Below are 130618 nucleotides of genomic sequence, written 5' to 3'. Positions count from 1 at the left end.
TCAAAGGACTGATTCTTGATTAAAATCAACAATAACAATAAAACACCCTAACAGCATTGCATTGTGTCCCAACACAACAGAATAGTTACTAAATATCAGCTACAACAGACACACACACACACACACACACACACACACACACACACAAAAGGTACAGATAAGGAAACATTTATTAGGCCTCTTCCAAACACTTTTTTAGCAAAGCAAGAGATTTTCAACATTACATTTCTAAATTTACTAGTTTTCTTTGAAAAAGCATAAATTATTTTGATTTGCACACAATAACAGAATTATTTCAGAAATGTCCTGGTCATTATTCTTAGATCCCAGAAAAACTGACCTTTTTATTGAGGCTTAGCACAAAACACTGCTTTGCAATGATGTGCTTTAACTTTGTAATGCAAACATGCAAACTGGAATAAGAAAATCTGCTCTGGAAACTAACTGAAACTAAACCGAATTAAAAACAAAAAAGTCAAAATTAAATAAAAATAAAACTACTTAGAAAATACAAAACTATAATAACTCTGAATATATATACTGGAAGCTCAAACAGATGCTGTCTATATTTGGAAAAAGAAGGGAGAGACCCAAAGAGCACCATCCCCACAGCGAAACACAGGGGTGGGAATATTATCAGCATCCATGCATCTGGAAATGGGAATCTTGTCAACGTGGAAGGAAGCACAAAGAACTCACAAAGAAATTACCACAGTGGTAATTGTCATTTTAGGTTACAACCTTACACACTCAAGTATTACAGTGTTAGCCAGCATATGAAAGAAATCAAAAATGTTCACCGGCACAGTGAATTAAGTGTATTTGACTGATAATATTAGATGTTGTCTTTATCAGTTGTTAAGTAATTCCATAGCTGCATAACTAGAATGTCTCCAAGGGTTTGAAGTCAACTATGGAAGTAATAATGGGTTTTAATGCAACCTCTGTTGGCTTGTTAATATGTGGCAAAAATCCACTAGATCCAGTGTTACACCTCAGTTTCAACACTAATGAAAAAGAAAAGAAAAAAATAGGATCCTGCACTACAACTCAGGAATTCGTAAATAAAGCATAAAGCATTGGGCAAAATTCCTGAGCTAGCTCTGTGGTCCTGAGCAGAAGTTCGTCAGGCTTTCTGGAGGGCTTTTGAATTTTTTTTCTTTGGAAATTGGTTGCTTTTTCATTTTAGTCCTGTCCATTATAGCTTACCATTTTCTATGAATTACTTGTGTATAAAAAAAAGTCCCCTAACTCAATTGATGAATCAACATTGTGCCTACACATAACAACTTAGCACTGAAAATATTTTTAAAATGTATCTTGAGGCACTTTGTTACTAGCAGCCTGTTGCAAAACCACAAAAATTGTGCCTATTTCTTTAGATAAATCTAAAAAAGCAATACCAAAACATTTAACATTCAGAAAATACTATTTTTGCGCAAACAGGATTATTAAAAACTATTATTCCTTAACAACATCTCAGAAAAATGGACAAGTGACAAGTGCAGGGTTGATAGAATTGCAGTAGGCCATTTACATTTCAACAATATCCAACATGGTTATCATTTTGTCACATAATATGTAAAGGATTGTAGTCTAATCTGATCAATGGTGAATATAGCATAATGGAAAAGTCATTTGCCCACAGTAGAAAGCACAACATGTTATTCTCCATGGCATTCATTTGGTCAATTATTTATAGGCTCAGCATTTATTGTTGGTGATCATAATCTGTAATAAAAACATAAATCTACAGCATTTTATTGTGTCCCAAGAGAATGGAATAGTTACAAAATATCAACAGCACACACACACAAAATTTATGCTGTGTCATGCTTAAGTGTGTCCTCAACACACACTCATAAATCAAGAGTATGGCAATAATTGTTAGTATTCAGCTTTGATAGTTACTTCAATCAGATTAAGATTAAGGTTTTAAAACCATAAAAGCATCTAAAGTGCTTAAAAGGCAAACAGTGGACAGTACCTAGCGGTTGCCACGATGTTGTGAAAGACCATCATTCACTGGATAAATCAGGCCATACTTCCTCCAATAACACAAGTGTTTCTTCTGGAGGTGTGGTTATGAAGCTTTGCCCTGTCCTTCAACTCACCTGTAAAGAGACGGAAGATTATCTTCTCTTGGTGATAGGCGAAATTGGTTATGATCGCTAGCTGCAATAGTGAGGCTGGTAGTGTTTTCACTCTGTGAACTTTGGCCGTTTGTCTCTACATGTGTCATTCTGCCAAAATGAGGTCCTAAAAGACACCTCCTGCAGTGGGAACTATAACAAATGGTGTGTTTTTATGGTGCGTTTATGGCACATCTACAAAAGAAGGAGTTTAAGAACAGAGCGAGAATTTAGTAAAATTCTAATTCTTAAATGCAACTTCAGCACCACGGTCAGAGACAGATCGGCTGTTTCAGCAAACTGGAGAGAGGAAACATAAACAAGCAATAGTGCCTGTCTTAACATGACCTCTCTCAGCAGGCTTTCAGAAAACTAACACTACATCTAAAAAGTTTGGACTACTGCTGGAGACCACTTCAAAGAAAATACTATGAGAAAGTCTTAAATGGATGGCGGCGAAAGAGAAACTATATTTCTTCTGAAATATAACCCAGTTTATTACTGCATACTTAATATAGGGTTGTCGAGTTCCTTGCAGGAGACTTCTACATCATCTACCATGAAATTCCCTGTAAATGACCACTATAACACAAAAGTGATTTTAATTGTAGTATTTTTATTCATGGTTGTAGAAAGGAGGCAAATAACCATGACAAATAAGCAGTGAAGTGTTAAGTGTGTGGATGTTATGATGATGAGATATTTAAACTATAAGCAGTTCAGACTGAGGATACAAATCAGCAAAATTAAGCAATTTATAAAAACAAAACAAAACAAAAAAAAGAATATGGTACACTCAAAGGACTACAGGGGGCTTTGTTGTTATCAGGACACTAAAATTAGTGTGCCATATCTAAAGGGGGTAGTTATAGTGATGCACTCTTGTCATGCAGTCCTTCAGGAGTTCTCAGCTTATACGTTCAGCAGTGTAAGTAAAGCACCTGCGATGCCTTTTGGCTCCTCGTGGGTTAAAACAAGATGGAGAAACAAGTCGAGCAAAGCATGGAATAGGCCTTGATATTAATGCCCTGCAACCTCAAGCGCAACTCATTTTCAATCTTCAGATTACATCAGGTTGAGAAGAACGGAAGCGCTTCTCCAGTGAACTTTTTGTTTTGTGCAACTGGAAACAGGTGAAGGTATTCAGGGACAAAGTAGGTTTGAGCAGCGTGACGTTTCACACGAAGAGGTCCAGACATGCTTTATAACAGCCATTTATAAGTTCTGTAACAACTGCATCTATAACCGACTATTTCAAAGTGTTGTCTGAGTTCATTAAAAAAAGGAAAGAAAGAAAAAGAGGGAGGCTCACAGTGTGCTCACAGGAAGTAATCATGGCTCAATCTATTCAGGGAGTGAAATAAGACAGTTTATGCAGAATAAAGTTTGGAATTATACACATTATGTAGTATTGAGACTGTAAACAGAGGTAAATGCAAAAAGAAAAAAGAAAAAAAAAAGAAAACCAAACTAAAAATTAAAGCCAAGCTTGGGAAGAAAAAATATGGGAACCACAAACTGAGATTTTTTTTTTTTTTTACACATTCCTTCATACTTATGTCTTAAAGCCAGTAGCAAATACATTACATCAACCCTTAGAATAATCATTAAGCGCAATGCCTGCCCACATTTCCTGACTCACACGCCGCTGTGAACTATACTCACACTAAAGCTTCAGTAAAAAACACCATCTGCAGGTTTGCAAGCACCTCAGATGGATATTTTAATGGTGCTTGTCTGTGAAATATTAGAATAAAATTCCACTTAAAAAAAATAAAATAAAAATACAAATCAGTAGAAATCAAAATCGATAGAAAGCACTTTACAACTACCTAACCAGGTGGGTATTTAGAGTGTTTAAAAACAGAAGCAAAACCAACATCCAGGTGTGTTTAATATCGAATGCACTGATTGGTTTAAATTTAAAAATAAAAAATATGGACTTTTTTTTTTCCCACGAGCACGTCCTCTACTGAAGTGTCGCTCTCTTCCTCTGCCAACATGTAATTACATGGATGCACGGCTTCAGGGATGCAATTAGTGCTGTGCAAATTGTAGTTCCCGCTGTCAGAGTTTCAAACCAGTCAAATGAGAGGGTATGAGCTTCTCTGTCTGCATTCAATGTTTTCTTGTTTTGCTTTTGCTGAAAGACACTTATATATTTCGATACAATCCCAATACATTCTAGTGGTTACAGTGGTTTAGTAGTAATCTAAAAAAATAAAATAAAATAACCTCACATTACTTATGTGGGCCTGTAGTAAGAGCCATGCATAAAAGGCCAGATGAAGTGGACGAGACAAAATGCAACACTCACTCGCAACTAAAAGCTGCTACTAATTAAAAACCTTATGCATTTCATTTTTTACATTGTATACAAAATTGGCACACACAAGGGAAAATAGGTTAATAAGCCAGCGGCAAATTATATATATTTTTTAAAAAGTAATGGCGTGTAACTGTGGCCTGCTTGAAACTTGACGGTGTAATGATATCAGACAAAAAGCAGAGACAAAAAAAAGAAGAAAGAAAGAAAAAGAGACAGGAGCCAGCAGTGAGGACCGATCCAACATTCTTCAATCTAGGACTCAGACTTTTTTTTGTTTTTCTTCAGGAAGGAAGGAGTGCGAAACTTCTTTTTCTTTTTGGAGGGGGACTTGCTGGGAGACTCGTCACCCTCCTGGTCGCCGGCGTCAGCGGCTTCCTCCCCCTCGGCTGTGTCGGCAGTGGCGGGGGTGGAGTCTTCGGCAGGAAGCGCTGGAGCATCTGAAGGGTCATCGGGTGTTAAATCTGGAAGGGTCTGTCTCAGGGTGGCTGCGTCACTCTCATCCTTAAAGGTTTGTTCTGGCAAGGACTCTGGTGGAGGGGCAGATGGAGAGAGTTAGTGGACTCAGGGGACAAACTAATGGAGCTGCACTGCTGAGCGGCGTTACTACAACTGGGTAAGCTGCAAAATCCATGCGATTTTCTATTTTAGATGCATCCACCTTTCTCTGCAGTCCACACAGTCATTTATTTATGTGACATAATAAAACCATCCCAAACACTACTGACTTAAGGTGCTTTAGTCTAAGAAAGCTTCAGTGACCACAAGTCTAACACTTGCGCAGGCAATACTCACACTACATTTAAAGAAAGAAAAAAAACAAACTAATAATCCACTACTTCAACTTTGTAGCTTTTTACAGAGCAAAACCTCAACCAAGATGCACTGAACACCGCTCTCATTGGGAATTCTTCTCCCTGTTTCCTTTCATTTCCATCACTTTGACAGGCCTGAGCGAGCACTCTGCATTCTTTCTTTTACCTTCATTTAAACAGGGAAATCTTAATGAGGGCAGTTCCCTTGTTCATTTGTACCCTGTGTACAAACAAAACAAAATGAAATACAACAGAGCACGCACAAATCAGAGAAACATCCACAACGCAAAGATTCTTTTTTTTCCCTTTTTTTTTAAAAGTGTATTTTAGTGTATTTTTCAGGGGAAGGGAATTAATTCAACACTGCATCAGCTCTCAAAAAGTAGTAAGCATCAACAGGAGCCACCAGTATGTACAGTATTAATCAAGCTGCTGGGAAGGGAATAAGATGTTTGCATACTTGTTGGCAAAGATCCCGTTTAATTTCTAAATACTAAACTTGTCCATATAGTCATCATGATGTGAGGGGTTATTTTGCCAATGGGAAGCTTGTTTATGAGAGTGCCTTAAAACTCGAAGTCAGTACTGACGTTGGAAAGTTTTTCTAGTGACCTGAACTAATTCTCGTCTTTTAAAAAACCAAACAAACCAAAAAAAAAAAAAAAAAAAAAAAACACTCCCAGCAAAAAAAGAAAAAAGATAAGATAAGATAAGAAAAGAAAAAAAAGTGCTGCATCATAGATGTTCTGTTTCAAGGGTCAGTGGCACAAACAGCATCCTAAAAGTATTGCTGCAAGCTCGCACTGGATTTTCATTATTTTTTAAAAACCGTTTGCATGCAACAGTGACTACTGCAAAACAAGACTCGAGAAAACAGCAGCGCATTTCAGTTTTCGCATATCTTCATGTCTGTCAGTATACAGGTAAGGCCGAACAACACAGACAGATAAAAATGGAGACCAAGCACCACCACACAGCCAAGCTTTTGGCTTCAACCAGCTAAACCAACAGCAAGTTCGCTCAGAAAGCCACAAGAGAAATAAAGCACTCGTGTACCTGGTAAAGGACTCGTCTGGAAGACAAACGACATTCAAAAGATATTTTCAAAACATTACCTGAGTTTTTTTTCCCCAGAACAGAAACATACAGTGTCATATAACAGTTACAGAAATGTGCTAATGTGCAAGAGAGGTTTGATAGCGAATAGTCGACAGGAAGAAAAGAGGTTAATGTGACACAGTGAAAGTACGGTGTGAGGTTTACTTCAGGAACATCCTCCACTTACTCCACTAGAGTTAAGGATCTTGCAATTTGTTTTGTGAATGTCAGTCTTTTTTCATTCATTCATTTTTTTCTTGGCATGAACTTGAAACACTAATTATGAGTGAGGAGCTCTGAAATAACCCATCAACCCCTGAGAAAGAGATTCAGAGGAGTCTAAACTGTCTGATCAGTCACACACCCCGACAAAAAGGGGTTAGTTTAGATCACAGAACACTGCTCTGCTACTGAAGCCATGCAAAGAGCGGGAAAGGGGGGAAAAAACAGGGTCGATGCTCACACACAGGCGTGGGAGGGTGACGGGTTAATTATGAAGGTGTGGAGGAGGTGGAACAGTACATACTTACTATGGTAACAGGTACTCTTTTGAATTTCCATCTCCTGATTGTAATCGCAGCCACAAAAAAAGAAAAAAGCACAAGTAGAAACAAATGTCTATGCAGATCAAACCACAGGCACTGTGTTAAATTAAAAAAGGAAAATCAAAAATGTAAAATGAAGATAAAAAAATATATAAAATATTTATATATATCAGAAGATTAACAAAAATAAAGAATGGTTGGGAACCATTCTTCATAGACCCCAAGTAGATGAAGAATGGAAGTGAAGGGGGAACAGGAGATACTGTACAGAGAGACACATGTTATGCAACAACATTTCTGGTATTAGATTACACCTGCAATCAAAGCTAGATACCCGTTTACCCCTTAAGATGACTTCAACTGAGATTGCTCAATGTAAAAAATAACTTCCTGTTTTTAGAGGTCAGTTCCAGTATCATTAGGAATGATACCACTGACATGGGTGTAATCCAATAGTAATAAAGACCAAGAGGAAGAAAATAAATGAGTCTGTCCTATGGTCCATCAAAAGCTGATAAACAGGCTCTTTTTATTATCAGCATTTCCAAACTGAGCTTTCGGCAGATTATCAGCCCTAAAAATATTTCTTATGAAATAAACAAAACCTCTTGGCCTGTTATTACAGAAATTAAAGCACAACACTTATAGTAGTATTATTAAAGACCACAGCAAAAACAAACTCAAGAGACAGACAAGCAGGTGGATAGGCAGGAGCCTCTGCATTCCCGCTGTAGACCCTAGAAACACCCAAACCTTCCAGCCACAGAACTGGAGAAACCCATGCTGAACCAGGTAGGAAATAAGTGAGCCAAGTATGGCAGGCTAACTTACCTTCCTCTGCTCTGATTGGGGTGCTGGGTGGTGTGGATGTGGGTTTGGGGTCTTTGGGCTCGTTCTCAGACTCTACAAGCTGCCCTGGATCTGGAAGAAAGGCGAGTAGACATTAAACAATTAAATAGCCATTACATCAGATTATAAGGTTATCAGTAGTTATCATTGTTTTGGTTTTTTTGCCTAAATATACAGTTAAAAGCCACATTTTTATGTCAATGAGTCATTCTGTGCCAACACCCACATAATGCAACACAAAAGGAGAGGGGAGATAACACTCACACAAAAACTAAACAAAATAAACAAAAGCTGTAAGCTTTAATCAAGAAAGCACTGCAAACCTACTGATACAGACACCACTAAATCAACCTTAAAAACATCCCCAGAACCTGATTCAAATCAAGGTTTGATGGAAATTAGTCAGATGCGCAGAAGGGAGAGCCGACAAGTTAGCAGGAAGAGAATGACCATTGTTCTCCACACAGGGGATACTCTGATTGGATGATTGAGCTCAGATGCAGCTTCATCAAGAGTTAATTCTACAGAGCAAAAATTAATACATAAATAAAACTAAATAACATTTTTTGCATTTGAGGAGTGAGAACCCTGAAAGAAGAAGAAAAAAAAATAGAGCCAGAAGGTTTGAATGTTAAAAATGAACTTTACTCTAAGCATCCTATCTCCTCAGCCCCTCGTCCAATCAAACTGCAGAAAGGTATATGATCTGCCTTCGACAAAACATCAGAGACAGGGGATTTATGGGGAAAAAAAATAATCAAGCAAAGGCTTCAGAGATTAGAGTGTGGGTATGGAGGGTGCTTGCACATGGTAAAACACTTGCAGCAGACTCCAAACCCTCAGAAGAAGGAGAGAACACAGCAGGCGGGGGATTCCCAGTGTCCCAGGGCTGAGCAGGGGAGGTGGGAAGTGGAAGGCCAGAGTTTAGGCAAGACTCCACTTTATCTGGTGTACATGGAGCCTGACCTGCCTTAGCTGCATCTACCACCGAGGGCTCCTTGCTGAGGGCTCGCAGCACAGCACAGTGGAAGTCCCTATGTGGAGAATCTGGGGCTGAAAAAACCTCATCTGCAGTCGAAAAAACATCGTCTGCCACTGTTCCTGCAGAGTCTGCTCCACTGTGAGATGGCTCAGCTCCGCCGACAGAAGAGGAGCCGTGCTCAGAGGCTGGTGTGGCAGCTGTAGGCTGGGCTTTCTCTAAGCTGGAAGAGTCAGCTGCAGACGGTGGAGATGATGAGGCTTGACCCATCTGTGCCGTTTGAGGCGCCGGGCTGGGTACAGCAGAGGCTGATCCCCCCCTACTCATGGATCGACCCTGCACTGTGAATCCGTGTGAATGTGGGTGTGTGTGTGGAGAGAGATAACATCACAGTATGGCAAGTATGAAGTTTATTCTGTAGGATTTATTTTAATAATAAGCTGATTTTAAACGTACTTCAAGTCTTATTGTTTACATTTTTTCCCCCAATCATGTTTATGAGGTCATGAAAGCTCAGATATTTTCTGTGACGTTATTTACTCTGTAAACCACAAATAGGAAAATTATTGATTTGCCCCAATTATAACAAATCTCTTGAGGAAGGTCAAGTAAGTGGGACTATAGAAGAAGGGAGCTGTGAAATGCTGTTTCTTTCCCCTCCTTAAGACGCATAGTTATGCATTGTTATCAAGTCTGATTTTATCGCTAAGAAAGCACATTTCTCAACTCTTTAACGTTTTCCCCCTGAGATCTCCATTTATTGTCCATTTATTTATTTATTTACTTTTTGATGGACATATGAGTGACGCCAGTCTCAATTTTACTGTACCTGTATAATGAGAATGACATTGCGGGTGAAATTCAAAATAATTAGCAACGGCCAAAATACTAAACTCCAGCCCACAAACTGATGGGTAATGACATGGTGATTGCAGCCATCTTTGATATACAGTTTATAATTGAATGTTTAGATACAAACAGGTAAAGCAAACTTCCAATACACGTTTATGTTACTTTAAGACTAAACTTATAGGTGAAATCATTTTAAAAAGTTGCAATGTTGCTTTGCTCTTCACCTTCACCTCCTTTCTGTTTAAGCTCCACCTCCCTGCGGTACTCCTCCAGCTCCTGGTCGGTGAGTTTGGTGAAGGGGTTGGGCCCCTGCTTGCTGACGATAACCTTGGGCTGATACTCCTTTTCGATGATTGCCTTGGATGCAGTCACCAGTTCACCCTTCAGAACACAGAGAAGGGGAGGAGAAGGGAAAGCACAATCAGCAGATCAAAAAAATAATAAAATCCACGTACTGTAAGCTATAAATGGCATTTTATATGTAGAAATTTCTGTATTTCTGTAGTTGATCTTTACAAACAAAATGTAGTCTGAAGTGTGAATATTAGATAAGATGCAGGCAGAAACACAATATTAGCATCATCAGCCATGAATTCATAAATGTAAGGCAGAAGTAAAAGTTAGGAAGTTTCCTCATTAAAAACTGCACAAAAAAGGGAAAAACCCAAAACAAAACACATAAGAAAAGAGAAACCTTTGGTATTCTTTTAAGATTTAATTAGCTTTGATATAGCAAAGCACTGAAGAGTCCAGTTCAAGCAGTCCAAGCCAACAGCGTAACAGAATAGTTACAAAGCAAATATTCATAACCTTTGTGCACTCACAATAACCTTTTATTTCACATAAAAGCATTTCTGGGCCTTGCACACATAGCCCGCCCACCCATTGTAAGTATGTGCCATTTGCTTACACAGAGGATGTATGTGCATGAGTTAAGATAGCTGTGTCATATAGGGGGTGTGGGGAATTCACAGCACAGACCACTACAATACACAACTTGAGATGAATATTACTGTAAGTCAGTTGTTTATATATCACACAATTTGTTATACATGCAGTAAAATTCACAATGTTACTGGATCTAAGCACTTTTCACTGCTCCTCTTGGGTTAAAAACAAAAGTCTGAAAAAATATCCATCCTTCAGACAGAGTCAGCAGAGTGTACTGAACATGAAGTATCCTTACCAACAACAAAATTGTCAGTTGAAGAAAACCAGTCACAACGTTCAAAAACCCCTGTAATCTCTCACTAAACTATCACTCATTAGTTCCAGATATCTGCCTATCTGCTGTCTCACAGGTCGAATAATGGTGTGAAAAAAGTGATTGGAGCAGTGAGTACCTTTCTAATAGATTTAGCAGGACTATAGGAGCCCTCGGACACATCAAGGCCATCAATAGTGTCTGTACAGTCAGACAGAGGGGCGTCCTGCAATAGTAAACCCAGTGAGGGGGGGGAGAGGCAAAACCCAGCTCTAACACTAGAACATTCAGATTAACACTGGTCCAAGCAGCCACGAAGGTGCGCAAATATTCACAAACCTTTCACACACACAAGCACAAAGGGGGAAAGACTATGATTATATCTCATTTCAGTACAAAAGTTAAGTTGTATAGTATTGTGTTGTGTTTAAAGGTGTTCAAATACATGATCTCACAAAGTCAACTCTGGTGGGCATAGCTTTAAAAAGGAGGCCCAAAGAGCATAAACTGATTTAAAATAACCCAACATTGTTGTATTCATTTACTATGAACTACTTCAGTTATCGTTGCGTTTAATGACTTTCCACCTCTGCATTCACACCATTCCATACAAACATATATTGGAAATACATGCAGAGAGAGATGGTTCCGCAAATAGTCATAGGGTTATGAAAAGGCTTGCAGTGACTGAACAAAGAGCCAGAAACATGCACTGTAAAGGCAAACTCTCCACACAAGGGGGTGCTACACAGTGCAAAACAGCAGTTAATCAGCAGTTATGCACTGGTAACGTTTTAAATTACCCCCTATAGCTTTATTATCTTAATCCAAAAACGATTAAGAGCTCTGTTTTACCAGAGCTATTAACTTAGCTAAAAACCAACGCTGGACAGGAAGGACGAGTCATGCAGACAAACGGCAGGGGGAAACATTTTAGGATGTTCCCACTGCTTTGCTTTGTCCCTCACTCATGCACTTAAAAAAAAACAAAACAAACAAAAAAAACAATTATTTGACTATAACATGGAAATCATTTTAGCATTGTAAGAGACCAGCTTGCAAATGTTGTGTAAGGTAACAACCATTACTCTGCTACAAACAAAATAAATATTAAAAGCAAATTAAAACAAAGGAAAGACAATGTATGAATATGGACACAGCCTGAGCTGGCAGGTTTGGAGAGGAGAATGAGGTTGCCTCTCTCACTTACTACTCACCTGCCAGATTGACACTCTCTGTGATCAAAGAATAATTAAAGTTAAAGTCACCCATGCTCTGGTAAACACAACGGATGACATATTTTTGTTCTTCGTAGTTATTCTGTCATAAATCTGATTTTAGTAGCAACCATGTCTTTCGTTAGAGTTCACAGTGGCCAGTACAGCTTCATGCACAATATTCACACATTGCAGCCTCTTGGTTTAGGAGGGAAACTCCTGACCTGGACAGAATGTAGATTTTGTTTTAACTGAGCCAACCTCAATAGAAGACACTAACAGACACAAATCAAGCTAGTTCAACAGTGCACATTCATCTCCAGGTCAGGAGAGTTGTAGCTGTGAGGTGTTTCAGTGCTCAGTTCTCACACTGACCTGGTTAAAGGAGCGTTCGACCACAGTGCTGGCACACAGAACCTGAGACTGGGGCCCTGCTGTCTTTATGTCCTGCAGGTTCTGCTCCCGGATCTACAAACAAAAATATTCAACTCATAAAAAGGACAATAAAAGTATCCTGTTAAATATGCTCCTAGAAGGACGAAACACTTAAAGCAAACAGGAGAACGCTGTGATACCTTATTCCTCATTTCCAGGACTTCCTTTGGGTTGGTGTTCAGTGGGATGAACTGATTGACTGCAGCAGCCTGGCGGAGCCCATCTTCCTTTGTCCACTGTAAACACCAGATAAAGAGTTAAAACCAGCTAAAACCAGACACATGAAATGACATGACAAACCCAAGCACAAAAATATAATCAGACAATACTATGCAGGCTTCACAAAACAAGAATCATGCTCAACTGAAACTGACAAAACTGGTCTGAATGGGGGAAAAAAAAAAAAAAAAAAAGTGAACCAATGATGATGAGATGCCTTTTCCACTTTAAATTCAGGGGACTCCTCTACACCACAACCAACATAATCTATCCAAGGCTACTTTATCAATGTATTATATAGGATTTTCCCAGTAATACAGAATGTTAACTGACGCTTCATTTCCACAGAATGACTAAACATACAATAAAGCGGTAGATTTTCATACCTGACGTTACTAGATTTCATACTAGATGAAATGTGACTGGGAAGCTTAAATCAGTTTGGAAATGATCATTTAGGTTAGTACTTAAGAGTCAAAAAATAAGGCCTGTGGGCCAGAACTGGCCTGAAAAATTGAGCCTTGACTCCTGAGGTTAAGGTCACTTAGCAGATACACCTATGGTATGAATTTCAAAAATCCTACTTTGCCTCGTTCTCTAGTTATCACATTTATAAACTTGAGCGCTCACACCGCCCAGCGGGGCGACAACAACAGGGGTAATGATTCTGACATCCATGTCTTAGATCAAGGAACAGTAGGCTGTTGGAAGGCAAATGTGAAATCAGAGCTGACATTAAAGGATTTACAGCAAACACCGTGTTTAACATTATTTAGGTGAGTATAAACTCATCTGCCTTTGAGATAATAAATGACAAAATGTTTAAAGGTGCCTATACACAGATTTAAGCAGACCTAGCAGCTATAAGTTCATTACAAATCACTTGTATAACACTGATCTAATACGCTTTGGTCCCTCCGCTGCATTGTTTCCCCCTGCATCCTCCTCTTCGATGCAGTCACAAAAACAAGTTTTTGTTTGGATGACTCAACTTCATTTTCTTCTTTGGGATTCCAAGAAACATTTGGTTTTACTTCCATGTTGTGTTTGGGTTTGTATTTGTTTTTTTTAAATAACAAGTGACGTGAGTCACATCACGCTGCGTTCCAGGTCACAGCAGCAGTCATCCTAAATTTCTGACTTTGTTATTTTTTGGTCACAAGACTGTCACTGTGCTCCACAGCAGCATCACTGGTGCTACAACCAACTTCTTTCATCAACAAAAAACCCTCATTTGTCATCATCATTGATATGCTATTTTAACTTAAAAACAAGAACTGAAAACATCACAGGATGGAGAAACAAAAAGTGGTAAAAAGGGTAAGGCGTGGAGGGGAATAAGGAGCTGGGTGGGTGGTTAGTTGTGAGGGAGAAGTGAGACATGACAGGGTGGCTGAGTGGGTGACTAAGACGATGAGGCTGGCTTACGAAGCGAGAGTGGCAGTGAGGGGTGAGCTGGCATCACCAAAGTCATTTTCCAGGCTGATACACAACAACAAGGACGACAGAGATAAGAGAGAAATACACCCGAGGACACCCGCCCATGTTGGGACAAAGAAATCGAATGTCACAACACCACAGACTAAGAATATCTTACCCAGCTGAGGATCAAAGTGTTAGGTGTCTTGCTAAATAATGTGTTCCTCTTAATGTGAAGAAACAACCCATGGTTGTAACGCAAACCTGGTAATGCTCAGCATGATTGCAGGGAAAACCCATTTCCGCACCAAACTGAATGAGCAGCAGGTGAATACAGAAATCAAATCTTCAGCTTTCATGCAAAATGCTTTAATTCAACCTTTGAAAACTAGGCATGTGTAAGCATAAGCTCATGACTTCATTCCTGTGTTTGTTACAAGCTTGGCTGGTTAGCTGCCAAACTAGAAGATAGATGAGGAAGGGAATCTTGATGGAAGTAGCTGGATTGGGTTGGTTGAGTATGAGATGAACATGTAAACACGATATACTCACTGAGAAAGAGTCTCACACACAACATTTCCTACTTTCCCAACAGGAGATAATTAATTCAAGGGTCAGGTCAAATTTCAAAAGTTTTAGTTCTTTCTTTCTTTCTTTTTGAACCCCGCCCCAAACAGATCCACTCATGCAGGCCTTGAGGTGCTCAAAGCCACTTTGGAAATAAAACTGAAATCAGAAGATTAGAGAGAATATGAATAATAGGAGGAAACGCACAAATGCACAACTGGGAACAGTTGCAAGTGTTTGAGGAAAATTTAAAAAAGGAGCAGGCTGCATAACTCTGTAGTGAAGTAAATCTGGAATAATCCAGTGTGTGTAAAGTATATTTAACCTGGAAAAATAAATACTCTCATCATGCCACCTTCCTTCTTTACTCTATAGTACGTCTATACAGATTCCTAAAGATTTTTGGTGAATAAAGCCTCAAAACTCAAAGAACTTTTTTTCTTAATTTCTTTTTTTACTTCATTATCTTCTCACTCTTCTTTAAGCAACAAACGTCACGATGCACAGTTGTGTATTAAGGGATTGTGAACAATACGGTGGTCAGGAGCAACATCACCTGTTTGTGCCACATTCACCTGCCTACCTGCAGACTCATGCCACACCCCTGCTGCTCGCTCCTCTGGGAAAAACATCAACACCAACAATGCATTTCACTACTACACATGCAGTGGGGCATGCTGTGGGCAGCTGGCCGGGCATCATGAAGTATTAGGATACCAGAATAAGAGTAAAAATAGTCAAGACATAATCACAGCTGTGAGGTAAGCTGTGAAGTACAGAGACTGCAGTAGAAAGATGGATTACTGGGGCATTTAAGCACTAAGAAAGAAAAGCAGTAAAAAGATAGATTGCACCGACTTGCATTTTAGCAGGCAAGCAGTTCTGTGAGAAAACGTGAAAAACTCGCAACATTCTTTTCATTTTCATTGTACTCAGACCCTCAGGATGCCGACCATCTACCCGTTACCACCAACAAGGTAGCTGTAAAATCTATACTATGAACAATAAGGTAGGCACAGACCAAGCAGTTGGTTATACAGCTTGGCACGCAGACACCGGACGAGAGAGACTGCAGCAAGGGTTTGACGTGATCATGTGTTATGTTCGTCCACACCTTAGGCTTCGACTTGGGGCTGCTGCCGTCGGCCCCGTCCTCAGAGGGCTCATCGGGGCGGCCGCTGGCATTTAGCCAGCGGGTCTTGTCGCGCTGGCCGCGCTGGAAGCTGTGTTTCAATGGGGAGCGAGCACCTGAGTCACTGTCCTCCCCATATGAGTAACCACCGTGGGCGGAGGAGGCCATCTCCACATCACTGTACTTTTTACCTTTGTCTCGCAAGGCTGGGCAGCGGTAAGGATAGCCCGTTCTGTAGCCCTGGATGGAGACAAAGCAAAAAAATGTGTGACTATGTATGTGTCTTGCATATAACTTAAATCATCCCTCTCCCTTTGTGCTTACCAAGTTGTCGAGCATTCTCATGAGGGCTTCAAACTCCTGCTCCCCGACTTGCCACTTTGGATGGGTTGAGGACCCGTCACCAGCTGGCTCAGGGACCTGTGGGCGTGACTTGTATTTCCCAGGGTCCAACATCACCAGATTATCTGGCCCTCCAGCGCTGGCCAGTGTTCGTACCTACAAAATATTAAGGGGGGTATACAAACAGACCAAACCATCGAAAGATCCAGAATCCAGAAACAAAACCAAAAAAAAAAAAAAAAAAAGAGAATGAGGACACAAGCACATCAAGGAAGAGACACAGACATCCAACACAAGGACAGATGAACATGTATAAAGAGACAAAGAGACAACGGACAAAAGCATTAGTTGTGAAAAACGCATACAAACATGTATGACAACCACATGAAACAACAAAGCCAGAATATTACGGATCGTTTGACATTAAAAAATTTCAATGTGTTACCACTACCAGGTGGTTCAGTGTCCTACCTGGATCTCACAGGCAGTGACCAGATTGTGGATGTAATAGAAAGCCTCCTCCACTGTTTCACCTACTGACACCAAGCCATGGTTCCTAAGGATCAACACCTGAAACAAACGAAATAAAAAGAAAATTCCCTTTAGAAATAAATTCTCTCCTTTTGATTTCTATTACACACACAAAGACTCTGCTGTTACCTTGCTTTTAGGGCCAAGGTTTCTCTGTATAAGAGTAGTTTCTTCATCATCCACGAGGATGCCGTAGTAGTCATGGTAGGCCACCTCACCCAGGGATAGGGCCTCAGGAGAGATGGGTAACAGTCCGCATTTCATGGCTGACACCTGCAAAAAAAATAAACAGGCTCAGACAACACCTAACCAACTATGTTTTTAAATTGTAAATTTACAGCATGCACTACTGTTGCTTACCGCTGCCCCTGCAGGTGTATGTATATGTACGATACACTTGACATCAGGACGTGCAGCATAGATGGCAGAGTGGAGAGTGAAACCGGCCTGGTTGACTCCAAGGTTGGTGCTGCCACGGTCTACCATTTCACCTTGGAGATTAATCTTCACCTAGATGGAATAGCAGATTGTATGAGGTTGTATAACCCCGTTTTGAAAACTTAATCTCAAAAGATGTAAACTCATGCAGCTCAAGGTATTATAATATGAGGGGAAATTGCTTCATTCAATAACAAAGGGAAAACAAAGCCTCGATTAATGATCTGAAGTGCTTCTTACCAAACTGGAGGCAGTGACTTCACTGTAAAGGAGCCCAAAGGGAACAATAAGGAAGCGCTCCTGGTCTGAATTCACTCTGACCTGTAAGACAAGAACACAGCAATGTTAGATTACTGAAGGTGGCTCAAACTGAGCAGCACTGTGAGGAAACAACACTCACAGAATCCTGAACAGAAGTAAATTTCTATGGCAGAAATTTACAAATAGCCAAAAATGGTGGAGGAAAAAAACAAAAACTGGAGTTACTGTGCAGATTAGTGCACTGTTCAGAGTAGGGCTGCACGATTTTGCATAAAATGAGAATCACGATTTTTTGGCTTAGAATTGAGATCACGATTCTCTCACGATTTTCTTTTCCAGTATAAATATTTATTGCACTTATTAACTGCACATCAACTTCGTAACAGTTGAGACTGAACATAAAAACAATAAAAAAAACATAAAAACAACAAATGTCTCACACTTTGTTGTTGCCGCAAAATGTTGTACTGCTTGAAATTCCGTCTCCACCGTTGCTCGACGCTGCGTGTATAGAGCAGGTAGTGCAACAATAGAAAAATAGTTGCGGGTTGGGACTGTGTAGCGTTTGTCTAGGGTGTTGATCATTTTCCTAAATCCCTCGTTTTGCACAGTGTTGATGGGAGCCATATCTTTGGTCAGGTGATAAGTAATAGCCTCCGTAATTTCTTTGTGCCTGCAGGAGTTCGACGGGTATAGGGAAGCGCTGTATAAGGTTCCCGTTATTGATGTTTGGGTGGTTGACCGGGACGGATTTTCTCCTGTCACTTTCTCGTCATCCCTGACGTGTTCTCCGTTGTTTTTTCCCTGCTAATTTTAGCATCACACGGCACAGCTTCTGTATCACGTGGTATAAGGCTCCGCCCTTGTCATTTGTTGAGCAGGAAGAGTGAGCGCTTGTTTTCATGCAGATTACGTCCCGGATCAAAATGCGGTACAATTGTCGTCTTTTTTTCTTTTTTTAATCATTGTCATTTGGAAATGAGATCGCACATAAGTATGAATCGAGATCACGATTTTCTAACGATTAATCGTGCAGCCCTAGAACAGAGTATATTTTCAGTTATACATTCTGCTGACCACTAACATTAACGCTATTTAGATAATGCTTTCAAGTAACTCCCTGTATAGGTAACGAGTTGTGAGAGTTGATTCTAGAAGATCTTTGGGATGTCTCTCTGCTGATTATCACAGTAAAAGATGTAGGGCTTTTTACTTCTTTGCTTATTGGACAATAATGTGAACAAACATAGTATTTGTTCAGTGGTCTCTTTGGGTGTAAAGAGACCTGTTTAGGTTAGCACTCTGGATTAAGCCTTCACTGAAGCCATCGTTTTATGAAATTATGGGCAGTGGAAGTGTCAACTGCAGGAAAAATATGTTTTACACCTTATTTTGTGACACAGTCAACAAACTTTTGAAAGTCTTATTTGTTTCGACTGGTGATTGTACACACATCCCAGTTACCATTGAAATTGAAACTCTATCCTTGATTTAAAAAGGGGCTTAAAAATAACCACCCAGAATCATCCCAGGATCATTGTACAGTTACAAGACTTGCTTCTAAAATGCAGCAATGCATCAGACTCAGACTGCATGGGCATACTAAAAGCTGTGTCAAAATATCAACCTGACGTTTTATTATGGAATGAATGAACGTACTGTGAGGTGGTTGTAGATGAGCTCAGACCAGCCAAACAAGTCAGCCAGCCGATAAAAGGCAGCCAACTTGCAGCGCAGCAGCTTCTCGCCCTTGTCGTAGGAGATGGAGTCAGAGCCACGCAGATCATTGACTGGAGTCACCATTCCCAAACCTGTGAAGAAAGAAAGAAAAGGCAATCTCACATACAACAATTAGATGGGTTCTGCCACTGAAATCTGACTAGAGTCTTTGTGCTGAAATCAACTCTGGCATGCTCTGCATTACTCATTGTGAGCACAGACACAGCAGGGCTGAGGTCAAGAAGTCACACACAGCCATTCTCTTCTCTGCTTACTCATATTGAGTGCCGCCATGCCTCCTTGTGGTGCTGCAGGGTACATGGAAGGCATACTGGTGGTCATGAAATCTGCGATCTGCTGCAGAGCCAATAGGCTTGTGGGCGTCTTTCCCTTCTTCAGCTGATCCTGGATCATCGTCTCTAGCTCCTCGCAAAAGGCCTGGAGGGCCGTTGACACAGACACGACAAACAAACAAAAAACAACAAAACGAACAAATGATCAACTTTGAATTTTAAAGGGTGGTAAGAGTAACTTTCAGAAACAGGGCAAATCCTAAAGGCAGAAATAACCACGGATCTACACAGATCTAATATTAATTAGATTCAAAAATGCATAAAACTGAGCCTGTATGAAAGGGCAACTTCTTCAGCTTCTCTCTGCACAGTAAAAACTTACACATCAGTGCTTTTCATGCATATAATCGACCTCTGAACAAATTTTTTCACTGTCCTGGGCATTCTGCTGACGAATCAACGAATCAAGAGATTTCTGAACATATGAACCATGACCTGACTCTGATCCATGAAAACCAAACAACATGAACAAGCAGAATTAATGAATACGTCCTACTGACGGGGCTCTGTAGGATCATGGAGACTCTCTTCCTCTGCTCCATCATGTTGAAGTCCTGTCGCAGGTCCGGTGCCATGTTCCTCTCCCTCTGGTACTCTGGACTGCTCTCATCTACCCGGTCAAAATATCGCTCCTTGTGGGGGGCTGTGGTGGGAGGGGGGGCTGTCACCACCCCGGCACCTGACTCGCCGTTCATCCTGGGCTGGCCTCCTGTAACCGTGTCAGAGACTACTGTTAAACATCTAATAGAGTAAAACAAATAGTAACATTGTACATTTCTTAAGTGGGTTTGTGTGGTAGGCTTAATGTAGCTCTTACGGTCATAATGTAGTCTGTAAAATGAGAAAGAAATTGTTCAATTTAACACTAATTCAAAAACTGCTAAACATATAATTTGAAAGCAATTCATGTTTTAAGTGGTTATCCTTTTACTAGAATATAAATCAAAATTAGTACTTTCTGTGTGTGTTTTGATGGCACACCTATGTACTGTCTGACATACAGTATATAGATTTCCATCATAACAGTCAACACCATCTGTATTTGAAGCTTGGTTACAAAGTGCTTTAACTTAAGGAAGTTTCCTGTTGTAAAAGAGGAAATGAGAATCACCCATCATTAAACCAGAAAGCCAATCATGCAAACCATACCGCCCTTACATCCTGCCTTGGTCATGTGACCACATAGAGGTTATCATTGATTTCCACAATGTGTTTCCTGAAATCACAACAGCACTCCACTGTCAACTCTGGCCAAAGGAAATAAAAGAAACTGAAAATACAGCCAGCTGTATCTTGTTATTTCATAATCTTTGTGATATTTACTTTTTTTTTTCTTCATTTAGATAGGACAGTGATGCAAAGTCAAAAGCTGGGAGAACAAACAAGGGGAAGATGAGCAGTAAATGACCTTGAGGCGAACTCAAAATCAGGCCTCTGCTATAGCCTTACAGTGTATGGGTTTCCCTGCTCAGTCATGTGAGCTATAACAGTGCATGTTCTGTTATGTTGTTGACATGACTTATAGCATATAGCCCGCTAATTCTAACAGTTACTTCTTACAGCTTTGCATATTACCTAAAGCAGCTGCTATAAAACTATAAACTGACAACAACAATAGTGAGGGATCTGCAGACATGAAGCCAGATTTATAGTAGATCCAAGTTGATCCTCCTGGCTGAGTGCTTGTAAGGATAAATAGTTTGCAGCTGTCTGTCACTGGACAAAGTACTCAAGTGCTGACTCTGAAGGGCACAGACAAACTCATGAGGAAGCGTGTGTGTGTGTGTGTGTGTGTGTGTGTGTGTGTGTGTGTGTGTGTGTGTGTGTGTGTGTGTGTCTGAGCCAGCCCATTAGTTCAAATCAATACAAATTGTTGAGCCAAAAGTGCCATGACAACAGCATACTGAACTCAAAGCATCCAGCATCACAGAGGGAGCTGACGGACCCTCTTTTTTCTCTTCCTGTCCGCTTTTATTGGTGTTCTGAGATTTTCCACATCAATAACACCAATATTTCCACAGATCTGAGGTCACGAATTTAAATCAGGACTTGGTTTCCCGTTTTGCAAATTCTACACCAACAATACTTTGTCCAATTTTTTTTACTTAATAAACTTAATCTGTACAACAGATAGGCAGGTTGTAATACCTTCATGTGTGGTATAGTCAGACCAACAATATAATAATTAAAGACCACTGACAGAGACCAAAGATAAGTCCTAAACATGCACCGTCTCTTTATTAAAGTGTCTTTATTAAGTATGATAACAGGTGTGTATCATATCAAAGTAATTATTGTAAATCTAATATTTAAAATCTAATATCAGTAAACATGTCACTTAAACACAGTAAAGCACATCACAAAAGTCTGAGACCCATTAAAGATAGCAGTTACATTTAGCAGCACTAGTTTGGCTGGTCAATTGATTTACCTCCTAATGCTTATGGGATGTCCAACTTTAGTGCCATTTGTTGTCCCCTATGCATTTCAATTAAAGGCTTTTGGCAGACCTCTCACTCCAGCAGTGCCGAGATACAAAGTAACTGTTGCTTTTACTGCTTGGTTCCATCTTTTAATTGCACTTTTATACATTTGCTTTTATTTAGCATTATGTTTAAAAAAAAAGACCCTTATTTTAAGATAAATGTGTTTAAATTCAATTTACCAATTACATTCAAACTAAACATGCATTTCCTACATTTTGTGCATTCTATCAAAAAGGTTAGTGTATAGAATTGTCATCATTTTTAGTATTACTCATTGAGCAAAATAATGAAAATGTAAATACTTGAAACAAAATAATCCTTACGTCTTCCACGTGTAAGGAAACTCCAGACTCTGTCCAAAGAGGAGACAGCTGAGGTTGACATGGCTATCTTTGCAATGGCATTCGTCCCCAATTTCCTAAAATCAAGCACTTTTATGTTCTTCACCTTTTGTTTTCCTATCTGTTGCTTTCCTTTTGTCATAAAAACCAACTTAAAGTGCAATTAAGAAATAAGAGAATGAGAAAAGACAGCGAGGCTGCATACTCTTTGAAACCATTCAGGAAAAAAAACTCAGTTTTGATTCAGTCATGTAACTAGGGCGTGAGTTATTGACAGAGGAATACAGAGCACTGAGATCTGGTGCCAGACACTCATTAGGGAGAGAGATCCTCTGTCCCTGGCCTATTAATGATGCAAGGGAATCTCCAAATAGTCATTTTTTCCATGTTGTTGGTCAATCTCTATCAACAAAATATACTTTATTTTTTAAATGTACAGCATAAAATGTTACATATTTAATAAAATTTGTCAGCAGCACTGCTTTGATTGTGTACTTTTGCACATATATTTAAGCCATCTGCCACAAATCATGGAAGATCTCAACCTGATGAATCATTATGAATGAAGTCACTGAAATATATGCCAATCACATAGAGCCTCAATAGGACTAGAAAAGCAACTTTTACAGGTCATAGTACAAAGCTTTCTGCTCTTCAGCCATTAATGTGTCATGTGAAGCTAAAAGGTGTTAATGACGGATCCTCAGTACATGAAGGGGCAAATCAATCATTTTAAAAACTGAAGCAGTGGCAGCTTTTGTCACGCTGCTTAAAAATATGAAAAAAAATCGACTATATTTAGTTTGATGGAGAGCTGCACAATTAATCACATTTTAATATCCATCCCAATTTTCGCTTCCAATAATTAAATGAAGTTTTTGAAGTCACCAAGTAACAGCAAATCAAGCGATACCTAAATCAGCGCCAAGTTAATGCCTCCACGAGCCGATCACAGCTGTTCCCAGCACGGTGCAAGTTTCCTGGACTAGTATGGATAAGTAATACTACAGATAGACAGATAACCAAAGTCAAAGGTGAACATCACCATCCATTGTTAGGAAATAATTTTAGTGATGTTAACCAAGAGGAAATCATAGAGTGCTGAAGAGCTGTTGTTGCACTGCAAAGCAACACGAATTAAAGACTTTATATTTTGCCTCTAGGAGAGGCACGTAGGTCAAGTGGACCTCATTGTCTGCAAAAATGTTTTAATTACCAGGATTGTAGCTCAATGTAAATGTATTTCAGTTAGTGTTACGTTTTGGTGAAACTTGATTCATTATTTACAAATTTTCTTCTGAGAAATTCACTGAATTTACATGAACGAGGAGGACAAATTTTATCTTTATGCTAAAAATCTGTACATTAGCTGCAATGTAGCACAACATGGATGTTAAAGCACTGTTATGTTCACACGAAAGTGTAATAAAAACATTTTTGTCACTAAAAATGAATAATCAGAATCTCAATACAGATTAAAAAAAAAATAGTGATAATCATTTTGGCTCTAGTGTGATGTGCAAAACATCCAGAACGACAACTTAAAACCCAAAGAATGCTCTTTAAAAAGGTGCAATAAGTGTAAGTATTTTATGCATGTATGCAGGGATCATGCAATTATCAGACTAACCAATCGGGCCAATCCTTTTTCACTTATCAGTATCAACATTCTTCTTTCACTCCTCACTGATCCCCCACCTAAAAAACTGACTGTTTACATATCACGAGTAAAATCCTACCAATGCTGAGCAAACAGTAACATTTGGAAGCAGCTCTGATGATCGAGCAAAGCTGTGGTTTGAAGGTGGGCAGATATTGCTGAACTTTCAAAAACCATCACAATCGCCTCTGCTGAAGTTGCAGCACCACACCAGCTGCCCTGATGCCCATGTGCCAAATTAATTAAATCAGGCTAAGAAAGACAATTTGCATCACTTAGCGTCCAAAACAGCTGTTACATGCTGTTGCAAGGCAGTGACCTCTTCTAGAGTAAGCTATTCATACATCATAAACTTTTTAAAATCACTGTACAATCATTTCACTTTATTCATAATAGCTACAGGCAGAGTTGAGACTAACACATACCAAAGCTATCTGACAACACTGCAGTGTCTGCAGTTCTTCAAACACTGACCCATGTCAGAGTGGGTTACCAGAAAAAGGTCTCAATGCTTCCAGACAGTTAGTCACATCTTTTTCACTTTGATTTAATTTGCGGAAAAGCCACGTTACATTTCCTGTTGATGGTGTTAACTGTTAATGGCAATGAGGCAAAGAAATTGTACCCACAGTCAAGAAACGCAGAAAAATCAACACCACAATACAGAAATATACCTTTTCATGCTGAGTGTAAAACACACCAATTTAGAGCCATCTGAGAAGTGGAGAAAGTTTGCCAGCATTTTCACAATCTGAAACCGCGTGAATTGTAAGACCGCAAAATGTTTATATGATATTTCACAGAATAAGTGCATAAATAAACCGCGTTTGATGAAACTGGACTTTTGTGACTTACTTTGGTTAGGGAAAAAAAAAAGAACCTACAGATATTATTGACACTAATGGCCCACAGCATTTTATCGCAAGTCAGCAACATATCAGCATTATCCATTTGAGCTTAATGCCCTAGAATCAATATCAAAATTGAGACTGTTTATAAAAGCTTTAACTCTGCATCTTTTTCAGTCCATTAGCACTCGGTGGCAATGAAGAAATTTGTGCTTGTGTTGAAGTTTCTAATCAGACAAGTACTGATAGGTTTTTTGATTTAAAAAAAAAAAAATGTTTTGGAGATACTAATAATTAATAAGGTTCTTTGAGGCAAAGTTAATATAGTAAAACCATGAAAACAACATTTAGGTCTGATTGGAATCCTAAATCTTGTTCACATTGAGCCAACTCTGCGGACCAAAGGACTGCAGGAACACTGTAATAGGATCCTTTCATTTAAAGCTGCCATCACCCTAGAATCCAAACCGGCAATGCACAATGCTAAAAGTTCTGCTTAGTGCTGCAAATTCAGGTGGAACCATGTATCTCTTAAATTATATTCAAACCACATAGAGGCAGATGAGAGAAGGAGAGCTGTGAGAGAAAGAAGACAAAGGGTACACAATAATCTGCTAGCTTTCAAATCCACTGCCATACCTGCGTAAACAAAGCACAGAAAGGTCAAAAGGAACATTTAATTTTATGCATTTAACAAAACCCTCAAACAGCACTGAATAAGGTCACTTTCACTGCTATCTCAAAAGCATTTGATACATAATTTCTTACTCCACTCAGCCTCACTTCAAACATCAACAGAGTCCCTCCAGCTGTTAAACAGCAGACACTGCAAATTCCAGCAGGAGCATATTCAGTGCAACTCTTTTCTGCTGTTTACAAGTGACAAATGATCAGATCTCAAAAGCGTTTATTCCTTGTGGACAGAGTAAGCAAAACATCATCAGACACAGAAAGTTTGCCATTTCACCAGGCCCTTTCCTCCTTTCTCCTAAGAAATGTAGATGCATGTGTTCAGCTGGCCTCAGCTCCTGTTAGGAGTACAGTTGCCTTGGAAACCAAACACATCACCATGGAAACACAGGACAGCCTATAAAGATTGGTGTTATGTAAGAACAGCTGTGGGCCAACATCACACTCCAAGGCAGTCAGTGTCAGAAAGCACGACTTGGAATTAATGTGCCACTCATTTAACTAGTTTGGCCATTCGCTATCAGACCACAAGACTACAAGAAAAGAATTCCACTTCCACTATGGTGCCATTTAGAGTATGATAGCAGTATATCCGGTTGCTTTTGCTCTTGGTTTCTTAGTCTGAAGTAGTCCAGGATTTTTAGTAGATGCACCTATAATGTCAATTTCAAGCTCCTATGTTGCCTCATTTTCAAGTTATTTCAGTGCATTTAGGTGTCCAAGCCATTCACCCACTCACCCTCCCAGGTGACAACAAGGCTGAGAGGTAAATATGTCTATCCTGGTTGTTATAATTTAATCTTACAGGAATTATTTTGGAAGCAAAGTTAATATCATCAATCATGCAGTAATGGATTAAATAGGACATTTTGGCTTTTGTAACCACACCCACTGGAAAATCCGTATTGGAAAGTGCTCTGTAGTTGCTGAATAGAGCTCAGGGAGTGTTTAAAGACTACCCTGCAAATGCCGGGGACTTTATAGCTACCTTTACTATCATCACTTCATCTCAGCAGTGTGTTCTCCGCCTTAACTAAAAATAAGGGACACAGAGGTTTGTGTAAAAATGTATTAGCTGCTACAAGACTAGCTGTGGGGTGGAGATGTGAATAATGATCTTTTGATACTGCATACTGGAGAGACAACAACTATGTTAACCCCAGCCTGCAGCAAAGGCAATCAGAAACAGAACTGAAGACTAAGAAACTCTGCTCTCAGGCAAGCTCTAGCTGATGAACAGTGTCAGACTCCCTTATCGCCAACTGCAGTAATGGCAAAATCCCCTTGTTTGAGGTCTCTCTTTTAACAGGGTGCTAAAGCTGATAAAAGAGCACATTTGGTTTCACACTGACTGAGGAAAGTGTGATTTTTTTTAAACAGCATTTGATTCAATATACGCCAAACAAATAAACCTTAGAAAACCCTGCAAATTACTTAATAAAAATAAGCACAAAATTTTAGATAAATAAGGTAGGGATCAGGGCAATATATTTACCGAACTAATGGCACACCTGACAAATTAATGTCCTATAAAATCTTATCCTGCCAAAAAAGAGCCATGCTACAGAACTTTCACCAGTAACTACCAATAGCCTGATACAGACTGAAAGTGACAGTCTGTCCACAGTTTTAAAGTATCACAACAAAATACTCCAGATCCTTAAAAAAAAAAAAAAAAAAAAAAAAAAAAAAAAAAAAAATTACACATAACATATAATGTAATTGCAAGGAGGTATTTCTGTAGTCTATTGATACTAGATAGTGGAAAAGGGGTGGGATTAAATAAGCTTATGCTTCTTCCTGCTCCTTTTTGAACATGGATGTTATTTGGAGTTGTGGTTGCTCGTTTTCCTTTTGTTTGCTTTGTTCATTTGTCTCTTTTAATTCTATTTTTTTTATACTTTTTCAACATGTTCAAAATAAAGATTCAATCAATCAATCAATCAATCCTAGTCACGACCTTCTACAATATACATTTTTACCCTTAAACAGGAAGATAAACAATAAGCTGTTGTACTAAGCAAATAACCACATTCTCTCTTGGTGACTGATGTTTTGAACTCTTTTGACAACACCCGATACAGATGTTTCCATACTCCAGAGACTGATGAGACAAGGATGGGCAGAAAAACAAAAACACAGACGAGGTGGCACATGAAGACCAGCCCCGGGCTTTCTCATCTCTGTGCGCCCGGCTCTTAATAAAAACTCCCAACCACTCAGTGTGTTCGTGCACACTTCAGTGTTATCATAATTTACTTTTGAGAGACGGAAGCTTGGACTAAAACCATCTTTTCCACATGACTAAGCTAAGACTAAAAGATCTATTTTGTTGTGTCCAAAAATATGCCAATCAAATGAGAGACTGAAAAGATTTGTTCAGGGGCAGGAAAAGAAAAACAAACAAACATAGAAACAGAAAGACCATTACTACTTTTTATCTGTTTTCAGCCATTTGACAGATGCTCTGAGACAATAACTCCTTATATCTCCAAGCTGGATGCCTATCATCACTGGGAATAAAGAATCCAATAGTAACTCTTGTATTTCTGCGTGTGTGAAAGCGTCATCTCTAGCTGCTATTACCAGAAAGAATGCATTAGGTGTCATTCCAGCTCTGCCCAGTGCATGTTGTCTTGTCTTGTTTTGTGCACTCCACTGAAAATTAAAGAAGCTGTATCAACAAAGCAATCTACCAGCACTTTTAGAGACTATTTCATTCTCATTAAATTAAACAAGCTAACGTGTTAAAATCAAGAGGCAGCAAATCAAATACACAATGCTGCTCTCATTAGCCATGTTTACACGTGCAAAATGTAAATCTAATTAAAACCTGTAATATAACGTCATTGTTTACATAGAAACTAAACCAAGTGATCTGACCATTACCTGCATTTACACACATCCAAGCATTTGACAAGCGCAGAATAGTCTAACTTTCTGGAAAACAGTAGAAGCAGTTGTCTTTTCCAATGTAAACAAACGCCGCATGTCACAGATTTCAGCTTCTCCCCTCTCTAACATTTGTGAAGTTTGTGTTATTTTTCCTTTTTGAACAGACCTTCAACTTGTTTTTGTTGTGTTGATGTAACAGACATGTAGAGCAAGAATAATTTCACCCTGAACACTGGAAGAACTATTTACATACAGATCAAACCGATTAACAATTGGAAATTTTAATCACCTTAAAGGAGCATGATCACATAACAATCTTCAAATTGGCATGTTTACACTTCTTTTTAATGCAGACAGGCTTTTAATGAGGTTGCTTGTGCCCATGTAAACAAGGCTATTGACATTAATACTATTTTTTTCCTTGATCAGAAATAATGTCAAAAAAAGAGGAGGGGGCATTTAAACTAGGGCTGCCACAAACGATTATTTTGATAGTCGACTAGTCACCGATTATTTTTGCGATTAGTCAACTAATCAGATCATCATCCATTGGACGTAAAACGTACAGCTTATTGCACCAGCAACATCTGCTCTTATATAACTATCATTAGCTTACAGCTTTAAGTGTTTAAGGTATGTGGTAACTAAAAATAAAGACAAGATGATAGTTTATTAAATTTTAATGAAATTTGCAGATTGTTTCGGTGAAGTTTAATAAACTCCTTGCTATCTAAAATATAACAGGACACCGGAGTAAATTCTCGAGCATCTCACACTTCTGATAATCAGTTGTCTGCTTGATGTTTATTCAGCTGTGTAAAAACGATAACTTTAGTCTCAGCCAAACCGATTTACTCAGGAACAAATAAAATACTAAAAAAAAAAAAAAAGCCAAACAATAACATTTTTAAGTTATCTAAGTGACTTATATATGTTTAACCTGAGTAGCGAAAGACGGCGGTGGGTTTGAAAACAATTTGCCGGGAGTCCGGTGTTCTCACGGGCTCCAGTGAGCCTTGCCCTCAGCTAACTATCGAGCTAGTGGGTAACAGACGTCTCCGAAAACGTCGGAGCGCTTTGAAAATATGTGGTGTCCTGATAAACTGAGCAGATATTTGAGGTTTACACAGCTACATTCTCACCTGAAAATATGTTAAACGTTTATTTTGTGACCCAGAAAGAATAATAAGAGTAATATCAAAACTAAGTAGCTGCCGCCATTGTTGGAAACTGAGCTGGGCTGCGCTATGAATTCTGGGACACAGTTTCTTCTTCTTCGGGGTTTAACGGCAGCTGGCATCCTTGTACATGCAGTGCTGCCATCTTCTGTTTCAGTCCGTTATTACACTCTTAAATCCTACTACTTATTCCTGCGTCTTTTGGGATCTTACAAAGCTTCAAACGACGCGTCGACTATTAAATCAGTCGTCGACGATTTTGATAGTCGACGTAATCGTGACTAGTCGACTAATCGTGGCAGCCTTAATTTAAACAAGTAATTCCTTTTTTCCATTTCATATTCAAACATAGGACTTAAGAGTCAAAGCTAAGTGAAATCTTGAAATCTTATTTTTCAAAATGAGACAACTTTTTTTGGTCCATTTTTTGGGGCTTTTTAAAAAACTTTGCATTTCTTGAACATGCGGTTGAAGCGAATCGCAGGAAATGTGAGAGGGGGAAAAAACAAAACAAACAAACAAACAAAACCACAGAATCGACATGCAGCAAGGAGTCTGCTTAGATCCCAGGGTACTCCAAGCACAGCTTGGCCAACGTCGACCCCTTAAGCATCAAGCATTTTTTACATTTATATTTTTTGTTAAATGCACACACTACAAACAAGGCGGGAGTTACACTGTGTTGCAAAAACAGATTAACTGCAGCCGAAACTTATATTTAAATTAAACTGAAATTTCTTTGCTGGCATCTAAGACATTATAATTTGTTGCTCTCTCACTGGTATAGGCTGTAAAAGTGGGCACTAAACTCTCCCTCTTTCATTTGTGCAGTGATGCATCCCAGCCAACACGGCTCCGACGTTCCATCTGTGCCTCACAGGGAGTGTTTCAGCAGGCTGGTAGTGCTATATTTACTTTGTGCTACATTAACTGCATCACCCTCAGTGGGTCGATGAGTATGGAAACGATATCTTTTGTAACTGCCATGACAAGGTGAGACACTTTTTAACCCTACTGTGAAAATGCAGTTCAAGATTCATCTGCCTGTCGTATGTCACATGGGACAGGGTGGTGGAAGACCATTCTCTGAAACAACACACTCCTCCCTGTGCAGCTTCCCTAGCATTACACTAAGGCCTATGCTATTCTGTATGCATGTATCTGCCAGCTAAATATGCAACCTAAACACAGCTGCATCAAATTGACATGATCTTTGGTGACCTCTATGGTGCAAATTAAAGTTCACCAATGACCATTTTCACATCTGCCACTACCACCTGAGATGCTGCTATAACTGATCACATATGGAGAGGAAGGAAGGAAAAAGTGAAACGGCGAGAAGGGAGCTAAAATGAGGAACACATTTTCAGCTGCACTGAAGTCAAGCGTGTAGGTGTGGGGAGTGGGAGTTAAACACAGCTAAACACCATCCTCTGGGAGTTTCGCTCATTCTGGCAGAGTTACCAAATCCAGGGAGTTACCGTGCCTCAACACATACACTCACAGACAATTTATCTTGGCAGTTTGGCTCTGATAATCCTCATACAGTACAAAGTGGGGGAAGGGACTTCCCAGCAGACTTTATAAACAAGCCAGACACAGCCACAGCTTAGGGGCTCTGTTCGAAAGCATGGGCCTCAAAACAAATGAGCAACTGTATTGAGATTGACCATCTTTCAATCATCAAGGTGAACATTTAAGGCTACAAGTAGATATTTTCTATCATTGTTTTAGTGCACAAATATGACAAACCTTTTTGTGAGCAACACCACGTTATCAAAAGGTGATCAATTTACAGTTGTATAAGCCACACTAATAAATGAAATTTATCCTTTAAGGATATATTTAAAACAACAACAACAACAACAAAAATCTATGTGGTGTGGTACCCACTCCAGATGCCATGCACATCAAGCCATAACACTTTTAGGCTTTCAGCTAGCCCTCATTTCTGTACTATACATTTCAAGCTTTCCATTTGACAGAATGCATTATTCCACGCGTTTCTCTTGCTCTCTTTTGAAAACCCTGTTTATTATTTAAAAGTGTGTGCGAGCCCATATTATCATGCAGGACATAAAGCTGTCTGACCTAGCACAGGAAACTGCTCCATCACCAGCACACACACAGCTGGAAAGAACCCAAATTTCTCCCCCACTCTTTGGAAACACACCCAGACTAGAGTAAGACCTGCACGGCGAGGAGCCTCTGTCCGACTAAACCTATCGACCCGAACAGCTAGAGGGGTCCAAATTACAACGCAACGGTAACTCTGCGCCAATAAATAATAAAATAAAAATACCACCTCCACCATCACAGGCCTGCTAGGAAAGAATGCTAACGATACTTAGTGTAAAACATTCTGACTACCAAAGTGTGGGGTCCAGGGGAGCAGCTGAGCCCATGTGAATTGTTTAATAAAGGACAGTGAAACGCAGAAACAGTCGTTTAACAGTGCACAGCAGCGTCTGTGCAGACTCCCCCGCTCAATGGCAACATGCTAGCAAAACAGAGCCGAGCCTCACTGAACACACAGCGAGAAAGACACCGATATGAAGAAGCCGCCACGGATAAACACCGTCGCTGAAATGCAAACCAAGTTGATTATATCACCGCTTACCCTCTCTTTGATGAAATGGTGATATTTAAGCAGGACAACGGTTTTCGCTATTTTTCCTCACGGTGGGGTTTATCTCTCTGCGCTTGTCGTCCCCGCGTCGTGGCTCCGCCCAGCCGCCATCATCCTCACTTGGGTGCGGCAAACGGCCTAGTCCGTCCCTCGCTATTGGTCGTCTGGGAGCACATGTTAACCCATTGTAGCCGCTGATTGGAGGGCGAGTTATCGGCCCGCCCCGCAGAAATGGCTGGATTTATATTTCAGTGTTGAAACTTAAAGCCTATTAAAACGAAGGGTACGCACCTGAAACCTGTCGCAAATGTTTATTTTTAATCAGCTTTACTCACAGCTACACTGCAGTGTAATTTTATTAAAATATATGCTGCAAATGTCATGTAACTCACTTCAGTCCCAGCTTATATATTTTGGGAGCAGCACTGTATCACTTGCTACTCTTGACCTCCCAGGATTGTGCCATTGGATGCTTCACTGATCATGGTTAATGATGGTTTGTGGTAATATTCATTCATAACTTCCTCTGAGTGTGCTTGAAAAACAGTGGCACAAAAAAAACCCATACTGAAAATGGTGCATGTTTTTAGAACAGTAGTGGAAGTTTGTGATCATGTTGTGATTTGATTACATAATTTAAACATGCATTTGCTCATTCTCAGAACTCATTCAAGTGCACCAAATATATTAAGTAGTGATGATCTCTTGTAGGCTAAACATGAGGTAAGTAGAGGAGTTCGCTAAGGTTACTCTTGATTCTTTGCATCCAACAAAACTGTTGGTGCAATCAGCAAACTTGCAGTCATATTGATTTGATGATGATACCATGGAGGCCACTGACAGGGAGTGGGGTTAACAACAGTCATTGTAGGGTATATCTGTCGACAATCGGACACATTGGAAAGCTGGCAGCCAGGGGGCGCAGTTAACTCATTTGGGATAACTGCAGCAGGCTGTTTTTTCTATACAGTCTATGGCAGTAGATGTGAGGGCAATGGTTCATGTAAACATATTGACATATTCACTATTTGCCACTAGATGGTACTGCTTTGTCAGACTTCAGGCAGACACCTGCTGCAGAGCAATACTGGTTTGCAGCGCTGGTAGGGCATAACATTAGAGTGTTCAAGGTATTCAGAAACATTTCTAAATGAGATTTGAAATTGACACTGTGCTGTTGTGTGGCACAGATGACTGTTTCTATTACTGCGGTCCAGTGTAAAATTAAAAGAACACAAACATATATAATCTAGCACCACATACTTACTGTAGCCTTGCTGCCTCAGGCAAACATATCAGCTGCCTTAGTTGTTTTGGTGTTCATAACTAGGCGTTGAATTCAGAGAAGTACCTAGGCTTTGTAAAACAAATACCATGCGTTTCATTGTGCATGGCTTATTAGAAAAGGAAAATAAGAACAAAAAGTAAATACAGAGGAGAGACCAGCTAAATAAGGAGCCCAAAAAACTCCTTTCCTCTTTCACTTCTGCACGCCTGTGATAAAATCACACATGAATTCAGCATTCAAGGGTCCAATTTCCCACAGACTGCTTACCAGATGACTAAAAAAGTCACAAGAAAAGCTCACTTCTCTGCCATATGTTGTTATTATTATCATCATTTTTATTTCAGCACCATGAAGTGTACCAGTCACGCTCTTCAACTGCTCTTGTACTGATATTATAGATCACATGGTTACGTTTTTTACGGCTTAATTTCTTTAGAATTGCACTACTTAGCATTTGAATGTAAGAACAAGCCCAGCAAAACATTCTGAGTTTGCTAGGCTTACTTTCAATGCAAATGGACCACTGGCAGAGCTGGCTTCTGACTCTTGTGGCGTTAATCCTGTCCCGTACCAGTTGACACACACACACACACGCACTCTCCTCTTTACTGATCTCAGACCAGCACTGGCCCTTCCACTGTTGGGAATAATTGCGGTCTGCCTTGTAGCATGGATACACCGACGAGGGACTCTAAATATATCCAACCAGTGTGTCTGAAGGGCTTGGGCATGAAGATCATATACTTACACTGGAAAGCTACACCTTGCTCTATTAATTTTTCTGCTCTATTGTGTGCCAGTGTGTGTAAGTATATGTGCATCTACTTAGTGCTCTGACACTCACTCTCTTGCTTTTTTCATTTCATGCAATCATTTGATATTCCTATCAACAGCAACAGGAAAATAAGATTCTTTAATCCATATATCGGTCTTTTTTTAACACTAACAAACATAAGTTTGGACGTCTATTTAAACAAGGTGAGGCAGACAAGCTCAGAAAGACCTAGAAAAACAAGCATTAGTAAATCTAATATGATGTAAAATGCAGGTCTTTTAAGTGATAGCAAATCACTCGAGCTGCAGCATTACATTTAAGTTAGCATACATTCCTCCTCCTGGGTCACCTGTTTTCTCTTAGAAGCACATGTCACAGAGTGAGTGAAGATAAACCCAGCTGCTTTTCGTATTCATTTCAGGGCAGCACTGGCCGTCCCCTTTTAACTACAGCCAGCCTTCAGCTCAAAGCTCTCAAATCACCGGGGGCTGATATGAAAATAAACAATTTGTAGTTGAGCAGAAGATGCCTGGAAGCGCTGGCATGTTTAAGGGTACAGCCTAACCAACGACTTGCAATAAAGGACATTAGAGGCTTACTGCAGCTCAGCTGGGCAGGTAAAGTTCTTGGCATTTGTTGCTCAGTGAACCCACAAAGTAGTCACAGAGGTGTACTGTGATACTGTTCTATCTTGTAGCAGCAGCAATCTGTCGTTGACTCAAAGATGGTATTGTTTTCAGCTTGCGGTGCCATGGAAAGCCCCACTCCCTCCTTCTCTGTCCTGCACAACAAGACAAGGGTCAGTCTGTCTTTCCCTCTCCAGTGTGTTTTCAAGTCACTTCTCCTTCAGGAAAATATTGTGTAACCTTTGAACGTTGGCAGTGATCTTTTGAACCCAGTGGTCCCACCTACAGATGGATTATTCACAAGGATGTTAACAAAAATAAAGACAATACGTGAAAAGCAGTGCAAGACTGTGAAACTTTAAAATAATATCCACAGATATAATTAGTTACATACATCAGTTAGACGCGGCTGCTGAGCCAGGTCAGTCTCTGTTAAAGTATAATGAAATATCATTAAAATATACAAATCAGTCACCTATTACTGTATAGTAAACATCCGGACTATGATCTTCCTTTGGGAGGTGCCTATTATGGTTTAAAGCTGAAAAAGAACAAATGAAACATTCATAAAAGGATAATAAAAGTGCAGCTGTGATTATTTGTTTGTGGATGACATTTGGAAACATGAGCACAATACTACACATAATATTTTGATTTTGTATTTTTATGGAGGGCTGATTTACATAAACCTAAGTAAACAAGTACCTCAATGTTACTTTTCATGACTGAGTTCGAGTAGGTCTGCTAGCTCTATCTATCTATGCATTTAAAAGTAGGGAGCTGGAACTGAAGTGACAATGCACACTGCATAAATATCAATCAAAACATATTAAAATATAATAAATAAGAAGATATTTTAGTATTTTTGAGTTGTTTATCTTTTGTTATTGTGTGTCTGCATGTGTATATATGTGGGAATGTGAGTTTTTGTAATGTGTTTTACATGCCCAGGAACTGCACAAGGAAATTACCTGGCAGCTAAACGTGATACACTACATCTTTTCCTTTTATGTAATTAATGTATTTTGGTTCCTGAAAGAAATAAATGAACAGAAACAGAAACAACATTCCAGATCTCCTATTTAACATATCCTGAGTAACCCATCTAATACATAATTTTATTTATTTATTTATGTTATAAATTAAATTAAAGTTTTTACTAGCAGTATAAAATATTGTTAATACAATATCCGAGTATGTGCAGTAAATGTAAGGTGCGATAGGATTTATTTAAAAAGTGTATTTAATTTTTTTAAGTACAGTATTTCAAAATGATAGTCTTTTCAGTCTAGACAGGTCGCCTGGAAGAAAAGAAAAAAGAAAAGAGGAGCCTGTCTGAATGTGGCTGTGCGCTCTCTGGAGATACCTTGTCTTCTCGCCGCCTCCCTGTGCACCCTCCCCCTGTCTGCTGATATCTCAGCCCGGAGAGTTTTGAATCCACTCTGTGGCCTCAGTCGCCGCCATGCTGAGCTGAGAGAGAGAGCGTCAAGTCAAACTTTGTCACGCTGCCTCAACCCTCATCTCCGTACGCACCGGGAAACGTCCCACAGTGAGTACCTTTAAGTTCAGTGAAATGTTTAACCTGCGGCTATCTGCTCGGTGAAAGTAGCATCTGTGTTTTTTGTCCCCCTCTCTAAAACGCGGAGTGATTCAGGGCTGTAGCCTCGCGGCTCCGTACTCGTGCGTGCCGTCGCAGACTTCAAGCTCAGCTGCACTTGTTGCGCTGTAGCTGAAACCCCAACAGAGACAAAGGGAGGTGTGGAAAATGCATCGTTTTAGTGTTTTACTTCTAAGCCATTTTTTAAAACTCCAGCTTTCGGCTTTTACATTACTCTCTCTCGACGTTTCAGAGCAGAAAATAAGATGTTAGCAGCGGGCGGCTCTGGAGTCCATGCTGTCTTTTAATCGCAAAAACCCTCCTCTGTACTTCATTATCTCTTGTCCCCCAGCTCACACGCATTTTTTTTAAAAGTATTAAACTGTTATTTTAAAATGCCAGTCTGGCACCTTAGAGGTCAGTCGAGGGTTTTCTACCCTTGGCATGCATAAATCAAGAGTGCGCTTTCACTGCAGCAACAAAAGCCCTTTATTGACAGCGCTGAAGCACACAGCCACGTAACCACAGTTTATATGAAGAGCACCCAAATGTCACCGAGTGAAATAAAGACCTGCAGCATGCACTCTGAGGCCTCTTGGGGGAGTTTTAGGAGTTCTCCAAGTTTCAGGGCATGTTGTACTACCAAGACTGGGGAGGGTCGGCAGTGACCTGCGCATGGGTTTCATCAGGAGAGCGTTTTCACCTGCATGCATGTCTAATCTTAGGTGGTGAGCAGGCTGCACTGAATAATAGGTTATGCTTTTTGTCTTCCTCCTCTCCACATTTGCCCTCTGACCTGGCAGTCCTGCATTTCTCTGTGACTGTTTTTGGTTCTTTGGTGATCCTCCCACGCCTGCTCTTGACCTTCTGTAAGCATGGAGGGAAGGATAGGGACAGGTGGCCTCTCAGACTCAAGTTCTTCTCCTGATGCCAGATGAAAGGACTGAAGGAAAACTAAAGAGGAACTTTAAAAAAATAATAATTGTTGTAATTATTGCCTTAATTATAAGTTAATCTTCCATTTTATGGGCTGGAGGAAAAAGTGTCTGTTCTGAAAACACCATGAAGAGTAGAAAATATGCATGCATGACAAGGTAGAACTAGACAATTTCAACATTTTGGCTCAAAAAAATAATAATTTTTTTTTATCTTAGTCTCAACTTACTTTTTTATGTCTAAAAGAATCTATAGGTAACGCAGCAATTGTTAGCTGCAGACTTTAGTACAACAGAAGTTGTTATAAATTGCAGTATTTGTCTTACCTCAATACGTTAATGACTGAATGCCGATCATTTGAGTTATAAACCAGCCCTATGATATTACAATGATTATATACAAGGTTGGTTTACATTGCATAAGCGCTGAAGAATTTTGGAAAGTGCCAGCATCTTGTTTTCACAGCTTTGTTAGTGACTTTACCAGCCCCGCCTCTCTCTTCTCATCGTCCAGCATCGCAGCCTTCCCTGGCGGCTTCAATATGTAATTCTTCTGCCTCGTCGATTTTCATTCCAGAGGTCCTCGGAGGGTCACATTAGGCACGGGGGGCAGACACCCGGATCTTGTCAATATGATGGGCTAGCTGGCACCAAAGCACGCCAGAATCATGTCAGGCAGGGCCTTCAGGGGGGGTTCACAGAACTAGCCAGAACAGGATATTGCTGTGTGATCATTCACCAGCAGTAGACAAATCATTAAACCACTGGCTGCCTGCTGCTGAGCGGGTCAGACATTTCTGTCTGTCACTCTGACTTTCCCTTGGATTAGAGGTTTTAGTTGTGCTTTTTTTTTTTTTTTTTTTTTTTAAGGTTGCCAGTGTTTCTTTCTGGGTTTGGAACATCTGCTGGAAAGAAAGGTTAATGTTGCAGAGTTAGTGTTTAGTCTAAAAGCAGTCTGGTTACAGTCATTTAAAAAAAACAACTCTTGTTTATCTCCCCGTACCAGATTAGGATGAGTGATTAGGTCATGTCTCTCTAATTGAAAGCACAGGATTCGCATGTGCTAAGTGAAATCACACAGGACACCGTTGCTTGTTAATGCTAACTGCACACAAACACGCAAACCTATCTTTAGAGTCCTTTAGGAAAGGCAATAATCAATTTAGAGCTGGTTGGGAAATCGGACATTGAGTCAGGAAGCGCTTGGCTGAATGAAAGTTTTGTTTTAAATCTGAACTTTCTGCAGAAATGTCACTTGTTATGGATGTCAGGCCTTATTTAGTTGGATGCCCTGTTTGGGTTTTCAGAACGAGCTCTCGCTGTTTTGCAGAGGAATTTGACAAAAAGTATTGAAATTGGTCCTTGCTGGAGCAGGTCCAGCATTTTTGTATAGGAAGCTTGCAGTAAGCACAAACACAGAGACAGACACACACTGTGTTTGTGTTCACATGCAAACACAACTATTCAGCCACCTTAAAGACAACACTTTTAGACGTGCCACCTTCCTTGGCATACCTGCACTGTATTTAGTATGAATTGAATAAAGTCTTAATGGCTTTTAAGGTGGCCTGAGCAATTAAGCCTTTATTATTTTTCCTTTCACTTGTCTACCAGCTCTTCTCCCTAAAAAGGCACAAAAGAATACCTGCAATTGATCTGGGCAGTGGCACCTTCCCCCTCCTGCTTTGGGAGGTTGGGGGAGTCACCGTAAAAAGGTGTTTTGTCTTTGATGCATAATCCTCATTGTTCTCCCCATCTCATTAACAATACAGTTTTCTTAAGGCAGACGAGAGCGTAAACATGATTCTTCCTTCTTTAAAGCTCAGTCCACACCTGCGTGGCGTTTGGCGTTCATACGTCGCCATTCAAGGAAATATGGGGGACGTGTGTGATGTATGGCTCATTGTTTTGGTCTTGCTGGAGTTAAAGGCTAGGGGTCAGTGGCCAGCTTGTGCTCCTCTGATGTTGAGGTGTGCTCGATGAAATGGACATCTGTGGCGGCCTCCCCCCCTCTTCCTTTGGAAACACCCAACCCCCCCTTCGTGGCACACCCTAGTATCCCTCAGGCTGGAATAATTTCCTTCTGGCTGCAGAGTAGCATCTGGTTCCACATCAGCAGCAGACAGTGGCATGTGTAGGCACTTTTATGTCTGCATGCATGGTACTGGCCATGCATAATGCCCTGCTGCATTCCAGAGATCGTGTCACCATTGAATGGTGGTTTTGAGTCAGCGTAGGCGAAGGCAAACACTGGGTGTGAAACTGTGTTCTGTGTCTTTTGTTAAGCACGTTCTGAGAAAATATTCCAATAATAGTCCACACCCTTCAGGGTTTGGCTGCTGTAATGGTTTTCATTCGCCGCTATTGAAGATTGCAAGAGAGTCTAGTTGCAAGTTAGAAAGTGTGACAACCGTAATCGCGATAATGAAACTGTATACAGGAAAGCTGTGAAGATTCCCAAGGTGCTGGCCCCCGCAGCTATGACTGATAATGCTGAGAGAGCAGGAAGCTTAGTGATCCGGCGCTGTCATGCTATCGACAGCTTGTTTGATGTTTTGAAAAGGTTCCCAGCGTTGTGTTCCTGAGAGCAGGGAGCTGGGAGGTAATGGAGTTGGGAGACGACGCCTACATACAGTACATTCTGTCACTGCGGAGAATATCACGGTGTGACACAGCTGACAAGAGGAGGGCATCTTTCATCTGAGATAAAGTAGTCGTTCTTTTGTCAAATGCTCAGCTGGGTTTGTTTAAAGAGGATAGTTTTTCTTTTGTCAGCCTGACGTCACTCAACGTTTGATAGTTCACTGACTGGATAAACAGGAAGAAGTCCCAGCTCCTCTTATTTATGTCCCCAGGATGCAAACTGTCTTCGCTGTTAACCTACGTGTGGAGTTTTTGTCGCCCGGGGCTGAATAAAGGAGTGCACCGGCTGAACCTGCAGTCCCCATTCACTCCTTAGAGAAGTGGGGGAAGAAAAAAAAAAGGGGGGGCTCCTCAACACTCGTCAACAATAGACACACTCCCACAGATGCACACACAGTCACTACCCTAACCTCCCCTTCCCCCATCTTCTCTCCCCTTACCCACCGCCCCCCACAAATTGTCCCCCTCCCCCTCCTCAGCGATTGTGTGCACTGAGGCTTTCCAGAGGCGCGATCTCAGGGCTCTCGCTCTCCGCCGGTGAGCAGTGTTTGACTGCTGCGACAGGGAGGAAAGGGAATACGAGCAGTTTCGCCTTACGCTCAGATGGAGACAGCCTGTCACTGGCATGTGCCAAAGTGAAATAGGTCTTGAATGCGAGCCCTGTCTCTCCAGCCTTTGCAGCATCTTGCGTTCCCTTTTTTTTCCTTCACCTTCAGTGTTGATCATGCTAGATGGAGAGAGAGAGAGAGACAGATTGCTCTTGACTGGTGAGCAGAGGGGGGGGGGTGACAGGCTGGTTGTGCTGGATGACCAGATTTTATTATATTTTTTAAACATCTGTCATGCAAACCTTTCACGGCTGTACCAGTAATAACAGTGTGTCTGAGCCACGTTGGAAGAGCTTCTGTACCTGCAGGATCTTCCCACTCAGATTATGGTAAGATTCACGTCGCACACAGCTCCGGCTGTATGCTGCCACCTAACAATGATAGATATCAACAGAATTTTATTTATTTATTTATTGTTTTGGCAATAGAAGATGCCTGTCAAAGCTTGCTCTGTAGGGTGGAGAGAGTGTCCAAAATGGTGCATGCTATTTTTACCCAAATCTCATATGTGAGGTAAATAATTCAATGTGCTGGGTGTGCTGGGGCATGCAGCAAGGGAGTTTCCACATTACCTTATTTGCTTTTTGGCTGTTCACTCTGGCTGTGTGAATTAATGGAGAAACAGAAAAGGACAGTATCTTATTTATGGAAATCGGTGTTTATTGGCAGACGTGGAAAGTGTTCGTCTTCTTACAAGCTGTTCATAAATCTCCCCCCAGGTTGGATATTTAAATTTTCCTGTAGCTTGCCACAAGTTGGTCTCCTTATCTGGGTATGAAATCCTTGTAGAAACAATGCTGGGTTTTAATTTGCTCAATTTAATGTTAATTTGTTTAGACTGCAGGTGGATCACACGTCTTCTCACTTCACTTCAAAGCGTGTCGTTCTTCTAGCTCTGAGCAGGTCCTCTTTCGGCTTTGCATGTGTGGAAACCACCGGTCTTTTGGCATTCGTGTCACTTATTTATGTTTTTATTTATTTCCCTCACCACTAGCTGCTTAAATCTAGCAGCACAGTTACCGAGCCAGGATCGAGGCACTGCATCATTGTTTGCACGAGGAGAAGGCGGTTTAATTTGGGGCTCTGGGGTAAGGAACTCCTCGCTTTTGCAGGAAAACACCAAATGGGTCCAGCACCACAGTGGGCACGAGGTAGTTTCATACTTGAGTGTCTGCCACATTGTGCAAAACTGTGGCCTCTTGCATATTTGGAAAAGTCCAGTGTTGTAAGAAAATGTTATTTTGGAAATACTGGAAGGAAAGCTGACGTTAGATTTATCCTGGTGTCATGGATGAGTTCAGAATTATCAGCGACAACTCTGTTTGTTCTGGAGTCTATTTATCCTTTTTGGAAATAATTTCAACAACAATAACAACAGCATCTGAGGGAGCAGAGGAAATGGCCTCTAAATCGATTACCATCAATTACTTGGTTGTATACAGACAATGCACAAGATGGACTGAAGTTCAGTGAACATCTGTATGAGTGATGAAGGAAATCAATGCATCAGAGAGGGAAAAAAGATGGATGGCAGATGTAAAGTTTAGAGTTCAGGATGGAGGTGAAGAGTAGCTGTTTGCATAGATAAAAGGAGCAGGAAAAGCCACTGTCCACTCACTGACTGGCTGCTACTGGTGCCTCTGGGCTTGAGGCTGATTTACGATTGGATTGGGTGGGGCAGAGACCTTACCTTCACCCCCCCTCATGCACATTTAGCTGCATATGAATTGGTATTTAATGTTTATCTGCTTACAGGAGCTAAGTCCCACTCCTGCAGGTTGTAATCTGTGTCACGTTAACACATAACTGAGTATAATCTATAAATCTGATGTGCTGCTATCATAATCTTTTAAGGTCAGATAAGCTGAGGAGCTAATGCCAGGTTTGGAGATGGAGCATCAGCCAGCGGGACACAGACAGGATACGCCTCATCTGATCAGCTTATTAAACTTTCAGATTCAGAATCCTGGCAGCAAAGTTAATCTGCTGATTTATGATTTATGTGCATATGTAAATGTGCATCATTAGAGGGGCATTATCTAAACATTTTTTTCAATAGATTTGTATGGTATTTTTTAACACCTTGTTGATAATTATCTTTTGACCTTTTCATAAGGATGATTGATGAATTATTCATCCTTTGATCCTGGATTATAACCAGCCCCACTGATTCATAGTGTCTGTTCACTACCCGGTGGGCTCCTTGGTGCACTCTATTTATGCTAGCTAGCTGGCTGGTTGGCTGCTTTGGTAGCTATGGAAACAGTAAAGCTGAACAGACCAGGCCTTGCTTGGCTAATTGTGAGCAAGTCAAGTGTGTCTGCAAAAGTCAGATGTTCCCCAGCACGGACTACATGTAAGATGGTTTTTGGGGTTTAAAAAAATTTTCTCCACAAAATTTTTGTCTTTTGGAGCCAAAGATGTGCTGAACTTTTTCACCCAAGAGAAACTGAGATGCCTGTTAATATTCTGAAGATGTCATTGGTCAAAAATGCATAGCTGTGTCTTTAAATTACATAATTTTGCTACATCTGAAATGGATGGCAGTTCTTTTTTTTTTTTTTAATTGACTGTTAAAACACATCTTACATTTGAATACATTTCTGAAATGGTGACTATATATGGTGTCACCCATTGAATTACTGTTACTGAATTACTATTATAAAGGTTAGCAGTTGTCAGTTTTGTTTTGTTTTTTATTGAGATAAGTGACCAAACCAAGTCAAAGTGTTAAGCTAGCTGTTATTCAATGCCTATATAAATACAAAGTGGAAACTAGAGTTAAGGCTGTAGCTCATCTGTTTAAAGGTTTATTGGATTGTGCATTTAGAGACATTCGTCTGCATGCCTTGATTGTAATCAGTAGTACTCATGAGGTACTGCTGACTTCCTATCAGCTTGAAGCAATCTGGCAGTTCTCCTCTGACCTCTGGCATCAACAAATGAACAACAGTGCCGGATTCAAGTTCACTAAAATCACCTTCTCATGCAGCAAGTTATCTTGCCCATGTCGGCATGCCAATTTAAAATAAATATAAAAAGAAAATCAACTATAGTATGTTTGTTGTGGGTGTGAAATGATTACGATAGACCAAAACAGCATTTTTATAAACATGTCTATTTCTGGTGTAATGTCAGATATTTTATCTTGGGAGTCTACAAGGATCAACTTGCTCACCCCCAAGTGGTCATTTGAGGAACTGCAGTTTTTTTTGGCATTGGCTTTATTTTTTCAGTCCCGTTGTGACGCGTGTTCTGCTATTATTTACATGCAGAAGAGTGAAAGCGGGTACCCGATTGTTTTTCTCATTTCCGATGATTTACTCTAACCCAATGTTGTTGTTGTTTTTTTTTAACCTCTCTTGTAGACGTGTACTGCGACCTTAGCCCCGGGCGTCTCGCTCAACCGTTTCAGCTGTGTGAAGGAACGTGAAAAGAAGATTTAATGAATCAGTATTCGCTAGCCGACGTGATGACGGACAAGTAAGTGACTTATTGTTATTTCTCTGGAGAGCACGTTCATGTGTAGGCGTGCAAAGAGCTCACAGTAATCAGGCGTTTTGTTTGAGTGAGAAGTAACCAGATGATGCTTGTTCCTGTGGTTATTTTGCTTTGCACCAGCTTGTAGGCATTCCTGTAAGTGTGTTAACCGTGCAGAATTCAAGGAGGAATGGGTTCAGATAGCGCAGAGAGATGTTTGATGTGGTTTACGGTAAGCAGTGTTGGTAAAAAGACAGTCTGCTTGGCCCCTGTAGATGTATGTCATTTGCATCGGGGGCTGATTTGCATTTTCGTTCGCTGTGCTGGTATGTTGCTGTTGCTGCTAGCAGCTCTTTATTTCCCTCACAAAACACAGTCGTTTAAAGGGTTTTCAACCTTTTTCATGCTGCCTCTTCTTTTGCTTATTCTTTGTGTTCTTCATTTTGTTTCCCTTCCCCCTTTTCATTTTGCAGGTTTCTATCTATACTTGTCTGTCTCCTTTTTGTCTCTTTTGTCCACTTGGCCTTTGCTTCTCACTCCAGTGTTTGTTGGATTTGATCTGCAGAGATCTATAGAGAATTTGGGTGCAGTAGGAAAAATAATCTGCTGTCAGCAATCATTATAGGCGGAATAAGTGGTGCAGGTCAGTCAGCTGAAAGGGATGCGCACAAAAACTGCATAAAATAGGTCAAACAAGGCCCAAACTATTATGTGCTCGAGTTTACCAATTTCTCTTTCTGTTTTATAAAGCGACAGAGGGTTATATGCACAGAGTACAGTTGATAAGATTATGTTGTTAGCTGTGGGTCAGCAACTCCAGCATCTCTCCACTTATTGCTAATGCACCTGTTAACCCTTTTGAAAGTGCAACAGGAAAAGGGAGGGGTGGATCTGGTGAATCACGCTGTCTTTATATGAAGCAGGCCTTCGGGTGTCTTCCCTGGTTAACACTGGTGCTCTGTAATGTCAGCTTAAAATATGCATTTAGTTTAGTAAATCCAAATAATCCTATATTTGCCCAGAAGGGAATTTCCCTTGCAAATTAGAAGGTTCCCTCAAGGATGCATTGCAATTTTTGCCGAGCCAGACGTTTTTATAATGATTTGGATGCGGTATAAAGAAGAGAAGATATTCTTGGAAACTTTATTTTGAAAACAAGACGTGGCAGAGTTTTTATTAAGCCTCTGCTGCACGGAATCAATTGTAGCGAGGAACGGGGAGTTTCTAAGTAAGAGATGATGATATTGACAAGCTGGATGAAAGGTATCCCAGCAACCAGAAAGTGGTGGTGGTGGGAGGGTAGCTTATTGTGTGCTAGATGCTCGCCCGTGTTGTAGGATGATTGTTTGACTGGGATGAATGATAAATGTTATGTTGAAAGGAAGTGAGGGGAAAAGTTGGAGGACGTGCCCCCCGATGGTGACGGCGAACAAAGCCTCCCTCAACATGGGTCTACTTAAGATTCACACAAAGGCAGAAGAAGATGGCCACTTATTTTCTCTCCAACACACACACACACACACACACACACACACACACACACACACACACACACACACACACACACACACACACACTTTTTTTTTCTTAGTTCACTCATGAGCAAACATTTACACATAGCTGGATACCAGTGGACATTCCTGCAGATGTGTGCATTCCACTTGGTATTCCCAAAGTCAAGCTGGCCTCTGGAAACGTGTTTTTTGGATTATTTATAATTTTCTGGCATTTGTTTAATCGAAGAGCTCTGATCTGTGTTTTCCAATCAGATTTTCTGCTTGAGTCAGAAGCTGATTATCCATCTGTACATTTGCTCTAGTATCCTCAGACACGAACATGTTTCAGTTGCTGGATTTTCCTTTGGTACCAGGATGCTCTGGGATGAGGAAAGGTTCTAAAGCCAGATTTGCTCCCTGGTGCTTGGAGGCATTTTTTTTTTCCTGGTTAAATTCAAGCCTGCATAATCCCTTACAACACACTGTTTTGTGTGTGTGTGTGTGTGTGTGTGTGTGCTAAAGTCTAGAGTCTATGTTCTGTTCACTCTGTGTATATTGAGTAAACAGGAATTTCACCTATTTTCTTTTCCCTCTTAAAAGAGTTGCATCAGGGTTGAATATATTACATCACATAGGAAGGACAAAGAGAAGCACAGTGCCTCAAACACACTCCGATACAGACAGAAGTGCGCTGAGTGTAAGCTCTTCATTGGGAATTGCATCTCCATCTGGTGCCTCTGGTCTTTAAGGAAAATGGGGACAGCAAGATAAAAAAAAAAAAAAAAAAAAAAGCATTGTTCCTTAAGCCCTCAAACCATACTATCCGCTTTCTTTATGTAACTGTTCCTGTCTTGTTTTCCATAAGGAGATTCCTCCTACTCATTTTTCCTTGCCCTTCGCATCTGTTCTCTTCCCTTTCTACAACCACTGTGTGAATTTGCTCTCTCTCTCTTAGCAAAGCCATTTTTCCCTCTCTCCCTCTGTTGCTACCATTTTCCTTCCATCCCCCACCTGTGGTGGTGTTTGCTGACAGCCTTGTCAGAAACTTTGGATGTTTATAGATGGACAGTAATGGTAGCTGCACAGTGTGCATGTGCACGAGGTTGACACATGCACATTGACAGTGTGGTGTCTATTTATGCGCTTTGCTTATCTGTGTCTAGGCCCCATGTGTGTAATCATGTCAGTCTCAGGGGAGTGAGGATGCAAGCTGGTTATATGCTTAATGGCTGCTTACAGTAAAAACCACAGTGGCACCAGAAATGTGCTAAATGTTGCAGCCTTGTGAGTAAAGATATTTAAGGGCACACCACTCTGCAATTTGACTTCTTTATTGGATATTTATTATTAAATGTTTTCTAGTTTCCTCCAGCCACCTGAATAAAACAGGGGATAATACTGGTCTTTGCTTGTGGAAGTTTGTGCACAATTCGATGAAGTTCAGAAGAAGAATCCTGATGACTTAAAAAATGGCCAGACCTTCCGTCCAGGGTGACATTTGTGGGTTTGAGGAAATTGTTTCAACAACTGTGGGATGAACTGACAATAAATTTGCGCAGAAATTTGTTTCCTTTTCAGGATGAACAGTTGCCAATTTAATGATCCCTTCATTTTTCCTTTTTGCCCACCAGTTGGATTTATCACATACTTCAAAACTAATAACACTTCCATCAGCTGCACTTTGTGGTAATTGCAAATGTTAGCAGAAAAACATACCAAACTGCTCGGAATAAGCATTTTTACCTTGGGAAATATGTTAGCATGTGGAAAGGAGCTATTCAGAGTAGCTTTGTGCCAAACCTGTGTGTAACCTAATAAACTTTGTTTGATGACTCACCAAAAGCCACTTGCATGACTGGAGAGTTACTGTGTACTTTTATGAATGGGAACCAAAGCTGATAAGGCATGCCATAGACATCTGAGATACTTAAAATACAACTTTGGGTTTGGCTTGAACTTTTTACTCGTTGAACTTCTTGCCAGTTTAAACTTTTATGACACATGCACTATGTGGGGGGAGAAAAAAAAGCTACTGGGCCACATTACACCTACAGGAGCTGCTCAGCCATAGAAAGCCATTGCATGAAGATCCCGGTGCACAGATTTTTTGCCAATGTTAATGAGTCTAACAGAGCACGGGCAGTTTTTACACACTTGGCAAACCTCATTCTGTATCTTTTGCACAATCTGACAATTCATGGCTTTTGAAATTCTTCCACAGACAGTTGATTGTGTAATAACAGTTGATTGTGTAATAACTAGAAGGGAAGAAATTTTGCAAACTGACTTGTTGCGATGATGGCATCCCATTACAGTATCGCGCTCAAGTCTGTTGAGCTCTTGACAACTACCTTTTCTTTCACAAATGTTTGTAAAGATAGACTGCATGGCTAAGTGTATGATTATTATTTTTTTATACACCAGTGGGAGTGGGACTGAAAATGTCTAAATTCAAAGATTAAGCCATTTGGCCCAGTACTTTTGTCCATATAGTGTAATCTGAGAGTTCATCCAGGAAGTATTTGTTTCAAAGTTCCTGAATTCATTACTGTTACCAAACGGGGAGAGAGATCTTGACAAGACGTTCCAACAGTAGTTCAAACTGAGAAAATCGGGTGTCACAGAAGAGTGGGGTCAGTATGTTTACCATTAGCTGAGTTCCTGAAGTAGGGCTACTAAAGCGTTTGCTCTGGCTTGAAGAGTCTTCAAAAGGACACTTTAGCCCCATCCTCATTCAAGTCCACTCATCAATTTAAAAACCCTGACATTTCCATTTCCTCTCCGTCCGTTCTCCAGACCGCTGTGTCACCAAGGGCATGTTTCGGGGCACTGGCTCGGCTTGCGCCCAGTCTCAACATCCTGAATTGAGACATGTGAAGGCGTGGTGTCAGTTGTGTCATTGAGGTTTGTGGGTGCACGGTTTAAAAACTTTGTATCAGCTGTCACAGGGTTTTGTGGGAGCAGAGGAAAGCCAAGTCAAAGCGCTTCCTGAAGATGTCGAGGGGGATGCACCCTTTGGCCTTCGGCTCATCAATCTTGCGTCTGTCATCTATTCCCAGTTCTCCATTGATGCTGTCAGAGAGTCAGGGAGACGATGCAGCGCTCGTTTGTATACAAGCTTTTTTCTGTTTGGTGGTCTCGTAGTGAAAATTAGTTAAGAGTGGAAGAAGAGGAGAGAAATTTCTACTTGAGGAAAAAAATGTGTCAAGCAGACTAAATTTTGCCCGACCTATCCCACCCCATTGCAGAATACTGTGGTCTCCTCTTTAACAAATATCAAACCCAGAAAGAGCAATAATATGTTGGCAATGCTCGTGCAAATCTAAAGCTTTATTTATGCGATCAGAGAACTAGCCATGCTTGTAGTCGTCACTGCTTAACATAATCAGATTATTCTTTTATACAGTAGTGTAGGGGGCCTCCATTATAGTAACTTACCAGGCAAATGCTAATGAATCTGCATATTTGGGTTGATTTAGCTGACCTGGATTCATTCGAGGGGAACATTTATCTCCTTGTTCTGAGATAGTTTGGGACTTCTCCAGCAACAATGTCCATTCAGCTTTAGTCTTTTTTTCCCCTTGTTGTGTTGTCGATATTTTCTTGCGTTTTTTTTCTGAAGAGAAATTTGATTCTTTTTAAGAACCTGTTGAAACGGACCCAGAGGCACATATTGAACTCTAGTCAAAGCAAGTGAAACTCTAAGCCGAGTTTAGAGGACTGTGTGAATAAAGCTGGTCTACTCGTGTAGGAAGAATTAATTCAGCCTGTTTTCATTTTGCTCAGAGAAGCGGTGCGAGGGAACCGACTGGAAAGTGTTGTGAATGGAGGCCCACCCATCTGTTTCAGGGACAATAAGAAGATTTCTACTTTCATTCTTTAGACTAAAAAAATCGTATTTTTATGCACTAAAAAATAAAAGGGAAATAATTTTCCACCTGGCTGCATATTATTCCCTAATGTCTGTGTTATCTTTATGTTTCGTTAGTGATGCACAACACCAGGGCTGAGACTGTGCGAAACTTCATAAGCTCTTTAAAAAATATCAGCTCAGGGTTTTTCCTCATGAATACTTTTCTACAGTTCTTTCAACTGTGGAGTTTCACTGTTTGCTACTTTGACTGTTCTTTCTAGTGGTTTAGAGGATACTTGATGTACTTTTTAAAGTACTGACCAGGATTTTAGTAACGTTTGAAACAATCTGATGCACTGAGTGGCAGCACAACAAACAGCTACGCAGTCCAGAGGAAGCAGATGGGTTAAGAATTTAGCTTTTAATAAGAAGTTCACGAAGTAGACAGTGAAGCATAACCAAAAGGTTGACCTTTAGTGTACATTTACTGCTCCTAGAATTCTATTTAAAGTACTGTGCAAAAGTCTTAAGGCACTCATGTTTTAATATATTCTAGTAAAACAGATTAGGCAAGCTTTCTTCAAGTTTCCTTTAACTTTCTTCAGGAACAATTCCCCAGGTTTCTGGAAGGATATTCCAAAGCTCTTCCACAAACTGTTCTTTGCTGGATTTTTTTCCCTATTTCTTAAGGACGTGGCTTTCAGATACTGTTCATCTGCTGCAGATAGTGTGACTTTATTTTTTTATTTTTATGTGTGTAGCTTTGTGGCCTGTCACTTCTTGCTTGTTCAGTTTCCTCAGATTCGTTCAAAGGTTGCACACCAAGAAAAGTACCTCGTCTTGGGCATTTTTCTCAGCTCTAACTGAAGATGACGTGCTTTTTGTAACAGGCTGCTGGTAACAAAGTGCCTGAAGATTCCTAAATTGTCATGTGTAGAGACAACACTGGTTCTTTGAGTTAGGTGCCTTTTTTATGCTTGAGTGATTCAGAGGTCAGTGTTAAGTGGCTTAACAAACAAAAAACATTCCTTGAAAGTGCTGCGATACAAGGACTCGTCTGAAAATGAGGGGAAAAAGCAGCCAGTGTCCAAAGACAAAATCAATCAATCAAAGACAAAATCTGGCTTCTTGGAAGGAAAATTTAAAAAAACAAACAAACATAAAACAAGGGTGGCTCAAGACTTTTGCACAGTCCTGTACACATTTATTGTCAGATTAAGGTGTTTTAACTGTGAACCTCTGTCTTTCTTTAATTCACAGAATTAATACCATTCCCAAGAGCCTCTACTGAGCTTTACAGTTCAGTGTTAACATGCTAAGCTAAGAAAATGGCCATTGTCATTGTATGGCATTGTAGCATTTACCTCAAAGCACTGCTATGGCAAAATACAGCCTGAAAGCTGTGGACTTAAATTTCTTTACTAAAACTTATGAAATTAAAGGAACAGATTTAATTTAGCGTTTTGTCTGATGCAGAATTAAACATTTTTGTCGTTTTATTAAAGTGATGATTCTTTAGAAATTATGCAGAACAGAAGTTATAAGGTTTTGAGGCTTGGCCGTGACGGATGAGATTAGCACACACAAAGCAAATAAAATTCAGTGTGGAAGAGCAAATACTTCTTTATTTACATGTGGTTGTTTGACATGCAAGGCTGGAAAGGAAGTGGAACCTTAGCTGAGGTTAATGGTCATAACTGGCCGCTCACTATTGGTTCTAATATGATATCACCATGATAATACAGTCTTTGTGGATATTTAAGTTGTTATATAATTGTTTTGTCTTTTTAAAAAATGATTATCCACACGTGTGCGTGCGTGTGCGTGCGTGCGTGTGCGTGCGTGCGTGTGCGTGCGTGCGTGTGCGTGCGTGCGTGTGCGCGTGTGTGTGTGTGGCTATTGCTTCATCTTTCTATAAATGTTATTTACTGTCATTCTGAATATACAACATGGTTTGCATTGAATCATCACTATATCTGTGTCACCATGGTCTAAAAAAAAAAAAAGACCTAGCCACATTGAACCTTCTTCCTCTTGTAGGCTCTCACACACTACATGAATGTCATGTCTGATCTCTCTGTCTTCTTCCCCCCCTCCCTAGCTTGAGAATTTTATAATTCTCTCCGGAGGAAGAGCGTCGCATCCTTTAAGGATTCACAGGTCAGAAACTCAACTCCTCTCCCTCCTTCCCCTCCCTGTTTGCTGTGCAGACCAACACTGCACTGCTCGCTGGCTTGCAGGCTTCAACACGAATGCTGCATGCTTCTCCAACCTTCTCCAACCCCCTTCCCCTGTAACCACTTTGGGGCTTTACTGTTTTTTGGTGTGTGTGTGTGTGTGTGTGTGCGCGTTTCCCTTGCATGATCTCACTTGGACAGCCTGATTCTGATTTGAATCCTTTTGTTTTTGCAACTTCCTTTTTTCCCCCACCCATCATTCCCTTGTGCTTTCCTCAATGAGATTCGGTGTTTCTTTGCTTTTCCAGTCGTGATTCTTCTGTTCTGCGTCTGCTTGGAAGCAAGTTATCGGTCTGCGTTGCCTTAATTACTGTTATCTAATGATGCATGTAGTGACGGGTATTGTGTACACATGCAACTAGCTTTTCACTCTGGCTTTACTCAGGCCCCCCCAGACAGCAATTGTCCAGTCACAGCTTAGCTACCGTAACTAGGCACGGCAGGTCTGTCAAGCTTTGAATTTCTCCATATGCCAAAGTGGTGTCCGGGTGGCTGAAGATAGACAGAAACTTGGCACCTGAAAGCGTTTGGAGGGTGGTGTCTTTTTATCAACTTTCTGAAACTTGAACAGGAGAGCAGAAGTGTTGTTTTGGTGCTCTGCATGTTTAAATGCTAGCGTGCCCAGCTTCACTACCTTTCTAAGCAACTTTCAAAGCTGTGTTGAGCTTGTGGGGTTACGGTTTGCAAGAGCAGCAGAATCACCAAATGGGATAGAAGATGCAGGTATACTAAAATTAGTAGCCATAGCGTCTTTTTCTCTCGTCTCAAAACCAGTAAAGCAAGAATAAACTCTTCTTTTGTTACTTACAGACCCGTAAGTAATTGTTTGAGCTAAAACGTGTTCATTTATAATCTGAGACCAAAGCTAAAAAGAAGTAGTTCATTTTTTTTTCTTTTTAATTTTCATGAAATTAAATGTTTCTTTCTCTTGAAAAATTCCTCACTCAGTGTTCGTTCGTTCTGCTCGTCCCTGCTCCACCTGCAGTGGTTGCAGACTCGACAGACTGTTTGAAAACCACTTCCCTTAAGAAACTGCTAAATGTGAGAGTGAATGTTTGAACCACAATCGCCGCAATTTCATCTCGGCTCTAAAACGTACACAAAATACACAAAGTTAGCGTTCCAGGTAGGGAGGCCTGACGAGATAAAGTCTGAAAACATCAGCTGGCAGCATGGAGTGAAGTCACAGGAGCCTCGCTCCCAGCAAACTGTCAGTACAGGATGCGTCGCTCAGCCACACTCGATTATGAAAAGAATCCGAACACCTGTGGGATGTTTGCTTTTCCCCCTCAGCAGCTCGAGGCCTATCAACATAATGCAGTTTCCAGCCGCAGCCATCAGCCCGCACCTCTTTCAGCTGTTGTGATCAACACCAAAAGTGCTTAACAGAAATAGGACTGATTAGCAAAGTGTTGACAAATGTTCCGCTCACCAAAGACATGCATTAAAATGGTAGTTTATTCCTGTAGAGGTAGTTTTAAATCAGCTGTGATCTATTACCGAATTTGTAGCGTTACAATCCATTTTGGCTGGTGAAAACATTCGTTTTTGTGGGGGGGTGTTGTTTCTTAAATCCTGTCCTGTTCGGCAGCTTTTTGCTATCAGAATTATGATCTGAATGCACTGTTGTGCCAAACACACTGCTTTTCCGAAATGAGCTCTGTAGGCTCCTCTTGTTCATGTTTCTTTTATACATTTATTTATTATTGTTATTTCAGTTATTATGTTATATGTATACTTTAGATAGGACAACAGTCACATGATAAAACTATCTACAGTGTGCATAAGGCCAGGGGGCGTATGGCGGTCGGTTGAATATTTAAACATTTGTTATAATTAAAGTCAGCTGGTGACAAATGGACCTTTTGTATTGGATTTATTTTTAATCTGCTACTTTCACTGTAAACTGTGTATGCGCCACTTGTGAGAAGTGAACACTTGACCTAATTCTGCAGGCCAGATCACGAGAAATTGGTGTGAGAGGAGTTTGAAGTTTTTCTCTTGGCTCCGTGTTTATCCCTCTCCGAGTGCTGCGAAGGAAACTGTGAAATTAGTGTTTTATGTACTGGTTTGCCAAGTTCAGGAGGACACACTGTTAGTGTTGTGGCATCCTGTGGGCGATGGGATGAGTTTTCACACAGCACTCCAAAGGAGGGTTTTGTCTATGCCGGGCCAAAATTACCACCGTGAAATCAGTGCCTGCTGAAGAGTGCTTTGAGAGAGAGGCAGAAGAGAAAGGGGTCCTCTTTAAAGGCGGAAGAAAATATAGCAAGGTTTCAGTGATGTTTACAGCTAATTTTGAATGTTCCTTGACTGGTGGGAAACTGCAATTTGGAAGATTGTTTGTTTGTTTTGGATTTACCTTATTGCACTCTTTAACCACTTAACAGAAAAAGTCATTAACATGTTGGCTAACATTAGCTGATTTAAAATCCAGCTGCAGAGAAGTATCCCACTCTGGGTGCTGTTTTAAAAAGGTGGGGTTTTTTGTTTGTTTCTTTTAAACTACAACCAATGCAACTACCATTCACGAGCTTGGGACCTTCAGCTGGGCTTCCCAAAATAGTCTCACAGTATGTGCCCCATCACAGCAGCCTCAAGGAAATTACATCAAGTGAAAGGTTTATGATTTTACTGCGAGCGGTGGCTTCTGTGTGACCCCAAACTATATTATAGATTGAAGTTATTCACCTCAGACAGAGTGGCAACACTTAAAAAATTAGATGGATTCTCAATGCAGCACTTAGCATTTCTTAATAGTTTGGTATTTTGCACTGTGTACCAATAATATTACCATTGCTGTATTAAAAAAACAAACTCTGAACACTTGTAAATAATGACAAAAAACAGCAAATTTCAGATTTGTAATATATTCTCTTGGTGATCACCAGAAGTTCCTTTTTCTTTTTGCCAGTACAGATGTCAATAGTAAAACTCCTCCACTTTTTCCCTCCTTTTAATTAAAAGAAAAAGAGCCTGGTGATTATGTTTTCATGTTAGACTACAGAGGCACATTCAGTACTTGGACAGAGAACACCACACAGTAATCCTTGTTCCTCTAGTTAGCTTACTTCACTTGCCTGTATGTTTATAGGGAAGTTTTTCCAGAGCCATGTGACTTAGGGAAAGGGCGTGTTGTTTTTAAAAAGCTTGCCATCGGCAGACTAAATATACCCTTTACTGGACCTGACCCCTCATTTGCCTTTGCTGTGGCCACTTTAGGTTGACAGGCTAGCTCAACAGGGGCCCTACAACTAGTAATTATATAGGAGGGTTTCCATTTTGCGTCCCCTGTATAGTGTTGCCTTCACACAAGCTTTTTTCCTCAATTTAGACATTTGGGTTGTCATCGATGGTTTACCTAGAATTTAATTCTACCTTGTTTAACTAAATGAAACCCAGAAATTATGGGTTTTTAGCCTGTTTTTGGTCAGAAATGAGGACAGTGTACACTTTGTCAACATTCAGTCTTAATGTAAATGGATATAGTGAACCCTGCTGATACATCCTGCTGATAATCCTTGATCTTAAAGCGCGCCCCCCCCCCCCCCCCCCCCCCTCCCCCAGCACATCCCAGTGAGATCACCATGGACAATGTAGAGTGACTGCTGTATCATCTGTTGCAGTTTTAAGATGATTTTTTTCTCCCATATGACCAATAGTCAGCTGTGCCGCAGAGGTCGTACAGCTGTTCACTGGCTTTCAGAGGACTTTGTTAAATTAATGGGGCTTTTACTAGGTGGCTTTGTAAGTCTGAGCTGTAGGCTGAAGTCAATCCTCAGTGAAATCCAGATGGCTTGAACCATAACTACAGCTTGAACTGCTGTGCTGATTTATCCTGAAAAGTTAAGCAAATCGCATCCAAGTTAATCACATCAAAGTCTGTTTGCAGGATTGGTGGAGCAATACTTCATACATGTCTGACTGTTCACTTTGACAAGCACAAATCTTAGCTTGAGAACCAGCAGTTCAAGTTGAATTATTGGTAAAATGGATACTGGATACACTAAATTAATAAAGTTTAATTAATTCAGAAAAATAAGGCAAGCTTATAGGAGTGAGCTACAACAGCTGGGTTAACTTTGACTAATAACTATAAACATAAAGGATCACTCATATTAACTTAATCCGGTTGTTCAGTGATGACGTGACGAATCCTACTTCCGGGTAGGGCTGCTCGATTATGGCAAAAATGATAATCACGATTATTTTCACTGAAATTGAGATCACGATTATTTGACGATATTTATTTCGTCCGCCAGAGCTTATATTATTTTTTTTACATGCTGTAGTGCCATTTGTGGGAGCATTTCAAGTTGCTATACATCAATACAACTGTTATAGCCCATATTTTAAAAATGTGTATGCATTAAGTCCATAGTAACTACATTAATTGCAAAAAAGTGCAATAAACTACAAAAAAAATTGAAAATCGTTTTTGTTTTTACATATATTTCTACTTGGAGAAATTTAAGAGGTTTATCCCTCAAAACTTTAAATACAAAAAAGTTGCAAGAAATCCTATGATGCAAATCCTATGATGCAAATTTGCAAAGAATATGCATGTGCATCAAAATAAACTATTTCCAGCAGTGCAATTCGAGTTCTAAGGCCTACAAGTAAAAAACTACATTTTCCGCAAAAATGACGTCACTTGCGATAGTTCACGTTGGTCTTTTTCAATGTGGGAAGTGTTAAGAACAGCTGATCGGATCGGCAAAGCGTGTTTCTGGAATATTATGTTTTTGTTCCTGCAAGCGCTTTTTATGCAATTTTTGCAAAGCTATATGTGGAAGGAAACCGTGACCGAGGACAAGCTGATGGCATAAGATGTAAGTACAACTCCTCCGGTTTCATATGGAAAAATATTTATTGTGCTAGCTTAGCGTTTAGGTTCTACAGGGATTTAAAAATAGTTACACAAAACGAGCATGCTGCTCTGACCGGCTTTAAAGGTTTAACAATAACAATGTATTGAATAATGACTTTAAAAAATAATATAAAATAGTGTGCAAATACTGATAACAGTGCAAATGTTTGCAATATAAGAAATAAATGAAAAATGTAAACTTTGCAGTGTTGCTCTGTGGTGCAGCTACGACACCATAGCAAAGTTTACACACTGTGTCTACTTGATCCACGTCTGACTCCGCGAAGCCATAATGTTTCCACACCACTTAAGTTTTTTTTTTTTTTACCTCTCTTTTCAACCAACGGCAGTCCACTCCTCTCCAAATAACTTCTGCTTAGCTTTCCGAGCTTCCCTCGGGTCCTCTTAATTGTTGTGACGCGTGTTCGAAATTCAGAGCAGTGCGCTTGATTTGCCACATGGAGCAGCGCGAGAGTAAAGCATGAGGGAGGGGCTAATAATCGGCTCAGTCATTTTTAATGATCGTTGAAAGCCCAGATCGTAATCGTGATTAAAATTCGATTAATTGAGCAGCCCTACTTCCGGGTCTAAAGTAGTCTGCGTTTAATATGGCTTTTGTGTTCTTAACATGTTTAATGTTATGTATTTTCTTCTATTTAATCTCCAAAAACTTCTAAAACAGTCAGTGATCACTGCTGACCTCCCTCGGCTTTTATTACCACTAATCATTTATTTAAGCTCAGTTTTTAAAACCTTACGATGTAACTACAGCCCAGCCCATGCAGCAGTATATGAATGACTAACCTCGTATTGTGGATGGATTATCTCAGTTGTTCTCCTGGCTGAAGTTTGGTCCTTTTACAGCATCCTGCCATGCGATTACATTTGTTCCTGACCACGAGAACACTCACGTTAACTTTTATTGAGTGTAAAAAAAGTTAGCTTGTTTATATTATGCTAGCATAGCTGTGTCGCTAGCGGTCACGTAGCACATCATTATATACCAGCTAGCCCAACTTCAGTAACCCTACAAACGTCACTGCTGTTTAGTTTTCTGTTTTCATTTATGTTGGAAGTGATAACAGAGCTGTACGTTTTAATTTGTTTCCGAAACCCCGCAGTCAGGACATGCTATATTGTATTTAGATAGAAGCTAGCGAGCTAACTTCCTGCTAACTTCTAACTCCGTTAAATGTCATAAATTCCGTTTTCATGGATGCCTGGATGTTAAACTCAATTGTTGCACCTGGTAGAGCAGAACGCTGATCATTTTATTAAAGATGAAAGACTTTAGACAGTTTTTCAACTCTCAGTAATGCCATAGTGATCGTTTGATATATGGACCTGCAGCGGAGTTTAGGCCCAGACACGGCTAGTGACGTCAGACTTAACGACCGGATACAATGTGACAAATTACAGGAGTTCTGTTTCAGTTAATTGGAATCACACACCTTAGTTCCCTGAATAAAAAATAAAAATGGAATCAGGAAATGTTCATGACAGCCCACAAACATGAAACCACATTACAAATGCAGGATAATTAAAATGGAGATCCTGACATTACGTGAATTGTTATTTCAACTTTTCAAATTAATAGAAAAGAGTAGGTGTGCAAAGGTCATTATAGGCTAGCAACTAGCTGTGAAATAATGGACATTCTCCATGTTTTCCAGTAGCCCAGAACGCCGTCTTTGTGTATTAATTGTACTTCTGTTGCTGCCGCCCCAGACACATCTGGCCAGTTAATGGATTGGATGTACTCATGTAATTCATAGTGACACCTTTTGGTTCGCTTGGAAATTTTTCTCTGTGTGAAAAGAAACCATATCACAGGGAAAAGGTACAACTTTACAAACTCCTCAACTGATTCAGACCCGAGTAAACAAACAAGTGCAAACCTGTATTAACTGTTACCTTGATTTGTTTTTTACCCTTTGATTTGACCTTGATAATTGCACTCAGTAGACCAAAACAACCGATACCCTTTGGAGGTCATCTTTGTTTCCAAACAAACTCCAGAGCAGTTCAGCCTTGATCTAATCTTGATGTGACACGAGTACATGGTGTTGGCTGCAGATTTAGCTGGCCAATATGGCCAATAAGCAGACTGAATGCTTTCACGTGATTGGTAGTGACTCATTTTGGTTCACGTGGAAACCAGTTCAGGGAAAAAAGATGCAAGTTAACAAGCTCATCAACCGATTTGCACCAGAGTAAATAAACTCTAGTTTGTTTAGTTTAAATGTCCATATATAAATTCAGTAAAAAACAGTCCATATATTTAAAGCGCGAGATGTTTTACAAGGAAAGCATCTTTAATAAGATTGTTATAGCCCTGTAATGCTGAATCAGTGCTGTAGTCTTTTAAGATGACTCCCATTAGTGTGGGGAAAACATAAAACAGGGGACAGAATATATCTTTGATCATCTGATCGAAGCGTAATAGTCAGCTGGAGCCAGTAGCGTGTCTGTAAAGCCTTGGCCATCTCAGAATGTCAAAATCGGTTCATCAGCCTGCGAAGCTCACGCAACCCAAAACTCAGATACAGCTGGCAGTATTTTAAGATGGGCCCCACGGTCCCTGTCAGGTTTAATAGGAGCAATTTAATGCCTATGGATGGCATTATCATGTGTGCATGTGAGCAAGCTCGTGTTTCTGCCACATCTATTGCTAAACTCCTTTTAATCTGTAAATGACATTGAAGCAGACATCTGTCCCCATCAGTGTGTCATCCTCTGTGGTCTCTGTATTTTGTTTCAAATACAAGACCTCTGGCTTATTTTTTTTTTTTTTTTTTTAAATACAAATATGTTTCACAATAGCACGACAACATACAGCTGAAGTTATTAAGAAATACCTCGGCCATAAAGAAAACCAGATGGTTTTGAAAGAGGAGAAGAAGAGAAACAATTTTTTACATTTTTCTTGCTGGAACCAAAAAAAGAGGTTGAAAGACTCACTACTTCTCCTGCAGTATTGATCAGACTTTAATCAAACTTGCACGCAGTGATAATTTAATGGTTCTTCGCTCAAGCTTAAGGTCAAGGTCACATTAGTCATTTCATGTGCAATAATATGTGAAGGATAATGTGTGGTGAGCTAATAGGTCACCGATGCGGTTTAATCTAAAAAATGACGAAAGATTGGAATGCAAATTGTGAGAACTGTGACTTGTTGAAGACATCACCCATTGCTTTAATGAGGTCATCCTCACAACAATGCACAATAACTTCTCTTCTACGATCATCCCATTGTTGCTAGATGACATAAAATGATAGGGCAGGTCTATTAGCAAGCCCTGTGCAAAGCTGCCTCGTTATCATGCACTCTTAGTGCTGCGTTATCATTATTCCCACAGCTGGGTGGATACTGTACAGATGGTCCTGCTGATTACGTCTGCCAAGAAGGGTTTGTGATTGGTTTGTTCTGTTTGTTTCACTGTCTGTTAGTGGCATTACTTGAAAAGTTGTGGACTGGAGTCCACAGCTTTTTGAGTATTGGAGTTGGAGATTGGCCCGTGCTAGAAGTGTTCTGGGTCCGGAAATTATTGGAAGGATTCTTTACTGTTGTGAGATGGGGCGTTATACTGAATCCTGAAAAAAGACATTCTCCCCACAAAATGAGCTACTTAGAGCACATTTCCCATTACACAGTTTTTGTGCGTGGTTAGGCACATTGGTGTAATGGCATCAAACGGAGCAGAAAAAAAGGAGTTGCAGGCTCTTGACGTCCTGCGGCAAAGGAAGAAGAGCATCTCTGTGCATTGATGCTGATGATGGGTGAGTGCATGGAAATAGATCCAGCAAAGAGGGGAAAAAGAAGTGAGGAGTTGGAGCTGTTGGCAGGCACTGAATGTCCAATTCCCTCACGTCACCCTCGACTGCGCTCTGAATCTTTGCCCCACTCTCTGCTCACAGGATGCGGAGCCTCTTGTCTGCACTCTCTGCATTGGAAATGAAGCGGCAAGTGGCAAAGCTGCCATGTGTGGCTACGTGACAAGTCGGCCTACCGTTTCATTAGAGAGTTAGATGTCAGCCTGTTCTTCCAAATCGATCACGAAGGATGAGTCGGGGTCTTTGCTGACTCAGCTCCACCTCAGACACGGATCACAACAGAATCTATCGCTCACAATCACTGAGTGAGTAACTCACAAAACTATGGCAGTAAAAAAAATTTCTTCTGTTAACATACCCATTGATAGCGGACGTCTACATGCATTACTTTTTGTCAATGCAAAAAGTTGCTCTACAGACAAAAAATGTTGACTACTTTAACATTGGAGTGTATAGAGATTGACTCACTACTGCAGCAGTGTTCGAGTGGCTCTTTGAGGAACTGCAGTTTTTAAAAATGTTCACTTTAAACACACAAATTAAAAAACAAAAACTTGCAGCTTGTTTTCCTCAAGTGATTGGGTTAAGCAAAATAAGAAACGGAATAAATCAGCTAAATAAGATTACACATCTTTGGTCCTTTAAAAGAAGTGCAAACATACGTTTTACTTTCATTTAAACTGACTTGAATTTGTTATTTCTTCTCCTTTTACTTTTGCTCAGACATTCAAAGTTCACACTGCAGATATGCTCAGCTTCTGTTTCTGCCTCTCTGTTCTCAGTGGGCCGCCTGCCAATATTAGTGCCCATTTAACAGCACAGTGCTGGGAACCCCAAGGCCCCAAGCAGGTGTCAACCTCCCTGCCCAGCCAAAGGAGCTGAGAGGGGAACACAAAGGCCTCAAAGAGACTTGCCAGCATGGTAACAGTCTTAAATATCCCCGGCCAGTATGGCCACTCCTCTAAATCTCAAAGCAGGAGAGAGTAGCTGCCAGTATGCGCTTTCTGCTACTGTAACACTGACTCTCAGAGGGTTTTGAAGCTTAAACTTTGCCTTTGACTCGGAATAGTGATGGGCGGCATCGGGAATGCACAGATGGAGCATTAAACATATTTGGAGGCTTTCATTTATGGAATTTGGTATGAGAGGATATCTTTCAAAGGCACAAAAACCAAAAATTCAGCGTGCCTGGGGTCTTCAGCACAGATTAAGCATTGTTATCTCGTCCTTTCACACTGTTGTTATGTCCGTCCTTTTTGGTCGAACATAGACAGTCTCAGCTGCGCTCATCCAGCAGTTTGTGTTATCTTAATGGGATGCATCCAGAGCTCCTGAGCTTGTGTGATCTTTGAAAACACTAGTTTGGCTCTGGGCTTTCCTCGTGGGTAAGCTGCCCTGGCATTTAGACATTGGCAAGGCTGTAGAAGACCGGGATGAGAGGGAGAAGTGATGTCTCTCTCTCTCACTGTTCATTGTTGGCTGCTCTGCAGTGATGATGTGGATGTGATGGGGGTGGTGGAGTGGGAGTAGAGTGGAGGCTACTCTCATCTTCAGTAAACAATAGGTCCTTGTGTATTTGACCCCCTCTTTAGCAGAGTGGAGTCCATGGCTATGCCTGAAGCCGGGATGGAATTCCATCTTTGCCAGATTAGGTTGGTGGAAACCTTCCCCCCCCCCCCCCGAAAAAAAAGGGGGGGGGGGGACCTATTATTAAGAGGGCCATGGCCTCTGGGGCCATTTGTTCTCATTTAAAACCAAATCAATAATCAGTTATTATCCTGCCTCTTTTTCTGCAGCTGGGGGTGGGCTCCATTGATTGGCTGTATGTGCTGCTGTATGATGCATCACCCCCTCCCCCGAATAACTAATTACTAACCTATATTTGAGTTGAATGTGACATAATGGTGCTTGTAGGTCATTAAAAGGTAGTTGACAGTGATTTATCTGTTCTTTGAGCTTAAACGATGTTCTATCATTTTAATTAAAAGGTCTAAAATGAGGACAAACGACCCAATAAAACATTTATGCACATTTTGCTCAAAGTGGCGCCTTGTGGGTATTCACCTGAAATTTAATCCTTATCTTACGAGACATCTGATAACCCTTAATCGCATTCCATGCGTGACTACTCCACCCGTTTTTTTAATTTTGGTTTTGGTTTGTTTGTTGCGGTGTTGTATGGGTGCTTCCACTTCATTCATCGTGCCGTTGTGCAAACCAGAAAAACCGGCTTTGTGATCAATACGCTTCCGTAGGAGACGACTGTGCAAAGCACCTGACCCACCTGCTTCCTGTTTACTACAACAATACTGGCTTTAGTTGAACATAACACAGGGAATGCAGGCCTCAGTAAGCAGTCTGCTCCAATTATGTAAAAGAAGGGTTAAATGAGTGAGACAAAGCAGGGTACCAGCGAGTTGCACGCGCCCATCCGCCAACAGGGCTCCGGTGCTTGAGCTTTGCAATTGCATTATGTCCGTTAATCACTTTGAGAGGTAATGTTGTTTCCGTGTTAATATTTATAAAATAAAATCAGGTAAACCAGCTTCCGTTCATGTCAGAAAGAGTTTGGTTGGCAGTCATAATATTGACCTCAAATCTTGCATTTTTTTTTTCGTTTTGTCCCCTGCAGAGCAGTAAATTTGGCAATCGCTGCGTGTTTTGCAAGCAGGATTGAGAACAGATTTAGAGATTTATTTTAATATTTTACTTAAGCTTTAAAGCTTTGCTTTTTTACCCCAGCTTTGCTGCTGACCTAAAACTGCCACCTTTGAAATGTGGGTTTGTTGAACTGTAGGATATTAACCATTTCAGATTTGAAGGAAGAATCCCAACAAAAAGACTGAACACACCAGAGTATTATTCGTTATGCTAACATGACACAGCATTTCAAGGAAGAGAAGCGGCGGCAATGTGTGACTTTCAAAGCTCAGAGCTGCACACAAAAATATGATTTGTTTGGCTTTATTTCATGTGACAGTGTCAGCCACCTGAGACAGGCCTGGAAACGTTTACATTTACGTAAATGGCACACAGAGCAGCTTAATGGAGGCTTTATCAGGCTCATCCTGAGGTGAAAGCAGCAGGCCTGAGCTGTTAAGAGGAAGACTGATCACAGCGATCTCCAAATTGACAAATGGAAAAGAACATCCGGATCTGATAAGAGCTGGTAGCTGCCAGGAATGCTGTCATCAGTCTGGTCATTGTCATCCTCCTCATCATCATCATCATCATCGCCCGAGGCAAGCGGATACACCTGTCTGAGTCTTCAACAATAACGCGGTGCAGGATGGCACGTCCGTCTGCGCACAACAACAAATGAAAATGTCAAACTGTAATTCACACCAAATCACACACTGCATTCTTCCTTAATCTTCCGGATAGGGTGTGTGTGTCTGTGGTTTTGTGCTTATTTTTAAAACAACAACAACAAACTTTTCTGTTACTGTAAGTCATATTAGATCGTGTGCAGCCTCTTCATTCTGTCTCCTCCTCACTGACTCCTCTGATAGCTCATTCAACTTCACATTTGTTGTTCTTCTTTATTTAACCGCACAAAAAAGTCTTTCAAGTGCTGCAACTATTTGCCAACAAGTGATCGAATCATTTTGTCAAAGTTGATTTTTGATTTCTGATTTGTTTGTGTGCTTGTGTTGTGTGTGAGGATGAACCCTGATAGCTTAGCGGGAGGGAACTAGAGTTGACACCTGTTCCCTTTTAGCATCTGTGCCGCTTGATATGATCTGTCTGTGGCATGTGATGAAATGCTTTGTCAGAACGGGTTTTTGCGCGTGGCTTTACTCGCTGTCTTTGTGTGTCCCTGCAGAGGAAACTTCACAGTTCCAAAGTTATCAGAATCTAATATGGGCTTTGGCGTGCTGGGGGTGTTTCTGGGGCTGCTCCTGGAGGTTTCCACACACGGGCCCCACGGTGTGCCTCGCACTTCCTGGAGACATCAAGGTAAGGCGTGAAATAACATGCCGCTGGCTGGTTATTATGATAGAATCAGAGAATGTAAGAATGTAATGCTTGTTAGTCTGAAACACGAATACGTGATAAAGATCATTCACTTCAGTGCTTGGTGAACTCAAACTGCACTCTCTGTATTACTTTCTAATATATCACAGCTCTGTTATAACTTAGCAATCTACTGTGAAGCAAAGACGTCAACATCTGTCGCCTAATTTTACCTTGAGACAACCTCACCACAGACCCTCAAGTTGGATCCCTTTTTGTGTGTGTGTGTGTGTCAGGCAGAAGCTGTTTGCAAGCTGCCGTTTACAGAAATAGCTTCAAGTAACTCTGTCTCTGCAAGAGAACAAGCGCGGCTCACCCTTTAACCATGTTTCTCAATTCGCTGGGTCACAGTCACTGTTTCAGTCAGTCAGTGAGGGTATTTGCTTTCATGGTGGCAGTGTTTATGACCTGGCACCTGCAACATGAGCCCACTTGCACCTGGCACAACCATCCAAACACAAACTCTTCCCCCCAGGTTTTCCCATCAATCACAACGCAAAGTGTAATGAGAGTTTTCATTTATATAATGTTAATGCAGAGTACCCAGAGATGCACAAAGGTGTGACTCTAAGATGTGATTATAAGTGCTAAGCAGCTGTAGGGATGCACTGTAATGCGATCACAAAAATTGCTTACGAGGTGGTCTGGGGCCTTTTTGACCACACTGTAAACGCTGATGTGTCCTGATGACTCTGTAACAGAAAATTTGACTTCCCTTTTTGTTTTGGCCTTTTTTCAAGATACAAGGGACTTGTCTTGCCAGTATCTCCAGCTAGAATGCCCATACATACATCCATGGATCCTTCCTTTCATCCTTTTTAAAACCTTTCGTTAGCCTCACTTGTCGTTGCTGACTGAACTGATGCAACTTGGTCGGTTACAGCACAGAAAATAGTGTTCTGCTGGCCTCATTATCTGTCATTGGTTAATGTTCCTGCTTACATGTGTACACTTGAGTCCCTTTAAAGTGTATTAAAGTGTGTTGCCTTATTCTCCTGTGTGTGTGGATGCATATAATTCCCAATTATTCCTGCAAACCTAGTTTCACTCAGCTGGCTAAAGAATGCACAGCTGTGCACAAAAACAGCCAATGACGCAATAAAGAGCAACCGGACTTTCCAATGTTTCCAGTATTTGTTATCTTAGTTTCACCTTAGGGCGACCGTGGCTCAGGGGGTTGGGAAGCGTATCTGTAACCGGAAGGTCGCCGGTTCGATCCCTGGGCTCTCTGTCCTGGTCGTTGTGTCCTTGGGCAAGACACTTTACCCTACCGCCTACTGGTGTTGGCCAGAGGGGCCGATGGTGCGAAATGGCAGCCTCGCTTCTGTCAGTCTGCCCCAGGGCAGCTGTGGCTACAACCGTAGCTTGCCTCCACCAGTGTATGAATGCGAGAGTGAATGAATAGTGGCATTGTAAAGCGCTTTGGGTGCCTTGAAAAGCGCTATATAAATCCAATCCATTATTATTATTATTAGTTTCACACGGTTTCGAGTATCTCTCAAAACCGGGTCTGAAACGTTTGGTTTATTGAACACCTTCTGATGCATAAACTGCAAATAGACAGCGCACTGTTTTGTTCCAGGTCCTCATCCAGCAAACCTCTCAGCTATTAGGACGGGGAGAAAACAACCTCGCTCAGTACAGCTACACAAGCCTGGGTGTGCGACCTGGCCTAGTTCTAAAATTTTGGGAATCATAAAATAAAGTAAAAAATGTAGTGAGCTTTATTCACTTACTGCTTCATGAATGCTTGGTTTCACATAGGATTTTATTCTCTTGGATCTCATCTGTGCTTAATATGACCAGTTCTGGTTGTGAGCACAGCAGTGCCAGCCACATGCTGTTCTAATTGGGCAGCCAATCAGAAGAAAATTGGCCTAAAGAAGGAGGAGCTTAAAGCGACTTGTTTCAGATAGTTGATGAACTGAAAGGCTCCACTAATACAGTTTAAACTGAACGAAGATTAGTTTGCACTGTGAGTCATGCAAAGCTACTGTAGTAGAGCCCAAGAATCAAAATAAGGAGCTTATTGCAGTGAAACTTTAAGCTGTTTTTAAGTGTTTTTGGCCACAGAAACACCATAAACACAACGCTGACAGTTTTAGAGAATGATAATGTCCAGCAACAATGTACCTAAAGTCGTGTGTCTGGGTCCACGATGAGTAAAAGTCCATTTGATCTCCGTTTAGCTCCACCTTCAAAGAAACGTCTCGCTCTTCAGCTACTTAATGTTCGACCGTGTTCACCTACTAGTCACTAATTTAAACAGAGCAGTGTACAGTGGGTATTAGCACTTTGTCCCTTGTGACTGAATGTGAAAGCTGAAACTGTTGTGGCTTGGTTAATATTTATTTGCCTGCGCGTGGGTCCATATCTCAAAGCAGCTAGTTCTACTGTACAGATGCTCATTTCAACATATCAGCCATATCAGCTGTAAATTAAATTCTGACTACAGTTAAATACAGATGTTATTGAGTAAAAAAATGGTTTATGATGATTTTTTTTTTCTGCTAGATTTAGATCTGATGGAGTTTTCAGAGCCGGGCATCTTCAACTACTCCACATTACTGCTGAGTGAAGAAAGGGATGCGCTGTATGTGGGAGCAAGGGAGGCCATCTTTGAGCTCAGCAAGAAGAATGTGAGCGTCAGAAACAAGAAGGTAGTTAAATCTTAAACGATTCATGGTAATGCATGTGGAGGGATGTTTTAAATAATCTGGATTATAATATTTTTTTACTTTATTCCTGTTTGTTTAAGGTTCCGTGGCCAGTTACAGAAAAATCTATGAATATGTGCACGCTGAAAGGAAAATCAAAAGAGGTTAGTTTAACAGCTCTTACATGCTGGGATGCATGCATGGATGCTGCTCTGTCCGTCTGATTAGAATTTGGCAACCGAAGATCAGTGTGACCTCCCAAAACACTGGTTTGGTGACGGTTCAAAAATGTATACTCTGATGACAAAGAAAAAGACAAATTTCTGAAAGACAAAATTAAATAACTGAAGTTATGTAATTTAATTTTGAAAATGTCTAACATTAACTCTAGACGGGCGAACTGTAACCACAAGGTCATAATTCTCCTTTTGTTTTGTTCCCTCTTCTTTCAGAGGGAGTGTCTAAACTACATTCGAGTGCTCCAAGCAGTAGATGACACGCGGCTGTATGTCTGCGGCACACACGCCTTTCAGCCTCAGTGTGATTACTTGGTAGGTTAATTTTCAACCGCTCTTTACCCAGACGCCGTACTTCACTGTTTAAACTCACTTATTAACACCGCCGCCTCATCTCATAAGTAATCTTCTCTTTCAGTACTTTGGCAACTTCTCACTTCACGGTAAACCCGAGGACGGCAGAGGGAAGTGCTCCTTTGACCCCTCGCAAAGCTTTACTACTGTCATGGCTGGTGAGTTGAGGCCAGCTCTTCTCTCATCTCATTTCATAAAGTGCTTATTTTGGTTATGGCTGCAGTGAAATTCATAACAATCCCCTTTGTTTTGTTTTGGTTTTTTTAGAGAAGGAAAATAATTTTCTGATGTTTTATTCTCTGTTTTCCTATCAGATGGAGTGCTGTACTCGGGGACAGCTTATAATTTCTTAGGCAGTGAACCGATTATATCCAGATACTCCCCAACCCAGTCTCTGCTGAGGACAGAGTACTCCACATCATGGCTTAATGGTGAGTTGAATGAACTAAACGATTGTCAGGCTGTTGGGAGAATAGCTTTTAAAAATGTGTTTTGAAGGTTGAGAAAACATCTTGTAGAAATGTCCCCCGAGTGCCACTGACTCATGTTAATGGATCTGGATTGATCGAATCCCTTCTTTGCTGCAGTTTATTGACCTGTTGTTGCAGCATCACTTTCACATATGTATTTTGTTGGTTGGCAAAATACATCGACTACAACACCAAGAAAAAAAAAAACCTCCTTCCTCTTGTTAATTAGAGGCCGTGTAGAAAACACAGCAGTGCTTTTAACTACACGGCTACCAATTTGTGACTGTGTGACAGATCAAAGCTGAGTAGGCCTCAAACCAGTGAAGTATCAACCTGTCATGCTCCCATGTTAACACGCAAACACACACACACACACACACACGCTCAAAGATGATGATGAAGAGTGACACAGCTGGCCTTGGCTCTTTTATGATATTGTTGCTGATATGAACACAGCATTACACGTCACCAGAGGGAGATCCCCAAATTATCTCCATCCTGTGTGCCAGATTTAAATGTGTCACATACTTATTTAATCAAAGTTTAGGACTCTTAATCCCACCTTTAGGAATACAGTGAGACTTTTTACAGTACCATATCACCCTACTTGTGAAAAATCCCAGTTTGATTCTGGGAGGAGACACAGTCTCAGGGGGTCACAAGTAAGTGGGAGGGTTGCATCAGGGAGGTTATGCGGCATAAACCCTGTGCAGAATCGGACATCCATCCACTGTGCCAACCCCCTGGGAAATAAGGGAGCAGTCTAAAGTTTTTACCCCTTGGCCGTAAAAGGCTGATGGGGTATTGTCGTCACTCCGCCAGGCAGGACACCCAGGTTTGTGAATGTGATAACTCAGTTCAATTCAGTTTTATTTATACTGCACCAAATCACAAAATCAGTTGCCTCAAGGTGCTTTATATTGTCAGGTAGGCACTACAATAATCCATACAGAGAAAAACCCTCAACAATCATATGATCCCCTATGAGCAAGCACTTTGGTGACAGTGGGAAGGAAAAACTCCCTTTTAAAAGGAGGCCTTAAAGTAATTAATGCCTGAACTAGGTTTTCAGCGTCACTCTGAGACAGGATATTTCTAATTTTAGAGATATTGCACGAATGGAAGCAGTCCCAGATATTTGTTTATGGATGTGCATTGAAGGACATATGCTGCTGGTTAAAAATTGCCTCTGGAGGCAGAGGAAATGCCATCCAGAACTCGAGAACAAAGTGATATAGGATTTTGAAATTGATAGCATTGATGCATCTAGTATCTAAATCTTGGATGAATTAAAATCTCAGTGACCTGGACCTCAACGTCAGAGGTCAGGTTTGCTGAAAATGACCTAGTATTTTCAAAATTTACAAAATTTACTAGGAGGTTGAGGGGTAGCACTGGTGGCCTCCAGGATTTTTTTTTTTCTTACCAATACCTTTCTCTGCTTTCCTCCCAGAACCCAGTTTCGTTTTCGCCGACGTGATCAGAGAAGGGGAAAATGGAGCAGATGGCGAGGACGACAAAATCTACTTTTTCTTCACCGAGGTGTCGGTGGAATACGAATTCTTTGGCAAGCTGTTCATCCCCAGGGTGGCGCGTGTCTGTAAGGTCAGTACACGTTGTGCGCCATCTGCACATACCAGCGCTATCAATCCATCCATCTTTAGCCACTATTTCCTGTGTCCTGCATGTTTGCGTATGTATGTTTGTGCAAGTCTTTTTTTCTCCTTTTTTTCTTCCTCCTTCCAGTTCCCTTTGCCTCTTTTTTTTTTTTTAAATTTAACCTTAGCTCATAATTGGAGCATGCACATGCAGAGACCCATGGCACGTGGACAATATAAAACACTGTTCCAGTGCAAGCACTTAACTTGCAACATACATCATAACAGCGTATTGTAATGTTTCAAAGTTAGTAGTATAACAAACAGGATAGTTCTTTTTGTACTATTCATTTCAAGTTTTACTGCTTTGAAAATGTAAAGGAATGTTAGGAAAAGTGGAAATTCTTTCTCTGCTCCAGCTGCCCTCTCATCCCTCACTGCTAAATATCTCCAATATTGTCACGACAGGGCGACCTTGGAGGGCAGCGCACTCTGCAGAAAAAGTGGACGTCCTTTCTGAAAGCCAAGCTGGTGTGCTCCATGCCTGAGCTCAACTTCGTTTTCAACGTGGTTCATGACGTTTTCATCCTGAAGGGGACAGACCGCAAAAACACGGTCATCTACGGAGTCTTCACCTCTCAGTGGTCAGTGATTTCAAGGTTTGGAATTGGTTTGGGTCGGGAGCGTTAAACAAGCAAGCAAAGAGCAGCATTCACATCCAGCCTAATGCAGAACTCGAAACTCACTCCCTTGCCTCATTTTCACTCTTCTCCTTGTCTCTTCCTGACATATGCACCTAGGGGTAACGTGGGTTTGTCAGCCGTGTGTGCCTACGAGATCAAGGATGTGGAAGACGTCTTCTCCAAGGGCAAGTACATGCAGAAGGCCACGGTGGAGCAGTCCCACACAAAGTGGGTACGGTACAACGGCATTACTCCTACTCCACGTCCTGGAGCTGTAAGTAGATGCCATGAGTAATCAAGATGTGATCTACTCAATATAGTAATCATGTTAATTAAAAGAGGATGCGTTGGTCATATGAAGTTGATTACTAACGTCATCGCTATTTGTCTTCCACACCAGTGTATTAACAACCAGATGCGACTGCAGAACATGAACAACTCGCTCCACTTGCCCGACAAAACCCTTCAGTTTGTTAAGGACCACCCCCTGCTGGAGGATCCCATCCTGCCCATCCACAACAGGCCCCGCCTCATCACCAAAGACGTCAATTACACCCAGATTGTCGTGGAGAGGGTCCAAGCACTTGACAAAATTACTTATGACGTCATCTTCACTGGAACAGGTGATCAGTTAAGATGAAATGAAAATGAAGCTGTTACAAGCACTTCCTTGTGAAGTTTTATCAGGCAAATATGCAAATCTGAGTCAGTCAACTTTGAATGTCTGTGCAGTGAGAAAGCCACGACTCGCCACAAACTTGCAGATAAATGTATTAAAGAGTCCAGTTTTCCTGCGATTACCTTTGCAGAATAACTGACATTTTTATTATTCTCATTTCTAGATAAGGGTGTCCTGCACAAGTCGGTGCTGGTTGAAGATGAGGTTCATATTGTGGAGGAGATCCAGCTCCTGAAAAACGCTGAACCCATCAAAAACCTGCTGCTGTCCTCAGAGGTCAATTTATTTTATTGTCAATGAGTTTTAGGAGATGAGTAAAGAACGAAACCAAGAAAATGTGAAATATGGATCACGTTGGCTCATTTTTATAAGTCACTTGGATAAATATGCGATAAACTTTGTGGTTCATGTGCGTTTCCACAGACACAGTGCCTGTATGCTGGGTCAGACCTGGGTGTAGTCCAGTCTCCTACAGCTTTCTGTGGCAGGTATTCATCGTGTGTGGATTGCATCCTGGCACGAGACCCCTACTGCGCCTGGCACCCGAAGACTGCCACATGTGTCAACATCTTTGACACTGCCAGCCAAACACTCAGGTAATCTGTCACTCTTAATGCCACTAAAACAAAGCTAAAAACACACGTGCACTGATTCGTCCTCCAGCTTGACCTGCTTTACAGTCTTTGTGCAGTTATTGCACTGTGCATGTGTATTTTTTGACTCATAAAAACAATGCATGTCTTGCAGGGGGCTGATCCAGAGCATGAAAGGTGATGCAAACATGTGTCCTTCAGGTAGGCCTCAACACGCTCACACACCCATATACAGGCTTCAGTTTTATAAAGTGGACAATGCTGTGTGATTTAAACTGTGACTCAGATGAAGTTATGCATAGATGAAGAGATTGTGACCGTAAGTCAGCCATAACTTTTGCATGCCATGTCAAACATTCATTTTGTTGTTGGTCGTTACTTATCGGTTTTCATCATTTGCAAATTCCCTTTGGCTGCTGTTTTTTTTACAGCTTATCCATTACTCTTAGTTAACTGTTAACTTTTCTGCTGAAACCTGTTCAGGTCCACCCAGTTTATTTACACTTCTTGCCTACTGCAGTGTGTGGGTACTTGTACCTCGTGTTGGGAATTGTCCCCATTAGACCAGACAGTATCTAAAACTCACAATTGTCTCTTTTGTTTGCTTATTTTTAGTGCCAGTTCTGTTTCGGAAGGACTACAGGCATGTGGCAGTGAAACTGGGGAGCTCTGCCGAGCTGCCGTGCCTGGTACATTCCAACCTGGCCCAGGTGATGTGGAAATCTAACGACTCGGTTCTCACCGAGGCCTCTCGCTTCCACCTCATAGCCGAAAACGGGCTCCTCATTTACAGCGTGGCTCCAGAGGACCAAGGGTACTATGAGTGCTGGTCCGTGGAGTGGTCTCCCGCTGCTGGCAGGAACTTCAGCCGCCTGCTGGCCGGATACACCCTGACTCTGGATCTTCTGCCCAGACCGCCGCACCAGGCGGGGCATGTCGTCACCACCACCCTTGGTGGCCACGATGCAGCTACCACGGGTGCAGCTGAAGGTAAAGTAGAGACGGAGAAAGCCGCACTAACTTCAGCCCTTGCCCCTCCCAGCTTCACAGCAGCAACAGTCCTACCACCCTCCCCTCCCCAAAGCGACGCGTCACTAACCCCGCCCCCCAGCAGCACAGTCAAGCTCCAGCCAAAGGTAAATCTTCTTCCCACTAATTCCAAAGGCCCCCATCCTGACAGTCGGGACCCCTCGGCAGAGTATTTGCAGCACAACAACACCGCTGCCCTCCTCTTCCTCTTCCTCCTGTTTTTCCTCCTCTTCATGGCTGCGCTGGTGTACAACTGCTACATGCAGTACCTTCCAGCTCCCTGCTTGAGGCTGCGGGCCACTCTACTTGGCAGCCACAAGAGCGCCCATCAGACCGAGTACAGGGCCTGTGAGGCAGGTTTAATAGAAACCTCTGCGATCGAGAAAATTAACATGGCCGAGCAGCCGACCCAGAACGGCAGCCAAACCACTCAAAACCTCCGGGCACTCCGTGACACAGGGTACGAAACTGAGCCGGAGTGCGGGAACGGTCGCGTCCCCTCTCTCAGTTTCGGAGAGGAAAGCCCCTCCAAGGAGAAACCTTTTGATGTGGACTGTGGATCTCAGGACATTCAGTATGCAGATGCAGATGCAGAAGCTTAACGCTAGCCACAAGAGACTTGATCCCTCCTCTCGGCACAGAGAGCGCAGGGGGCCGCGCTTTTTCTGCATTTGCAGCTTCTGTCCAGGGCACAACATTTTTGTAAGGCATGAGAATCCCGAGGCCCAGATCGGGCATTCCCGCTCGGTTGTAGAGTTTTAACTCCCGCTGTTTGATTTTAGGGCTAATGGTGATGGTGAAGCAAAAAAAAGAAGCAAAAAAACAACTGTATTCAAGGAAGCTGCAGCTCCTTCAGCTTAGCCCAGCAAGAAAAGCTATTACTTTTTTTGAATTTTTGTCAATTTTCTTTTTAAACATTCCAAATTGGAAACATTGTTTACCAAATTGGTAAGTTACTGTGATGCTTTCCAAAGTGCAGTCACATTTCTATACAGCCTGAGGGGGAGGGGGGGGCATTTGAAGCATTTGCATCTCTTTACTTTTTTTTTTTTTTTTTTTTTTAAAGCAGTGAATACTTCATTACACAGTGAATGCTTCAGTATTACATTGATTTCTCAGGGAAGAGTTGCTCAGTATATTGTAGCCTAGGTTAGCACAGCGTCACCACCCGGAGCATGTGGGCGTTAATCTCTCCCAGTGAACTGGCAGTAAGAGAAGGAATCAAACTGTTTGTACCACTGTGTTTCCTGCGTGCAGACTCTCGTGTTTTATTAGTATTATTATTATTTTCCTTCCTGTGAAATCGACATTCCCCACACAGATACAACTCTGGTCGTCCTGTGTATTAACCCTTGTCGGAGATCTTTCCATATGTGGTCTGTTAATAATGTAAAAATGTACAGTGTGACATGATTAACAAAAAAGGGGGGCAACATCAGAAGTTATTTTTTTAATTGTAATTTTATAAAGCCTTCAGTTTTAGACAATTTTCAGAGAATTATTATTTATAATGAGTCACATCTGTGGTAACATTTTGTCTAACTAGTTGTGATCTTCATCCTTGTTGTTTTTGCTTTTTTTTTTTTTTTTTTTAAATTTATTGCAGCTGATTTGAACTTTTTAGGCCATTCATTCGTCATCCCTTTGTCTGTTTGCATGCCAGCCCCTGTTTGAATTTCTTGTTTTTTCCTCAGTACTTTTTCTTCCGTCACTCCCTCTCACAGCCTCCTCTCCTGTCGCCACTTCATCTTCCCTGTCCTCTTCTGGAGGTAGCACTCCCTCTGCACTCCCTTCCTCCTTTCCCCATTCCTCTTCTCCCTCCTCCACGAAGCCCCATAACGCGGAGGCTCGGGAGGCCGAAGTGAGACTATTGCCTCCCCTGCTGAAGGACCAGGCCTGGGGGGTTCACGCGCAGGAGGCCTTCCTTCTCTTCTGCCTCGCCCTGGGTGAGTGGTGCATGTGACGTAGGCTGAGCTCACACCCCAGAATCGAAATCCTTCAGAAATTTCTTCCTTTCGCTTTTTAACCCATCACTCTCGCACATTCACTCTCCTCTCCTGCATCTCGCATGTTGGCAAACATCAGCTAACTGGGAGTGAGTGCGAGCATGTCAGAGTTCCTGTTTGTGTGTAACAAGTGATCCTCCCTGCTTTTTTTTTCTGTTTGTGGGAACGATTGACCTCCATTTTTAAGAGTATTTCATTAAAAAAAACAAAGCAAACGTGAATGTTTAAAAAGATTAAGCTGGGATTCATTAAGCTGGAAAACTCAGTGATCGGGTCCAGTGACCACACTCTGACGGACGGACAGATCCTCCTTATCCAGGATATTAAGAATCTTTCCTCAAAACAAAGTTTAGTGGGTTCACTTTTCTTTATCCAGATCATTTTTGTGCCTGTAAACAAATGTAAATATATTTGTATATATGGGGAAAAAATACAATTTGACAATGTACATAAAACTAGGTGACGTAATGGGGCTGTGGTTCTTGGTAGGGAGGCAAAATAAAAATGTAAAACGTTTGCAACCCTTGTTTGTTTTTCTTTCTTTCTTTTTTTTTAAACTATCATCATCCGTTGTATTTTCAAAAGATAAGGGCTCCATAGAGAGGACAGATACATACTAATTAGAAAATGTTTGCCTATCAGACCTGAGATCAGGCAGCATGCATGCTCACTGATTGATGACCACAGGTGGACCAACCAAAGGCAAGTATTTCATGCATGTCTCAGTGGTGCCTTAAACATCAGAGGTCAACATCAATTCTGTCCCACAGGTCCCAGTGATGTCCACATTCACTGGCTAGTAAACGGGCACAGTCTGGACACCCCCATAAAGGAGTACCGTCGGCCGCTTGGTCAGAGGGAGGTTTTAGTGAGCAGCTGGCTCCAAGAGGGGCCGCTGATCAAGGACGCACGGTATAACTGTGTTGCTGAGGCCAGCACAGGAAATGACGTGTCTGAAGTTGACCTCCGGCTCTCTATTGGAGGTATCAGGTGGAAAATATTGACTATAGTCCTGCATGCAGAATGGAATTGGGAGTGTTCTGGACTGGCTGTTTCCATTGGCAGAGATGGATAATTGCACTGGTTTATTTCCATAAAGCGTGTTGTTGTTCGACAGATGAAGAGAACATTCCAACCCGAGATTTGAGCCAGTGGAGAGGTGCGCTCGCAGAGCACGAGCAACTGCTAAAGAGATGGGAAAAGGCCTGGGTAGGTCTGAGTGTGCTGTCTTCTCCGGTCAGTCGCCTGGATTGTGTTTGTGTCACGTGCGTCGGTTTTAACCTGCTCTGCATGTTCAGCTTTAGGCTGCCAGGCTGTTTTCGTCAAGAGTACTGGAGAAGTGCAAAGTCCAGGTTTTTATAGCAGCAATAACACGAAACGAGGGATGCGAAGAAAGAGCTAGTTCAAACGAAATGAGGGTCTGATTTAAGGGCTTTGAAGCTTTGAAGTGCACTTGTTTAAATACACCAATCATTAACCTGACTACAGTTTTAAATGCCTTTAACGTCATGTATCTAACGGTGTTGTACGAATCGCATGTTCTTTTAACCATATTTTGTAAATTGCATGAGTAACTAAAAGCTTATGTTCCTTTTAGAGAAGCTGCTAATGAGATTCCTCCTTCAATACAGGCACGTGTGAGTCTTGTGACATTTAACTAAATTTCCTAAATTTCTTGATGTTGCTGAATTTACTGGACATTTTTGACTAATATCTAACTAATATCAGTCTGTCTTCCTAGAGAGACAACAATACCTGTAGGTCACGAATGGGTTAACTTAAGTATCGCCAGATACTTAAGCTGATTAAAAGCAGTGCATTGGTTATTACAGAATTTTAAAGTCAATGACTCAGTACTTTTCTCGTGGCTTTAAAATGGGGGAAATAATTATTTGATCTCTTGCTTAATTTGTAAGTTTGCTCATTTACAAATAAATGAAAGTGTCATATTTTTATGGCAGTTTAATTTTAATGGAGGCAAGTAATAAGTCATGATTTGCTTGGGGATCAAATACTTCTTTTACATTATATATGTGTCTTTTCTGGGTTTTTGGTTAATAGTCTGCCTCCATTAAAATTATACTACTATAAAACTTAGCCTGTTACCTTCGTTGGACGTGAGCAGGGGATCAAACAATTATTTCCCCATCTGCATGTGCAGTTGTTGAAATGCATCAGTACTACTCCCAGCATTTCTCTTGTGTAATTAAATCGCACTGCTTGCGTAGTACAGCTGTGTTTTTTCCCGCTTTAGGAAAGCTGTGATGACCACAGAGCTCTGTGAAGAGTTGACTTGGCTGAATCTGGTTGCGAACATGGTCCTCCATCCAGGTGGACCACACCTTTGACACTGAAACTGTCAAAAAAACAACAATGCCACTTCTTAGATAGGAGTTTGGGGGACCATGAAGCAACACATTTACAATCTGCCTCCTGCAGGGGTAAGGGCAGTTGGGGGGGTTGGGGTCACCTATATGCAGTGATAATGTGGGAGTCTCCGACCAAACTCTGCAAGGAGATGAAGCTCATCAATCTGAGAACACGTGGGCTGCCTTTGTACCAAAAATAAATTTCTGTCAAACGTCCTGAGAGCAGTGCTTGTAAGGAATGTTTCGCATTTTTAAAGCGATGGAACATGTCAAATGTTTATTGTGAGATTCATTTTAAGATGTTTGCACCTTCGCTGGCTTCAGAAGCTTCTGTCAAGTCCATCATAGCTACTTGGAATTTGTATAACCTTGAGTGAAAATGTCTTTAATCATCGAGCCCAAAACCCAATTCGTAGGATTTGATGGCAGGAATCGGGCCTGTAGCTCTCTTTTAACAACATGCCATCAAAATGCAAAATTTATCTTAAAAGAAATGCAGTTCAGCCCAAGTATGGAAACTTTTGTCACACTCACTGCTTTTCATCTGTTATTTTCTTCACATTAAAACTGTGACTACATATTTGACGCTGTAGCAGAAATAAACTGTTTAAATGCTGTCGCTTACGTCATGATGCCTTCAAGTTTAACACATTCTAGTGTTTAAATTACATGTGAACAGATGGTAAATATAATCAAGAATTTTCTTTGAAAATCATGTATAGTTAATGCCTTTACTGAAATCTAATTTAAAAAAAAAAAAAAGTTTTACCGGTAAGCTATTTTGACACTTGTGCCTCAGATTTGTAGACTTACAGCAGTTTATCTTAAATTGTTTTTAATTTGGTTCTCCGTTAAGTTTCTTTTAATGTATGAGAGGAAGCCACATGTGGCTTCCTAAGGCACATTTCTGTATTTCAGCACAACACTGGTTTCATGGTGGTGTTTAGTGGAGCCACACCACCCTCTTGTGACCACTTACAGGAACATAACCCAAAAACAGGAGGTGGTTAGCAGGTTGTTTATTACTGTAAAGGTCAGAGCATGACAATTAAACAAATGTAACTGAACACACAGAGACTGACACCAGATTTGACCATCTCTAATTAATTTATAAATTCGGTTTGAAGTCAAAGAAGATTTCTTCCTCCTTTCTCCGCAAAAAAAGGCAAACAAATCAGAGGGATTACATCAAAAAGCTGAGAAATTCACATGCTGCAGTGAGCAGCCAGACAGTATACACTTAATAATCTTAAATAAAAGATCACAGGAGGACTCTTCCAGTAGTGCGAGGGTGGGGTCTTGTGTCATTGCTTCGGAGGTAGAGGTCTTCTGAACAGAAGGATGTGTGGCTCTAGGAGAACAATAGCAGACAAATATACAAACAGGTTAGTGACCTGAGGCCTGATCATTGTGTGTTTTAAAGGCCTATTACCAGAATGATGTGCTACACTGTAGTTACAGCCAAAGTCCTACGACTCTGCAGCCATTCTGGTGATGCATCTCGGCATCTGGGCCTGCATTTAAATGAACTGGGAGAAAACCATTACTTTTGCTTTACTAGTCATCCAGACAAAACAGTGCACGAATAGCATCAAAAATCAACTCCAACTTACAAGAGCTTTTAAGAACATAATGGATTTGCAGCCAAGTCCAGGTTGCCAACATTTCAGCAGCTCAAAAGCAAGCCAATAACATATTACATGCAGATTACCTGGTTCATGTATCATATAGTGGATCCATCCCTGGGACTGTTGCACTCCCAGCTGTCTCCACTCGTCTTCAGACATCAGGTGGGATTTTGGGATATATTTAGTCATCTCCCGAGGCAGAACAACATGTCTAGTGATGAGAACAAACGATTGTTAATAGTGGAGTGTAAATATCTTGTAAGGTTTGATGCAACTATCCTGTTGGACGACACCAGTTATCTGAGATATGATTTAAACTACAACCATGCAAAGTGTCAACTGGATCTTGCAGTTGTGATGTTATGTTGATAAAAACTGTCCAGAGACAGATATGTAGACAACATACTCAAAGTCTCTTAGGGAGTTCCTGCTATACAGGAGTCTCCAGGAACAAATGTTTCATCACGACTTAAAAAGTAAAATGCAGCCGAAAGTCATATGTGAATTGTCTACAGAAAAAAAACACATACAGATCGATACACAGGTGCCAAATTAAAGGAAACCGCTATATTTAAGCCATTGAGTGGCTTGCTATGCTGTGCAGAGGATCTTGCAGGCGTGCCTTGAGTCCATGTATTCCTTTGCAGGGACAGGTCAAGCAGTGCAAATCAATACAAAGTTGGCCTGAGGGGTCTTAAATGTATCTGTGATGGGGGTGGCAAAGATATTAACTTGCTTTCAAAAATCTTAATATAAAAAATGGTCACATTTGCCAACATACCAAGATGACAAAGCTCTGCTCATTTAAACCTCAGATGTTTCAGTGACTATAATCCGACTGACTTCTTGTATTTGTATTGTTATACCCATTATGAACTTCCAAAATCTTCCCCCTTGACAAATACATTTCATAAAAAAATAATTTAAAAGCCTAAAACTAGCAATGAAATTGATTAAAAACTAAAAACTTTAACCCCCCCCCCCCAAAAAAAATAAGAAACGAGAAAATTCATACTGGAAATTAACTGAAGCAATACTGAAAATGTGAACTAACTCAGGGTGGTCGCTTCCTTTCAAGGAGCACTGGAGCTGTTCTGGCGACACCTGGCGGTCAGACTTTCACTTTACAGCCACTAAAAGTTTGTCACCGTAATGGTGGTGTTCCCATTGAACGGCAACATTCAATGGGATTATTATTCTACTATTACACCTCCACCAAAAAAAAAAAAAAAAAAAAAAAATTTTATATATATATATATATATATATATATATATATATATATATATATATATATATATATATATATATATATATATATATATATATAGTCCCCAGGGTTTGAGGTGTGGGGATTTTTGCGGCTCAGCCATTTTAGGCTGATTTAAGAAATTCACACTGAAATATTAAAATTGACAGAAAAAAACTATCCTTTGGCAAATTTGGTTATATTCCACTGAACACAGTGGAAATGGCATGCATTTAAAACATGAAAGTGGCACAAAAAGGGCCCAGGATAGCCGGAGGGATATATATATATATTTATTTTTTTAAATCGCACTATCATGCAAAACTAGCATGACAAAGCTTAAACTTTGAAACCACCTCGTGTCGGTTGTCTACGTTTAATTTTTGGTAGAAAATATCCACTGAAGACGTCTTCTCTTTGTTGCTAATCTTTAGTTGACGTTACTAAAGTTAAACATGCGAACCAATAATGCTCACCTGTACTCGTAATGGTCGTCACTGTACCTGTTGGAATAGTAGATCTGGTTCCGAGACATATTTACAGAAAAAAAAAATCAGGTTAATTATTAGAAAAGTTTTACGAGAAACTGGGGTTGTAGAATAACAACAAGTGCCCACCTGTAGCTCATTCCGTGCAGATTGCTCAAAGGTATTGATTGGACGACTTCTGTCATGTGACCAGAATTTCCCTCTTTATCGTAGTTCTCGAGCCGTCATCAAAGTACAGGTGAGTGTCTTAAGTTGTTTTCAGCCCTCTTTTGCAGTAGTTGTTCATCTTCACACAAAATAGAAACACAATATATCTCACCTGTTTAAATATGCATCACAACACTAAAATACACTACTGTGTTATTCCTGATGAGGATGGTTAAAATAAAATACTGTGTACTACTAGTTTCCTTAAAGCCTTATGAATTATCATCAGATAAAATTTTTATTTTCATTTCATCATAAGTAGTGATGGCCAAATGAAGCTTTCCGAAGCACTGAAGCTTGTATTGAAAAACGGTTCATTACTCGAAGCTTTTCAACACAGTCCTCTCCGGTGACATCTGGTGGTGAAAATTTTGAAGAGCAGCTTGAATCTGCAAAATAAAACGGACTGCTCAATTATCACTGCTCACTCAAGAGTGGAGTTCTCTCTGATATTGGGCCACCGTTCCGTTGCTTTGAACATGTAATTGGTTTTGTTTTCTCGATTGGGGGGCTGAAAAAAATGTAATGCGTATTTGCGTAATACATTTTGATCAATAAACTTTCCCTATTTAAACATGCACTATGGTGGCCTTTCTTTGCTCATAACTCCTTGATGTTGGTAAATACAATAAGTGAGCAATATATATAATATACATATGAGAATGCACAGCACATTATGGAGTATGCCCCTGCTGTGAAGTCCTGCCTCCATCTACTTGTCGTTTAATCACTGGACAGCTGGACAGGTTCATACAAAATATTAGATGAGGCCAATTGTCCTATACATATTTTTGACCTAGGGGTGGGATTGATTGTGAACTGGAAAGGGAAAATGCTTAGGGAGCTGAGTACGGCTGCATCGTCACTGATTTGTAGAATCATTTTTGATTCGATACAGGATCCGATTCAATTTGATTGGAATCTGGAAAGTTTTGCCTCAGTCAGAAATATTACAATTCTGATCATTTAACAGTATATATCCATAATTTCGTATCTATTAAAAGAAAGCTGACACATGTGAGACTTAATTAGAGATGTAAACAGAGAGTTATGAAACCTGCAGCTGCAGAAGCCAGCGAAAAAAAAAAGAGGCAAACACAGCGCGGACCCGACGACGCACCAAAATCTGATTCTGACGTGTCGGGTCCGCGCTCTGTGTTTACGTTTGTATGCAGAATCCGTAAACCTGCTCCCAGTTACTGTTTTAGCTGCATGGTGTTTGACGACATGTTGTGAGGTTTAACCTGAGATGCTGGCGTTTCAGGCATAATGACGTTAATTTACAAATCGACACGGGATTTTAATGAATCAATATCACTTTATTCAATTTAGCATGGATTGTAATCAGAAAAGCGATAATCAAAACCCACCCCTAATCAAGAACTTGCAAAGTAAAAACATGATCTATGTAAGGTAGCCCTTTTGTTATTTACAGTTAACAAGAGGATTAGTGTTACTGTGCGCTGGCTGAGTCTGTTTCTTTTCTTAGAAATAGTTTCTCCTGCCCTGGAGAAAATCCACTTGCATGGAACAGAAGAGGCTGTGGAGTGCAGGAACCACACTGCAAGCTGGTAGATATGCAGGTATTCCTGGGTCCTGCAGACTATCACCTAAAAACAATAAACAAAATGATTTTCTAAACTGTAGCAATGTAATGTACGTATAGTGTCAAATACATTGTTGTAGTCTTCATTAGCTTTAATTCACATGGAAGTGTTCCTAAAGTCATATGCTGTAATGATATTTACATTATAAAAACATGATTTTGGACATTTCAAGTTTTTCACTTCGGCAGATAAAATGAATTGAGCAAAATCAACTCAAAATATTCCCACACGCCAGAACGTCCTCTCTTCCTCGCTGGCTCCATATCTGTCAGTGGAATGATCACCTCTTCGCTCTCTGTCACCATCAACACACTCCACGAATCCCGTGGATGATTCACTTCCTTATATCCGTTTGAATCAGGTACCGAAGCAGTTACGTGCGTAATGAAGCTTCGGACGTCACTGGTCACGTGACTTTTGCCAAACGAAGCAAGCCTCGACACAGTGCTTCTGAACCAGTGTGTTGTTTTTTTCGACACACGCTCCGGAGCGTCAGCTTCAAGCGGGCCATCACTAATCATAAGCAAGTGTGGCCAAATTTATACAAGATGACGTTTTGGCAGTTTGCTAGTGTGGAGTTTTCAGGTGTGAAGATTTACATCTCAGACTCTACAGGCCTCAGTTAGCATGTTAAATTCATCCAGTCACTTCTGCTTATCCTTATCAGGGTCACAGGTGGCTGGAGCATATCCCAGCTATCATAGGGCGGGTGGGGTACACCCTGGATGGATCGCCAGTCTGTTGCAGGGCTAACATAATCTACAGCAGAATGACTCAAAAACAAAGGAATCAACATATTGCAATAGCCCAAGGCCCAGACCTCAGCCTGGTTGAAATGTTGTGGCAGGAGCTTTAGAGAGCTGTGCATAGGCAAATAACCAAAAACCTTGATGATGAGAAGCAATGCTGTAAAGAAGTGTTGCGTGTTCTTTTTATCTAAGGTAAAAGAGGGTTTCAGTCCCTGCATATGGATCTCTTTCCCGTTAGAAAACCACAGTCTGCAACAGTTTGCTGTGGCCAGCTTCTGGAAGAGAGATGACCCCAACTAATAGTACACATATTTATAAAGGAGAATATGTTTCTATCTGATCGGTCAAAAACCATTGAGAAGGGCCGCAATTTGGACTTTAGCTCCTCTTATTGGCACCCTTCTTCTTCTCCATCAGGTACAGCTTCACCTAGGGATCACTAACTCCTCTCTCTCTCTCTCTCTCTCTCTCTCTCTCTCTCTCTCTCTCTCTCTCTCTCTCTCTCTCTCTCTCTCTCTCTCTCTCTCTCTCTCTCTCTCTCACACACACACACACACACACACACACACACACACACACACACACACACACACACACACACACACACACTGGCCTGCCTCTTCCTAACCTGTAATCTAGTTTCATAGCCTGTGGCAGCATCTATCTGTGAGAGCTATTGTTTCTTGACCTTGCTCTGGTTCACTCCCGCATTCCTGCACACCGCCTTCCACAAAGTCTGCACAAACAACTCTCAAACCATCATCATCAATTAATGGTTTCTGAAATGGAAAAACTAAAAAAATGGTTTGATGTAAACAAATTATCTTTGAACTTGACAAAAACGAAATTTATGATTTTTGGAAATCGGGTAAGAGAGGATGAAGTAATTCTATCCATTGGTGGAGTTCCGATTGAGAGAGTTACTGAACTCATCTCATATTGAATATGTTAGAATAAGGATGGTTAAAAATATTTATATTCTGGGTAATGTCAGAGATATATTAGATTATAAGGCAATGCATATTTTATATTTCTCACTAATTTCCCCCTATCTCAGTTATTGTGCTGAGGTGTGGGGGAATACATACGTGACTTATATACACTCAACAAAAATATAAACGCAACACCTTTGTTACTGCTCCCATTCCCCATGAGATGGACATAGAGACCTAAAATTCATTCCAGATACACAATATAACCATCCCTCCCAAACAGTGGTCACAAATCAGTCCAAATGTGTGGTAGTGGGCACATCTGCTATATTGAGATAATCCATCCCACCTCACAGGTGTGCCACATCAGGATGCTGATCTGACATCATGAGTAGTGCACAGGTGTACCTCAGACTGCCCACAACAAAAGGCCACCCTGGAATGTGCAGTTTTTTGCGCTATTGGGGGTCTGGGGACCCAGAACCGGTCAGTATCTGGTGTGACCACCATTTGCCTCATGCAGTGCAACACATCGTCGCATGGAGTCTATCAGATTGTCAATTGTGGCCTGTGGAATGTTGGTCCACTCCACTTCAATGGCTGTGCGAGGTTGTTGGATATTCGTGGGAACTGGTACACGCTGTCGTATACGCCGGTCAAGCACATCCCGAACATGCTCAATGGGTAACATGTCCGGTGAGTATGCTGGCCATGCAAGAACTGGGACATTCTCAGCTGCCATCTGCCCTGAACAATGTGAACCATGATTCATCCGTGAAGCGCACACCTCTCCAACGTGCCAGACGCCATCGAATGTGAGCATTTGTCCACACAAGTCTGTTACGGCGACGAGCTGGAGTCAGGTCAAGACCCCGATGAGGACGGCGGGCATGCAGTTGAGCGTCCCTGAGGCGGTTTCTGACAGTTTGTGCAGAAATTGTTTGGTTGTGCAAACCAATTGTTCCAGCAGCTGTCTGGGTGGCTGGTCTCAGACGATCTTGGAGGTGAACCTGCTGGATGTGGAGGTCCTGGGCTGGTGTGGTTACACGAGGTCTGCGGTTGTGAGGTCGGTTGGATGTGCTGCCATGTTCTCTGAAACGCCTGGAATGAATTTTAGGTCTCTACGTCCATCCCATGGGGAATGGGAGCAGTAACAAAGGTGTTGCGTTTATATTTTTGTTGAATGTACATCCTCTATACTTGCTACAGAAGAAAGTGGTATGAATGGTTCATAATGTTAAATATAGAGAACATACAAATAATTTGTTTATAAAATCGAAATTGTTGAAATTTGAAGACTTAGTGAAATTACAGACATTATTATTCACGTGCAAGGCAAAAAATAACACATGTTTGTATTGTGTTCAGGAAGTGGGGACAGTAGAAGAAAGTTTGACTTTAAGTTTGCTAAGACCACACAAAGGCAAATGTGCCCAACAGTTAAAGGTATAAGAATATGGGATTCTCTTGAAGATAATCTCAAGAGTTGTACAAACATGCACCGTTTTAAAATGTGTTACATACTTAAAAGGATAAATCAGTATGAAGAACATGAAAGTAATTAGGGCTAAATGTGGAAGAAAAAAAATTTCATTGCCATTTAATGCTGTATATGGCTGATTATATTGATTTGTTGTTTAGTTTTGCATTGTTACATAAAGATACATGTTAGAGGGTTTTTTGGGGGGTATTGGCGCCCTCTTGTAAGAATATTTGGATTGCAGATAGGGGGCAGGTGCTAACAAGAATTTATTCTTCTTCCTGCTCCTTTTCACCCATGGGTGCAGTGTCATATTAATGGGAAGGAGGTTCTGTATGTAGGAAAAGAAACACTGTTGAACCATGTGTGAAATAAATAAAAGAAATGAAATGTGAATCTGTAACTTTTATACTTATATTTATATTATTGTGCTCAGTATGCAATTAACTATTAAAGCGATCTAAAATTAATTACAGTCCCCATACCATTTGCTAGCACAGGTTTTGTAAATCAACATTTCTAGTCCTCACAGAAGCATGGGGCAGAAATTTCTCTACAACACTGTGAGAAGTCATACAGGAAACTGTTACTAAGTTATTGGTGCTTAAGCTGTTTCTACAGGCTACTGAATCATGGGTCAGTTGTACTTCCCGTGAATCCTGTGAAAACAGTCTTTTTCATATGACTGTAGTCTTCTGTTTTCGAGACTCAAAATTAATTGGAAAGTTGATCAACAAGCAGTTTCATGGCCAGGTACACCTTGTTCCCTTGTTATTTCTTGATAAATTAAACAGATTCTGTTGTTGATTCCAAGTGATGAAGTTGCATTTAGTAGCACTGAAATTCTCAGTATGAGGATTAAAGAGTTGGTGATGCAAGTGATGGAGGCCACTGTTGATTTAAAAAACCAAAATAAACCTATCAGAGAGAGAGAGAGCAAAACCTTTTGGAGTGGCCGAATCAACAGCCTGGTATTCTTACATTCCTTGGTAAGGAAAACCCTTCACAACATCTAGCAAAGTCAAGAACTTTCTTGAGGAGATAGGTGTATAATTATCATAATCAACAATCTTCACCAATGAAAAAGGTGCAAACCACTAGTTACACTCAGGACCTAAAGAGTATACTAATGAAGCAAATTCAACACAGCCACACTTGCTTTGTATAAGCTGGCTTGACAAAACCTAAACTCCAGTTGGAGAAAGGGGTATTACTACAGTGGTTATCAACTTTCCCTGTTAAGCTGGGCCTTCTGCTTCAGAATCTTTGCACACTGAAATAAAAACACTCTTCTTCTGGACAAAATGATCCCTGTGACTGTACACACTCTATTCAGAGTCATTATCAGATGATAATGATAAAAATCTATAAAGACCACAAAAGTATACAAAATATAACAAAAATTGCAACACTTTTGAAAAAAAGGACAAGCTGCATGTTAACCTATTGGTGATAGCTTACATGACTGCTGCACATTAGAGCTCTGAAACTTTAACCTGGATACATTTAAACATTAAAGGTTACTGCCTCATAGCTTAATAACAGAGTCATGGAAATGACTCTGCCAGCTCAGAGTGAAATTTATTTTATTGATTGAATGGTCTGATTGATTTTTTTAGTCTGTGTTCTAGTAGTTCCAATTCAAGCAGTGTAAGGCAGACTTGGCAGCAGATTAGAACCAAGTATAAAACCATCTATACATTTTCTGTGCCCCTAACTGAATACATGCAAATTCCAGTTACAATGCAATGCACAGTTTGCACAGCTTGAACTTGAAAAGCTCATGTACAACTTGATAACTGCCTATATAAAATGTGTTTTTCCAACATCGACTCTATACAGTGCTTCAAAACATGTGGTAAATAAGTTACCACAGTGATTTAGCTAGCCACTTCTGTGACATAGCTTGCTAAAGCATTAATCTTGATTTATAGTACATCCTTTAGGAAACCCAGAATACTCTTGTGATCTCTTGTGATCTTCTTGTGCTTCCGATGCTTTTTAATGAACCATTTACAGAAAGCTCAAACGATATCCCAGACATGATTATGAAAAACGGCTCTAAAGGCTTTTATTGTCCACATCGGAAACTCTTACATCACTCTGCTCTCTTTAGCCAAGCTATCAATATTTTTTTCCCTTCTGCTATTCATCATTTTGTGTTTCATTGAGTTTTTTAGACACATGATTGTATAACCATAGGCAACAGTGGTATTGAAATATGGTCAGAAATAGACCCGGAATTGGACGATGGATGTAGGGCAGGAAAATGACATGGTAGAAATGTGTCTCCTTTCTTATCCATCTTAACCTTCCTGTGAAAAATGAACGAGACAGATATTAAGTGACATGTGCATTAATGTTCTTACTTACAAAAGTATTTTTATATCCATTTAATGGCGAATATCTGGATTTGGATTTGAACACTTGTATTACAATAGGAAACAGGAGTCAGTACACCCATGTGAACTATTACTTACATGACTTCAAACAGGGTTTTTTGCCACTCAGCATATCTTTCATTACTCCAATTCTTTTTTTTCCCCAATAATTTAATATGCCACGATGTTATAATTTAGACCCAGTCTTCTTTTGCATGGAGAACACTAATGTTGCTCACAGTTTCTGGAAAGAAGTTCTGCCATCCCACAGAAGCATTTTTTAGCTGTAAAAAACAGAAAAGGATCTGTTGTTCTACCTTCTTCTCTAAAGTTTTTATTATTATCATTATTTTTCTGGATTCAAGTCATACAGTTTGGTGAGGTAGCACTTTTTGTCCTATGGAAAGTCTTGTGATGTGTTTGGATTCTTATTTTGTTAGAAGATTCCTTTCCACCCGTGTTTTTTGTTTGTTTGTTTGTTTGTTTTTTAGTATCCACAGGTACTCATGATTCCATTTATATTTACAACTCCCCAACACCTTTTGGAATCCCGCATGTTCATGTCATCACACTCCCACCTGTGAGCTTCATGGTTGGGACTGTACCTTCGCTGTGGTAGTAAGGCCACGTTCACGCCAAACATCCTGGATCCACCTGAGCTAAACCAGTGCCTCTTAGCCTTATGTTACCAAAAAAAGTGTTTCCAGTATTCATCAGGCTTCTTTTTATGTTCATGTCCAAGTATTCCACCTAGAAATTATAGTTTGTTTCCGTGACCACAGGTTTTCTTACCCGTGTCCATTTATTTGTTAAAGTCTGTCAAATTAGATTTTTCAGGCACGCTTGCCAGCTGCATATGTTAACATGTCACAGTCAGCTCATTATTTAGCTTGAAAGAGAAGCTTTTATAATACCAGGTCAGACCTGGTATTTATTATTTATCAGGTGCTCTGTGACCTGTTCATAGATGGCCCCCTGATATGGCAGGAAGCATCATACTGAGAAGGCCAAGCACCATACTGCACCACCAAACTCCTGCTGAGTGTCGGTCAATAGGCAAAAATCGCCTGTCGTGACCAGCCATCATAGTTCATTCCTGCACACCACACTGGTAAAGGAGAAGTGTTGGGACAGTTTAATTTAATGATGTCAACTGGTAACATGTGATTTAAAAAAAAAAAAAAAGTTAGATCAACCCAGAAGATTAAAGTTGTGCACACAACACTCAACAACTGAAACTTAACTTTAAATAAAAAATAGCAAGTTCAGGTAACAGGTTGTAAATTCAAGTGTACAGAAACCCAGAAATAAAACCACCGTCACAGAAAGCTGAGTGAGAATCATCTTAAATATTGCATTAGCTCAACTACAACTCCGATACCTATTTACAGTGCAGGACTCCAGGACACTACGTCTAGTACTTTATAGCCCACAAGTCGATGTCTTTTAAGCTCAGTTCAGCTGTCTTACTCAATGCACGTAGGTTGAAGCAATAGCACTAAGAGTATAGTTTCAAAACTGTGTTTTGTGAGACGGCATGTCAATAGTTTTCTTGCACATAAAATTTGAAAACAAAAATATTCTAAAAAGCAGGGGCTGCAGAGTGGTGCAGTGATTGGCGTTGTTACTGTTACCTCAAAGCAAGAAGTTATAGGGTTTGAATCCAGACCGGAGCCTTTCTGTGTGGAGTTTACATGTTCTGCTGGTGCTGCTGTCAGCTTTCTCTTGGTTTCTCCCACAGTCCAGAAACAAGCAGGTTTTAGATTAATTGGTGATTCTAAATTGTCCGTAGGAGGTTTCTCTCCCTGCACTACGACACACCCCATCTCTTGCCCTATAATAGTTGGGATAGGCTCCAGCTGCCCACACGAACCTGACTTGGATAACAGTAAGAGGATGGGTGGATTAAGCTACGTCCACAATGAAGCGCATCAACTTTGAAGTCGACAGCTGGTCACTTTCAGTCTCCAGTTGCCTGGGTGACCCTCTGATGTGTTTACCATGTAAGAGCTAAAGTCAGGCCCTCACACCAGCCACACGGAGTCCTGCCAGGTCCCAGTGTCCTCATGTAATGGCCCATCTCCTCATGTCTTCTCTTTACTTCTGAGAGTGTGCTAGGAGACTCGGCCAAGACTTTTGTGAAAGCATGTTTTGATGTGCTATGATGCAACCTGAAATGACTGGAGGTATAGTCTCAGTGATAAGGAGAGAGTAATGGTCACTATCTGAAAAAACATTCCCTTTTTGGGAGTTGTCTTGTTGTTGTTGTAATTTGCAACTGATGAGCAGATGAAATGGATGTATAACGATTTATGCTTCTTAATTGGACACTGACTTTGTGTTATCCTGCGATGCCCCCTTTATTTCTTGAGCATTGTATTATTAGTGTATTGTTAACAATTTAATGCATGTAACACAGCATGAGAAACCAGGCTTAGTCCATTTTATGCTTTATGTAAAATTATAAATTAACATGCAGCAAAAAGCAAGTTTTTCTTGGAAAATCTGCTTGATCATGGTGCCGGTTTGTCCTATGTTCCATATATACACACACACATATGACCAGTAATATCTGCAAATTGATCAGTGGATATATTTCCCTGCTTGACCTTTGCTAGTTTTTTTTTTAAAGTATGTTACTTTAACTTAAAAAAAAATACTATTGTCATATTGCAAGTTAATAAAACCCCAAATAAAATATATATGGATGGTAATTATTTATTTTCATGTGACAAATGTCCAGTTTTAGCTCTAAATATATTTGTTGTTGTAGCGCATTTGTAATGCCCTCAGATATGTATGTATATAATTACATACACATATGTGTGTGTGTGTGTGTGTGTATGTATAGGGAGAGAGAGAGTGAGAGACATATTAAAGTCAATTACTAATTAAATGTGTAGGTGGCAACTGTTCACATGAATGTAGAGAGGGGAAAAAGGTGATAATGGTGACAATCAAAATCACGGGGGTGGCTTTACTCCTCCTGTTTCATGTCCTGTACCTTTTTCTTGTTTCCCACTCTGTTAACAGAACACTATCTTATTTAATTATGCAAACATCTCATGTCTGATGATGCACGTAGGCTTTTTAAAGGACAGTTAAGAGAAAACAGAATGTACACCTGTGTCTGGAATGGTCTCTTCCACTATTCTGCTAGCCTCCTCTGAATGAGTCATCCAGCTGGCTCCTCATTGGATAAGACCATGCCATCCCTAGGGATTGCCTTGCAGAGGCAGAAAGGCCTTGCTTCCATTCACAGAAACACTGGTATGCCAGCCTGCTATTTCATTCACATAAAAGACTAAAAACTGCATGCCTTTTTTCTCTTGTCCACTGCTCCGTTTCTGCTTTGTCTTTTTGCCGTCACTTTTGATTTGCGAGGGCTTTCCTTTTTCCCCCCCTGCTTCTGTGTTTGCCTTTGTTTCTGAGGCGAGAAGGCAGACGTGCTGTCTTCTTCTTCTTCTTTTTTTTTTTTCCTTTTGCCAGGCAGGAAAGGGATTGGGAGGGACTGCAGTGCGAAATCTGCAGCACAGTGAGAGTGGAAGCTGCTTATGAATGAGTGTCAGTCTTTCGCCGTTGCTAGATGCTCTTGAGGACATTTTATATGAATGTGTGCTTTCTGCTGCCGGGAGACAAAGATGCTTCATTGCTGTTGGTTTTAAGGAGACTCTGAAGCTTTTTTTCCCCTTTTATCCATCTGGCTATTTCATTGACTTATCTGCCTGAGAAACATGCCGTTCAGAATGTGTTTGTTTGAGTCGTATCATTCATGCAGTTCAGCCTGGACCAGTTGCTGGGTATTTTAGAGTGGCTGTGAATCTGTTTCTGCTTCATTGTTGAACTGTTTGCTATTGCAGATTGTCAACATTTTTAGGCTTAAAAAAGTAAAATTGCTTTAGTCTTTATATATATAATTGATGCTCGAATATAAATAGCTGTGGAAATAACTGGTGGTAGATTTTGGTGAGTGGTCCAGGACTGATGTCTGTTCACAATATGCAATTATACTTGAACATGGGCAATATATTAATGTTTCACCTATTTCCAATCATACTAAAATTTTGCAATATTGCTTCTCTTGATGATTTATGAAGATTTCTTTTGCATCATTTTAAGGTGAATCTTTATTTTTCTTTAAATAGAAATGTCTATTTTATTTTTGTGCCATAAGATTTTGACAGGCGCTTCGATTTAGCTGTGAATTGAAAGGATGTTTTCATTACATATTTCACTTCATTTACTGTCATCTAAGTGATTAGTTTATGGTGTGTCATCCTTTTATCAAACTTTTATTAGGTCGTCAGTTTTATGGCACTGTTCAAGACGCAAATTCCAGCAAAATATGAATGATTACTTCACGAAGTTACTAAGACAATCAAGTTACCTCTCATCCCTCATTTCCTTTTCACAGAAAAACAAATAAGAAGAAAAGAATTATGGAGAATGAATATGAGACTGGGGAATATAAAAATTGATTGGTTCTAGTGTGCTGTAAGTGGGAGGTTTTTTTTTCCCTCTCCCTCCAACAGGAAGTGATTTGCAGTGTTCAGCAAGCCTTTTGTTGAGAAGGTTTTCTCAGATCAGTGAGTCATGCTTTAGCTCTGAGCCGGCAGGCAGGCAGCAGTCAGTAGAGGGTATTTGCTCTTCCCTTGCAGTGTCCGTGATCATCAACAACACAGATCTTTTTCTGTTCTTAACTTTTTGGATTTTGAGCTAGGAATCAGCAGCAGCGTCACCGCTGGAAACTAAAAGCTGCACCACAACACTGGAAGCCTTTTAGAGACCTTTCCATCCTTTCCCCCCCTCCCTCTGCTTCAGTGTTGTTTCCGTGGATTGTGTCTGTATATTTTTCCTCTGACGGATTGGATTGCAGCTCTGGATTTTACAGAGAGCAGATTGGACTTTGGCGACAACAGCAGCAGCAGCAGCAGCAGCTCAACACAACCACCACTGTAACCTCAATAGAGAAAATTACAGTCAGGTGGCCTGTGATTGCTAAAAAGGCGTTTGCTGCCTACCGTTGCTACTATGTTACAGGAGAGGGTAATCAGCACCGCTCAGCCACGTCTGCCAGCACGCTTGTGAACGAGGCAGGCTGTGCGTGTTGGTTGGTGGAGAGAGGGAGAGAGCAAAGAGAGAGAAGGGTATGCTTCACCGTACCAAATACAACCGCTTCAGAAATGAGTCAGTAACATCCGTCGATGAGCTTCTTCACGGCCTGACCATGAACCCCAAGGTCTCGGCCACCCCCCAGTCTGCAGCCGAGACGTCTTACACACCCCCGACTGAGGTTCAGCCCTCCTCCGCCACCGCTCCTTCCAGCAACCCCACCGGCCATGGCTCTGACCACCTGGAAGATGGAGGCACCACCCTCTGTACGCTCATCAACAAGGTGTCCGGCCTGAAATTCAGCAACTCCGGCAGCTTGCTCGGCATAAAGGGTCTGCCCTCGGCCGTTAAGGACCTGGCTGTGTCAAAGCTGCAGGGGGGTGGGGGATCAGGCTCAGGCTGCCCGAGTCCCAGCGCAGCTACAGCGGCAGCCTCTGGTGCGGGTGTCTCTCTGTGCAGTTTGGCCTCCCATTCAACCCCCTGTTCACAGCTGGAGCCATCTGTCAGCATGAGCAAGAAGAGCAGGCTGGATGAGCACCAGCCCAGCGGAGAGGACTGGAATCCAGGTGGAGGCGGTGGACTGGTGAGCAAACCCTCCAAAGGATGGCTAGACTCAAACGAGAAGATCTCTGGTCCCGGAGTCACATACATTGTTAAGGTTGGTGGACTCACTCTTTCCCCTCACTCGTTTTGTTCTTTGTTCATCCCAGTCATTTTCCCATTCTCTCTTTTCTTTGAATGAGTCGAGTTTTAGCTACCTGCAAGTGGGGGTGGGTGGGGTGGGAATAATGTAGTTTCTCACAACATGCCCTTGAGTGGGTGTATGTAGGCTGGGTGAAATAGCAGCAACCGGAAAACTGGCACTGAATAATTCAGGAAAAAAGGAGAAGGTCACCATTAAGGGGAAAAGTAGAGGAAAAGCTCATAATGGCAAAACAAAAACGGTAATTATCAATGTGAACATTGTGTAAGCATTTACATTTCTCCGATATTTTGGCCAGTCTCATGTATACAGAGAGGCAACGTTATGCTTTTGTAACCATGGTGATGAGTTATTTCTGTACATTGTGCACCTCTGTGGCTGCTTTAGCTTGCCAACAGTGAATGGGTTGAATGGGAAAAAATATTCGGAGCATCCTCGTCTTAACACACTTATCACTGGCTGCTGTTACTGTTGTCCAACCATCGTACATCATTTAAAGGTGAGCAAGTTGGCGCACAACTACAGGAGCTGCGAATGTCATCATGCCAGCAATGAGTCACTAGCATAAGGAGTGATGATGCAGAGTCCTGGCTCTTTAAGGTGTGAAAGGGGGGGCGAACATTTTTACTGGGTGAAGTAAAGGAATAATTTTGCTATTTTTTTCTGCCTTGTCTTGTACTGCAGTGCAAAGAGAAATGCAGATTTTTGGAGAAAATGAAAATTGAGGCCATCACTGCCAGGGGAAATGTGTTATCTTTCAAATCAAGTTACGATTGCCATCATATGACACCTACTACAGCTAGCCCAAACAAAGCCTACAGTATCTGTGACCAGCGTGACATTCCATTAACTGCATTAAGGCAGAGAGCACTTATTTGTCCAGTCAATGCCGCTGAAAGCAGCCACACTGTGAGAGGGGAAATGGGTCTGTCCTGTGCTCACCCTCCACCCCCGGCTTTCCCTGTGGTTTCAGTCCCGTGTGTATTGAGTTCAACGTGGTGTTCTGCTCACAGCACTTTTAATTAGCGTCATGTGGTCACTCCTCGCACATCACGCACCATTACCCCCAAGCGGCATTGACTGACAGTGATGCTGTTTACACTCTCACTTTTATCTCGTACTAGTGTTGTGTTTTTCAAAAATAGAAAAAAAGAAAAGAAATGCACATTAGATATGATAAGGTATTCTGGTAGCAGATTTAACAGGGGTCTTTCCTAGTATTTCATTGTGTTTTTAGGAAGGTCAGAGTTCAGGCTATATGCATAGCACTGTCTGTGTAGGTTCTGAGTCATCCAGGTCACGAATGATTGAAAAGAAGGCAAGTAGACTTTTTCAAGTTAATGAAAATCAAGTTGTCGTTTCTTCCAAGTACTCAAGGCTAGCACAAGCCTACCACTGTACTTACAGGAGCAATATGTGACAAATACTAACAAAATAATATGTATAGAATTGGTTATACTGTATAATATGTTCACATAAACAATAAAAGAAATACAGAATAGTAAAGCTGTAATTAACCGATCACTTTCTACATTTCTTAGATCTGCTTTCTTTGCATTTCAGAACCAAATAACACTGACGTATCGATTGTTTGCAAAGCTGATGTGGCAAACGTGTGCTTGGCCACCTGATCAACATAAATCCAGTCCTTTATATTTATTAAATTATGTTATTATTCCTGACCACATTGCCGCATTGCAAAAGTTGTATCCCATAAATGTTTTACTGCCTAAAACCCCCCCAACGATTCTTACATGATTATTTGATTATTAAATTCAATTGCAACCAATTAATTATTCTTTTTTATTGATGACATGCATTATTTCCTGGACCTGATTATCCTGTCTAGACTGTACAGAAGCAATACAGTCTCAAAGCAGTCTGTGTAAAGTTGAAACTTTTTATCCACCGATTCCTGTTTTTGGACACAAATGTTCCCTTTTTTCATGATTCTGAACATAAATATACAAACATTTTCACCTTTAAAATAGGGGAAAGAAGCCACACTTGAAGGTGGGCGTTCAGTTGTCAGGACGATTCCTCCCAAGAGTCTCAAGAAAAAAGATGCTGCAGACACTAAATATACTTCATGTTAAAAGAGTAGTTTAAAAATTGTGCATGCTGTCATGAAAAGTTGGGGCAATTTGTGTTTGTGAGCACAAACCAATGGATTTTTCACACTTTTCATACAGAAGAAATTTTTAGATAATGCACACAATAAACACCGTAGCAAAAGCAGGTTTAGACAATGCAATATACAGTATGACTTAAATATTTAGAAATGTTTGAAATTAATTACAGTTTGTATTATTATTTTTTTTTTTAATCTAGATCACTTGGAAACCTAGTTAATCCGAAATTCAGTTTTAGAGTTTTGGTTATGTGCGTTCTTATACAACATAAGGGAATATAAACCCTGCGTGAGCTCAGAATAGAGCTCTGCTAATTTTAGAAGTGCTTGATGTATTTTTGGCCCTGCTAAAGCACGCACTTCAAACACACCCTTATAAAAATAGAGAACATAGGCAATTTGAGAATGTCACGTTGACAAAATAATATTTTTGTTTGAGCGCAAAATGCTGAGCAGAAAGACACAGAGTTATAAAAGGAAATTTATGATTGTAACAAGTTAGTTTCTTGAACTGGCTCTTTTTAAAGGCCAGAGTGGAAACACTGATGTGTCTGGAAGTCTGTTTTGTTTACAGAGAAATTCAAAATATGATTTTAAAAGTGATGGAACTCATCAGCACCAAATGTTCCTGGCCTGTGCATGAGCTGTTGCAGTCTGGTTCTGGAAATGATTTGATTATTTAAAAGGAAACTTTTAATGGTGAATAAACCTTGACTTGTTTTATTTCTAAGTTAGCATCAACTTTGGCTTCATTAAATTTAACTTTGTAAACTTCTTCTATGGCTGGATGCTTTTATTTTTAACTAGAAAACCATCTGCTTGGTCATGAAACAAACTGTTGTTGTAATTTGGGTGTCGGTCTTCCTGCAGCTCTTTTTTTTACAAAAGCATACATTGAAAAATAATTATTTTAATTTGTTTTGTTCAAAAAGGATCTCAGATTTCACCATTATCTTTAATTATACTACATAAATACTAGCTAGCTACTTTTTTGGGTACACCTGTTTAACTTTTTGTCCTATATAATCACGCATTTAGGCATCTAGACATGGTCCAAGAGACCTGCTGAAGTTCAAACCGAGCATCAGAATCATAAAGAAAGGCGATTTAAGTGACTTTGAATGTGGCATGGTGGTTAGCGTGAGACAGGCTGGTCTGAGTATTTGAGAAACTGCTGATCTACTGGGATATTTCCACATCACCATCTCTAGGGTTTATATATCAAATGAGCAGCAGTTGTTTGGTGAAAATGCCTTGTTAATGTCAGATGTCAGAGGAAAGTGTTGTAACTGCTGTAAGCTGAGAGGGAGGCAACAATAACTCAAATAACCCTTTGTTACAGCCAAAGTATGCAGAAGAGCATATCTGAATAGCAGAAGACCACACTGGTGCCACAGCTGTCAGTTAATAACAAATAACTGAGGCTACAGTTAACACTGACATTAAAATCGGACAACAGAAGATTGGGAAACTTTTGTCTCTGTTTCTGCTGCAATATTTAGATGGAGTACAGCGACAGATTGGTGACGTGTCCAGGGTGTACCCTGCCTCTCACTCTATGATTGCTGGAATAGCCTCCTGCCACCTCTGAGGAATGTTTTCAGCCCCTCACTGAGTCTATTCCTCAAAGAATTAAGACAGTTCTGAGACCAAAAGGTGGTCCTACCAGGAGTTAGCAAGATATAGCTATTGAACTGGCAAGTGAGCGTTTAAAAAGTTAGAGAAACTCAATATTTTATTTCCTTTCCAAACAAATACAATCTCTTCATCTCAAACTTAATATAGTTTTTTTTTCAGAGTAGGTAACAATAACTTGACTTAAATGGCCCCGCTGCTTTTGAAAGTCATGTATGCGTCACAAGTTTTAATAACTGTATCATGCCTGATGTTAAACAATGGGTCCATTTCTTTCCTTTCTAGAACAAGCCCCTTGTGTCAAAACTTGTGTGTGTGGTGATTTTGTATGCTCTTAAAGACTGCAGTAATTTTTTTTTTTTTTTTTAGGCCTTGAAAGGTAACACAAAGATTTGTTTTGTGCATAATGATGTGTAGTCTTTGTTTATTTCACACAGGGTTTTCATTCTTACTTTGCAGTATCTGGGCTGTATAGAAGTCCTGAGGTCGATGAGATCCCTGGATTTCACTACAAGGTCACAAATAACAAGGTATGTTCACACATTTATATTTCTTCAAGGACAAGACAAGTTGAAATTAAATGGATTCTTGCTTATGATGAGAGTTTTTAATTTGATAAAATACTTAAACAGCCCCACACACACACACACACACACACACACACACACACACACACACACACACAAATTGTTCAGCAATGAACAATTTCCACATTTAAAACTATTTAAATCCATTACTTTATTTCTAATAAACAACTGAAACACATCAATGGCAAAAGGATGTGGGGGTGTCAAACATCCATCCCTTCATTCGCTTCCTCTTGTCCTTTTCAGGGTCACGGGTGGCGCTGGGGCCTATCCCAGCTGTGGTGTCAGACATGTTCAATCTAAATAAAACAAGGTTAAAAAAAACACTTTTAGTTAAACACATTTAAGTACGTCTTAAGAAAAATAAGTGCAGCAAAGAAATGCCACTGTAGTAACTTTTTCCTGTAAATTTACTGTCAAAACAAAACAAAACAAGAACAAAAAGATAGAATATGTCATGGTCCGGAGTCTGTGACTCCGTGTTTATGTTTAGTTTATTATCATTCTGTGGTTTACCTTGGGTGTTTGTACTCTTCTGTTTCATGGTTCATGTTCCTATGTTCTGTGTCCCCCAGTCTGTGTTAAGTTGGTGTGTTATGTCATTACGTGTATGTTTCCTGTTTTACTTTGAAGGTCCGTGTCTGTTCTCAGTGTGTTCAGTATACTTTTCCCCTGTCTCGTCAGGTCGGATTACTCCCAGCTGTGCCCTCCTTTTGTGTCTCATCCCCTCGTTATCCTTCTGTGTACTTTAACCTCGTGTCTGCCTCTGTTAGTTGCTGGTTCGTCTGTGTTGTTTCCCCTCGGTCTCCCTGCATCTCTCCATGTGTATTTCCCCGGACCTCCCTGCATCTTCGTTTCTGGTTTGTTTTGTTAGTTTTACCCAGTTTAGGTTCCAGTTTCATGTTCCCAGTGCCTTTGCTGTTTGTATTTCCTTCGTTAATAAATACTCACCTGCACCATAGCTGCCGCGTCCTGGTCCTAAATAATTCCACACGGCTTGCCCCGGCAAACCGTGACAGAATAGAAGAAAATATTAACAATAAAATGCCATATCTTTATTTTTTATCAGTTACTTTTTTACTTTGATGATTTATAGCAGGCCCAGGTTTTATCCACATCAGCAGTATTTGCATATTTTCATTGTCAGATAGTATTGAAGATGTGGTTTCAGCACCAGTATTCATATGACACCAGACCTAAAATGATATTTCACAATCCTAATTTTTATGTCATTGTTATTGAATTGACATTTTGTGCTGTATGATAAAAATAATTAATTCATAATAATTAAATAAATAAAGAAATTAACAATTTTAAAAAAATGAAAAATGATGCTATAACCGTATGTTGAATATAAAGAATACTGTGAAAGTGTAAGTGCAACATCTGGTTTCTGAAAAGTGAACCAATTTACAAACACATAAGAAAAGTAGAGAAATACATTTTATGATCCAACCGATGAAAGAGTGCTGAATAAGCACCCTCACATGCTGAGGTTAATAAAACTGCTCTTTCTTACATCTGTTGGTAGGAATTACATACAAGTGACTAACTTAGATAGCAATTATTACTGAACCTTTAATGTGATTTTTTTTTTTTTTTTTTTTTTACCAGTTTGGTTTCTATCTAAGAAATAACATAGCATAACATAACAATCATAGGACAATAAGAGATTAGTCACTATTAACAAAATATTTTGTATATTCATTTCAACTGTCAAACTCATTGAAAAAAAAAAAAATGCATCCAAACATTTGCTGTCAGTATCTAGAAAAATATAATTGCTTGTGGCCAAATGTATTACATCATTAAACTTCTCACTAATAGATGCATTGATTTTTTTGTATTAAGCCAATTTTGTATTAAACAATATTTGAACAAAATGTTCACCTTCTACCATGCCTTACATGCCTGCACAATGAAACTTGCATGAAGAAAATGGTACATTTAAAAATGTAACACTTTAAGGTTATATGACTTTAGAGTACATTTAGGATGCACATTTTGTTTGCATGGAATTTTCTGCCTCTGAAATCCTTGACCGATGTGCAGTGAGGCAAAGGGCGGCGGGCGAATCGGTTCGTGTCATGTCTACTTTTCTGCTTGACTTCCTGAAGTTGGTAACATTAGCTAACACAGAGTAGCAGGCTTTCTCTCCTTCTCTCTGCCACTGTGTGTTTGTGTGCTTATGTTTCTCTCTAATATGGAGAGGCATGGCAAAAAAAGACATACAGAGAGAGACGTGTTCAGATTTCCCTTCAATGCATTTCAAGAGTATTTGTAATATATCCTATTGTGCAAAACAAAACACTGCAATGCTGGGTTTTGTTTTGTTTGTTTGTTTGTTTTATTTAAATCTCTATGAGCCAAAGTCATTTTATCAAAATGTAATTATCTGTAGTTTTTTGGTCAAACTTTCAAAAACTGAGTGAGGAGCATCAGTATCAGTAACTTCCAAAACAAAGCTCACGCTCATGCTAGCAGTTCTGTTCACCTTATATTTATTATATTTATCATTTTGACTTAGCACGTTAGCATGCTAACAAATTAAAACGAAGCTCAAAGCATAGTTGAGGCGCTCAGTTTATGTTTCCATTTTAAATTTTTTTATCATAGAACAAAGTAGTGGACTAATTAAAATGTTGATGGTACTACATGAAAGGGACTTTGGGAGTTTGTATCCTTGGGGCATTATGAAAGTTAGGGGAACTCAAACATGTGAACCTCATGTTGGTCTTAGAAGAAAGAATATATATATATATATATATATATATATATAATGATAGCTGACTGTTTTCATTATTAACAATTTGCCTTTCAAAACAGTTTGCATAGAGATAGAAAGGAACTAATGGACACTGAAGCATATGACCTGCAGCAAAGGTCCCCCTGAAAATCAAACAATGATCATGCCATGCAGGCATGCCATCTGTGCCTTAGCCATAAGCATCATGGGATGCCCATCCCAATCATAAGCCAAGCTGGTTGCACAGCTTTTCGGATGACGGGGTTGGTTGAAAGAATTGGAAGAGCTGTCATTAAACTTTATGCACACATTCAGGTTCCCAGAGGATGAATCATGCCAACTTTGTTGATGTGTCACCTACTGCTCCCGGGAGGTTCAAATTTTCAGTGCACTGCCACAAGGTTGATGTTGTGGTTTTGGAAACTAGAAAAACTATTTTGTAGATCTGAATAAAAAAACCAAGTTTCCATCAACCTCCGCTGGACCTTGTGTTGCGTGCCAATAATCATTTATAAGCATGCTAGACTAAAATTTAAAGAAATGACAAATATGTCGAACTTGCTGAAGATTACTGCACTAACATCATCACTGTAGGCATGTTTGTGTGAAGAGGTTTAGTACCAAGTTACAGAATACGTTTCTTGTGTATGATTGGGATGATTAGTTACTGCAAATACAATCAAAATTACAAGTTCATCTTCTTCTTGCCCTCCTTCTAGGGAAGCCATCAGCCTGGTGTGTGAGGCTGTTCCAGGGACCAAAGGAGCTCTGCGGAAGAGAAAGGTAGCTTGCATGGATGTACAGAATGGGAGGGAGGGAAGAAGGATAAAAGAATGGCATAATCACTGGAAAAGTAATGAACACTCCATGAGACCTGAATGTTAGTAAGATATATAGTAGCTGGAAAAATAGGAAATGGCATTACATATTAATTTACCCATGCACATTCTATATATAGCGTCCCATCTCTATGTTTCCTTTCCTTCCTTGGTTTATATAAAAAGAGAGGGAAAATAAAGAGGGAGAGAGGGGGAGATTAGAGAAGAGAGAGGCTGAGGAGAGAAGAGGGAGAGATGAAGAGGTATGGGACTGTGTGCGTGGGTGTAGCTCCAGCCCACGATGCACTGCACACCGCACACAGTGCTTAGTGACTCATGTAGCGCACAATATCTGTGATTAGGACGCCAAGCTAGTGTGTGTGTGGGTGCGCATGTATATGACCGTCTGTATTCTGTGTGTGCGTCCACAGCCTGTGAGGATCTGTGTCTTAATGTGGGGTGTGAAATGAAGCATTGCTCTCCTCTCTAGAGCTTGTTCAAATGTCAGGGAAGAGTACATAACACAAAATCCAAGCAGGCTAGTTTTTCTTCCTCTTAGAATCGATGTATGGTATAAGGTGCTGCTGGTTTGGCTGTGTGACAGACACACGCTTGTGACATCAGCTTCACGCTGAGAATTTTGAATGGGTTTTGACTATTTTTTCTGGCTTCTTTGAATCCTACCTTTATCGGACATATCCTGTCCAACACTTTACAGTCCTGTTTGTCTTTCTTACTGACAAAACATCTGCCTGGATTTCCGTGCAGGAGGAGAGCACATGTTTGTGTGTTTGCAACAATCATGTTACCACAGATTTTATGCAGTTGCACTTCAGTTATGCATCAGTGAACTATGTAAAGGAACTGTTTTATGTTTAAGAGAAAAAGCCAGCAGCTGGTTAGTGCACCTTTGCAGAAACAGTGGAAACTGCCCAAAGGAAACTAGTAGAGGTTTAAAAAAGTACCAGGATGCAAACAATTCCAGAGCCTTCATGTTTGTTGGGGAACTTCTAAGGTGCTCGTCTTCTGATTTTGTTACCTTCCAAGTCTCTATTCTAGGCTAAATCAGTTTTGTTTTATTTGTGTCTTATTGTGTCTGATCCTTACAGCCACCATCCAAAGCTCTGTCCAGTATTTTGGGGAAGAGCAATCTGCAGTTTGCCGGCATGTCCATCAACCTCAACATCTCCACAAGTAGCCTCAACCTGATGACCCCTGACTGCAAACAGGTCAGTCGGGATCTTTGTTAACAATTACAGAACATGTAGTAGAAATACATAATACTACTACCAATATTAAAACTGCTGCTTAAGACAATTACATCAAGGAAGTGAGTTGTTTTGTTTTTTTAAGAGTTTTAGAGTTTAAGAGGCAAACAGACAGGAAGAGACTAGCAGGAATGTGACAACCAGAGACCAATAAAAGTCAAGGCAGTATAATCCCTGGCCATGTACCTAGTTATAGTTATTCCAACTTTGAGGGGAGTGATTGATCCACCTAACACCTAATATAGCTACAAGGCTACAAATTATGTTGCAGTTTCCCTTAAATGCTAGAACACCCCTCTAATCTTTGATTTGATTGTTTGTAGTTTCTGATAGGAAAAAGCAAGATCCTAATACACCCTGGTACAAAAGGAAATAGAAGTATAGACAACCACAGAAAACTGCACTAAAAACAAACTAAAAGCCGAAGCCATGTGAAGCAATGGCATGTTGGAGTTCCCCTTGAATTGTTGCGTGGCCATGTAGTTCACCTACGATAAATATTTAGGAGAATGAATTGTATTGTATTGTATTGTTGTTGCACCTCATGAATACGAACATGTATGTGAAAGATGTCTTTTACAATCCAGACCTACAAGCTAGCAAAATTAGCAACAAGCGGGTGTTTGTAGGCTGCTGGACAGCCGATCCAAGCAACCACAAACCAACTTTTAATGAAGTTTGAATAAAGCATGAGCTTTAGAAACCCAACGAAAAACATCAAACTATGAGAGTTCGATATGGAAAAGGCAAGTTATTGTTAGGCAACACTGCAGTTAATTAGCTGCAGCATAAATCTGTTCAATGTAATCTATTTAAAAGAATATCCAGAGATTTAGTAAAAACAAAAATCTGCAGGCAAGAACACAGCATTGAGTCTAAAATAGCAGTTTAGCAGTTCCTAGAATATTTCCAAGGAAATACCTGTACAATAACACATTTTACACATGTCATGATTCAGACTGCAATGCCATGAAACTCAGGTTCTCTCCGGGTATCTGAACAAACAGCTGTTTCAACTGGCTGAACACAGTGGAAAGAGGGCTAAAGTTAATGAACTTGGAAACAGCTGGTGTAAAGACCAAAAAAAACCAGACACTGGCACGTTGTGAAACATGCTTGAAACCTCAGAAATAACTGCATTTTATTTTTATTTTATTTAGCATTTTCACTGGAATGGCTCCATGGTATAGTGATTCTAACATTCACCTAACAAGTGAACGAAAGATAGGAGCATATTTTAGTTTTACTGCTAAGAAGTTTTAAGGGGATGAAGGGCAGCTTTTAAAGAATTATTTTTATAAAAGAACAGATGGTGAAATTCAAATTTTATCATTTCATCAGTACACATGAGAACATAGTGACTTCATGTATGCTTGTATGTATGCATTACCATGTGATAACACGTATGCACTGTATTTTCTTCTTGACAGATTATAGCCAACCATCACATGCAGTCCATTTCCTTTGCATCAGGTGGCGACCCTGTAAGTACTCAAATAACAGAATAGGATATAATTTTTTAAAAAATACTTGAAATTTGACTTTAAAAACACTACATTTTGTTAAAGATGTTTAAAAATTATCTTAATACAATTATAAGTGCTGTTTTAAGTACGGGCATGCTTTACACTGCCAATCAGATATTTTATTTTAATGGAATGTATTATAAAATTCTACACTATATCTTTCTAATTTTTATAATTCTGTTTGTTTTATTTTATTAGTTTTAATTATATCAGTGGTATTTTACAAGATGTATCATTCATTACAGGATACAACAGATTATGTTGCCTATGTAGCAAAGGACCCAGTTAACAGAAGAGGTGAGCATTCATTGATTAAACGCTCTGCAGACTTGCAGCGTCATGCTTATGAAAATGTGTTGCTGTGACTCTTGTCAGCGTGCCACATCTTGGAGTGCTCTGATGGACTAGCCCAGAACGTCATCAGTACCATCGGCCAGGCCTTTGACCTTCGCTTCCAGCAGTACCTGCAGTGTCCCTCAAGCAAGCTGTCGTCCACACATGACAGGTGAGATAAAAATAGCGCATCACAAAGTACCTGTTCACTAACACAAGAAAATATAGAAGGTGATAATTTTATCAAATACAGCACAGCAATGCAGTACAGTGTTAAGTTTCATGACTGAAGTGTTCATTCAGGGTATTAAACATGGAGGAGTTACCTTGGACGGAGGAAGAGGAGGAGTCAGCAGAGCACCCTTACTATAACAACATCCCCGGGAAGATGCCTCCCCCTGGAGGCTTCATTGACACCAGGCTGACCAATCAAAATGCAGATGGTTGCCAGGTACAGCTTAGTTTAACTTTGTGTTTCTTGTGTAAACAAACGTATACAAATTGATTGGCTATTTTTAATGTGTCATCCTGTGTCCTGATATATGGGGAAGAAATCAGAAGGATATAAACAATATTTTCAAATGATACAAAATAGTGTCACTTTTTTTCATTGATGTTGTTTGACAGTTTCTGTGATTATGGCACAATGCACACTCCATGACCAGAGATTCACCTCCTTTATATTCCTGTCATATTCCTTTCTAAGCATGTTTCCAGTATTCTATATTGTCAGTGTACCTAATGATAATACCTCTAAATTATAAGGTGTCTTAAAAACTGTAATCTCCAATAGTTTGGAAGCTTATTCTGGCAGCTCTAATGGTCATGCTCAGGACACTTAGTCTTGTTGGACCCACTGCAGTTACATTGGTGATTTTGTTTACACATAGCAGTTGTCTGATTTTAGCCTAAATTGCTGGGTGCCATTTAGACATTTTTCAAGATCTCAGTTAAATGGAAACTTGCCCAATGAGATCCTGCTGAAATCATGAATATACACTCACTGGTCACTTCATTAGTTACACCTTACTAGTACTTGGTTGAACCCCTTTTGCCTTTATTTGAAAAAAGTAAACTTAATGTCATATTCCAGAAACCAAGTTGCGATTGAGCTTTGTGATATGGAGCATTTTCCTGCTGGAAGCAGCCATCAGAAGAGGGCACACTGTGGGTATAAACGTGGTCAGCAATAACACTCAAGCAGAATGAGTAGTTTTTGGTATTAACGGCCCAAAATTTGGATAAAAATATCCCCAACATCCCCACCAACACCACTGTAGCTTCGACTTCCTGTTTTTAGTTCACAGGAGTGTCCACCAGTGTGGTCTTCTGCTGCTAGATGCTCTTCTGCCTACCTTGGCTATAATGAGTGTTACTGTTGCCTTTATATAAACCCGAGGCAGTCTGGGCATTCTCCTCTGACCTCTGACATCAACAAGGAATTTAATCCTGAGTAACTGCTGCTCGCTGGATATTTCCTTTTGTTTTTGGACTTTTCTCTGTAAACACTAGACATGTTTTTGTGGGAAAATCCCAGTAGACCAGCAGATTCTAAAAGACTCAGACTAACCTGATTGACACCAACTACTGTGCCATGTTCTGAGTCGATTAAATCACCTTTCTTCCCCATTCTGATGCTCAGTTTGAACTTCAGGAGATCTCCTGGACCATGTTTGCATGCCTAAATGTATTGAGTTGCTGCCATGTGATTGGCTGATTAGACATTTGCGTCAACAAGCGATTCAGCAGGTGTGGCTAATACAGTGTCCAGTGAGTATATATAAAAAGTAAACAATACTTAAAATAGTCTTAAACCTTATCAACACATCATCATTTATTTCAAAATAATCTTAAATATCCAGTGTTTTTCTGCATGTCATTAGATGGGTCCAGGATCTGTCGATCAGACATATTACCAAGGGCGGCAAAGCTGGGGAGATGAAAGAAAGACTTTCTTCATGCAACAGGGTAAGTACATCCACTATGCAAGATATTCAGTTCTGCAACATTTTATGCCTCCAAAAGTATAAATGATTGTTTTTTCAAATCTCTAGGATCATTTGATATAAGTGGACTCCCAGAGACTAAAGGTCAAGCACCAAATGCAGAAGAAATGCCCACCTATGTGAACACCCAGCAGATCGATGCCCAGGTGCTCGCAGCTCTCCAGGCAGAGGCTGAAAATGTGACAAAGGGCATGGCAGCTGCAGCCAAAGAGAGCCCACAGAAGGACCTGTTTGATATGAGTAAGACTTCGTTACCTTGTATTAAAAAGTCAGTTCGTATTCAGATATTGGATATGGAAGTACTGTCTGATTTATTTTTATGGTAAACATAGTTTAACATTTGCCAGTACATTTTTATTTATTTTCACTTTTTATCTTTCATGACTTTGATGAAAATATAATTTAATGCTTGTATGATAAAGCAGTAGAAAGAAGCTGAATAGTATCTGTTGGCTTCCTTCAGAATAATACTGTAAGACGACTAGAATCAGAGTTCGTAATTATAGAGGTTTCCCAGATTTTGTTTCTCAGTGACTTAAGCTCGGCGTCATAATAACATCATGTCAGTATGAAGACAAAAGGACGACTGTGATAATGGCAGTGTGTGGTTGTCCCCTTCCTCCTTCTAACTTCAGCTTTAGCTTTGCTATTAATACACATGGAAGATCAAAGGCATACACATGAAGAAACCATGACACAAATTACATGTAAAGCATGAGCTGCGCAATTTAAATGTGAATATTTCTTTTGGAAATTTTTAAATTCAGGCTTCAATGTCCACCTACTGTAGTTCTATAACAGTTAATCACATTTTAGTGAGTTCATGTTAATTGTTACCTTTTTTTTTTATCCAGGTAAAAGTCATTGAGATTAAAACCTATTTTCCAATAGAGACCTGGTCAAGAGGGCCAACAGATAACAATATAACAAGTAAAAACACAACAAAAACTAAAAAATAGCTGAAAAAATATATACATTGTTACTATTCTATTTCATAAATATTATATGTACAGTTTCTGAGCTGCTCCTCATCATCACAACAAATGACTGACTGACTCTGATTGGTTAAGTTATAGGTTGATACCTTTGTAGGCAGCTGACAGTCCAGCAGCCCTCTCTCTGTGACCCTGGCTTAGGACACCTTTCAAACCATCAGACACAAAACAGTGTCATCAGCATATCATCACATCAGTTTACATGCTATGGGAAACAGTACAGGCACATTCAGGGGATGTTTAGTATATTTGTCACATTTAAATGTTTCAGATCATCAAACCAATTTAACACTAGGCAAAGATAAATAAAGTAAATGCAAAAAATGCAGTTTCAAAGTGAGGATTTCTTTTATTAATACAATGGTATCCAAACCTACCTGGGCCTGTGTGGAAAAACTGCCCCCTAAACCTAATAACTGGTTGTGCCACTCTTGGCAGCAAGAACTGCAATCAGTTGTTTGTGATAACAGGCAATGAGTATATTACGTCACTGTGGAGGAATTGTGGCCTCTGCAGAATTGTTTGAAATCAGTCACACTGGAGAATTTTTGAGTATGAGCACCCTGTGTACGGTCAGCATCCCAATCAAATTTATGTCTGGATTTTCACTCCAAAACCTTCATTAACATTTTTGAGTCATTTGTGGCTAATGGCTCTCACTGTGAATTGCTGGAGTACCAAAGCCTACCAAAGCCTTAGAAATGGCTTTCTAGCTAGATTTTAAAGACTTTGTGTCTCAGCTGGTTCTTTAGATCATGATATGGTGCTTTTTGAGATTGTTTCGCTACCTACACTTTGTCAGGCAGGTTCTATTTAATTGATTTCTCAATAATCAGACCTGAGGATGGCTAGTGAAATTCATGTAGTTAATTCATGATTTAACAGTTATTCAAATAGACCAGGTAGGCTTAGATAGTTTTATCCCCTCAATAAATAAAATCATTGTTTAAAAACTGCAGTTTGGATTTACGTGTGTTATCTTTATATGATAATATACACAATATGCAAAAAACCAAAAGCTCAAGAAGGGGACAAATATTTTATCACAGCACGGCGGATGGAGTATATTTGGGGAATGAATACAGTATGTGTTTCTATTTTGAGGATCAACTCTGTTGAACTCTGAATTTAGAAAAATGAAGCTCATATATTGCAGTTATTGACAAAATCAACATTTGATTTGTCAAAGTCAAAAGGAAGAAACACATTTAGATTCCGTTTTTGTCTATTTGATAGTTATGCTGATTTCAATTTTTAATTTCCTCTACCTACTTTTCCTCTCTTAACTCACCTTTTGGCACTGTCCTCATCGTGCCAGAGCCCTTCGAAGATGCAATCCAGTCCCAGTCCCAGTCTCAGGGACAGGCCCAGTCCCAGGTATCCGGTCTTCACAAGGCAGCATCCGTGGACAACTCGAGCCCTCTGCTTGTGCGCTCTCTGGCCTTCCGGGCTCAGGAGGAGCTGGAGGGCCAAATGTGGTACCACGGTAAAATGAGTCGCCGCGATGCTGAAAAACTTCTGAAAAATGACGGGGACTTTCTCGTCCGTAAGAGCACTACCAACCCAGGGTCCTACGTACTGACAGGCATGCACAATGGAATTGCCAAACACCTGCTGCTGGTGGACCCTGAAGGCACGGTAAGACGGGTGAGGGGGGTGTAGCAGGACACACGGAGCTTGATTCATTAACTCTTTTGTGAATGCATGAAAGTAAAAGCTGAAACTCTCATTAGACCAAAGCAGACTCTGAATATCTGTCTTCCTTTTTCTTTTTAAGGTACGGACAAAAGATCACATATTTGACAGCATTAGCCACCTTATTGGCCATCACCGTGACAACAACCTGCCGATTGTTTCAGCCGGGAGTGAACTGTGTCTCCTACAGCCTGTGGGAAGGAAACAGTGATGCTTGCGATGCCTGACCGATAATAGGAAGCGCTAAAGTGGCCTCTCACTACAGAGCTTGAAGATGAAACATGAGTCGATGCTTCAAGGCTCAGTTCGCTCAAAGAGTTATTGAGACAAACTGATCTGCAGTTACTTAACCGGAGACGCTGGAAGATGCAGGAGTTGTTAAAGATGAAAAAAAAAACAATAGAGAACTGTTATTATTTTGTTGTGATGACTGAAATGCTATATTTTTGACAAGACTTAGGTGCATTTGGACACAATATCTCGATTTGGTGTTTTAAAAGATTAAGAAAAAGACTATTGTTCTTGTAGTTTAGACAAAGCGCAAATCAAACCTCAAAGAGGTATTAACAAGAGTATTTTAGAATAAAAATCTGAAACTTTCGTTTTGTCTGTCAAGCACAACCACATTTCTACAGGAACCGTCGGCTAAGAGGTTGAGGAAACGGAAACGCTCTTTATAACGAAATTACGTTCAGAAAAACGTCCTTTAATCTCACCAACAGCGTGACAGCTTATTAGTAACTATAAGAAAAACCTAGCTTTTATCGGGGTTTAGGCCTGAATGTGTTTTTTTTTTTCTTTTCTTTTGCTTTGCAGTTGTCACAAATTGTTGGGTGGGGGGAGGGGGTGCAAACAGCCACCCTTTCACAGTGCTGTCAATGGCTTTAACGATAACGTTTTTTATGAAGTAGTTTCTCGTGTCACTGCAGTCGCATGACTTAAAATCAACCGTTCTCGTGGCCATGTTCGTAGACCTTGATACCCCTTTATTTGAAAGAGGTGCTTATGTATGCTGACACTGTAAAAAAATAAAAAAGACAAAAAATATATGCTTTTTCAAACTATTTCCGAATTGGTTTTTCGCTGAATTATTTTAGGTGTGTAGTCGGTGATTAGTTTTGGGGCTTGCAATGGATATTCTCACATCTTTGATTCACATTTTCAGCTTTTTGTGAACCTTTAAAATCTTAAATATTATTATTACTATTATTATTTGAAGGATCTGAAACCAATAGCACAAAACAAAGTTAGGTCACTTAGTTCACGCGTGTCAGACGAGTGTCTTGCGTTTACGCCAAATGTTTTCGATCGTTTTCAGTTACTGTTAGCTTTTGATTTCTCAGTGTCGACATCTTATGATAAAAACAGTTTTGCCACAAGATGTCACCCTAGAGTTGGATAGTTACCCCTGTCAGTTGCATCTGCTTTGGATAACACTGCGTTTGAAAGGAAAATACAGCTTTTAAGCCAGTTTTTAACCATTAATTTTCAGTTTGCAATCCACTGTATGCTCTCATTCCTCTGGACAGTTTAGTATTTATGTTGTTTTTAAAAAGCCCATAGAAGTGGTACACAGCAGCACTGGAAACTGACTTTTTTTTCTTTTATTTAATGCTTTTATCCTTACTAATGTCAGGACACCGATGGATACCAAATGAATGGGGCATTGTATCTGATATGCACTGGATCACTTCAGTTGAACCCAAATCAGCATGTGTTCAATGAGTTTGACAAGACAGATGCAATGTAATATAATGTGCCTGTGTTTTGCTGCAAGAGGGAGTGTACAGTACATGCATCTCACAACCCACAGCACTGGGGTCCTTATGAAAATGTAAAAAAAAACAACAACAACAAAACATCCACCACATCTGTTTTGGGTTAATGTGTTTGATTCATTGTGTCCCAATGGAGAAGGACACAAAGAGAATTTTGTCATTTACTTTTGCATTCTCCACTTCTTTGCGACATAATTTCATCAAATCAAATAACTCTGAAGAAAGAATAATGTGCTAAATTATTTAAAAGCACTCTGCTAATGTAAAAAAAAGAAGAAGCTTTTTTTCTAAAATCTGAATTTGTAGGAACACAAAATACCAAACAAACAAAGCGTATATCAAAAGCAACCGTACTCGAATCTCGCCGAGGATCAGCTTTGAGACTTAAAGAAATGACCAAACTCCTCACTGGGACAAAAACTAAGAACATGGCGTCTTTCCAGATTTCTGTTGATGAAAATGTGCCTTTTATTTGTACAATGTTTGTTTTTAATTTCTCCTTTCTCTCTTCCTTCAAAGTGCAATAGCTGATCTTCAATGGGGCATGCCTGTTCACTAGAGGTTGTGTTTTTGCCCTGCTGCGTGTTGCTGCTTGAGACTACTGTTCCCTCTCACTATCTGTCTCCCACCCTCCCTCCTTCCCTCTCTATTATATATTATAAATGTATCATTTCGAGATTCTAAATATAAATCTTTGTCAGAGGAAATCACACAGAAACTCACTATTTTGGGACAGGTATTTAAAAAAACTGGGGGGAAAAAGGAAATAAAAACATAGAGACAACAAGTCCAAATGATGTTTACAGATTTAATCTTTTGGTTGTATTAGTTAATCATTATTCTGTATGACTGTTGGCAATAAAACCGTGAATGTGTAGAATCGCTGTTGTTTCTCTGCTGTAATAGTTTCGGGTATTAATATTTCTGCTCATGAGTCACAGATTTCTTATCTAAAATGCGCAGGTGGTTTTAATTTACCCACATTCACATATACTTGACTTTGAGATGTGTTACTCTGGGTCATCCACAGTCCGCACTATTTATATTAGTTCCCATGACAAGCAAGAGTAAATAAGTTCCAGGTGCGGTCTGTGGATTGTCCACAGTGACTGGAAATTGGTTTTAGGAAATAGATGTTGTGAGCCACGGAAAACACAACTTAGTGTATATGCATTGTGTGTTCGATTGCCTCCAGAAATCGTTAAAACATACCGGTAACATTTTACATCTTTTTTTTCCTTTTCTTTTTTTTGCATTTTCAGCCTTTATTAGATGGTGCAGTACAGGGAGTGGACAGGAAAGCAGGGAAAAGAGTTGTGGTAAGGACATGCAGAAAATGGTCTGGGTCAGACTCAGAGCCGAACCTTTGCAGCAGCCTTCAGCACTGAGTCACCTGTACAGCCAGGTGAGCTACAGCGACACCCATGCTTCTAAATCTTGACTAACAAAATCAAAAGCATGGCTAGATTACACAGTAAATACTTTTATTGGTGAACCAAGCCTTTATAAGTTCCTTTCATAAACAAAGCAGAGCTGCACTCTCTTGGCCACAAGGTGATTCTAATGAATTGTTACACAGTAAATTTAATAGTTTTCCATTTTAATTTACTGAGTGAAAGCAGATTTTTTTTTAATCTAACATGAATATCTGCAATTTGTATTTCACATGCTGCATTCACGTGCCTCTTTACAGTCTTCAGCTTTCTAGCGTCATGCTTTTAAAGCTCAAAACAAATGCACACAAAGAACTGCTGTAGCTGCATAGAGAACATGCAGCAGTACTGAGTAAGACCAGCAGATGGAGCCCTTGTATCACGAACGCTTTCATTTTGAGCACAATGCTACTGATATAATACAAAAAACGCACCTGTTTGTTTCTTCACAATGAGTAACTCTTGCCTTGGTTATTATACAATGCAGATTACAGTAACTGCCCATCATACCGTAGGATTACTGAGTAAATACAAACTACGTCGATTAATAAATACCTTCAGCTGTGTGCCATTGCAATAATAATAGTCTACAATCATTCTTCATTACATTGGTTTTTGCAGTGATATAATTGCACTTATTTCGTAACTGCGGGTAAGTTTTCACTTCTAATTTATCATAGGAGCTCACAGCTGCAACTACAGAGGTAAAAGTCCTTTCTGTTGAGGGTAAGAGCACCAGTCATCTGTGGAAGTGACTGTTATCCAGCAAAAAAACCCAACAACAAAAAAAGGACAATGTGACTCCAAACTCTTGAGCACTGGAGGCTGGACTTGAAAGAGCCATACATTACAGATGATGAACATATAGCAAAAAGAAACCACTGCCCTGCAGCTAATGTCAGAAGTCTACCCTTCATTTAAAGAAACACTTTTTTTGGGAACAATGCTCTCCGTTGTGACCACTGCACAAACCCTTAAGCTCAGAGTATTATTGTAAATTACTCCTGTCTCCTTTTAATCTTCTCTGTCACTCGCAGCCTCAGCAGTACCTCTGCTTGCTCCAGCCACCACTGAAACCTTTCCGTGGCCCCTGTCTGACTCCTGTCCTCTCTCCGGCTCTGACTGCCTGGAGCCCTGCTGGTTCTGGCTGCTCCACGACTTGCTCCTGCTGCGGCTGGGCTCTAGGGACTGTCTGTTTCCGTTCACAGACGCCTTCGCCCTGTAGCAAAAGCCGCAAACCAGACCCAGGAAAGCTCGCCTCATCTCGCGGCTGGCCAGAGTGTAGATGACTGGGTTCATCGCGGAGTTGAGCACCGCCAGCCCAATGAACCAGTGGGCTTCGTAAAGAATGGGGGACCTCTGCTCGGACGCTACATCCACCAGGAGCAGGACAAAGAGGGGAGTCCAGCAAGCGATGAAAACTCCAACTACAATGATGACAGTGCGCAGTAGGGACATGGCGTGCTCTGAACTGCTGTGCTTGCTCACCTTTCGGCTACTGGACTTGACCAAGATGTAGATGCGGGCATACAGGATGGCTATGGCTGAGAGCAAAAGTATGAAAACCGTGATGCAGAAAGCAACATATTTCTTGGTGTAAAGAGGGAGGATTGTAGAGCAATCAGGGAGGTTATTCAGGCAGTTCCAGCCCAGAATAGGCAAAGCTCCAAGAGATATAGCAATCAGCCAGCAGGTCCCTATGAGCAGAAATACCCTGTAGTTCTTGTTCGCATCATAAGGCCTCATTTTGATCATAGTAAGGTGTCTCTCTATAGCAATAGCCAGGAGACTGAAAATGGAGGCTCCAAGTGCTACAAACATGCTCCCCTCTCTCACAAACCAGAGAGCAGGTGAGAGCTGCAGGGTCTTCTCTCCAGACAGGAGCAGGTTGACCAGGTAAGCGACTCCAGCCAGCAGGTCGCACATTGCCAGGTTAGCGATGAAGAAGTACATGCGGTTGTGGAACCTGTGGTTCCTCCATATGGCTACGAGCACTGTGAGGTTCTCCAAGACGATGAAGCTGCAAACGATGAGGAAAACTACGGTTTTGGTGTCCACAGTGCCGGGGCTCGCGCCAATGCTTGGTCGGTTGGCCAGCTTTCCTGTGTAGTTGTAGTGGAGCTGGATCTGAGAGTTGATCATTGTCCAAAGAATACCAGCAGCCGACACTGGAGGTCAGACTCGAGCAGGGAGCGCGGTGTCCACTGTGTTCAACTGCAGGAGTAGATTGAGCGTTATTTTAGAGAGCAGCCAATTTACAGATCATCATGCTGCCATCATTGTCCTTGTGCGGTTTGTTTGATTAAATTCCACTAATTATAGAAACAAAAGGTTATTCACCAGAAACACACTCGCTATTGTAAAAAACACCTTGAAATAAACTCTGATGTCGCTTTCCCCCCTCTCCTTTGAAACAGAGAAGTCTTGGAAATCGAAGCCGCTCATTTGAAAACACCTAATTATGCATAACATTAGCATATTTCTGGCACAGTCGTCACGTGTAAATTATCGACGGATTTCAGCAAATAGCGCCAGTTTAATTACTGAGTGGTTTTTTTGTTTTTTTTGCAGCTTCAAGCTGTCTAAATCTCCAAGAAAGAACCAGCAGCTTTAAAACAACTTACCTCTGGATGCTCGCAGTTCGCTTTGTTTTTAAAGTCAATCCCGCACTTTTGGACGCACATTTCATCGCAGTCGATTATCTGAGTTCCTTTCTTTTCTGTTGAACGTTAAGTCTTTCTTCGTTGTTCGGCAGAAGAGAGCAGCTCCTCATCTTTTTTCTTTTTTTTTCACTGAGCTCTGGAAACTCCGGAGCTGTCGACGGTCGGCTGGTAGTCACACCCCTCCCTCCCCTCCTTCAGCCCGGACTGCGAGCGCAGGGAGGCTGCTCTAGGGGGTCAGAAGCGCATCACCGACAGGAGGTATGTTTGTGGACACGAGATGCAAAGATTCATTCTCACACGTTGTCCTCTGCTATGTTCGTTATAGCACTCACAACAAAACACTTACTTAGGGTTTTATTAACTGTGGAACCAAAGGTGCAAACCTACTTGTTTTTATCGTTTGCCTGCGCACCAAAGTGCTTTGGGTTTGTTTGTTTGTTTGTTTAAAGAGCTTTGGTAGCGTTGCTAGCTCACTAGGTAACAACAGTGACTCTTAATGTGAGCAGAAATGTTAAATATATATCTTTGGGCTACTTAAAACTCTGATAGGACTGTAATGCCTTATTTCACGTGAGTCCAATGTTTAAATTGAGTGGTTAAATTTAGGTTGAGTGGAGGTTCTGACCTGGTTCAGGTAATGATGAATCCCAGTGGGAAGTCAGCAGTCTGGTAATATTTTTTTAAACTACAAATAATAAATGATAAGTATCGAAAGAAAAATCTAAATGCTAGCCACAACAACTGAAATTAAATCACTGATAAAACCTGTGAACAGAATGCAAATCACTACTTTTTATTTGACATGGACCCAAAGGAGAGAGCGGTGCTGTAAGAGTGTATGACTGCTGCCCATCCTTTGTTCTGGTCATTCTCTTGTGACCTCACATCCAGGAAGGATGGGCAGGGCTGGCAGTAAAGAGTCTGAGAGGCAGACTGACAGATAATAACTCCTTAAAACAGATGTGACAAAGCGCTTTGAGGAGATTCTTAAGACTTCCCTGACTGTAACGAAACACAGTGAACCAAGTAGGACTAAAACACAAAGCTCCATTTTCAAACAAAAGTCCGCAGCTCGAGCCCAGAATAACTGAGTCACTGCTTCCACTGCTAGGAACCTTATTGCTTTGCTTGATACGGTGCCACACATCTAGCTTTTTGCAATTTTCCCCCCAAACCAAGCACATACTGTACTGTGTCTCAGACCAAATCATTAAATAGTCAATATCTTGGAGTGTCTGTGGCTATTAACCCAGAAGAATGCTTTGTGTGGTTAAATAAACAGCTGCGGTCTGGCACCGGTCCATTAGCATTGTTACAGTCACAATTCTCAGTCATTTCCTGCAGGTCACACACTGTGCCAGCAGCAATGGGGAAAATTTCAGGGAAAAAGCCAAATAGTTACTCCGGACCCACAGTAAATCTGGGACCAATCACGGAGTGGGTGTATGTAAAAGGCAGCTGGATTAACAGACTGGGAGCATGGTCGGAAAAACCTTGGGTTTTTCAGCAAACTGCAGTGATGTGGGGCTCACATCTGCATTTACATAAACGTAGTTCCAAATATGAAACCATCAGCAAGTACTAACCCATAATATGTGGTCAGAGTGAGTCTATGTTTATGTGTATTCATAGCCTACAGAAGAGGAGCATGGGTGGAAGTGGGGGGCTTTTCACTTTTTCAAGACCACCCTCACTAAATTGTTCCTTTGCAGACGTCTTTGGTTCAAACCGGGCTGAATCGTTCTGTGTGCAGGACACTAATTTAACAAGTGGTGTGTGTAGCTTCCACTCTTTATGATCTGATGTTTTACAACTACCCTAAATCATCAATGCACCATGTGTGTTATGTGCAATTTCCTGCTATTATAATGCCATATTATTTAAGTATAACCTACAAGCTGCAACCCATCATTTGAAAGTACTGTACAGTATAACCTTGCTTCCCTCAGAGTAGCTGGCCTCACAGATGGTAAGACCATTCCTCGGGGAAACTTTCCACTGCTAAGCTACAGTCGGCCCCGGACTTTTTAAAGTATATAGTGTTATGTGACATGGCGGTCAATATTAACATAATTTCTTTAGGTAAAAGCTGCACAATGTTGAAGTACTCTAAAGGTTATTGACTTAGCAACCTCTATTTTAGTGCATTAATATCTATTACATTATTCGCTTATAGAGAGACCTTGCCATATAACATCAGTTTAATGTTGCAGCCTGTACTGCTTTACATATATCTAGATATTTTTGGCCTGCAGTATAATAAAGCATGCATCAAATTTTTGATGTGTCTATTTTTCTTAAATAGCTTTGCACAAGGTCAACTTGCTCTCTATAGATATATAGAACATTTAACTAATAATATAACTTGACTCGAGACCCAAACCTATAAAGATATCCATTATTCATGCTATAGTAATGCTATACAAAAAGAAAGTACACTTACAAATACCTATTTGGATAACATATCCCAGAGACATTCATAATTGATTATAATGCTTTGTTCTGACTGCTAACATAATAGCCTCTCATTCAAACAGGAGAACTAGTGGTTACATGAAAATGGCCGGATAGAATAAAGATAAGGGCCCTTTGCTATAGTACCATGGGCACATTACAAAATCTATTTGGCTGAAATCCCTGTAGCCATCACTCTGCCAGGGTTTTGCCTTGTTCAAGCTTTCAACCTTTCATTAGAGTGCAAGAGCTGGGGTCAGATTCATGGGCAGTGGGCACATCCATGTGCAATTACATGAAGACGCTGCCTTTAATTTCACCCTCACCATTTTGAGACAAAAAAACACACCCCGTGAGTCTGAGCTGCAAATCTGAGGCGGACAGTCCCCTCCTGCCCTGTGGGTTTGTGGCGGCAGTATTTCTAGGCATGGCGGTCTCTTAACAGAACAAGGCCTCAGAGAGGTTTCTGGGGCATAATTTCAGCTGTGGCACAGTTTAGTCTAGTCTGCCAACATAGGAAGGCCACACAGACAGAAATAGGTCTTTAGTTCTGTCATTTCCTTTGGCTGCAGGGATATTTAGTGCTCTTACCTTCTTTAACTGTTAAGTGCAGCACTTTTAATTTTCTATTTCATTTGTTTCCAGCTGTGAGAGTAATCTGATGGTTATGATTTTTGAGATTCTGCCAATGGAACTGACTTCAGTGATAGTACAGTGAGTCCTCAATATACTACCCAGTGCCAGACTGACTGACATTACTTTACAAGCATAAAATACAGTGACTCTGAATGTGCAAAAATAAAAGCCTCAAAACCCTAGAAGTCACAATTTTCACAATTTTCAGAGGCACAGTGCTGTGGAAGCACCCTGTGGTAATTAACATGGTTCATGGCAAAGGTTACTGGAAGTTTTGTTTCATTCAGACACACACATTGTTTCCACTTTCATGTATCTTCTGCTTTTAGCTGCTCCAAATGTGAATAAAGGAACATGCATAAAGGAACAAAATACCTGAACTACAGTTCAGTACATAATAGCCAGTAAATGATCTAAAGCCATAGCATGTCATTATCAGATCAGTCTAGTAGTCCCCCCATCCATTTTCTTCTTACCCAATTCAGAGGCCCAAGGCGGCTGGAACCCAGCTATATACACAGGCCCTGTACACACTCTGGATAGGGTCACTTGTCCATGACAGGGCCGACACAGAGAGATGAACAATAATTTATTCATTCACTTTGGACAGTGTAAGAAAGCCACAATACCTGGCGGGATTTAAGGCAAAACAATACAAACTTCACACAAAAAGACCTCAGTCAGCTGGCAGATTCATACCCAGAATCTTTTCCGTTCATGGTTGCATTCACGGTTGTTAATTTTTCTCAAAGCTCTTTTACTGATGATATAAGAGCTTGGTCATTCATTACAATCAGAAGTTCAGCTGACCTCATCCTTTGGCACTTAAGATTGGTTAACCTAGACCCAACCAACTGAAGCAACTCAGATTATACCACTGCCACCACAGGCATCAGTAATCTTTGGTATATCATCCGCCTGCTTTCTTAACTTAATGCACACATGCCTCTAGATCAAGGTAAATCTGGACTCATCAGATCTTATTGTTTTCATTTCAAGTAACCTTTATTGCAAAGCTATTTATTGCATTCCAAATATTTTTATCTCCTTTTTTTAAAATACTGTCCCTTTAAGAAAAAATGTTGTCTTGGGTCTTACACTTTTCAGCATGCCACACACCCAAGTAAAAGTATGTGGCCACGTCATACGTATCTCTTACAAGTCTCGTGTCGAAGCATTGATTTTAGCATGTCTTAGTTTTTTTGTTTCCAGAATTGATTGTGCTTAGTCGATGCACATGTCCGCAAATGCACATGTCCGCAAATGCACATGTCCACTATAAGCTCTCTAGTGCTACTTTCGTTTTTTAGAATGAGGAAAAACCATAACCCTGACCTGACCCTAACACTCTTTTATCAGCTCTATCATCTGTGGTGCTGACAGCAGTTTTTATTGTAAGTTATTAGTTAATCTATTCATTACTGTGAAAAAGTCTTGAGATGCTACTCATTTGTTTATATTTTGCTTACGAGAAGCCAGACTAGAGCCAGATCTTTTTTAACCCTTTAAGACCTACCATAGAACCAAGTCCGCCAGAGCTTATCTTTATATTTTTATGTGCTGTAGTGCCATTTTTGGGAGCATTTCAAGTTGTTATACATCAATACAACCGTTATAGCCCAAATTTTAATAATATGTATGCATTAAGTCCATAATAACTACATAAATTGCAAAAAAGTGCAATAAACTACAAAAAAATTGAAAATTTTTTTGTTTTGTTTTTTACATAAATTTCTAGTTAGAGAAATTTCAGAGGTTTATCCCTCAAAACTGTAAATACAAAAAAGTTGCACAAAATAGTTTCCAACAACAGGAAATGCATTTTGAGTGTCTTCATAGTTTTTGAGATACACCAATTTTTATGTCCTGCAGGAAAAACAAAAATAAATATTATAATGGTAATTTGCAAAAAGACAAAAACAAAACTAATTTCCAAAAACTATTTCCAGCAGTGTAATTTTAGTTCTAAGCATCCCAGAAACTATTCAGAAAAGCATGAAGTCAAACATGAATTAAAAACACTAGTATAGGCTTATAAGGCCCCGAAGGTAAAAAACTACATTTTCCGCGAAATTACGTCACTTCCAGTTTCGAGCAGGTAATGGCGGATATGTGATAGTTCGCACTGACGTCTATTCCAACGTAGGAAGTGTTATGAACAGCTGATTGGATCGGCAAAGCGTGTTTCTGGAATATTATGTTTTTCTTGCTGCAAATGCTTTTTATACAGTTTTTGCAAAGCCATATGTGGAAGAAAACTGTGACTTAGGACAAGCTGATGGCTTAAGATGTAAGTACAACTCCTCCGGTTTCATATGCAAAAAAAATTATTGCGCTAGCTTACGTGGTTCCGGTTCTACAGGGATTTAAAAATAGTTACGCAAAACGGAGCATGCCCGCTCCGACCAGCTTTAAAGGGTTAAATGGTCTTAAGCCATAATTCTCCAGGCTTTCTAAAGGTCTATAAAGTTTGTTATTTGTTTGTTTTTTTGTTTGTTTTTTGCTTGTTTTTTGTTTTTATCATTTGTTTGTTAAGCCACTTAACACTGACCTAAGATAAAAATCAGCTAACTCAAGGGATGAGTCAGTGTGTCTACACATAACAGGCAAAGCTGAGCAAAGAAACTATTTTGCATTGTATCTTTAGACTGTCATGAAAACACATAATTTGTTGAAATGTCTTTAGTTGAGTCTATGAAAAACGCCAAAGTTAACACAGTTTGACAGTCATAAAATAGTATTTTTGAACCGACAAGGTGATTTGCAAAGAGCTATTAGCACAAAACTTGGTGTGTCTTTGCCTGCGTGGTGTAAAGTGCATCCTTAAAAAATCTGAGGAAATTTTGATAGTTGGGATACAGATTTGACTTCTGCGACTGCTTTTATGTGGGTTAAATTAGCTGTGTCACCAGGTTCAGGGACACTTTTTATACCTTCAATGTCAAGAAGCTGAGATTCCCCAACAGGTGAAATGAGGGGTACTGGAATCTCACTATCCTTCCGAGAAGATTCACTTTCATCACCACCCGTTCTTCCTGGCTCTTCAAGGTCAAAAAGGCTGACCTGAGGTGAGCTTGCTGCTGGGGGCTCCTCCCCTGCCTCTATCGGCATTTCCACCTCAGTTTCATCTGAAACTGCTTCGGGAACGACACCTTTGGTAAGAGGGATCACGCTGTCAGTAATGCGCTGCTCTAATGCAATGTCGGGTGACATGGGATCAACCTCAGGCATTATGGTGGAGGCAGCTGGATACAAAAGTACCACACTTAAAGGATACACTTCATTATTGTCTGATATGGCATCATCAAAATGCTCTGTTACATAACCTGGGTTTTGATGGGTTTTTGGCCTTCGCACTGCTGGTGGTGCTGGGGTTTCAGGAGCACTCACGGACAGAAACCCACAGGGCAACAGGAGGTCCCTGTATAAAGTGCACAGAGGACCATCTCTAGCCTTAGGAGGCACTATATATACGGGAAGGTCACTAGCACATGACACAACCACGTAGACATCTGCCTCCCATTTGTCTGCTAGCTTGTGCTTTCCTCTCAGTCTCACATTTCAAATTAGCACTCGAGCTCCTGGTTCAAAGCTAGACCCAGTAACCCTCTGGTCGAACCTTTTGTTGCGCTCGGCAGATTTCTTAGCATTTCTGCTCAAAAGCTCATAACTCTCTTTCAGGCGGTTTGTCAGGCCTTGCACATATTGTGTATGAGACAGTGGCAGAGCATCAACAGGAAGCCCGAAAGCTAAATCCACAGGGGGTCTTGGTTGTCTCCCGAACACAAGTTCATAAGGTGCAAATCCTGTGACTTCATGCTTTGTGCAGTTGTATGGATGCACAAGAGGCTTACCATAGTCTCTCCAATGAGACATGTCCTTGTTATTTAGAGTGCCCAACATCTGTGGCAGTGTTCAGTTAAAGCGCTCCACAGGGTTACCCCTTGGCTGGTATGGGGTTGTCTGCGACTTCCGGATCCCTGCCATTTCACACAACTCTTTGATGGTATGGGACTCAAAATCGGGGCCCTGACCACTATGGAGTTTCTCAGGGAACCCATAATGTGATATGAAATGTTCCCAAAGACACTCAGCCATGGTACTCGCCTTTTGTTTCAGTGTCGGTATTGCGAGGGCATGCTTAGTAAAATGGTCCGTTATTACTAGTATGTCCTTGGTATTACTTTGATCTGGTTGTATGCTCAGAAAGTCCATGCAGACTAATTCCAATGGCCTGGTGGTCTCTATTGAAACCATTGCGGCTGCTCTCACTGGTGGAGTTTTTCTTTTCACACAACGATCACAAGTATTAATCTTTTCTTCAACCACTGAGGACATTTTAGGCCAATAAAATCTAGCTGTCATTAGATCAAGGGTGCGTTCAATACCAAGATGGCCTATGTTGTCGTGCACACGTTCAAGTACCATGTCTTGCAATTCTCTTGGTAGGACAAGTTGATGATCACTGCCATCACGCCCTGCCTCTTACGAAAGAAGACTTTATTTTTGCGCTCCAGCCGGTTCCATTCTCTCAACAAGAGTCCATACTCAGGGAGCTCTTTTCTCACTTGAGGTGGAGGTGCCTCACCGCTTTGCAACTGAGTAATTATTTCTCTGATGCTTGGGTCTGCAACATTGGTCGGTTTCATTATTGACTATCACAGCCAATGTGCTCACACGCAGGCAATGTGACTAAACAATTCGCTATCAACAGGCCACCAGGCATGGAAGCGGTTGTTGGATGTGCTACCAAGGCCCACTTTTCATTAAAGAAGCTTCCAACAAGGGCTACCCCTTCTAATGCAACAGTTTGTCCAGCAGGAATCGTCTCCGGCTTCTCCCCAGAGAGTTTTACTTCGCCCAGTTTGCCATTTGGTTGTTGTCTGTGCCTAAGCTCCAAGACTTTGAGGACTGCATAGTAGCCATTCTGGATAGGTAGGCCAAATTCATTAATGTGAGCAGCAACATTTGAGTACAACACATCCAGAGTGTTGGTGCCAATAAGGATTTGCTCTTGGGCAAGGGCCAATGTAGGAATCTCAATCTCCTCTCCTACAAACTCTTTGGGAAAAGTGATATCTATTTCCACATAGCCAAAATATGGAACTTCCTGTCCATTAGCTCCTTCAACCTCCAACAAATCATCCAATGATTTAATTTCTTGGTCCTTTAGGTTGCTCTCATAGAAGGACAACAGGATCGTTGTAACTTGAGATTCAGAGTCGAAAAGCCAGTTGACTCTTTTCTCAGCAACACACACTTCAGCAGTGCATTTGCTTCCAACCAAACTCTGTGGCAGCCCACTTGGTTGACCTTCTGGCTGTCTTTTGCCTTTTTGCTTGGAGGTAAAGGGACTAGTGTTAGACTCAACTCCTGTCTGTCCCGCAACAGGAGTTGACAGGAGTTGACAGGAGTTTCTGTCAGTTTAAATGGTGTGTGTCCACAGAGCCATTCTGTGCACCCACACCATTTAAGTCGTGCTGTTTTCTTTGAAATTGCTTCCTTTTTGTTGCTACCAGCCCGGGGTTTGCCTCATTACTGCATCTCGAGGCTACGTGGCCATCCTCTCCACACCGAAAGCAGTACCATGGGCGTGGCCTGGGAGGTGGCTGATGCTCTGGAACAGGCACTGGCAACGGCTGCTGATGAGCAGGATTTGTCTGCACAGTTACCGTTGCACTTGGGTTTGCCCTTTTACTTCTGCTTTTCTTTTGGGGGATTAAATGAGCAATTTGAGCCGGTAACTCTGTGATTTGTTTCTTCAGAACATTGGTTTCTGCTGCAGCCTTAGACTCAGAGAAGCACAGGCAGTTTGGAGTTGGGACCAAACATGCTGTTTGGGTGGGGTTGGCTGTTGTCTGGAGGCACCAAGGTGCTTTTTCTTATGTACTGCCTTGTTAGTATGCTTGTCTACCTCAGTACGTAGCAGGAGTAGTAATTCAGCAAAGGAAGGAAGGAGAGTTTTGAACCTTTTGTTCTGGAGCTCTGCTAATAAAGAGTTATCCCAGCAGCCTCTACAAAACTGCTTGGCAAAAGAAGCTGAAATGACTTCCCTGTTAACTTAGCAATGGTTTGCAACTCAGATATCTAACTCTCAGTAACACTGTGGCTAACCGCAGATGTATATGACCTAGCAAGTGCACGTACGTGGAAAGTCACATCAGGCCGTGTGGGGCTTTTGTGGTCAAATGGCAACAAGGGAGCAAGTGTTTGCAATGCAGTACCAAAAGTGAACTCAACAATTGCATTGTTATGGAACTCTGTGTTTGATTCATCTATACACAGGACCATGACTGTCTAAATAGCTCTGGATTCATTGTCCACCTCAGTCCAGGTTAACCCTCCAATCATAAAAGAGTTGGGGATTTTTACTAGCTCACATGTCACTACTTCCATGTCACCAATTTAATAAATTACTGGTATGATGATAAAAGATAAGAATTTCACCCAAAATGATAAAAAATGAAAGCAGAACGTCTGCAAGTCTGCCCCTTGCTTGTGGCTGGCTCGCCAATTATCTGTAACACCCCTTTTGATAGTTAGGATACAGATTTGAATGTTTACCTGGGTGCTGGGCCAATAGCTAAGGTTCGACTGCAGAGCAAAGTGAATGACTAATGAAATGCTCAGAAAACTTGGTTTGATGAACTTGTATTCACAAATGAATAATCACCAGTGTTGGACAAGTTACTTTGAAAAAGTAATTAATTATAGTTACTAGTTACTTCTTCAAAAAAGTAACTGAGTACAAGATTCTAAAAGTAATTAATTACTTGAAAAGTAACTATTGCGTTACTTTAAAAAAATGTTTAATCCTCTGGGGTCCAGGGTATAATTGGCCATTTTTAACTACTTTTGAATTGACCTCTATATTTCACCTTTAAAAACTGTTTACTTTGCCTTGTTTGGTATCATTCTTTTTCAGCACAACCTCACGTGTCTGAATTTACAGTTATGTTTTGATATTGATATTGATATTGATATTGATATACCTTTATTAGTCCCACAAGGGGAAATTTCATTTTTCATTTTTACATAATGTATTAACACAATTGATCTAAAATCAGACAAAAAACATAGTAGAAAAAGTTATATATGATTCAATATACATGTTTATTGAATCATATTTTATAACTTTAAATGCAAATATAAATTGTCAATTTTAAAATCCTATGCACAAGTTTTGCAAACAACAAAGTTATTTGCACCCATTTACCTTTTACCCTCTTTTTTTAAATAACTATTTACATAACCATCAGGTGTTCTCCATTAAATAAGATGCCACACAAACTATTTGTGCCACTCCAAAAAAATAATTTCTGTCCACTATAAAGGAGAACATCACAGCCTGATACCTGCAGGTCTGACAGCAGGTGTATCACTCCTCCTGTTTTTTACCTGGAGACAGCAGTCGCCTCATTGTTCTGACACACAACACAAAACTATCCACAACACTACACACTAACTACACACCCCAAATACGCTAAACATCACAAATCTCTCACATCTCAAATTTTGCTCTCTTTCTTTTTCTGCTGTCTTTCTTTCTCTCTCTGTCTCTGTCTCTCGCCATCACTCCTAAAACTTCCCCCTCTTCCTAAACAATCAAATGTCTTGGTGCCATATCATTTTTGATTGGAGAGTGCTTGCTAGCGCTGTCCTTAGACAGTAAACGTGACGAAAGCATTCAGGAATAAACACCATGTATATATTGTTTATCATGACTCTGGTTTTACGTGGCCTCTCAGCACAATTTAAAAACTGGTATATATCACATTATTGCTTTGTCACCTTGAAGTGGTCATGTGATTAGCTTACCACGACTACTTTATTCTTCCTCAGTCAAACAGCAGCACTCATGCGATTGTTTTGCTCCCCTAGCTTCAGGTGTTGTGGGAAAAAGTGATCGTCGGGGAGAAAGTGATTGTTGCCTGTGGGAGCGCGCGCAGCGGCTTAAAGCTGTAGCGTCCAGATTACTTACAGCTACTTCCATGCAACTGATATAAGATGCGGTAAGCTGAAGACAGCTTCAACTGTCTGTTTGTTAAAAAATAGTAACGGACCGCGTTTTCTTGTTAGTAAAGGTAACGGCGTTGTAACGATAGAAATAGTAATTAGTTAGATTACTCGTTACTGAAAAAAGTAACACCGTTACTAACGCCGTTAGTAATGGCGTTATTCCCATTACTGATAATCACGTATTTACCGACTGCAAATTAACATCTGAACAAAGCCAGCTTCAGTTCAGTTTCAAATATCCTGAAAAAACCCAGACTCTATCAAGGACATCATTTGTTTTCTATTATCTTGAGTTATTAGAACCTAAAGGGTAATGGTGTTTCTTCTAAAAACATATTCTGTGCCATGAGTGTAGTAATATACAAGCTTTCACAACTTGAAGAGAACGGAAATGTCTCACGGTTTTGCTTAGTTAGGTCTAAGTATAACTCTGAGACATTTTTCTCAGAGTAGACATTTAAGGCTGCTTTTTTAGTGCTGTGAAGCCTCAGCTATTAATTTTTTGTCCTTACCTCACGTTGAGACTTTATTTTGGCCCTGATAAGTTGTTAGTCAGGCTGCCATTCTTCAGCTGCATTAGGTAGTGAGCAAAAGCTTTTTTTTTTTTTTTTTACTTTGTTGAATGCAGTTGCACTGGTCGTCCAGACAGTTAATGTGAGCGTGTGCAGGAGTCCATTTATCACAAGGCTGAGCAGTGCTTTCCTCTCTCAGGTCCATTAGGTCTTCAGTACTTAGAGAGTGTGGTATTGATGTCCAACAGTCTTTGTTCATCACCTGACTTATTGCTAAATGGATGGCTATTACATTAACCAGAAAGTTCATAATAGCTCCTCCTAACAGCTCTGTGAAGCATGCATTTTATTCATATATTTACAGCTGCCACATTTGTGACCTGTTCCTTTTCTTATTACGCCGCTCTGTTTAGAAAGAGATATCAAAAATAATGAATAGATATCTGTAATCTGTCTGTATCTTTGAAGTTAGCACTTTTTAAGTCTGTGCTGACAGAGAAATCCATCTGTGCAACACTGCTGTGAAACCACGTTTGAAGTTAAAGTCAGAAGAAATTCAGTTAAACCACAAACTGGCAAACTGTCAAGATGCAGCCAATGCAGTAATTTAGATGTGTTACAGAGGAAAGCATGTTACACAGAACAGCGTAATCGCTAAAATTTATTTATATGATGTCTGTGCTGTAAAATTTGTCAAATGTTGCCTGTTTAGCAGTAGTTATGACAAAATGTCATTGCATTAAGTGTAAATATAGTTATTACACATCACAGATGTTATTGTATCTCTCACATTTTCACCCCTCCTCCTCAGTTTCCTTTTTCTTCTTACTATTCTCTTACTCACCTTTCCTACCTGAGGTTGAAAATATCATTGAGTTTGAGGAAAAGTGAGCAGGAGAATTGATAACTTAGACTTAGGGAAGGGGGAAGGTGGTGGGCTGAGAATCCAAACAATCTTGATCAGTGTCCTTAACAATATTAATCTATGCGTCCACCGTGTTGAAACTACAATTTGCAGAAGATGGACACACTCCTCAATTCACCACAACTCCGCTGTTGGAATTTTGAGGAAGAATTTTAGGGAAGAATGAACATTTAAGACCAGATTTACTGATGTCCGCTGCTATATTTACTAAAGAGTCACAGTGTCAGTTTTGTTACTGAAAGTTGCGAGCAGGAGTATTTTTGTAGCTGGCTGTGTAACATGTGTATTTTGTAAGAGTTTCCCTTTCAAGAGGAGGATGTTTAAACGAGTCACGCAAATAATTTACAATGCCTGTGGGAGATCGTTTATTGCAAATTACATGAAATCTAACAGATGTTACTGTAATCACAATGAGTATGCAATCTGCATTTTGTGTGGATGGCTCAAAGCTATGAAGGCAGTGCCAAAACCTTGGCTCCTGTGGCTAAAGACCATTTGTAGAGGTGTTGGTTCAACAGTGCACGACACAAGGATAAAACCTTACAGATGGAATCTTGTTAAAAATTAAGACCATGATTCCATAACTTGTAGAAGAGTCTCATCAACCGTATGAAACCATTAGTGAAGACAATCGAAGTGTGGCCAGCGGGAGTAGATGCTGTACTCCAGGACTGGTTTAAAAACACGGACTGGGCTGGAGCATGTTTGCGTCTCAGGCCACCTGTGGCTCTCACATTCACATCGACTCTTACACATACTCAGTACTGGAATACATCAACACCACAATTGACAATGTTACCACAGAAAAGCAGATTACAATGTACCCAATCAGAAAACATGGATGAACAAGAAAGTATGGCTTCTACTAAAGGCCCCCTTATGCCTTCAGATCAGGTGGTGTTCAGGCCTACAGTACGTCCAGGGCAGATCTGAAGAGGGGCATCAAGATGGCCAAGCACAGCTACAAGCTGAAGGTGGAGGAACCCTTTTCAAGTCTGACCCATGACACGTGGCTGGGCACTCAGGCCATCTCTGACTATAAGGCCAGCAATGCCACACAGACAGCCATGAATGTGTCCTCCCTCAGTGAGCTAAATGAGTTTTACACTCATTTTAACAAGGACAACAATGAAAGTCTGCCAAAACCCTACCCTCTGATGACTCCTATACCCTCACTCTTACCATCATAGATGTCAATAACGCACTGAGCAGTATCAACGCTTGCAAGGCTGCTGGCCCTGATGGCATTCCTGTACGTGTGCTTCGGGCATTTGCTGAACAGCTTGCAGGGGTCTTTACAGACATGTTTAACCTGTCGCTTGTCCAGGCAGTAGTACGAGCATGCTTCAAGACCACCTCCATTGTGCCAGTGCCGAAACACTCATCACCAACGTGCCTGAACAACTATCACCCTGTAGCACTCACACCCATAGTTATGAAATGCTTTGAGCGACTGGCCCTGGTACACCTCAAAGCATCCCCCCCCCTCACCCCCCCACACACACACGCACGCACTACATCCTCACCAATTTGCCTATCGAAGCAATAGGAGTACAGACAATGCTATATCCACAGAGCTTTACTGTGTACTCACACCTGGACAACAAGAATATTACAGTTACAATAATACAGTTATTCCCTCTAAACTGATCACTAAAAATATGGATCTTGGACTCTTGCAATTTTATCTGTAACTGGATCATGGATTTTTTGACCAATAGACCCCAGCATATTAGGTCAGGCCATAACTGCTTTACCACCATCACACTCAACACCGGCACTCCACAGGGCTGTGTGCTGAGCCCGTTTCTCTACTCCATTTTCACCTGTGACTGCAGCCTAGGTATAGATCAAACTCCATCATCAATTTTCTGGATAACACCACAGTGATTGGTCTCATCAATGACAACAATGAGTCTGACTACAGGGAAGAGGTAAAGCACCTAGCTGTATGGTGCACTGACAATAACCTGCTCCTGAATACCAGCAAAATCAAGGGGCTCATTGTGGAGGCAGAAGAGAGACACCCATGTCCCCATCTACATAAATGGCACGGCTGTTGAACGGACTTCCACCTTCAAGTTCTTGGGGACCCACATCTCTGAAAATCTGTCCTGGTCAACTAACATCTCCAGCCCAGTCAAGAAGGCCCATCAGTGCCTCTTTTTCTTAAGGACACTGAAGAAGAACCACTGTCTACTGACATACTGGGTAACTTCTACCGCTGTGCAATAGAGAGCATCTTGACCAACTGTGTCACAGCCTGGTATGGGTATTGCTCTGTTGCTGACCGCGAGGCACTGCAGCGGGTGGTGAAAACTGCCCAACGCATCTCAGGGACTCCACTTCCTGCCATTGAGCATGTCCACAAGAAGACATGTGTACGCCGAGCACACATCATTCTCAGGGACTCCTCTCATCCTGCCAATCAACTCTTCCAGCTTGTCCCCTCCAGAAGGGCCCTGTAGAAGGTGCTACAGCAGGTTAAAACTGGAACAGCTTCTTCCCCACAGCTGTCACCCTTGTGAACTCAGCCCTCCACTGAACCTTTCCCCCACACTCACTTAACCACTCCTCCTCCCCCTTGTCCCTCCCAGTGACCATGATCATAATTGTCATTCATTCTCAACATTCACTGTATGCTCACATTGGGGACTGCTATAGTTTAGGACACTGACATAGCATAGTCTCTGTTATAGTACGTACTTACACTTACACTGTTCACTATTATAGTCTGTTCAGAGCACTACTCTTCCACTACTGTAGATATATTCATGGCTGTTAGGATGCCTGGGTCGTTGACCCAGGGTTTTTGAGTTTATTATATTATT

At 40.6% G+C, this 130618-nt stretch overlaps 5 protein-coding genes and 1 long non-coding RNA gene across 16 annotated transcripts; 2 read left to right on the top strand and 4 right to left on the bottom strand.

Annotated features, from left to right (window-relative positions):
• Positions 1–2728: 2728 nt before the first annotated feature.
• add1 (adducin 1 (alpha)) lies at positions 2729–32283 on the bottom strand. 7 transcript variants are annotated; one of them, XM_082540372.1, is made up of 17 exons: positions 32152–32283; positions 19934–20142; positions 19356–19518; positions 19021–19172; positions 17341–17421; positions 17023–17172; positions 16792–16935; positions 16603–16701; positions 16114–16287; positions 15772–16029; positions 12593–12688; positions 12393–12485; positions 9821–9977; positions 8732–9085; positions 7748–7837; positions 6902–6935; positions 4873–4988 (listed from the first exon to the last, which is right to left on the bottom strand). In XM_082540372.1, coding segments are annotated over exons 2-17 (2241 nt in total). In that variant the 5' UTR covers positions 20129–20142; positions 32152–32283; the 3' UTR covers positions 4873–4987. The 7 variants fall into 7 exon arrangements, with proteins under 7 accessions (XP_082396496.1, XP_082396497.1, XP_082396499.1 ...); XM_082540370.1 differs by lacking the exon at positions 6902–6935 and having other exon boundaries at positions 2729–4988; XM_082540371.1 differs by lacking the exon at positions 6902–6935 and having other exon boundaries at positions 2729–4988; positions 9827–9977.
• A 2781-nt stretch (positions 32284–35064) lies between these two features.
• Positions 35065–36298, bottom strand: LOC309711319. The gene is made up of 3 exons (XR_014277933.1): positions 36216–36298; positions 35325–35390; positions 35065–35131 (listed from the first exon to the last, which is right to left on the bottom strand). It is a non-coding gene; the product is annotated as an uncharacterized lncRNA (long non-coding RNA).
• sema4d (sema domain, immunoglobulin domain (Ig), transmembrane domain (TM) and short cytoplasmic domain, (semaphorin) 4D) lies at positions 36245–77709 on the top strand. Of its 4 annotated transcripts, XM_082541564.1 has the most exons (20): positions 36245–36398; positions 44001–44115; positions 64229–64362; positions 66934–67079; positions 67178–67240; positions 67529–67627; positions 67731–67824; positions 67981–68097; positions 69590–69741; positions 70203–70378; positions 70535–70691; positions 70818–71040; positions 71260–71372; positions 71520–71692; positions 71844–71890; positions 72305–72679; positions 74443–74664; positions 75495–75707; positions 75842–75933; positions 76979–77709. In XM_082541564.1, exons 2-20 carry the CDS (start codon positions 44078–44080, stop codon positions 77006–77008), a joined length of 2664 nt encoding a protein of 887 aa, XP_082397690.1. In that variant the 5' UTR covers positions 36245–36398; positions 44001–44077; the 3' UTR covers positions 77009–77709. The 4 variants fall into 4 exon arrangements, with proteins under 4 accessions (XP_082397690.1, XP_082397687.1, XP_082397688.1 ...); XM_082541561.1 differs by lacking the exons at positions 75495–75707; positions 75842–75933; positions 76979–77709 and having other exon boundaries at positions 36252–36398; positions 72305–74455; XM_082541562.1 differs by lacking the exons at positions 36245–36398; positions 75495–75707; positions 75842–75933; positions 76979–77709 and adding an exon at positions 51563–51621 and having other exon boundaries at positions 44012–44115; positions 72305–74455.
• Positions 77710–78307: 598 nt separating this feature from the next.
• On the bottom strand, positions 78308–80579 carry LOC309711318 (cyclin-dependent kinases regulatory subunit 2). The gene is made up of 3 exons (XM_082541569.1): positions 80445–80579; positions 78805–78932; positions 78308–78444 (listed from the first exon to the last, which is right to left on the bottom strand). The coding sequence occupies exons 1-3, from the start codon at positions 80501–80503 to the stop codon at positions 78398–78400; spliced, it is 234 nt and encodes a 77-aa protein (XP_082397695.1). The 5' UTR covers positions 80504–80579; the 3' UTR covers positions 78308–78397.
• A 76-nt stretch (positions 80580–80655) lies between these two features.
• shc3 (SHC (Src homology 2 domain containing) transforming protein 3) lies at positions 80656–112025 on the top strand. 2 transcript variants are annotated; one of them, XM_082541565.1, is made up of 13 exons: positions 80656–80694; positions 92227–93582; positions 97853–97923; positions 101446–101509; positions 102654–102773; positions 104243–104296; positions 104584–104635; positions 104714–104843; positions 104975–105122; positions 106555–106639; positions 106726–106917; positions 108991–109310; positions 109450–112025. In XM_082541565.1, exons 2-13 carry the CDS (start codon positions 92962–92964, stop codon positions 109576–109578), a joined length of 1986 nt encoding a protein of 661 aa, XP_082397691.1. In that variant the 5' UTR covers positions 80656–80694; positions 92227–92961; the 3' UTR covers positions 109579–112025. The 2 variants fall into 2 exon arrangements, with proteins under 2 accessions (XP_082397691.1, XP_082397692.1); XM_082541566.1 differs by lacking the exon at positions 80656–80694 and adding an exon at positions 91051–91082.
• A 587-nt stretch (positions 112026–112612) lies between these two features.
• Positions 112613–116100, bottom strand: s1pr3b (sphingosine-1-phosphate receptor 3b). The gene is made up of 2 exons (XM_082541567.1): positions 115203–116100; positions 112613–114792 (listed from the first exon to the last, which is right to left on the bottom strand). Exon 2 carries the CDS (start codon positions 114718–114720, stop codon positions 113593–113595), a length of 1128 nt encoding a protein of 375 aa, XP_082397693.1. The 5' UTR covers positions 114721–114792; positions 115203–116100; the 3' UTR covers positions 112613–113592.
• Positions 116101–130618: the final 14518 nt, after the last annotated feature.

This window comes from Aulonocara stuartgranti (assembly GCF_965226115.1).
Source record: "Aulonocara stuartgranti genome assembly, chromosome: 7".
NCBI classification, from domain to species: domain Eukaryota; kingdom Metazoa; phylum Chordata; class Actinopteri; order Cichliformes; family Cichlidae; genus Aulonocara; species Aulonocara stuartgranti.
Note: the sequence above shows the minus strand (reverse complement) of the source record. Positions and strands in the feature narration are given on the sequence as shown.

Bases quoted from the DNA above. Each gene is read 5' to 3' on its own strand.
- s1pr3b (XM_082541567.1), bottom strand. From the start codon at position 114,720: ATGATCAACTCTCAGATCCAGCTCCACTACAACTACACAGGAAAGCTG.
- sema4d (XM_082541561.1), top strand. From the start codon at position 44,078: ATGAATCAGTATTCGCTAGCCGACGTGATGACGGACAA. The intron at 67,628-67,730 runs GTAGGTTAATTT...CTTCTCTTTCAG, and splicing joins AGCCTCAGTGTGATTACTTG to TACTTTGGCAACTTCTCACT. The intron at 70,692-70,817 runs GTAAGTAGATGC...CTTCCACACCAG, and splicing joins CTACTCCACGTCCTGGAGCT to TGTATTAACAACCAGATGCG.
- add1 (XM_082540370.1), bottom strand. From the start codon at position 20,128: ATGAACGGCGAGTCAGGTGCCGGGGTGGTGACAGCCCCCCCTCCCACC. The intron at 12,486-12,592 runs GTATCACAGCGT...TTTTGTTTGTAG, and splicing joins TCCTGGAAATGAGGAATAAG to ATCCGGGAGCAGAACCTGCA. The intron at 7,838-8,731 runs GTCAGGCTCCAT...CCTTTCTTCCAG, and splicing joins GGTAGATGCAGCTAAGGCAG to ATCCAGGGCAGCTTGTAGAG.
- shc3 (XM_082541565.1), top strand. From the start codon at position 92,962: ATGCTTCACCGTACCAAATACAACCGCTTCAGAAATGAGTCAGTAACA. The intron at 102,774-104,242 runs GTCAGTCGGGAT...TCTTCTTGACAG, and splicing joins TGACCCCTGACTGCAAACAG to ATTATAGCCAACCATCACAT. The intron at 105,123-106,554 runs GTACAGCTTAGT...GCATGTCATTAG, and splicing joins AAAATGCAGATGGTTGCCAG to ATGGGTCCAGGATCTGTCGA.
- LOC309711318 (XM_082541569.1), bottom strand. From the start codon at position 80,503: ATGTCTCGGAACCAGATCTACTATTCCAACAGGTACAGTGACGACCAT. The intron at 78,933-80,444 runs GTGAGCATTATT...TCTCATCACTAG, and splicing joins GACGACCATTACGAGTACAG to ACATGTTGTTCTGCCTCGGG. The intron at 78,445-78,804 runs GTAATCTGCATG...TTGTTCTCCTAG, and splicing joins CTATATGATACATGAACCAG to AGCCACACATCCTTCTGTTC.